The following is a 144,179-nucleotide window of genomic DNA, read 5'->3' on the forward strand; positions in this document are numbered from 1 at the left end:
TCCTCTGGGGCTACCAGCCATCACACCTATGTTGCTCTCTACAAGGTTTAGAATGGATGTCTCAGTGGCCCTTCTGGAAAATGCTGAGTTGGGACACTTCACAGTTATTCTACTCACTTGGAAACCTGCAGAACTCAGTCACCAGCATTTCCTGTGACCTGCCACTGTCCCTGGAAGGAATATTTTCCACTATGATGTGGTGTATGTGGGTTGGACAGACACTATTTTCAAAAACAATAGCATTGATACAATAGAAGTATATCCTTTTATGGCCATTACCCATCTTTTATGGGAGTTATAGATATGAAGTATGTTATGGACTGAATGTTTTTCCTCCAAAATCCATGTGTTGAAATACTAACACCCAATGTGAATTAGGAGATGAGGGCCTTTGTGATGTGATTAGGTCATGAGAATGGAATCCTCCTGAATGGGATTAGTACTCTCACAAAAGAGACCCAGGGTTCTTTCATTTTTTTCACCATGTGAAGACAGAGTAAGAAGATGGTTGTCTATGAAAAAGGAAGCAAGTTTTCACCAGATACCGAGTCAGCTGGCCCATTGATCTTGGACTTCCCAACCTCCAGAATTTTGAGAAATAAATATTTGTGGTTTAAGCCACTCAGTCTATGGTATTTCTGTTATATTAGACCAAGGGTCTAAGTCACTCCACTAATGCCATATGTACAAATATAAAATGAGGTTTTCTGGGAAAAAAATTTACTAGCAGAGAGGTAATAAAACCTCTAATTTTTTTTTTTTACTTATATAAACTGCACAGCTTATTCCAGACACAGATAGGCTGTCTGCATTAAAGTCAACTTTTCAGTTAAGAGGAATCCTTCCTTGTAATTCTCACTATATGTTTAGGGGCAGTGGATGAGAAACCTCTGTGTGACCATGTAACAACAGAAGCTCTCTAGTAGAGGAGGGGGACTTCTGAGAAAGAAGAGCCTCTAGAATTTGCAGCTAGAATCAGCCTGTTCTTCTACTAAGCTAACTTGGACCAGCCGAGCCAACTTTCTACTAAATTACTAAAAGTTTTTCTTGTGTGTGGAAAGTGAGGTGGGGAATGAGCATCTTTGACATCCAGGTCTGTCTCTTCTCAAAAAGCTATAGAACTAAATATATATTAAAAAGAATAACAGTTTTTAGCAATGTTTATCCATTATATATCTTTAAGGAAGAAATCTCTGTATCACCACTAATATGATACTGATGACTAGCTCCTTCTTCAAGTATACCTGAGCAATTTTACTTGACTGCATACTAAGCAGTTTTGCCTCCAGAACCGTGGAATATCACAGTTGAGTTTAACTTAACTGGATATTGACACCTTTTTGTTATAATAGTCTAATTGTCTAAAAAGCTGCATTAGAAGAGGCAAGTGGGCTTTGAAGAGATGGAAGATAAAGAGTTTCTAAGGGTCTTTTGTCCCGTTAAATTATCCTGAAGAATCAGGGTAAGAAAAACGTTTTTTAAAGGTATATTGGAGCCATTAAGAGAATTTAGAACATTTTTGAAAAATCTAGTCCTTTAGAGTAATTCATAGTCCTTCATGTTACATAAGCATATTCATCAGTTAACCAAGGCACATATTTTATATTAATCCACAAGTCAGATTTTTCAGGAGCTCCTTTTATATTTCCCCAATCCAATACTTTTTTATCATTTGATGTATGTGTTTTATTTATTTACCTACTCAAAAAGATAAACTGTTTTATCTTAAACCGTTTAGTGATAGCAGCAGTGCTTTTTTTTGAAAAATTGTCACATATTATACCTAATACGGAAGCATTTGTATGTGCAGAACTAAAACTATTCCCTGGAAAAGAGCCTAAAGTTAGAGTAAGGCTGTGTAATGTCAAAGCTCTAAATTAAGCATGACATCTTGCTATTGACTCATCTGTCTCTTCTTCTAATTACAGATATTTATATACTAATGACCATAAAATAAAATCTGAAGCTATGCACTAGCAATGCCTTCTTGAGAATCTTTCTCCTCCTAACATGAATAGTTATTTTCTATATGTCTTCTTGTGTTTTTAAATACTACTCTTCCATCTAAAGAAGCTCTTGTATTGGATTTTCATTAAATTGTAACCAGTAATACATAATGAAAGACTTTCTCCCATTTATCCTAATCTATTTTCATATTCAGGACTATTTCCCACCTGCTCATATATTTATGTTTCAATGTACTTTGCATCTCCCTCAGGATCCATAAATCATCTATGCCAGTTCTTCTGTAGTTACTGTGTTACATAACATTTCTTTAGAGCAGCCAGGTCTCTCCCCAGGTGAGGCTATTTTTTTTTTTTCTCCTGGGAAAACTTGAATATATTCTCCTTGTTCAGTGACTGATTTTTATTTTATCTCTGTGCATAGCTCTAGCCCTGACACTGAATTTTAGCTGCTTTCTTGCATCACATCTAGAATTTAAACACTCAGATAACATTGTACAGATTTAAGAGATTTTGATGCTCTTAATGTTACTAACACGTGGATTTTTCACTTCATGGATGATCCAATTTTTTCCAAAATTTATTCATTACAGTAAGCCAACATATTTCTACAAATGTCCCATTTTTTAAAACATTGGATAATTAGTGGACTAGAGGAATGTGAATATAAGTTATTTAGCATCACATCTTTTAATGAACAGCCTATGACCTCCTAGTCCTAACATTAGTGGAAAATTAGAAAAACACAACAGCAATTTGGAGCTTCAGATATGGCCTTTGTTCAGAGCAACACCAGATGATCTACTTCTGGTCCCCTCAGTGACATCACCAATTCCTTGGAAAGATGTGAGACAGCGTTTCATAGCTGAGTGTGTTTACTGTCAAAGGGAATTATAATGCAATGGTTACCCCAAAAAGGCTAGCTTCCTGAGAAATGAATTATAATGTTCATACCTACAGGATGACCCTTAGAATGACCTTTGACCTAAGACTATAGAACAGAGAAAAATTCAACTTTACGTGTTGAGCCATACCATTTTTAATTTATAATATTGTTTTTCATCAGGTTATGTGCTGCAAGGACTAGAGACAGACTTTTAAACACATTCAGTAAATATATTTTAGGAACTAATTATAACTGAGAATATCATACCATTGTTATGGGCCATATCCTTCATTTCATAAAGGTCTTATTTACTAAGAGACTAAAAATTCTGTCCTAACGAACAACTCTCTCTGAATTCTAGACACCCTTAGTAATTGTGCAATCTTTATTCTGTAGTATCAAATTATATATAAAATATTTTAACACCAATTGCAAAAGAGATAGCACATTATTTTGTTGTTGTTAGGAGTCTGTAGAGTTTGGGGAATTATTAGGCTCATATGCTTTTTGTCCAGTTACCTTCCAAGGTGTTTGACAAGCTCAGTACTTGTTAGCACTATCAACAGAGTATAGAGAGAAATGGGACGACCCTCAAATTCATCAATTTTCTATTTTCCTCTATTGGTCAAACATTTTTAAAGAAATAGGCTAAGATGATGACTTAAATAAGCAACAGGACTGTACTTACCTTGTACATAAGGGAACCATGTAGAAGAAGCTTGGCATGATACACAGGAATGATGATGAGGGGCCAAGTGAGGGGTTGACAGTACACATGGAGAGGAGAAATTTATTCAGGATACATTTAAGGAGCCAAACATGAAAGGATGCTTGGATATTTGAAGTAGGAAAGAGGGTTAAATTCCAAATTTCTAGCACTGGTTGATATATAAATAAAAATAACATTTACATAGACTGAGGCTAGAGATGGAAACTCTGGGTTGGATAGTGGGAGAAAGTAAAGATTAATTCATTTAATTTTGGATTTGAGTTTGGTATATGCATGGGATATCTTGATACTTTCCCTTTCTTAAATTATTATCAAAAGCTAGAAATGAAGGAAAAGTCATTGAATACTCTTCAATTGACCTTTTGACCTAAACCCTGACTGACTTTTCCAGGTGGCATGAAAAATATTTCCAGAAAATATGTCAACAAAATAATTGAATACCTTTCTTAACCACAATTATCATGGCTTCTAGGATCATTCCATTCACAAGAAGATGCTAAAATCATTATTAATTTGCCTGCATTTTGAAGGTCATTTCCACATAGGTTGCTGCCAGAAATAAAAGCTTTTCTTTTATGAAATGATACAACTCAGAAATTGAAGGAAGACAGGAAAATATGGAAAGAAAGTAGGGCTGTCTTTTTTCTACATCCACTTCAGCCTTTCTTTTTCATCATATATACAGAAACACAATGCTTTCCTCTTTCCAAATAATTATGGCTTTGGCTTTCATATATTGAATCTACAGTTAGTAAAAAGGAGTAGCAATAAAGTACAATAAGCAGGTTTGAAAATTTCCTGTCTTAAATATTTCCATTGCTTTGGACCATAATTATAAGTGATAGAACAGAGGTTGTTAACTAAATATTGTAAGCATTGGTTTTGAACGTAACATCAAATAATTGGTTGACTTTCATTTTCTTTTGTTTGTGTCTGCATGTATGCTCACATGCGTGTGTGTGTGTGTATGTGTGTGTGAATATGCATGCTTTTATGTGTCCATTGTAAGCAATGTGTTTTTCATGATTAGAAAAATGATTGAAATAATACTTTAAATATAATCTTGAGAGTTTTTATTCTCGCTTATGAAAGTCCCACACTATTGTGTTTCGTAGGAAGACTCTGGAAACTCTCAACTGGTCCCCACGAGTTAGTGGTGGAGCATCACCTGACCCAGGGAAGCTCTCCACCAGGTCTCACTCTTGTGAGAACTAGTAGCATCAACATTACTTGTAAGCTTGTTAGAAATGCAGATTCCCTAGCCCCACCCCTGAAATACAGAATCAGAAACTGTATTTCAACAAGATTCCCAACTACTATGAATGCACCGTAAATTCTGAGAATTCTGCTCAAGGTTCTGTGTGAATTGGAACACTCTGTATGACAAATACCATGAGAAACTAAACACTGATGCCTTTGGCATTAATTTTTTGAATACCTGGCCAAATGAGATAAAATAAAGAGGCCTGGAGTCAGAAAGAGCTAATGCATACTGTTTCACAGTTGAAGCTGAGACATGTGTTCATCCATACGCTGCTGCATTCAATCCCAAGCTGCATTTCATGAGTTAGTAGTTTCCTTTTTCATCTGTATAGAGTACATCATGCCATCTTATGGACTGTACTCACCCTCCATGTCCCCTGCTCTCCTCTTTAAGTCCCTTCATCCTTCTCCCCCTCCTTCTTAGACACAAACACAGAGATAACATAGGCACTGAAAAACGTTTCTAGTACCTGTTCTATCATACACTAGAGCTAAGAGAAGGAATTCCAATTACTTGGGTATATTATATAGGAGCCCATGTCTCTTTAAGTTATGGGTAACAGAGGAATATTAAACTGGGCATTTTATTAGAAAACCTGTTACACTGTTATTTGTAAATAACACGTTGACAAGAGAAGGAATAAAATATTGGATTAGCTTTATCACTACAAATATACCACTTTGTACTCATGCTTAAATAGCATATATTACAAAAATAATTAAGTATAGCAATATGTCAGATTATTTTGGGTAGGAGTTGTGCTTATTTACAACAGTAAACTCTGTTTACTGCATAGGTAAAGGTTGCCACATTTCACATATTTAGAAGATAAGGGATTCTTCAAACTAAATTTTGTTCTCTATATCATAGCTTGCATCATTTATCCTCAATTATTGTCTCATAAACATACTTTTGGTGATAAATGTAGTAAGGAGAACAAAGTATTTAAGAAGCTGTCAGTAAAAGGAAATTCTTATTAAGGAGAGATCTAGTTTTTGGTTTTGTTTTGTTTTTGAAGAGTCATCCTAGAACTCAGAGTTGTGAAAATAAACACCCCAGAGGCAATTGTGAAGGAAGGAGAGATAGTAGAAACGATAGGATGGGTGAGGAATCTGAGTAGAATGAGGAAGCATACCCAGAATGAATGAATGAAGCAGAATAAACTTGCAACACATAATGCATTATTTGATGGTTTTGATCAGTTCTAATATAAGTGTAGTTTTTAGACTAGCTACGTCAGCTCTGGCCACCTCTCAGACATGTAGAATCTTGAGTCTCATTCTCAAACTTACTAAAAGAGAACCCCAGGGGTGGGATTCAGGAATCTGTGTTTAACAAACTTTCCAAATGATGCATATTAAATTTTCAGAAGTGTTGTACTAGATTCTAAACACTTCACGGTTATTCACCATTTGTACCCAACACCTAGAAGAGTCCTTGCCACACTGCAGACAATCAGTGAGTATTTCTTGAAAAAAAGAACACCAGCAAAAGAATGCTATATACTATGTTTGGATCACTGTGGTATGAAAACCAGACATTCATAGTGAACCAGACATGGAAATTTTACTCTGAACTACCACAGCCATCTATTATATATTCACTTTCCTTGAAGTTTCTTGCACTAATAATTCATTGTACAGGGTGTACATAGAATCTGGAGGAAGGTAATAATATTTGGTTTTACAGATTGATTTTGTGTTTGATGGTATTATGGAAATGCATCCATATTTTCCCATGTTAGGCCCATTCTGTAAACTCTGTACCTGGTATGTGTACCTGAGACAGAACCTACAGTGTGTCACTCAGTATATAACACTGGGAAAGTAGTGTCTCCACCAGCTTGACAATAGCGCTTTCTCTGTCATTCAGCCTAGGCTTCTCCTTCCAGTCCATTCCCTGAATACTCATGCATCTTCAGGTGTTGTTCACAATGTCGTGTGACAGTTTTATAGCAGTTAACTATCTATGCCAAGAAGTCTAGTAAAGGAAATGACAACAGTGATTAAAAATAATGGTTATAATTAAGTCTTAGTTGTCTTAAAGCACAATTTGAGTTATTATTTTTAATCAGTGTTTCACATAAAGAAGGCATAATGATTATCCACATCCTGGGAGAAAGGGAGACTGTGAACAATTGAAACACATGACTAATTATTGTCCACTGATGTTGCTACATTCTATACAGCCATGCATTAGATTGTTAGCACTTGAAAACATTGACTATTCTAAATTTTAGTTCTTGACTCCGTCCATTCCTGAGTATAGATGTTAACCAGAAATGGAATAATTCAAATTTGGTAACAAAGAAGAAATGGTACAAAAGGAAAAGGACAATTCATACAAATTCTATAGCCAGCCTCTAACTAAGTTCAGGGTTTTGCTTTGTAAGAAAGCATGCATTCTTCCATTTCTAAGAATTATGCAGTGTTCAACTGTTTTTGGTGCTGTATTCAGAGCTGGGGAGCAAGTAGAATCAAGGACACTGACTTAGAGCATGCATGCTCAACAGGGGGCATAAGGCACCCAAGAGAGCAAAATCTGGTTCTTTAGGAGAAAAAAAGAAATTTTACTCTTTTTTTTTTTAAGTATAAAGCACAGGTATACATATAATACATAAACAGATATATACGTGTTATCTGTGGTATTAAATTTTCATGTGGGGTGATTAGAAAAAGCAAATGTCTAAAAAGGCACCATAGGGGGGTGATAACAAAAAAAGAAAGTTGAGAAATGCTGACTTGAAGGAAAGTGAAACCTAGTAGTAGCAGTTGCAACTCCAGAATTTCTATATTGAGGGGAAGGGAACTTCAGAATGATAATCTGGTTGGAAATGGGACAGGATTAGGGGGTGGTTGCAGAAAAGAGGCAACTTTGCTTGAAGTTTTATTCCATTTGCATACTCTGGTAGCCAGAATTCTAAGATGGAATCCCAAGATTCCTGACACTTAGCATACATGGCTGGTGTAGTCCAATCCCCTTGAGTGTAGGCAGGATCTGTGAGTATGATGGATATTAATTTCATGATTTAATTACACGGCAAGGGTGAAGTCATTTTGCAAATGAAATTAAGGTTCCAGATTAGCTGACTTTGAGTTGATCCAAAGAGGGATTTTGCTCAGTGGACTTGCCCTAATTAGGTGAGGTCTTTAAAAGAGGACAAAGCAACAGAAATATTCTCCTCGTCACCTTGAAGAAAGCAAACAACCATTTTGTGAACTGCCTATAAAAAGATGACTTCAGGGGCTGAAGGCTCCAGTCCTATAACAGCAAAAAAAGGAATTCTGCCAACATCCACATAAACTTGGGAGAGGACTGTGAGCTTCAGATGAGAATGGCAGCCCTAGGTGACACCTAGACTGCAGTATTTTAAGACCAGAAAGAAACAGCTAAACTGCACCTGGACTCTTGACCCAAGGAAACTGTGAGAAAATAAGTGGGTGGGTTTTTCTGTTTTTGTTTTGTTTTGTTTTGTTTTGTTTTTGCAGTACGCGGGCCTCTCACTGTTGTGGCCTCTCCCATTGCGGAGCACAGGCTCCGGACGCGCAGGCTCAGCAGCCATGGCTTACGGGCCCAGCTGCTCCATGGCATGTGGGATCCTCACGGACTGGGGCACGAACCCGTGTTCCCTGCATCGGCAGGCGGACTCTCAACCACTGTGCCACCAGGGAAGCCCTAAGTGGGTGTTTTTAAGCTGCTAAATTTGAAACAATTTGTCACACAGCTGTAGAAAACTAATACACACTACAAGTACACTATTTTTATTTAGATTTGTGTTATTTGATACAGATTTAGAGGGTGATATTAATACTAAAATCTACCTGCCACATCTGTGCTACCACTGACAGCAGAGTAGTTTTATAGAAAAAAAACTTGATGAGAAGTGAAGTGCTAAAGTTAATTATCGTTTTTAAGTATTGCTTAGGATGAACATTCTTTTTATGGTGATTTCAACTGGATTTTTTAATTGTCAAAATTCACATAGTACTTAAAATTTAAAACTATGTTCCAATACACACCAATTGATTTGTCTTTCCACCTAAGGTAGATATTATTAATTACACTTGGGAGTGGGAAACAGTAGCATCTCTACAACCAAGCTGATAAGCCAAGATGAAATGGTGCTTCAGTCATGGATCAAAACTTAGGACAGTTCTTTCTCAAACACTTTCCCACTCTAGCTCATTCTAGTGCTGTTTTATCTATTCGTTTAGAATCTAAACTTCATTTGATTTATGATATTGCTTACCAGAAAATTTCATATTAGGAGAAGTGAAGAAGAAAAAAAATATATTGTAAAGGCAGATAAATATGCATGACAGGAATAAATAGATACAGCTATGTTTAGTACTTTTATTTTAATGATAAATGTTAATTCTCTTAAAATAGCTTAGTTATGATATGCTTTATGTTTCAACTTAAAACTGCCACATCCTATAGTAGTGGCTCCTTTACAAGGTAAAATATTGAGTATTCAATTTTAGATCTGATTATTGATTAAGAAGTTCTATGCTGGGGAGATTCTCTGTCACTAAAAGTTACAAAGAAATAAGAAAATATTTCAGCCCTCTGTGATGTAGAAAGAAGCCCCATATTCTGTATACTGAGGGAATCCATATACTTGTCAATATTTAATAAATTTCTTTACCAAACATTACAATTACTTATTTTTCTCAAAAATTGTATCTGTGCCCCTACATCCTAAATTCCTAAATCTCACATTATATTTCACACAGTTTACACTCACTTTTCAAGTCTGAAAAATGCTTCTATTTCTGTGTGAAGTTAACCCTGAAGAACTGAAAAAGATACTTATATAAGCTGAGTGCATGGTACCTTTTAAGCTGTTTATAACTCACCCATGGCAATGCTACTTGTAGCACCTCTAGAAATCTCTTCTGTACAGATACCTGGGGTATATTGAACTACTACAGTACATACTGTGTTCTTTTGAAAGATTTTCTGAGTCATCCAGGATAAGCAGGTTCTACATTAACAACTTTGATAAGTGGCACTGTAGAGGCATTTGAAGGCAAAAAAAAATCTTGTTCTATCATGTCTCCATAAGGGTCCACAGAATGTTGAAATATAAGACCACAGACTGGAAAATTAGGATAAAAATCTCTGCCATTCTTGGTCTCCAATTCACGAAACTGTATTGTATTTCCCCTTCAGTTTACCGAAGCAGCTAGTTCCCGGCAAATTCCCAGTCATCATCTCTCCAAGTATTTATTCTTGTTGGGGGGCCTTTTTGCCTGGTCATCAAATGGTGACTCCCAAACTGTTCTCATGAAATTGACTTTCAATACTTGTAACAGGCTGAATAATTGCACCCCAAAGATGTCTGTTTCCTAATCCTCGGAATCTGTGAATATTACCTTATATGACAAACAAACAAACAAAAAATCTTTGCAGTTGGGATTAAGATAAGAATTTGGAGATGAGAAAATTATCTAGGTGGGCACAATGTAAGCTCAAGGAACCTTATAAGAGATAGTCAGGAAATCACAGAAAAAGGTAATGTGATAACAGAAGCAGATATTAAAGTGATATAGCCAGGAGCAATGTTAGCAGCCTCTAGAATCTAAAAAGCAAGGAACTATCCCTTTTGATTCTAGCCCAGGGAGGTCCATATCAGACGACTTACCTATAAGACTGTATAAGAACAAATTTGTGTTGTTTTAAACCACTAAGTTCATGGTAATTTGTTACATCAGAAATTGGAAACTAACACAATATTTTTCTTCCTAGACATGTATTTGAGGAGGGCAAATGTAATAATTTTAAGGGAAAGAAGTATGAAGCATTTAAATCTCTTGTGAGGCTAAACCTGCCATATATCAAAGCTCATGAACTTTAAGAAGTAACTCATATAATTTTCCAATGTAATCCTATGTAGTAGCTGCTATTTTAATATGCATATTCACATACTTAGGCAATAACAGAAAGACATTTGACCTCAGACAATGTGGCTTCAGAAATGATATTCTTAAGTTAACAACTGACACTATGCTGTCTGTATGAAACTATACCTATCTTCATCAAAATCTTCTCCTAAAATCTTAACAGGAATTCTATTAAAAAATCAGTTGTACATTAGTTGAAATAACTAATGTACAAAATGAATAACGTAATGGAAGCAACACAGTTCAGCAAAGAATGTGAAATATGTGCATATGATGCCCTGCTGTCACACAAAGCAAAAAGCTCTGTGCAGAACTTAGCCTTCTATGCAACACATTGATGACTATCTAGGACTGATGTGGTCAGGAGCCAAACTTCTTCTTTGATTCTGCACTCATTTCTCATGGACCCTCTACATGCTTCTTCATTCTATGTAGGTCCATTACACAATATTCATTTAACAAATATCAACCGAACACTCCATGTAACAGCGTCAGAAACTCTAATAGTAAATACATATTCTCGAATATGTTTTTATTACAACTGTGGTAAGGGTTACAAACATCCCCACAAAATATCATCCTTGTATCCAGAGGTGATAATTGCAGAAATTATTTATTGTGCAAAGATAGTCTTAAGAGCTTAGAATTTATCTTTTTACTATGCACACCATATCAATTATATTTGCATTGCTTTAAGCATATCTTGAGATATGTTCAAACTATTATAAATATAATTTGTCTCAAATATAAGGGTACTCTACAGAGTTGCCCCTGCTTTCTAATGTTATTAGAAATCCATACTAAATGTGAGAAGCTAATCCTGAGGTTAAGAAAATACTAGCTGGTTAAAAATAGTGACAGGGCTTCCCTGGTGGCGCAGTGGTTGAGAGTCCGCCTGCCGATGCAGGGGACGCGGGTTCGTGCCCCGGTCCGGGAAGATCCCACATGCCGCGGAGCGGCTGGGCCCATAAGCCATGGCCGCTGAGCCTGCACGTCTGGAGCCTGTGCTCCGCAACGGGAGAGGACACGACGGTGAGAGGCCCACGCAAAAAAAAAAAAAAAAAAAATAGTGACAAAAAAATATTCTATCATTACTGTTACAACTCCCTTCTCTACATACCTACTATTTAATTACTGAAAGTTTTGCCATTTCTCTCCCTGGCCCCATTTCTCCCCAGTTATCTATCTAAACCTCTAAATTCCATACATGCTTTTTATATACTCTGATTGATACAGCAAAAGTGGCTTGTTTCACCACCAGAGGCATTTTTGTCTCTGGTATTAGAATGCCAACATGTAAACAGTCCACTATGACTGGAATTTCAGGCTATCTGGGTTACTTTTTAAATGCTTCTGGTTCTTACCTCACCAACTTAATAATTTCTGCTTGTGCTACTTACAGTTAATGACCTAGTCATATACCAGAATTTATTTCTGTCCTTATTATACATCATTTAGCAGAGAAAATTCCAGTAAAATGTGCAAAGTCCGAAATGACAGGTGGAGTATGATTTCATAGGCCTCTTGAAATTTATGTGAGCGATATTAACATTTCTGGTTGCACACTGTCCAGAAGATTATCTTTACTGAGAAAGAGCATTTTCTTCTGTCGTTGATTTTTTTACACAATTGTTCTCCAGCTACAGTATTAGGATTTAAAAGCATAAATATCTTAGCTAGAATATGCCTGTTTGCTCTTGTTGGGGTTTTAAAATTTGAGAGTTTATGTCTCTGTTTACTAAAAATATAAGTTGTAGTTTCAATAGATGTTATTATTACCATACTATTAAAGTTGTCAGACAACATCCTTATTAATTTATTTTTATTCCCTCCAATTTATTCTCTCCTATTTTGTAGCAGATTGCTCTGTCCTTAGTATTTAGTGGGTTCTGTTTATTTATCATGATTACAGAAACAGTAAATACAATAATGACTATAAAAAAGTTAAAGTCAGTCCATGGTGGCTAATATTATGGGCCCTGGTTAAAAACACCAAAAATCAATTTAGCTGAGAGAGAAAAGCTTGAATTTAAAGCAAGCTGCCTCTATGGGCTTTCTCCCAATTAATGAAGCTCAGTGTATCTTCAAAAGAAAATAAAGGAGTATGGATTAGGCAAATATTAAGTGCTCCAGATACCTTTTGTAAAAATAAATTTAATTTTTCTTTCTTAGATAAAAAGCTATTTTATCTCACATATATCAAACAGCAGACCAAAATGAATATTTCAAATTATTTTGGCAACATTTCCTTGTAATTATTTTGAAATGAGGAACTTGACTTCAAATTATTTTCTGACTACTAAGTAGGACACTGTCTGTTTTTAATGAGTGAAAATTTACATTACATTAACCATGTAAGTTATCATATGCTCAAAGTGCTAAAGATTGCTTTCTACAGAATGATTTCTCAAATGCTTTGGTATTACTGCACTGAACGTTACCACCCAAATGTAATGCTATAAGAGAAAACAGCTTTCAAGAGCTGTTTATATACCTAAAGGATAAAAAAAATAATAAAATTTTATCTGACAAACTACCACGTGGAACTATAAGTTAAAGAGATATATTTCTCATGTTATGTAGTATTTGGGGAGAGTTTCCTTATTGCATGGTTTTGTGAATATAGATGTGTTACATGAATGAATCCTGGAAAGGGACTATATTTTCTGTTTTTTTCCTAGTAGTTGTCTTCTATAATTTATACATTGTTCTCTGTTGGATATGGGATTAAACAACCTATGCACAACTTAAGTGGACCTTAAGTCTCACATATGTTAGCAGAAGACAAGAGACTGCTGAGTCAGAGATGAAGGGTTTATTATTCACAGCATAGCAAGCAGCATGACCATCAGCCTATCTGCATCACTTTTCTTTGCCCCTGAGTCTCATGGGGGCAACATGAGACAGCCCAGCAGCCTACAGATGTAGCACTCATGCTGCATATATAGTGGGTTTCTTCATAGTTGAGGAACACAAACCTTGGGGGATCTACTGGTTTTATATCAGCAATAAGCAAACCTACTCTTTGTCCCATAATACCTCACCCCTCAAGGTTTCATGCTGCAAACACAACCCTGAGAAATAACATAGGTAAAATGTTGTCATAGCCTTTTATTCTTGGCAAACTCAGCAAGACACAGGAAAACAAAAAGCCCACAGTGAATTTCCAGCACTCATATATGCATCTCTCCACCACATAATAGAAACAATTGATGACTTAACTTTTCATACAGCTATAGTATACTTTGGAAGAAATTTTAGAGTACTAGTGATGTACAAGTGATGGATAACTACACATTTTTAGATGAATTTGTCCTGTTTTAGAAAAGATGGACTACTTGAATAAAATGGAAACAATCAAAATCCCCATTTTGTTCAAAATACTGAAAATATAAAATTTTAATTATAAAATTTAATTATTTATTTAGCAAAGTAACTGTTAAACCATATGATATGGTTTCATACTAGTTCAAGATTTATAGGTAACTGAAAGATTATTAACATAAAAACAAAGTATACAATTACTTGTCTCTTAATTTCTCAAAAAAAAAAAAAGTCCCCTGGATGAATTTAAGGAGAAAATAGATAATCAAGTATCATAGTTAAGACATCTGTTTATATGAATACAAGAAACCTAGATGACACTATATGAGACTATAGTCACTATATTATTTTATAAGTAATAAAATATACTAGATTTATAATTTGAACAAAAGTTGAAAAGGTATTCAAAGAGATACAGTATATTCTAAGAAATAAAATATGACTTAAAATTATTTTCAACTTGAAGTAAAATATGGAAAAGTAGGTTATATTTATTTTAATCTTGAAGAAGCTGAAGTTCAAATTACTTAAGTGCTTAATATTACTTAAGTCCTCAAATTACTTAAAATTGAATTTTAAACAATTTTAAATTTTTAAAACAATTTTAAAATTGAATCTTTGAAAGTCTCTAAGAGATGGCAAATCACATTATTTCTTCTTCCTGGTTTGAAAATAAAAAGTATATAAAATCAGAATAAATCACAATTTATTACTGGTGTGTCATTTACCATATCAAATGATGTGTTAAAATCTACAGTCTTTCTACAACTGGATGGTAACTGTCATTTTATATGTATATGTCTTACCTTCACACAGAGTACATTAACTCCTTTGGAGTAAAAATCTTTCAAGGTACAATTATTTATTGAAACATTACTTTTGTTTTCTCCTTGTATTTTCTCCTTCTTCTTTAGTTTAAGCTGGTTGCTAGGGATAATAATTCCTTGCCTTGTGGATTTGGACGAGGCTTGAAACAGAAGCACCAGTGAATTAAGCTTCTAAATATTTTTTCTAATACCCTAAATATATCCAAGGGATGCTCACTAAAGACTGGAAGAGAGAGTGAAAGAATATTTGGAAACTGAGAAGGAAGTAGATTTTCCAAAAAACTGTGAAGGTAGCAGTAGTCTATGGTCTCACTTCTATTTCTTAATGAGGTCTTTCTTGACCAACTTATTAAAATTGCTTACATTGTTTCCTCCTCTGTTTTTCCCGTATATATTATTACCTTCCAACATACTATATCATTTACTCCTTTGCTCTATTTCTTGTAATAGTCTGTCTTCTTCCCCTAAAAAGCAAGTTCAGTGAAAGCAGAACTTTGTTTTATTTATTGTTGTTTCCTATTTTACCTAACTTTAAGAGCAAAAGCCTATTACACTTTTTAAAATGATGACTAGCAAGACAAAATAAAGAATAAGGACATCAAAACATCTGGAGTTTTCTAACTTGAGGGTAGGCCAGTAAAAGAAAGATAAATATAGCTCAGATACAAAATTTTAATTCAGCAAGTCTTATAGAGGTATATGAACTGTATCCAGTTATTTTATGAATCAATAAATGAGTTTTAAATTAATTGGACTAGTGGATGACATAGGTACAGTGTATGAATACTGTAACAGGTGACATTTACACTGCTTAACAGGATAATTAAAGAATGTTGATAATCACAGTGCATGAAAATGATTAACAATTCACTACTTAATCCCTTTTATGAAAAGAAGGAATGCAGAAAAGCTGCTTTATTCAGAAGATAAAAAGAGAGAGAGGTCTATTTTTGCCAGACATTTTTAAAAGTCCATTTTGTAAGTAGTTTCTTTTTCTATGAATATGTATTTTTTTAAACAGAAGGAAAAAATAATTTGAATTTCTTTAAAATTGTGCTAGATCAAGTTCTTAAAAACCTAGAAATGGCCAGTCTAAATATTTTGTAGCCACAAGGAATGAACATATAAAAATTCAAGTGATCACCTGTTTATTGAAACTCATTTGTTAGTGTTTTCTTTTTAAAATACACCTGAATATCATGAAAGCTAAATAAGGTGATGATAACCTGCTTTTCACTGTTCTACTTCAGATTAGTCCAAAGAGAATAAAAAGCTTCTCAACCTGTCAGAATTTAAACGTATATCTGTATATCTTCATTCATCTCTAGTTATTTTTTTCAGTTAAATTCCTGTCTAGCACAGTGACAAAGAAAAATTTTCTAAGTCCAATCTCTGTAGTTCCTCTTCTACATTTCCATATTCTTTACCTCAGGCAGGCGTTTCAGAATAGTGAGAAAATACAAGATACTGGAGGGGGCTATGAATTCTAGTTCATTCATTCATTAACTCCATGTAGTAAACAGAGCAAGTTGGCAAACATTTCTGAGGACCAGTAATTTTTTTTTTTTTTTGGAGAAAGATGGATATAAAAAGAATTAGGCTATTTTTTTAACATTAAAAAATGCATATAAAGTTGCAAGTACATATTATGTATTCAACAAGAGATCATTCATGTTTCATTTCCCCAATCCCCAATCCCAGTAACTAACAATGCTCTCAGTTACACTTGCTTTTTTTTTTTCTACTGGATCCAATAAACGCAATTAGTGTAAACTAGATTTTTATGATTCATTCTTCTCTAGGGGGTATTTTTATTTTAATAACTCTAAAGGGATATGTTAAAAGAAAGAATTGAATGTACTTTCATAGAATAGAGATGGTAGCAGATGATTTAGGAATGGGAGCAATAATACTTAATCACATTATATAGACAATTGCCTTGTTCTATGCATAAATCAGATAATAATATCTGTTGTATGTTTTCCCTCTTTATTTTAACTTATTCTAGTTTATTCCCTGAGTTTCATAAATTTTGTTTTGAAGGGTGAGATTGAATGATGAGTAAATATATTTGGTAGAATTAAACACTATTAAGTAAATGTTAATTGAGTATCTACTACATGCATGACATACTTATAGATGCTAGGAATATAAATATAAGGAACAAATAGACACAGATACATTTTCCTTAGAGACATCTGTAACATAGAAAAATGGAAGAACAGTGGACTTAGGTAACTACAGCTGGACCTACACCTTAGAGTTAATTAATTTTTGTGAGATTTAAAGCCCTCATCTATCAAATGACCAAGTGGAACTGATAATTTTAAGTTTTTTCTAGTCTTAAGAAAGTATATATAGGCTATCTATACCAGAAGCCAATAAATCCAGTTAGAAGAAATCAGCTAAAATGTTTAGCCAATTGCCAAAGACAGAATGTGGGCTAGTATGAGAGTATAGAATTTCATGAGCTTCATACACAGGGGAATTCATACCTGTTCTCAGGCTCTTCTCTACAAACCTCTATAGACACATGCAAAAAAGATAAAGGTCAAAGCCAGAGACTGGTGAAAGTTTCCTTTGTGGTTCAGGCCTCAGGGAAGAGAACAGCAACTGCTGTAGAGACGGCATGAGGTCATGTAGACCTCTTCTCCCCAACTCCCTTGTGGAAAAAGGCTTTAAGCTACAGTGGGGAGAGTGCTGAACCTCACTGCCAACAGGACACAGGTCACACACTGCAGCCAGAACTAGGCCATAGACCACTAAGAACCACATTCTGCTGGGAGGGGAGGGCCAAAATCACTGGGAAAATCCCGTCCATGAGACAAAGGGACACAGCACCCAGACAGATGTTGAACAATAACAGAGCAGCATGACCAACAAAAGGCTAGTGATAATTAAATAAAAAAGAACTGCAGGGCTTCCCTGGTGGCGCAGTGGTTGAGAGTACGCCTACCAATTCAGGGGACACGGGTTTGTGCTCCGGTCCGGGAAGATCCCACATGCTGCTGAGCGGCTGGGCCCGTGAGCCATGGCCACTGAGCCTGCTCTTCTGGAGGCTGTGCTCCAAAAAAAAAAAAAAAAGAACTGCAGTTGACCATGAAGAAGGGGGAAGAGCAAGGTGAGACACACTCTCTGAGTTGTAGATGAAAGAGAAGATGTAAACTGAGTATGGAGAAAATATTATAAAAATACTTATAGAAAATCAGCCTCAATCTAACCACAAGGCAACGCCAGAGGAATTTAAAGCTGGGCTTCACTGAGAGTAACTGTGGCAACAACAAATGCCAAATACAGATCAGGTTCTCAGTGACTCAGAACCCGCACTAGAAATAAAATGTATGCTCATTTCCGGGAATGAATTTTCTACTGTCATACATAGATATCTGGTATTCAACCAATAATGATGAGTCCCATAAAGACCAAGTAATTATACTTCTGGGAAGATGGCCTCCGCAAATAATCTAAAAAGTTGAATCGTTTTTAAGAACAATAATTTTTCAATAGACTAGTTTTTGGTGCCAGTCATGTCTCACTCACCCTCCCTCCCAAATTATTTCAGGACTGCTTCTCCAACTCATAGGTGAGAATCTCAGGAATTTCTACCCAAGCTGCAAAAACAAATTAGCCAGGATGAAACACTTGACCTAACTAAAGAACTCTTACCTTTGGACCAATTATATAACCTGTTGGTGTTAGTTTTCTAGTTTATGAACTAGAGATAATATTTAGTTTATGGTTTTGTGATAAGTATGAGATGTATGTAAAGTACAGTGTTTAGCTTGTAAGTGCTCAGTGAAGTTAATTTTCTTGAATTATTTTAATTGATCAAATAAGAGTCACTGGCAAATGATGGATTAAAGCATAGATCTTATTACGTTTTTATATAACGAATTTATTTAGTTCATGATATTTAATGTATATTTATTTTGTTTTTAGTGTTCCATTAAGCTCCCTAAAATTGCAATATATTTAGGAATAAAACATATTGCTCCTTGGAGTTCATTGTAGATACCTCTTATTACCTTAGTTACCTTAGCAGAATTATTTAAGTCCTCATAGTTAATAGGATTTTTAGTATTGTTAAAAAGAGTTATAGAAAATATAAGCAGTGATTTTAAAAAGATTAAATACTAAATAAATATTTTGATATTTTCATATATTTTTTAAAATGTATTTTCTAATAAAAATCAAATATTATTAAGGTGTACAATATAATGTTTTGATATACATATACAAGTGAAATTATTACTAGTGTCAATCTAATTAACATATTTATATATTCATATGCTTATATAGTTATCTTTTTTTTGTGATGAGAGCACCTGAGATCTACTCTCTTAGCGAATTTGCAATATGCAATACAGTATTATTAACTATAGTAACCATGCTGTACATTAGAGTCTATAAATTATTCATCCTACATAACTGCAGTTTTGCACCCTTTGATCAACATCTCTCCATTTCCCTCAACTATTTGCACCTGGTAACCATGGACAGAATGAGAAAGCAATGTACAGAATGGGAGAAAATATTTGTAATCCATATATCTGAGAAACAATTAATAGCCAAAATATATAAGGAACTCCTACAACTCAATAACAAAAAGACAAATAATCTGATTAAAATATGGGTAAAAGATCCGAGTAGACATTTTTCCAAAAAAAGACATATAAATGGCCAACCCATACATGAAAATTAGCTCATCACTAATCATCAGATAAATGCAAATCAAAACTTCAATGAAATATCACCTCACACCTGTTAAAATAGTCCTTATCAAAAAGACAAACGATACCAAGAGTTAGAGAGAATATGCAGAAAAGGAAATCCTTATTGTCTTCTAAAAACAAACATAAAATAATGGAAGGCTAATAGAAAAGTTGACTTGATTTTATACATTTATAAATATAGTTCCTTCTTAGTTTTAATTCTTATTTTTAGATTCATAAAATGCTTTTCTTTAAGATTTAAAATCGTTGCAGAATTATTGTCCTTCCTAGTTATAGATTTGTAGACTCTTTTGAAGAGTATCTATACTGTTATCAAAAACAGTGTTTGATAGTATATATGTGTTTATCATGTAATTTCAGCTTTTCTAGGTAATTTTATAAATGCAATGGGAGATTTCTTTATTTATACTGAGATGTTATTGCATTCGGTTAGTTCTGAATAGGTCAAATACCCTCATGTGGTTTAACCTTGGCATCAGCAGTTAATGTTTACACATAAAATGCAAAGTGCAAAACAGAAATTAATTCAGCTTAGCAGAGCACTGATCACGAGTGATGCAAAGGCCAAAAAGAAAAAAAAATATTTACAAGGCTTTATCTTCAACCATATTTTTTCACTTCAGATCTGAATCTGAGCTTTTTCTCTCCCACCTTTATCAAGTTGATCCAATTTTTATTAACAATAGTGTTTATTATTTCCAAAGGAATATTATAATTTAATAGATAAGGAAACAGTCAAGTAACCTCCCTGGAAGGATAAGGTCAGATGTTTACCTAGTTACATTAATTAAGCTTGGGTATGTAAAAAGCCTTCCACCCAAATCTTTCCTTCCTCATTCTATAACTAAGTTCTCACAACTAGTTATTTTTATTAATTAAGATACAGTAGTTGCCACTTAATATCATATTTGGGACCAGTTATCTATTATACAATTATAAGCATTATACTTAATCCATTTATAAGATCATTTAACCTCTCCTCCCCAAACTGTGAAGGCAGGGGAAACTTTGGGAGAAGGATTTTAATAAGAAAGAGGATTCTATTCCAAAGGATTTGAATTTGCCCACAATGAAACATTGGAAATTTTGTGAAGTTGAGAAACAGTAGTTTACTAGAAATCAGAATGAGCTTACTATCTCATGCAAAATCATCTGCATTTCATGAAATTTCAGAAACTTTTGACTTATTTCATATTTGCTGTAGTGAACGACAGCATAAAAGTGTCACACATTGTAGATGCAATTGCAAGTATAAGAAATTAAATTTTTCATTTCAGTGAAAAAAACCAAACATTTTCCTCTATCCAGATCATTGAAAATATTTCAACAATAACAATTTCAACCCTCATAACCACAGGAAAATTTATTAATTCTTTCTGTTTTATTCCCTATTTTTTCCACCTTTCATTAGTCAGTGGTGGTTCACTTTCAAAGCAGAGTAGAGATTTACTGGTACAGTCATTAGTGCAACAAATTCTAAAATACAGAAATGGTTTTTCCTTAGAAATAAGATGATAGAGCAATTCAGGCACATAATTAATATACAAAAATCTGCCAATTTGTATAAATATTTAACAATGTATAAAATATATATAAGGCTGTTCGGCAATAAAAATTGCAAATTTTCTGCTCCAAGCAAATCTTAACAACCAAATTAAAACAAATATATGAGAAAAAATGCTGAGAGACTCTTAAGTTTGCTGCTACTAAAATATTCATACTTAGGCATCAAATAATATGCCCAGATCACTAACAGTTTATTGAGTTTTCCAAAGTCACAATTGGTTTATTTGCTACTTTCTGGAAGTTCTTTCTGTTTAAAATTTGCCATTTTCTCTCCATGGGTTTAAAACAGTTGCATATTTTATTTGCTTTGTTTTAAGTGTATTTTTGTTAACATTGTCAACATTGCATAGAAAACTTGATATAAAGTGTTAATTTACAGAAAAACTCCTGTTTGCCTTTTAACTCGTTATAGCTTTAAGTTATTTATTAAATCAGTTCTTACATATAGTTACTTTAAAAAGTTTAAAAGATGACCAAATGAGCTGAGAAAATAGACTTATTTTCTAGGTCTATTCTATTATTAGCACCATACTGGAGAATAAATATAAACCAATCTTAGATTTAAATTGAGATCATTTAATGGTGTTGTTTATTAATTTTTTCAGTAATTGCATGGTTCTTTTCTTATCAGAAAAGATAAGAAAAGAACAGTGCTGCAAAACTCTGTATTTTTTCTTAACAATTTCCTATATAATAATAAACATTTAAATAGAGTCGGTCAGAATAAAGGCAAATATTTATTTATGGTTGATTGATAAAATAGTAATAGATAATAAATATCCCTAGGGTTGGACACAGGAAAGTTCATTTAGAGTAAAGTGTGACAAAAATGCTACTTTTAGAATAGCAAAATTATTGGCTAATCCAGTCCACCTGCATAGAGTTGGGGCTCAATAAATGTATCAGTTTTCTGTTGTGGCTGTAAAAGTTGCCAAAATCTTAGTGGCGTAAAACAACATAGTCATTTACTATCTTACAGTGGTAAAGATCAGAAATCTCAAATGGGTATTGTTGGGCTAAAATCAAGGTGTCCGCCGAGCTGCATTCTCTTTGAAGCCTGTGAAAGCTCTAAAAGCCTTCTCATTTCCCCACCTTGTCCACTTTCACCAGCGGCCCCTGGTGGATACATCTGGCTCACCCAGATAATACAAGATAATCTCCTTATTTTACAGTTAATTGATTAGCAACCTTAATGACAAGTGCAACTTTAATTCTCCCTTACCATGTAACAGCACATGTTCACAAGTTTCAGGGAGTAGGACAAGGACATTTTTTTGGGAAGGGAGTGCCATTATTCTTCCTACCACAATAAGTAATCATAGTATACGAAAAGATATAATATGGTGTTAAATGTTATGATATGATGGCAAAAACAGGAATTAATATGTGTGAGGGAAAGGCAGAGGAACAAATGTCCTAATATAAAGAAGAGTTGAAGGGAAATCACACTGGGTGAGATGATAATATTGCATGTTTTATGAGGTGTTTTCAACCATAATTGGGGGAATTACTATAACTTTTATTATTTAATTATTATTAGCTTTCCTTCAGCTTAAATTGTAGTCAAATTTACTTTGTTTAATATTTCTTCTTCTTTGTTTTCCAGAAGCTTACATTGTTTACCCTGCCATTATGCTACATTTCATGATATATTTCACAGGGTGGTTAATTTAATTTGTACTTCTTTTTACCATAAAAAAGTAATACTTGGATATGTCACCCAGTTAATATGTATAATTAAGGAATGTTTTATTAATTTGATCTAGTGAGTAGATGCTAGACATGGGGAAAAACACAAAATATATTCTTGGTGTCAAAAGTAAGGAAGGTCCACATGCATCTGGAAACATTTCATTTCAGTGCCTTTGTAAAGCTAAAATGTCCTAAAACGCTGAGACTCACAAATAAAAGGCTAAAACCCTATAAATCTGAATTCAGATTTAGTAGGCCACTCCTTTCTTTTTTCTTATGATATCACTGATATTGTGGGTACTGAGGCACTGACTGCTGTCAGAGTGGGAGAAGGGAAAGGAGATGAAGTGAGAATTGTGAAATACTGCAAGGACAGAGGCTGCCTTTTCTTTCTTTCCTTCTTTCTTTTTTTTTTTTTTTTTGACTTTTATAAACCTTCGACCTAGGATTGACATAGGAATATAATGCACTCACATGTGACTAGTTAGCCTTATAACATGAATAAAATTTTTAATTGTTATTCTTTTTTAATTCATCCTGTGTTTTCAAGAGACCGTATCCTGTTACTTGTAAAAATATTGACCTCTGAAAGCACCAGATGACCTAAGATAGAATAAAGTTGTTAATTAGGTGTTTGTACACCTGGGAATAAGAAATAGGCATAAAATGAAACTGTCTGGGGATTTTATTTGTTAAAAGTGTTATTAAGTGAAGCTCCAGGCAAAGTTTACCAAGTACTAATATAAAGATTATCTGATTTATCTATTGCAGTTTCTTAAGGAATAATTCAAATGCATCCTTCTTATATTATATAATCAGCTTCTCTCATAGGAGAAAAAAGTGTTTCGTTCAGGTCAGAGATTCTTAAATTCAGGGAGTGTAATCGTTTGTCTATTCTTTTTTTTTTTTTTTTTTTTTGAGGCTTTCCTCGATGGATATCAATAGACTTCGGTCTTTTTCTTTTTTAGAATACATTACAACCTCACAAAAAATATGATCAAAGATAATGTTATTCATAATTTTCCAACCTTGGTATAGCTGTTTTTGTTTTGGCAGACTGTTCTGAAATTTTTCTTGTCACATGTACAAATTTCACATTATAAAAATGACATGTACAGATCATTATGCTTTCTATAAACCATCACATGATGCATGTTTTACTGTTTGTTCCAACATCTTCATAATAAAATACTTAATTAACATGTGATATTTTGTGATATAAATGGGCATGTACCTTAATTCAATAAATATTTATTGTCAACTAATATCTGACAAGGGAGCCAAGAATACTGAATGGAGAAAAGACAGTCTCCTCAATAAATAGTGCTGGAAAAATTGGATATTTGGATGAAAAGAATGAAAACAGATACCTACCTAACACCACTCACAAAAATTAACAGGAAATGAATTAAAGACTTAAATGTAAGACTTTGTAAGACTTGAAACCGTAATGTTCTTAGAAGAAAGCAGGGGAAAATCTTCTTGACATGGGTCCTGGTGATGAGTTTTTTGGATATCATACGTATAGTACAAGCAGCAAAATAAAAAATCAACAAATGGGCTACATCTTTCAGAAACTGAAAATCTTCTGCACAGCAAAAGAAATAATCAACAAAATTAAGAAGCCACCTACAGAATGGGAGAAACTGTTTGCAAATCGGAGAAACTTTGCAAATCATATATCTGATAAAAAGTAAATATCCAAAATATGTAAAGAACTTAATTCAATAGCAACAAACAAGCAAATAACACAATTAAAAAAATGGGTAAAGACCTGAATACACATTTTTTCAAAGGAAATATTCAAATGGCCAATAGGTTCATAAAATGTGCTCAACATCATCATTCATCAGGGAAATGCAATTCAAAACCACAATGAAATACTGCCTCATGCCTGTTAGAATGGCTATCATCAAAATGACAAGACACAAGTGCTGGCAAGGATGTGGAGAAAAGGGAACCCTTGTGCACGGTTAGTGAGAATGTAAATTGTATAGCCACCATAGAAAACACTATGGAGGTTCCTCAAAAACTTAAATAGAACTACCATATGATCCAGCAATTCTACTTCTGAATATATATCTGAAGGAAACCAAAACACTATATCAAAGAGATATCTGTACCTCAATGTTAACTGCAGCCTATTAACAATAGCCAGAACATTGAAACAACCTAAGTGTCCATTAATAGATGAATGGATAAAGAAAAGGATATACACACACACACACACACACACACACACATATATATACACATATATATATATACATACATATATATATATATATATACACTAAACTGACTATGGTAATCATTTTGCAATATATGTAAGGCAAGTCATTATGCTGTACACTTAAACATAGAGTGCTATATGTCAATTATATGTCAGTAAAATTGAAAGAAAAAAATTAAGTCAACCAAAAAAAGAAAAATAAATATTATTTTCTACTCTTGCACAAACTGTTATTTTTAAAGGAATATTTTAATGAATGAAAATAAATTTAAATACTCATTCATAATTCATTATTCAAATTTATTCTGAAAAATGTCATGGAAAGCATTTCATCTTATTTGTTAAAATATATCAAGGATCATTTTACTGAGACTATTTCTCCATCTACTTCTTTCCTAGTACATGGGATGCCCTAACTAAAGCAAATTCAATCTAGAAAAACACATAGTAGATATTACAATTTGCTAAACATTATGGTAGTACTGTGTGTGTGTGTGTGTGTGTGTGTGTGTGTGTGTGTGGTTAATGGGAGTAGAAGCAGAGTAGAAAAGACAGGCAACTTACTTTAAAATGACTTACAATTTGTTGAGTAAAAGTAGTGGACAGATTGTTATGAAGCATCTAGAATTACTTAGTTCTACAAGTCAATGATTATGACTGAAGTATTAAATTTGAAGAGGGAAAAGCCCATTTGAATTGGGTTTTATAGAATTTTTACAGGCAGAAAAGAATATGTAGAAAGAATATTCTAGGCTTAGGAAACAGTGGAAAAATTCAAGGTATATTTGGAGATCTGTATGTTTTTAATCAAGCAAGAAATTCTCAAGGAAATTATGATGAATTTGTGGTGGTTATAACAGCATTTCTGACCCTGGCGGAATGCTCTGTCTTAAATGCAGGCATTTCTTGTTTACCTTTCAAGGGATAAGTCAAAACATGAAAAAGGGAAAAAACAAAAACAAAAAACTAAAATTAGATAAAATAAACCTACCAGAATAAGATAAAATTTTGAAAAAAAACTATATAAAAAAGTGAAATAAGCCAGACACAAAAAAAATAGATAAATACTGAAATACTCACTTATATGAGTCATCTAAAATAGTCATACTCATAAAACAAGAAAGTAGATGGTGGTTTCCAGCCAGTAGAATAGTGGGGAGTGAAAAAGTGATGGTCAAAGAGTACAAATCTTCAGTTATTTATTGCAAGATAAATAAGTTCTGGAGATCTACCATACAGCATGTGCCTAGCTAACAATAATGTATTGTATACTTAAACTTTTCTAAGAGGGTAGGTCTTACGTTGTGTTCTCAGCACACACACACACAAACATCATCATCATCATTATCAAGGGGATAGGAGGGAGCTTTGGGAGGTTATGGATATGTCTATGGCATTTACAGTGGTAAACAGTTTTGTGGGTGTATAGTTATTCCCAAACTCACTGAGTCGTTTACCTTAAATATGTATCAATTTTTACATGTCAATCATATCTCAATAAACTGTAATAATGTATCTAAAATAATTTTTAAATGAAAAATAAAATATTCATAAAGAATAATACCATTATCTAAATTAAGGTTTCATAACAGTTAACAAATGTTCTATTCCATTGAGAAGACTAGATTTCTAGACAGAGATACGGTTAGTCCTTGAGACAGCCTTAAAGGAATTTAACACAGTAGAGGTGAAAAGAGATGAAGGAGAGCACTTTATTGAAAAAAAAAGTATTAGAAGACTTCCGGGTAAGATGGCGGAAGAGTAAGACGCAGAGATCACCTTCCTCCCCACGGATACACCAGAAATACAGCTACACGTGGAACAACTCCTACAGAACACCTACTGAATGCTGGCAGAAGACCCCAGACCTCCCAAAAGGCAAGAAACTCCCCACATACCTGGGTAGGGCAAAGCGGAGAGATTCCCGCACAGAGGATCGGTGCCGAGCGGCACTCACCCGCCCGAGAGGCTTGTCTGCTCGCCCGCCAGGGCGGGCGGCGCTGGAAGCTGAGGCTCGGGCTTCGGTCAGAGCGCAGGGAAAGGACTGGGGCTGGCGGCGAGAACTCAGCCTGAAGGGGGCTAATGTGCCACAGCTAGCCGGCAGGGAGTCCGGGAAAACTCTGGAGCTGCCGAAGAGGCAAGAGACTTTTTCTTCCCTCTTGGTTTCCTGGTGCGGGAGGAGAGGGGATTAAGAGCGCTGCTTAAAGGGGCTCCACAGACGGGCGCGAGTCACGACTGAAAGCGCGGGGCCCAGTGACGGGCGTGGGACGCTGGGGCTGCTGCTGCCGCCGCCAAGAAGCCTGTGTGCGAGCGCAGGTCACTGTCCACACCGCCCTTCCGGGAGCCTGTGCAGCCCGCCACTGCCGGGGTCCCGGGATCCAGGGGCGGTTTCCCTGGGAGAACGCATGGCGTGCCTCGGGCTGGTGCAACGTCACGCCGAACTCTGCCGCTGCAGGCTCGCCCCGCACTCCGTGCCCCTCCCTCCCGCCCGGCCTGAGTGAGCCAGAGTCCCCGAAGAGGGTGCTCCTTTAACCCTGTCCTGTCTGAGCGAAGAACAGACGCCCTCCGGCGACCTACACGCAGAGGCGGGGCCAAATCCAAAGCTGAGACCCAGGAGCTGTGAGAACAAAGAAGAGAAAGGGAAACCTCTCCCAGCAGCCTCAGAAGCAGCGGATTAAAGCTCCACAATCAACTTGATGTACCCTGCATCTGTGGAATACATGAATAGACAACAAATCATCCCAAATTGAGGAGCCAGGAGTCAGTGCTGTGCCTCTGAGGTGGGAGAGCGAACTTCAGGACACTGGTCCACAAGAGACCTCCCAGCTCCACATAATATCAAACGGCAAAAATCTTCCAGAGATCTCCATCTCAACACCAACACCCAGCTTCACTCAACGACCAGCAAGCTACAGTGCTGGACACCCTATGCCAAACAACTAGCAAGACAGGAACACAACGCCACCCATTAGCAGAGAGGTGGCCTAAAATCATAAAAAGTCTGCAGACACCCCAAAACACACCAACAGACGTGGACCTGCCCACCAGAAAGACAAGATCCAGCCTCATTCACCAGAACACAGGCACTAGTACCTTCCACCAGGAAGCCTACACAACCCACTAAACCAACCTTAGCCACTGGGGACAGACACCAAAAACAACGGGAACTACGAACCTGCAGCCTGCAAAAAGGAGACCCCAAACACAGTAACATAAGCAAAATGAGAAGACAGAAAAACACACAGCAGGAGAAGGAACAAGATAAAAACCCACCAGACCTAACAAATGAAGACGTAATAGGCAGTCTACCTGAAAAAGAATTCAGAATAATGATGGTAAAGATGATCCAAGATTCTATTTCCCAGATCCAAAATCTTGGAAATAGAATAGACAAAATGCAAGAAACAGTTAACAAGGACCTAGAAGAACTAAAGATGAATCAAGCATCGATTAAAAACACAATACATGAAATAAAAAATACTCTAGATGGGATCAATAGCAGAATAACTGAGGCAGAAGAACGGATAAGTGAGGTGGAAGATAAAATAGTGGAAATAACTGCTGCAGAGCAAAATAAAGAAAAAAGAATGAAAAGAACAGAGGACAGTCTCAGAGACTTCTGGGACAACAGTAAAGGCACCAACATTCGAATTATAGGGGTTCCAGAAGAAGAAGAGAAAAAGAAAGGGACTGAGAAAATATTTGAAGAGATTATAGTTGAAAACTTCCCTAATATGGGAAAGGAAATAGTTAATCAAGTCCAGGAAGCACAGAGAGTCCCATAGAGAATAAATCCAAGGAGAAATACGCCAAGACACATATTACACAAACTGTCAAAAATTAAACACAAAGAAATCATATTAAAAGCAGCAAGGCAAAAACAACAAATAACACACAAGGGAATCCCCATCAGGATAACAGCTGATCTCTCAGCAGAAACTCTACAAGCCAGAAGGGAGTGGCAGGACATAATTAAAGTGATGAAGGAGAGAAACCTGCAACCAAGATTACTCTACCCAGCAAGGATCTCATTCAGATTTGATGGAGAAATTAAAACCTTTACAGACAAGCAAAAGCTGAGAGAGTTCAGCACCACCAAACCAGCTTTACAACAAATGCTAAAGGAACCTCTCTAGGCAAGAAACACAACAGAAGGAAAAGACCTACAATAACGAACCCAAAACAATTAAGAAAATGGGAATAGGAACATACATATCGATAATTACCTTAAATGTAAATGGACTAAATGCTCCCACCAAAAGACACAGATTGGCTGAATGGATACAAAAACAAGACGCATATATATGCTGTCTACAAGAGACCCACTTCAGACCTAGAGACACATACAGACTGAAAGTAAGGGGATGGAAAATGATATTCCATGCAAATGGAAACCAAAAGAAAGCTGGAGTAGCAATTCTCATATCAGACAAAATAGACTTTAAAATAAAGACTACTAGAAGAGACAAAGAAGGACACTACATAATGATCAAGGGATCGATCCAAGAAGAAGATATAACAATTGTAAATATTTATGCACCCAACATAGGAGCACCTCAATACATAAGGCAAATACTAACAGCCATAAAAGGAGAAATCGACAGTAACACAATCATAGTAGGGGACTTTAACACCCCACTTTCACCAATGGACAGATCTTCCAAAATGAAAATAAATAAGGAAACACAAGCTTTAAATGATACATTAAACAAGATGGACTTAATTGATATTTATAGGACATTCCATCCAAAAACAACAGAATACACATTTTTCTCAAGTGCTCATGGAACATTCTCCAGGATAGATCATATCTTGGGTCACAAGTCAAGCCTTGGTAAATTTAAGAAAATTGAAATTGTATCAAGTGTCTTTTCTGACCACAATGCTATGAGACTAGATATCAATTACAGGAAAAGAGCTGTAAAAAATACAAACACATGGAGGCTAAACAATACACTACTTAATAACGAAGTGATCACTGAAGAAATCAAAGAGGAAATTAAAAAATACCTAGAAACAAATGTCAATGGAGACACGACGACCCAAAACCTATGGGATGCAGCAAAAGCAGTTCTAAGAGGGAAGTTTATAGCAATACAATCCCACCTTAAGAAACAGGAAACATCTCGAATAAACAACCTAACCTTGCACCTAAAGCAATTAGAGAAAGAAGAATAAAAACACCCCAAAGTTAGCAGAAGGAAAGAAATCATAAAAATCAGATCAGAAATAATTGAAAAAGAAATGAAGGAAACAATAGCAAAGATCAATAAAACTAAAAGCTGGTTCTTTGAGAAGATAAACAAAATTGATAAACCATTAGCCAGACTCATCAAGAAAAGAAGGGAGAAGACTCAAATCAATAGAATTAGAAATGAAAAAGGAGAAGTAACAACTGACACTGCAGAAATACAAAAGATCATGAGAGATTACTACAAGCAACACTATGCCCATAAAATGGACAACCTGGAAGAGATGGACAAATTCTTAGAAATGCACAACCTGCCAAGACTGACTCAGGAAGAAATAGAAAATATGAATAGACCAATCACAAGCACTGAAATTGAAACTGTGATTAAAAACCTTCCATCAAACAAAAGCCCAGGACCAGATGGCTTCACAGGTGAATTCTATCAAACATTTAGAGAAGAGCTAACACCCATCCTTCTCAAACTCTTCCAAACAATATCAGAGGAAGGAACACTCCCAAACTCATTCTACGAGGCCACCATCACCTTGATACCAAAACCAGGCAAGGATGTCACAAAGAAAGAAAACTACAGGCCAATATCACTGATGAACATAGATGCAAAAATCCTCAACAAAATACTAGCAAACAGAATCCAACAGCACATTAAAACAATCATACACCATGATCAAGTGGGGTTTATTCCAGGAATGCAAGGATTCTTCAATATACGCAAATCAATCAATGTGATATACCATATTAACAAGTTGAAGGAGAAAAACCATATGATCATCTCAATAGATGCAGAGAAAGCTTTCGACAAAATTCAACACCCATTTATGATAAAAACCCTGCAGAAAGTAGGCATAGAGGGAACTTTCCTCAACATCATAAAGGCCATATATGACAAACCCACAGCCAACATTGTCCTCAATGGTGAAAAACTGAAACCATTTCCACTAAGATCAGGAACAAGACAAGGATGCCCACTCTCACCACTCTTATTCAACATAGTTTTGGAAGTTTTAGCCACAGCAATCAGAGAAGAAAAGGAAATAAAAGGAATCCAAATTGGAAAAGAAGAAGTAAAGCTGTCACTGTTTGCAGATGACATGATACTATACATAGAGAATCCTAAAGATGCTATCGAAAAACTACTAGAACTAATCAATGAATTTGGTAAAGTAGCAGGATACAAAATTAATGTACAGAAATATCTGGCATTCCTGTACACTAATGATGAAAAATCTGAAAATGAAGTCAAGAAAACACTCCCATTTACCATTGCAACAAAAAGAATAAAATATCTAGGAATAAACCTACCTAAGGAGACAAAAGACCTGTATGCAGAAAATTATAAGACACTGATGAAAGAAATTAAAGATGATACAAATAGATGGAGAGATATACCATGCTTCTGGATTGGAAGAATCAATATTGTGAAAATGACTCTACTACCCAAAGCAATCTACAGATTCAATGCAATCCCTATCAAACTACCACTGGCATTTTTCACAGAACTAGAACAAAAAATTTCAAAATTTGTTTGCAAAAACAAAAGACCCCGAATAGCCAAAGCAATCTTGAGAACGAAAAACGGAGCTGGAGGAATCAGGCTCCCTGACTTCAGACTATACTACAAAGCTACAGTAATCAAGACAGTGTGGTACTGGCATAAAAACAGAAAGATAGATCAGTGGATCAGGATAGAAAGCCCAGAGATAAACCCACGCACATATGGCCAACTTATCTTTGATAAAGGAGGCAGGAATGTACAGTGGAGAAAAGACAGCCTCTTCAATAAGTGGTTCTGGGAATACTGGACAGGGACATGTAAAAGTTTGAGATTAGATCATTCCCTAACACCATACACAAAAATAAGCTAAAAATGGATTAAAGAATTAAATGTAAGGCCAGAAACTATCAAACTCTTAGAGGAAAACATAGGTAGAACACTCTATGACATAAATCACAGCAAGATCCTTTTGGACCCACCTCCTAGAGAAATGGAAATAAAAACAAAGATAAACAAATGGGACCTAATGAAACTTCAAAGCTTTTGCACAGCAAAGGAAACCATAAAGAAGACCAAAAGACAACCCTCAGAGTGGGAGAAAATATTTGCAAATGAAGCAACTGACAAAGGATTAATCTCCAAAATTTATAAACAGCTCATGCAGCTCAATAGCAAAAAAACAAACAACCCAATCCAAAAATGGGCAGAAGACTTAAATAGGCATTTCTCCAAAGAAGATATACAGACTGCCAACAAACACATGAAAGAATGCTCAACATCATTAATCATTAGAGAAATGCAAATCAAAAGTACAATGAGATATCATCTCACACCTGTCAGAATGGCCATCATCAAGAAATCTAGAAGCAATAAATGCTGGAGAGGGTGTGGAAAAAAGGGAACACTCTTGCACTGCTGGTGGGAATGTGAATTGGTACAGCCACTATGGAGAACAGTATGGAGGTTCCTTAAAAAACTAAAAATAGAACTACCATATGACCCAGCAATCCCACTACTAGGCATATACCCTGAGAAAACCATAATTCCCAAAGAGACATGTACCAAAATGTTCATTGCAGCTCTATTCACAATAGCCCGGAGCTGGAAACAACCTAAGTGTCCATCATCGGATGAATGGATAAAGAAGATGTGGCACATATATACAATGGAATATTACTCAGCCATAAAAAGAAACGAAACTGAGCTATTTGTAATGAGGTGGATAGACCTAGAGTCTGTCATACAGAGTGAAGTAAGTCAGAAAGAGAAAGACAAATACCGTATGCTAACACATATATACGGAATTTAAAAAAAAAAAAAAAAAAGTCATGAAGGACCTAGGGGCAAAACGGGAATAAAGACACAGACCTACTTGAGAATGGACTTGAGGATATGGGGAGGGGGAAGGGTAAGCTGTGACAAAGCGAAAGAGAGGCATGGACATATATACACTACCAAACGTAAGGTAGATAGATAGTGGGAAGCAGCCACAGAGCACAGGGAGATCAGCTGGGTGCTCTTTGATCGCCTGGAGGGGGGGGATGGGGAGGATGGGAGGGAGGGAGATGCATGAGGGAAGGGATGTGGGAACAGATGTATATGTATGACTGATTCACTTTGTTATAAAGCAGAAACTAATTTAAAAAATTAAAAAATAAATAATAATATATATATAAAAAAAAAGTATTAGAGTAAATAAAGTTATGGGACAAAAGGTAGGATATCCTGGGTAGGAGTGAGTCAGCCAGTTTGACTTGACCAGGAGAATCTTGTAAGGAAGTAGTGGGCATCACAGTTTGAAAAGTGCATTTTAGACCTTAGTCCAAAAATATTAGGATATGAAGCTTGCATTTATTGAGTTGAAAGTGAGGAGTCTCTGGAATGTGTGTTTGTGTTTTTTCCTATTGTGTATTATTGTTAATTTTACATGCCAAGTTGACTGGCCTAAGAGATGCCTCAAATCTCTGAGGGTGTTTCTGAAGAGATTAGCATTTGATTCAGGGGACTGAGGAAAGAGAACCACCCTCACCAATACAGGCAGGCATTGTCTAATTTGTTAAGGGCTGGAATAGAACAAAAAGGGAAGCAAGGAGGAGTTGTCTCTCTCTCCTCATGAACTGGTACATCCTTCTTCTCTGGCTGCCCAAGATCACAGATCCTGCTTCTCGGACCTTTAGACTCCAAGACATACACCTGCAGAACCCTGGTTCTCAGGCCTTGGGTCTCAGATTGAATTATACCACCTGCTTTCATCATTCTCCAGTTTGTAGATGGCAGACTGTGGACTTCTTGGTCTTTGTAACATCTTGAGTCAATCCCTATCATAAATCTCCTCATATATGTTTATATATATCCTCTTGGTTCTGTGAGTTCTCTGGAGAACCCTGGTTAATACAGTGGGTAGTATTTTCTTTTACTCCTTCTTGTCCCAAGGGGAAAAAATGCAGTTTCTAGAGATATAAAAAATTGCAAAAAGAAAATAGAAATATGAGAGCAACAAATAATAAATTAATTAAATAAAAATATTTTAATATAAAACATGTACATGAATTGTGAAAAGCAAATACAATAGTAAAGTGTAACTTCTGCCACTTCCAAATGTTTATTTGCACATATATGTATAACCTATTTGTTTTTATGGTTTCAAAAAATTATATATATAGGTTTATACTATACAACTTGCTTTTCCTTCCACAATACATTATGGAATCCACTTGTGTCAGTATATACAGAACTGACTCATCTGTTCACTTTTTCAAAAGTTCTATTTAAATATAATATACATACAGGAAAGTGCACATATAAATGCATAGTGAGATAGATGTTCACAAAGCAACCTTTGCAATAGAACCAGATCCCTGATCAAGAAACAGAAAATTAACTGTGCTCTGGAAGTCTCACTCCCCGACCCCAAGCTTCTTTAAGGTCTAAGTTGTCTGATTTTGAAATTTAAGGTCTTTTTTGTCTGGCATCTTTGGTCAATTTTATGTTTGTGAAATTTATTCATAATATTATCATTATAGAACATTCTCATTACTGTTTTAATATTCCTTTGTGTGACTGTAGCATAATTTATTTATACAATTTACTATTAAGGGCTATTTGGGAGGGTTCCTGTTTGGAAATAATTGTAACTGTGCTACTATGAATACATTTGTTCATGTCTGACACACATACACACACAGATACATATATAAATACACACATTTATATTTCTGTTGAAATAGAATTACTGGGCCTTGGGATATTCATTTGTTCAGCTTTAACTTACTGCCAGACTGTTTTCCAAAATGCTTATATAACGGTATAACCCCACCAAAGGTATATGAAAGTGCTAGTTATTTACCTCCTCTTTAACATTTTATTTCTTCTGTCTCTTTTACTTGACATTTTCCAGTGAGATTGTGAAAGTATTGTGGATTTATTTTGCATTTACCTGTTGGCTAATAAGATTGAGCACTATTTCCTATGTTTATTGCCATTTGGTTATTCTCTTTAAAAGTTTGAACATACCCCTTGACAAATTTTTTAAATTAGGTCATCTGTCTTTTTCTTATTGAAAAGTATTTTAACAGTGATTTACATATTTGTACATGGTATCTATGTTAAATGTACTGTACATTGCAGATGTTTTCTTTCACTCTGTATCTTGCCTTTTCACTTTGAGTGTTTGTGTGTGTGTGTGTGTGTGGTGTTTGGCTGGAATTGAGTGATTATTGCCTAAAGGGTTTCTGATTTGCTAGGCTGTCTTTTTCTTGGTACCTTTGCTAGAGACACCAAACTTCGGTTGGATCTTGGTTTATCTGTGCCTGTTGGCATTTGAGGGATCTAGGAAACAAAAAGAAAATCCATGGAACACTACCATGTTGTTCCTTGTATCTTGATGTCCCTAGACTGTCTGCCTTCTTCTCATCATTTTTCAGTCTTCTTCTGTTTGTTTTATGTATAATGTACACATCTGATAGTTGTATTAAGTGGAAAGAATAGAGAAAATATGTCTACTCTATTACCCAGAAGGGAAAGCCTGATGTACATACCTACCTTTAAATTAGCAGTTTCAAGGATTTTATTGTTAATATTTCTTATACTCCTTTATTTTTTTTTAAAGATCTGTTTTTAAAAGAATGTGAATGACTTGTCTTTTTCAAGAAAATTCAACCACTTTATATCACATTCTCACCCTAGAGACTACAGGTTTTGAAGAATGATTTCAGCAAATATATGCTGCTATTTATCCATCTGTAGCAGCTTAATAAATCTAAGGAAAGAATTCCCACTAGACTTAAATCAGCTGAGATGCCATGGGAGTTTTACTAATTTTGTCTGCTCTAAAGCAGTTTGACCACCACCCAAAATATTTGCTTATGAAAATTTTGTGTATTTAGTACTTTGATCTCAATTTTTTCAAATGTAAGCATTTCCCTAGTTTTATCTAGAATAATTATCTATCTCATTTAATAGTGTATTTTAGGCTTACTGTTATACAAATTCAAGCTAGATGTATTTTCAATCTCACAATTTAAGAAAGTATTGACAAAAGCATTGCATTTTTACAATTTGAAATCTATAGCTGAGAAGATAAAATTGAATCCTCTTTTGAGCTACTAACAATAAATACTTATCTCATCATCTTTAATAACATTCTAATTTTTGCTTAGCAGTATCTTATACATAGTCGATACAAAGGTTTGCTGATTTTTTTTCTATACATTGAGGATTTCAGTCATGTTTTATTGATACACCTTTTGTTTTGCTGTCAAATTGTGTTGTATTTTCAGCAATACTTTATATTAAGCTATGTTATTTATAGAAACTTTTCTTAGAGTATTTTCAACATGAACTATGTGACAATTCCATATGTGAGCGCAAATGGCTGGGTGTATAACTATTTTTATATAAAACAGAAACCCATTTGGGTGAACATTTTTCTTCAGATATTACAGTTATTTTCTAAAAGTTCAAAATATATATTGTAACTCATATGCAAGTTTTATGTAGTTAAATGTCTATTAAAATAGGTAGAGACAATGTGATGACAATGACCATTTAAAGGAGGGAATTCTTTTCTTACGCAGTTGGGAAGAGAACAATGGTTGTTTTCCAAACTCATGTACCTCTTCTTCTATAGACATAGAATTTTAGAGTGCCAGTCCCTTTTGCAGCTGAGTATGGCTATTTGACTAAGCCCTCAAAATAGAATGTGAGTGAAAGTGATGTGGGCCAGTTTCAGGTTTGGTTGAAACACCTTGCTTGTGTTCTCTGTCACTCTTTTTTCTTTCTTGGGTATGCAGTTATGATAAGCCAGCCACCTTATAAGTCATGCCTTGGAAATGACATAGTTATTTTCTTCCTAGATCTTTCAACCTCAGCATGAAACATATCACTCTTTTCCCTGTCTATGTTGTTGAAAACCCATCCTAGGAAGTTACATCAGAGAAAAAATAAACTTTTATTAGGTTTGAACCATTATGGTCTATCTATTACAGCAGATTAGTCTAAACTAACACAGAGTATTTAATTCAAAATTGGATTAGATTCTAAATAAATACAGAGGATCATTATGTTTTTACATTGCTATTTATACTAATACAACTATTAAAAAAGGATATAATATTCTGGAAAAAGCTGAACTATGGAGACAGTAAAAAAAAAATCAGTGGTTGTCAGGGGTTGGTAGGGGAGAAGTGATGAATAGGCAGACTGCAGAAGATTTTTAGGGCATTGAAAATACTCTGCATGATCCCATAATGATGGATATATGTCTTTATATATCTGTCCAAAGCCATGAAATAGCCAACACTGAGTGAACCTTAATGGAAACTATGGACTGTGGATGATTAAGATGTGTCAGTGTAGGTTCATCAATGGTAAAAAATGTACCACGCTGGTGGGGGATGTCAATAATTGGGGAGGTTATGTATATGTGGGGGAAAGAAGGTATATTGGAAATCTCTGTACTTTCTCCTCAATAATGCTATGAACCTTAAACTTCTTTTAAAAAGTCTTAGTTTTAAAATACAAAATCATTAAAATATATTTATATTAATAAATTTTTAACATAATTACAATTTTGAGATTTCTAATCAAATCTAATTACCCTTCTCTTATAAGATGAATGGAGAAATATTTGTGTTACCTAATGATTATTTTAGGAAAACCAAAAATGATATAGGCAGAGAGATATGTATTATTCATACATATGTATGTATATTCATACATTCATACATATTTCTGAATTTGAGAAAGGTAAAGTTAATAATAGTTTTTAGACAAGATATGGTATATATATATAAAGAAGAAAAGCATTTATAGACACCATTGTGACAACACTCATTAATAAACAACAATAATTGTTAGAGACTTAACCTTTTAAACAAATAAGAAATATTTCCATATTTATTTAACCATATGTTGAAAGGAAGAGTTAACAGAATATTTTAGTGACAAAAGGGAAACACTACATATGAGCAGAAAATAACTTAGCCATTTTATAAAATAAATAAAAAATAAAATAGAAACAATTCTAACATTTTGTGTATTATTCATAAAACAGTTTATATTAATTATTAATATACTTTTATATGGCAAAGATGCATAAACATACAAATAAGGAATAAATTTAAAGCTTTTAACTAAAGCTTTAAAATATAATTAGCTATCAGCATTTTAAAGAAAATAATATATATATCTTTACATTTGCTCCCTTGAAAAACTGTAAGAAACTAACACAACATTGTAAATCAACTATAATCCAATAAAATTAAAAAAAGAAAAAAAACTGTAAGAAATTTCTTAATAAACATGAATAAAGTCATATCCATTATCTTTTATACATATTCATATTTCTCTGTAATTATTTTAGGTAGTTTGATCATTCACTTATATTAATCATCAACTTTAAATAATGATTTAAACCAAACAGTGGTTAACCAAATTAATAATTCTCTTTTCTTTCCAATACAAGAAAAAAAAAGCATAACAAACAAAACAAAACAAAATAAAAAATGATACAGTGAAAACTGTTTAGCTATTATTTTTCTTCATGAGAAATCAGTTTATATTATTATGACAAATTTTGAGGTGACAAAAAAGAAATATATACATATGATATCATAAAAGACCTTTACATGTTCTCTTAATTTTAGCCATTCAAATAAATGAGGTAAATTATGTTTAGTGACCAATGTTAAGCATCTATTTCTACTTAGAAATTGACCTGGTACATAAGGCTTATGTACTAATTAGCATAGTAATTTTGGATAAGTATAATATTAAATAAACTCTCTAAAGGATGTCAGTCATTAACATTCCATTTATTTATATATTACATATATTATTTTATATATTTTATATTTATATATTATGTATTATATATACATATAGTTTTTAACAAGTTATAGACACCTGATAATTTACATAACTCATAAACCCAGTGCAGGAAATTCTGGGAGTTTAATCTTAAATCATGAGACACTTTAATCTTAAATCAGTTTTGTCCTGATTTTATACTAGCTAAATATTGTTCTGACATTTTTTTAATGGTAAACTAAATTTTAAAGACTCTTTAAAATCATTCCAAAGGCTCTTCTTCTGTCTTGGAATATTTTGCTTGTACCTAGTAGCTACAAATGAAGGCTATTATGCAAAAATACTTTTCAAAGTTATAAAAAGAAACAAAAAAGTTTAATTATTATCCTTTCATTCTTTTAGACATTTTTGACTGCCTTTCCAGATTAGATATTCCTATAGTGTGCATATAAGAATACAATCATTTTTTTCTCACCAATCTTTAAAATTTCAAAATTGAGGGGAAAAAATAAAGCAAGAAGTAAAACAAAGAAAGTGAAGAGAGATGGAGACAACTTCAGACATTTATAAAATTATCATTAAGAAGCACTAATGGGGCTTCCCTGGTGGCGCAGTGGTTGAGAGTCCGCCTGCCGATGCAGGGGATGCGGGTTCGTACCCCGGTTTGGGAAGATCCCACATGCCGCGGAGCGGATGGGCCCGTGAGCCATGGCTGCTGAGCCTGCGCGTCTGGAGCCTGTGCTCCACAACGGGAGAGGCCACAATAATGAGAGGCCCACGTACCGCAAAAAAAAAAAAAAAAAAAAAAAACACAAAAAAAGAAGCACTAATGTTCTTTCCTCTGCTAGGAGAAGGCAGAAAATTTAGATGCAGTAAAAGGCATTTTGACATGTATACACAAAAAAAGAAAAAGTGTGGTTGAATTAATAACTTGGGCCCTTAACAATTTAACAAGCTGCATACTTAAAAAATAATAATACTTACTAATCCCCAAAGTAGAAACATAAGTGGAGTACGTCATAAGCTAAGCAAAGTATTTTTCTTCCTTCAAAGCTGTTTTTTGTTTGCACTTCTCAGTGGAACAATTCTGTTCACCTCAAAATTCCAAAAAGTAACCATTGTAATTTCAAATTATCCTAATTAAATTGTGCCAGTCTGAGAAACATAATTTAACATTATAGTAAAGAAATATGAATAAAGAGAATGCTTGGCCTGGAAGAGTCACATTTTATATTAAGAAGGCAACATGAGAACAACAATGACCAATAAGAATGATGTTTCTGCAAACTTGTGTGTTTGGAAATTGACCAAAGACCAATTGACAAAACTTCTGATTCTGAGCACATAAAACTGAACAAAGAAGTTCTCAGAAACGTTAATACAAGACTGAGAAAGAAGTTCTTTGTAAGGTTTCAAATGATGAGAAGAGGACACATTTCTCAAAACTCTGGTCTGAGAAGAAATTAAGAACCCCTCGACCTCAGGGTTGGTTTGAGGAAGCTGATCATGCTACCATTCTCTCAGTTTTCCCCTTTTAAAGATTACAAAACCAAAAAACCAAAACAACCAAAAAACACTCAAGATAAAAGACAAGTAAACAAACCATAGGAGAAGAAATTAGAAGACTAGGGAAAAAAAATCATTAACAAACAATAGAAGTCCAGCCAACCAAAATTCCCGGAGGACTTTATTTCTTTGCAAACAAACAAAACAGAATAAAGCCAACAATGAAGGGTCTCAGCAAAATACTCGTGCCCCATTCTTAAGTTTACCATCCAATTATGGGCATGGTAGCCTCATCTCGGCCTCTCCCCAGGGATTGCCTATGTGCACACTATTATTAGTGCTCATCTGGGCAGTGAGGGCTTTAGTTGGATCTTTAGCTGGATCCATCTCTCTCATAAACCTCAGGGGACACATCTGTAGTCAGACAAAATTGGGATTATGGCTTCACTGTGAAGGGGGAGGCTGTACATCATGGGGAACCATAAGGTGTCTCAGTGAGAGAACTTATTATGGGATTTGTGCCTGTGTTAGGTAATTTTTGTTTTTACCTAAGTGGGATTTGCTACATATTTGACACTGTCAGGAATAGAAGATAATCCCAAATTTTAATCAAATATTGGAATAAAATTTTTAATCAAAAAGTCAGAAGGCCTAAAACTGTTATGATAAAGCAGCAGGAGTCACTCATAATAGCCATTTTGGAGATTTCTGTGGTTTGGACAATGCTCTGTGTTCTTCAGTGGTGACAAAGAAGTCCCCCTTAGTGGGTGATGTTGCTATAGCCTTGCTCCATTGTAGTCACAGTTGATATTAGTGTTCTGGAATTTTGTGAAATTTCTTGTGTTCAACAGGAGAACACATGCATTATCTATGCTTACCTAGATATCAGAGGCTACATTTATTTCACAGTATTGAAATTAAAAATTTTAATTTTCATGTAACCACCATCCATCTTTTTTTGAAGAATGTTAGCAGATGAACCTAATAGTAATTTTTTTACATGAAGTCACAAAAGAAGTGTGTCAGTGATGTACTAGATTGCAATGGGGCTGCAATATTCTCTTGACAGTTTGCAGAAAAGTATAGAAATCCTAGAAAGCGAACAGAACAATGCCTTATTTTAACAAGTACAGATGAATGGGACTCCTTTAATTACAGCTTTTGGCAGCAAACAGGTTAAAAAACAGATGCTAGTCAGAGATACATTTTAAAATGTCTCACAGGTTGCTCATCACCACTGCATATATAATCCATTTTTAAAGTTAAATTAATGTGAATAAAGATAATTTAGAGCAATATAATGAATTATTTCCTTAAAAAAAGATCATAATGTACATATCTATCCTAAATTTGCTTTATACCAAGGCCAGTATTGTTGGTGTATTTTTTCTTTTATATGGAGTGTTTATGTGTTCTTATTCTCTGAATATAAATGCAATTTATTCCTTTTTAACTCAAAAGTTACTTAGGATAGATTTTATGAAAACTCCAAGCATAGTTTTTTTATGTGTTTAAACCTTTGTGCTTTCAAATCATTTTTCTATGACCTATAAACTAGCAAACTATTTCATGTCTTAAAGCTCAGCATTGCTTATAATGTTCTGAAAACAGACTTCTGGTTTTTTTTATTATTATTATGAAAATCTCTGTGTTAGTGGCATATTACCCTGGAGAACTTTGGTTAATTGACCTTTTAAAATTTCAGGTTCAACAATATCTTCCTTCAAAAATTAAATTGTCTCCAGTAGTAGAACTAGAAGAGACCTTAAATTTCATCGATTCTCATCTTTCCTTTCATAGATGGGTTCATTTACTTATGCAAGGACACATGGTTAGTAAATGCTGAGTAAGCACCAGAATTCATGCCTCATGATTCTCAGAACATGTTCTTTTCTGTTCATTTCTCTTTCCAATCTTCAAGATTTGCTTGTTTGAGTGTGTATGTGTATGAATGTGTCTTCAGAAATTAATCAACTCCAATCCTAGCCAATGTCTTCATTCAATAATACCGCTATATCTTTCCATCCGTTCCTTCTTTATTCTACAGTATATTCCTATCCCACATTTTTTCCACCTAGTACATGGATGGAAAACCTTAAAATGAAAATTAGATGTCACCATTCTCAGGCCCAAAACCCATCAATCACTTTCTTTTTCTTTTTCTTTTTTTTAACATCTTTATTGAAGTATAATTGCTTTACAATGTTGTGTTAATATCTGCTGTATAACAAAGTGAATCAGGTATATGTATACATATATCCCCATATCCCCTCCCTTTTGCATATACTTCCCAAGCTCCCTATCCCACCCCTCTAGGTGGTCACAAAGAACCAAGCTGATCTCCCTGTGCTATGCAGCTGCTTCTAACTAGCTACATATTTTACATTTGGTAATGTATATATGTCAATGCTACTCTCTCACTTCCTCACATCTTGCTCTTCTCCCCTCCCCATGTCCTCCAGTCCCTTTACCATGTCTGTGTCTTTATTCCTGTCCTGCTCCTAGGTACATCAAAACTTTTTTTTTCTTGATTCCATATATATGTGTTAGCATATGGTATTAGTTTTTCTCTTTCTGACTGACTTCACTCTTAATGACAGACTCTAGGTCCATCCACCTCACTACAAATAACTCAATTTTGTTTCTTTTTATGGCTGAGTAATATTCCATTGTATATATGAACTACATCTTCTTTATCCATTCCTCTGTTGATGGATATTTAGGTTGTATCCATGTCCTGGCTATTGTAAATAGTGCTACAATGAACACTGGGGTGCATGTATATTTTGGAATTAAGGTTTTCTCCAAGAAAGTGCCCAGGAGTGGGATTCCTGGGTCATATGGTAGCTCTATTTTTAGATTTTAAAGGAACCTCCATACTGTTCTCCATAGTGGCTGTATCAATTAACATTCCCACCAACAGTGCAAGAGGGTTCCCTTTTCTCCACACCCTATCCAGCATTTACTGCTTGTAGATTTTTTGATGATGGCCATCTTGACTGTTGTGAGGTGATACCTCATGGTAGTTTTGATTTGCATTTCTCTAATGGCGAGTGATATTGAGCATCCTATCATGTGTCTGTTGGCAATCTGTATATCTTCTTCAGAGAAATGTCTATTGAGGTCTCCTGCCCATTTTTTGTTTGGGTTGTTTGTTTTTTTTGATATTGAGCTGCATGAGCTGCTTTATGTTTTGGAGATTAATCCTTTGTCAGTTGCTTCATTTGAAAATACTTTCTCAAATCTGAGGGTTGTCTTTTCATCTTGTTTATGGTTTCCTTTGCAGTGCAAAAGCTTTCAAGTTTCATTAGCTCCCATATATCTATTTTTGTTTTTATTTCCACTTCTCTAGGAAGTGGGTCAAAAAGGATCTTGCTGGGATTTATGTCCTAGAGTGTTCTGCCTATGTTTTCCTCTAAGAATTTTATAGTGTCTGGCCTTACATTTAGGTCTTTAATCCACTTTTAGTTTATTTTTGTGTATGGTGTTAGGGAGTGTTCTCATTTCATTCTTTTACATGTAGCTGTCTAGTTTTCCCAGCACCACTTATTGAAGAGGCTGCCTTGATCCGTTGTATATTCTTGCCTCCTTTATCAAAGATAAGTTGACCATATGTGGGTGGGTTTATCTCTGGGCTTTCTATCCTGTTCCATTGATCTATAGTTTTGTTTTTGTGCCAGTAGCCAGTACTGTACTGTCTTGATTACTGTAGATTTGTAGTGTAGTCTGAAGTCAGGGAGCCTGATTCTTCCAGCTCCATTTTTCTTTCTCAAGATTGCTTTGCCTATTTGGGGTCTTTTTTGTTTCATACAAAAAAAATTCCATAAAATTTTTTGTTCTAGTTCTTTGAAAAATGCCATTGGTTGTTTGATAGGGATTGCATCGAATCTGTAGATTGTTTTGGGTAGTATAGTCATTTTCATAATATTGATTCTTCCAATCCAAGGACATGGTATATCTATCTGTTTGTATCTTTAATTTCTTTCATCAGTGGCTTATAGTTTACTTCATACAGCTCTTTTGTCTCCTTAGGTAGGTTTATTCCTAGGATTTTATTCTTTTGGTTGCAATAGTAAATGGGAGTGTTTCCTTAATTTTTCTTACAGAATTTTCATCATTAGTGTATAGGAATGCAAGAGATTTCTGTGTATTATGTTTGTATCCTGCTACTCACCAAATTCACTGATAAGCTCTAGTAGTTTTCTGATAGAATCTTTAGGATTCTCTATATATACTATCATGTTATCTGCAAACAGTGACAGTTTTACTCTTCTTTTCCAATTTGGATTCTTTTTATTTCTTTTTCTTCTCTGACTGCTGTGGCTAAAACTTCCAAAACTATGTTGAATAAAGTGGTGAGAGTGGGCATCTTTGTCTTCTTCCTGATCTTAGTGGAAATGTTTCACTTTTTAATCAGTGAGAACGATGTTGGCTGTGGGTTTGTCATATATGGCATTTATTATTGAGGTAAGATCCTTCTATGCCTGCTTTTTGGAGGGTTTTTATCATAAATGGGTGTTGAATTTTGTCGAAAGTTTTTCTGCATCTATTGAGATGATCATATGGTTTTTATCCTTCAATTTGTTAATATGGTGTATTGCATTGATTTATTTGTGTATATGAAGAATCCTTGCATTGCTGGGATAAACCCCACTTGATCATGGTGTATGAACCTTTTAATGTGCTGTTGGATTCTGTTTGCTAGTATTTTGTTGAGGAGTTTTGCATCTATGTTCATTAGTGTTACTGACCTGTAGTTTTCTTCTTTTGTAACATCTTTGTATGGTTTTGGTATCAGGTGATGGTGGCCTTGTAGAATGAGTTTGGGAGTTTTCCTCCCTCTGCTATATTTTGGAAGAGTTTAAGATGGATATGTGTTAGCTCTTCACTAAATGTCTCATAGAATTCGCCTGTGAAGCTATCTGGTCCTGGGTTTTTGTTTGTTGGAAGATTTTAAATCACAGTTTCAATTTCAGTGGTGTGATTGGTCTGTTTATATTTTCTATTTCTTCCTGTTCTGGCTCAGAAGGTTGTGCTTTTCTAATAATTTGTTCACCTCTTCCAGGCTGCCCATTTTATTGGCATAGAGTTACTTGTAGTAATCTCTCGTGATCATTTGTATTTCTGCAGTGTCAGCTGTTACTTCTTCTTTTTTTCATTTGTAATTCTGTTGATGGGTCTTCTACCTGTTTTTCTTGATGGGTCTGGCTAATGGTTTACCAATTTTATTTATCTTCTCCAAGAACCAGCTTTTGGTTTTATTGATCTTTGCTATTGTATCCTTCATTTCTTTTTCATTTATTTCTCGTCTGATCTTTATGATTTCTTTCCTTCTGCTAACTTTGTGGGGTTTTTTTTTTTGTTATTGTTGTTGTTTTTCTTCCTCTAATTGCTTTAGGTGTAAGGTTAGGTTGTTTGAAATTTTTCTTGTTTCTTGAGGTAGGATTGTATTGCTATAAACTTCCCTCTTAGAACTCCTATTGCTGCATCCCATAGGTTTTTGGTCATCATGGTTTCATTGTCATACATTTCTAGGTATTTTTTGATTTCCTCTTTGATTTCTTCAGTGTTCTCTTGATTATTTAGTAGCATATTGTTTAGCCTCCATGTGTTTGTATTTTTTACAGTCTTTTTCCTGTAAGTGATATCTAGTCTCATAGCTTTGTGGTTGGAAATGACACTTGATATGATTTCAATTTTATTAAATTTACCAAGGCTTGATTTGTGACCCAATATATGATCTATGCTGTAGAATGTTCCATGAGCACTTGAGAAGAAAGAGTATTCTGTTGTTTTTGGATGGAGTGTCCTATAATTATCCATTAAATCCATATTGTTTAATGTGTCCTTTAAAGCTTGTGTTTCCTTATTTATTTTCCTTTTGGATGATCTGTTCACTGTGAAAGTGGAGTGTTAAAGTCCTCTACTATTATTTTGTTACTGTTGATTTCCCCTTTTATGGCTATTAGAATTTGCCTTATGTATTGAGGTGCTCCTATGTTGGGTGCATAAATATTTACAATTGTTATATCTACTTCTTGGATTGATCATTTGATCATTATATACTGTCCTTCTTTGCCCTGTGTAATAGTCTTTATTTTAAAGGCTATTTTTTTATGATATGAGAATTGCTACTCCAGCTTTCTTTTTTGTTTGTTTGTTTAATTTTTTAAATTAGTTTCTGCTTTATAACAAAGTGAATCAGTAATACATATACATCTGTTCCCACATCCCTTCCCTCATGCATCTCCCTCCCTCCCACCCTCCCCATCCCACCCCTCCAGGCAGTCACAGAGCACCCAGCTGATCTCCCTGTGCTCTGTGGCTGCTTCCCACTATCTATCTACCTTACGTTTGGTAGTGTATATATGTCCATGCCTCTCTTTCGCTTTGTCACAGCTTACCCTTCCCCCTCCCCATATCCTCAAGTCCATTCTCAAGTAGGTCTGTGTCTTTATTCCCGTTTTGCCCCTAGGTCCTTCATGACTTTTTTTTTTTTTTAAATTCCGTATATATGTGTTAGCATACGGTATTTGTCTTTCTCTTTCTGACTTACTTCACTCTGTATGACAGACTCTAGGTCTATCCACCTAATTACAAATAGCTCAGTTTCATTTCTTTTTATGGCTGAGTAATATTCCATTGTATATATGTGCCACATCTTCTTTATCCATTCATCCGATGATGGACACTTAGGTTGTTTCCAGCTCCGGGCTATTGTGAATAGAGCTGCAATGAACATTTTGGTACATGTCTCTTTGGGAATTATGGTTTTCTCAGGGTATATGCCTAGTAGTGGGATTGCTGGGTCATATGGTAGTTCTATTTTTAGTTTTTTAAGGTACCTCCATACTGTTCTCCATAGTGGCTGTACCAATTCACATTCCCACCAGCAGTGCAAGAGTGTTCCCTTTTTCCACACCCTCTCCAGCATTTATTGTTTCTAGATTTCTTGATGATGGCCATTCTGACTGGTGTGAGATGATATCTCATTGTAGTTTTGATTTGCATTTCTCTAATGATTAATGATGTTGAGCATTCTTTCATGTGTTTGTTGGCAGTCTGTATATCTTCTTTGGAGAAATGCCTATTTAAGTCTTCTGCCCATTTTTGGATTGAGTTGTTTGTTTTTTTGCTATTGAGCTGCATGAGCTGTTTATAAATTTTGGAGATTAATCCTTTGTCAGTTGCTTCATTTGCAAATATTTTCTCCCACTCTGAGGGTTGTCTTTTGGTCTTCTTTATGGTTTCCTTTGCTGTGCAAAAGCTTTGAAGTTTCATTAGGTCCCATTTGTTTATCTTTGTTTTTATTTCCATTTCTCTAGGAGGTGGGTCCAAAAGGATCTTGCTGTGATTTATGTCATAGAGTGTTCTACCTATGTTTTCCTCTAAGAGTTTGATAGTTTCTGGCCTTACATTTAGGTCTTTAATCCATTTTGAGCTTATTTTTGTGTATGGTGTTAGGGAATGATCTAATCTCAAACTTTTACATGTCCCTGTCCAGTTTTCCCAGCACCACTTATTGAAGAGGCTGTCTTTTCTCCACTGTACATTCCTGCCTCCTTTATCAAAGATAAGTTGACCATATGTGCGTGGGTTTATCTCTGGGCTTTCTATCCTGATCCACTGATCTATCTTTCTGTTTTTATGCCAGTACCACACTGTCTTGATTACTGTAGCTTTGTAGTATAGTCTGAAGTCAGGGAGCCTGATTCCTCCAGCTCCGTTTTTCGTTCTCAAGATTGCTTTGGCTATTCGGGGTCTTTTGTTTTTGCAAACAAATTTTGAAATTTTTTGTTCTAGTTCTGTGAAAAATGCCAGTGGTAGTTTGATAGGGATTGCATTGAATCTGTAGATTGCTTTGGGTAGTAGAGTCATTTTCACAATGTTGATTCTTCCAATCCAAGAACATGGTACATCTCTCCATCCAGCTTTCTTTTGATTTCCATTTTCACGTAATACCTTTTTCCCTCCCTTCACTTTCAGTCTGTATGTGTCCCTAAGTCCGAAGTGGGTCTCTTGCTGACAGCATATATATGGGTTTTGTTTTTGTATCCATTCAGCCAGTCTATGTCTTTTGGTTAGAGCATTTAATCTATTTACATTTAAGGTAATTATCAGTATGTATGTTCCCATTACCATTTTCTTAATGATTTGGGGTTTGTTTTTGTAGGTCTTTCCTTGTCTTTTGTTTCCTGCCTAGAGAAGTTCCTTTAGCATTTGTTGTAAAGCTGGTTTGGTGGTGATGAATTCTCTTAAATTTTGCTTGTCTGCAAATATTTTAATTTCTCTGTCGAATCTGAATGAGATCCTTGCTGGGTAGAGTAATCTTGATTGTAGGTTTTTCCTTTTCATCACTTTAAATATGTCCTGCCACTCCCTTCTGGGTTGTAGAGTTTCTGCTGAAAGATCAGCTCTTAACCTTATGGGGATTCCCTTTTATGTTATTTGTTGCTTTTCCCTTGCTTCTTTTAACATTTTTTTCTTTGTATTTAATTTTTGATAGTTTGATTAATATGTGTCTTGGCATGCTTCTCCTTGGATTTATCCTGTATGGGACTCTCTGTGCTTCCTGGACTTGCTTGATTATTTCCTTTTCCATGTTAGGGAAGTGTTCAACTATAATTTCTTCATATATTGTCTCAGATCCTTTATTTTTCTCTTCTTCTGGGACCCCTATAATTCAAATATTGGTATGTTTAATGTTGTCACAGAGGTATCTGAGACTGTCCCCAATTCTTTTCATTATTTTTTGTGTATCCTGCTCTGCAGTAGTTATTTCCACTATTTTATCTTCCAGGTCACTTATCCGTTCTTCTGCTTCAGTTATTCTGCAATTGATTCCTTCTAGAGAATTTTTAATTTCTTTTATTTTTTTGTTCATCATTGTTTGTTTGCTCTTTAGCTCTTCTAGGTATTTGTTAAAAATTTCTTGTACTTTCTCCATTATATTTCCAAGATTTTGGATCATCTTTTCTATCATTACTCTGAATTCTTTTTCAGGTAGACTATGTAATTCCTCTTTGTTTGTTTTTGTGGTGGTTTTTCACCTTGCTCCTTCATCTGTTGCATACTTCTCTGTCTTCTCATTTTGTTTAACTTACTTTGTTTGGGGTCTCCTTTTTGCAGACTGCAGGTTCATATTTCCCATTGTTTTTGGTTTCTGCCCCCAGTGGGTGAGTTTGGTTCAGTGGCTGTGTAGGCTTCCTGGTGGAGGGGACTGGTGCCTGTGTTCTGGTGGGTGGGGCTGGATATTGTCTTTTTGGTGGGTAAGGCCACATCCAGTGCTGTGTTTTGGGGTGTCTGCAATCACCTTCTACTCTACTTGAGATAAAATGTAGAATATTTAATCCTATCTTCAAGATCCTATTGTGTTTTGTTCTTGTCCTACTCTCCAGTCCCCTCTGGTACCATTCTCATTCTACCAGTACTTTCCAGACTTACTAGTTTTCCTCTTAACATCAAGGTCATCTACCTCTTTCCTGTACTCACTGCCTAGAATGCCCTTCCCCAATACTATTTTTTACCTAGTTAACTACCCCTCCATTCACTCGTTCATTTATTACTTTATCAAGTACTTACTGGACACCATTTCTGTGCCAGGCTTAGGCACAGGGGATACTTTCATAAGTGAAACTAGCAAAGTCACTGATATTTTGCCATTGACTCTCCACTGAGTGCTGCTGTGCCACCTGCTCTGTTTTCCATGAGTTGTAAATTGTCATCTTCACCTTATAAAAGGAGCATGTAGCATAATCTGTATCTTTAGCATATTTCCATCAGTTATTTTCATACTTGTGGAAGAAATATTATACTTCTTTTTGCCTGCTTTTGGACATTTTTACATACTCTTAAAGACAATTTATCAAAGTCACTTCTAACTTTATTTTATATCAATAGTGTTTACTTAATATCTATTGCCACTGTGCAGTTTAACAAATGTAGTCTTTTGAAGCAGCATTGTTTTTTCTCCTGCTTCTTTTGTTTGTTTCCTGTCTTGTGGTATTTAATAACACTGACTACAATATAGATTTATTAAATGAATTAATATATATTCATTTTTTTCTTCCAAATTGAGAGAAACTATTCCTTTGACAATAAGAAGGAAATATTATGGATACATCTAAATAAACTTTTAGATTTCTAAATAAGAAAACCTTATTTTATTTTATTATTCAGGATATATAATGACTACAATAACTACAAATCATGAATTGGTTGGTGTCCAGAATATTGTGTCACTGAAAGCAGATAAACATAGATATTATTTGGCTCCAATTCAAGTAGTATTGAGATTTTATGCAAAATAATGTGTTTTGAGTGAACATAAGCAAATTTAGACAATTAGCATTGTTCTTTTTTCTTTTTTTTAAAATAAATATCAGTATTCTCCAATAGTTAAAAGTAAGGGAGTACTGTAGGTTTCCTACCCATACCCTTACTACCAGGACACACCCACTTCTGTAGATACCACAATGAAGAAAATAAAAAGAGAGATAAAGAATATCTTTCATCTACTTACCATTTGATAGCTCCATCATTCATAAACAGTACTTCCGTCTGTCAAAACCTAGCAAAGGAGTTTGGGAAATATTATTTGCATACCTCTAGCTCCAGTAATTCAGAGAAGGTCATATTTGGGGCAAATACATTATTGATACATAACTGGAGCACTGGAAGTCTCATCCTGGGTAGAAAAGCATGAAGAGGTCTTTAGATTCTAAAATATTTCTAGCCAATACCACAAATTTCACCAGTAAGAGTCTAATTTTGACTCTCATTATGCTAATGATACAGATAGCTGAAGTGTATTTGCTACCCCTGGTACATGTTCTTCAAACCCCTTAGAGTTGTATTCCTCATGAGGGAACAGAGTGCCCCAAAGGCATAGATTAAAACTCACCTCCACTGATATCATGCTGCCTTTACTAAAAATAATTAAAATAAATTAGAAATTAATTCAATTCTAATTAAAACAAATTAGAAAACACTTAGAATTATGAAATTGTTTTCTTGCTCTTTTGCTATTTTATTCTAACTTTGCTGTTTCACCACAGGGGTAAGATTATAATCACTACAACAAAGCCAATGGAATCAGTTTAATTCAGGGTCCACAGATACTAGCAAGACTTCAAAGAACTTTTCTTCTACTTTACCAATGTTTCACTGACTTCCTCCTCCTGAATGAATGTGTAGAGATAGCTCATGTTTACTCTAATACTTCTTTAGGCTACAATGTGTTCCTTTGCTTGTTCCTTTGCTGTTATCTACACCAACAACAGCAATATCACTTCAGTGCTGAAATAAATAATTGTCAAGTGACTTCTTACCTTAGTAAATTGTTCAGCTCCATGTTGCTACAATTGTCAATGTTGATATTTGTTATTAATATCCAATGGAACCTTAACAAAAAATTACTCATTTTTTGCATCCCATCTTCCTAGAACATAAGTAAGAGTTTATGAAAGGAAATATGATGCACTTCAGGAGTCTAGACATGTTCATTCATGACTGAACCCAAAAACAAATCTAGTTCAGATTGATTTTGGAATATCTGACATATTTACATAACCTAATGTTCCAGAAAAGCCCAAAGTGAAAATCTGAGCTTAGTTGTTTGTAGAAGTGCCCTCTTCCAGCTTTTATGTGCAAATGCTAATCAGATTATGAGCAACATGTGCTTTGAAGAATAAAGAGGAAGGTATGATTGCTAGTGGAGAAGTAGAAGGGACAAGGGCACTGGAGGGAATTTTATATCTTCCCTCCCACCTGGGAAGATCATTCTTTATTTTAGTTTTCCATGCAGAGAATGAATAAAGCCAGCAGTGGAGGGAACCTGTATTTATGAGAGACTCTGTGTATTCCTTTAGGGTTTAGGTAACAAATGTGATAACAGAGTTGAGGAAGAGCTATTAAGCTTCCTCACATTCCTCCACTTCCAACAAAACATGGAATAATTGTGGCACTCTGACCTGGGTGTTGTGGCTTTCCCTCAGGTCTTGGTGTTTTCACACATGACACTGACACTGACTCCACAAGCAGTTGAGGGCTTCCTACTAAAGCAAACATAATGGAATAAACTAACTTAAAATCACTTGTAAGACACTTAGCATTAGATAAGATTGAGGTACTAATATACCATAGACATCAATATTAATGTTACCTTGTTTTTCCTCATTTGTAGGTAAATCAGAATGAATGGATTTTCAAGGTTTGGATAGATTGCAGACATCAACTATAGTAATTCTAAGTGTCATATATCAATCTTACTATTTTCTTGGTATCTTAAAATAGAGTATTTTACCAGTTTCATAATTTGTTTACAAAGAGTGCCTTCTTCTGAAATCAAGTCCATGAAATTAATTTTTTCTAGACTGTCCTTGTGGAAAAAAGATAAAATTATAAATTCTCTGTAAGGCTTCTGAAAAAAGATATCGTTGGCATGCAATGAGGCAAGACATAAATAATAGTTATTGAAGAAAATTAGTCAATCATTATGCCACAAATATATAAAAGGATTTTTATTTCTAACCAATTTACTAATCAAATTACTTAATTAACAACTTCTGTAGGAAGATATTAGACTATTTTTGGAAAGACTGTAGTAATGTTTAAAGAAAATTCATTTTATAAGGCAATTTAGCTAGAAATGTTGTCCTTTCCATGTATACAATTATAGTCTTTTGTTATGAACGTTTTTCTTTCTTAAGGCTATTTACCAGACATGAAACTGTTTTACGTGTCTTTTGGGTTGGTGTTAATAGAAAAACATGAACTATACAGATTTTCCCTAAAATAGTACCGTCCATTCCCTTTAGAAACTCAAGCCTTTAAAAAGGAAATACAAATACAATTACAGTAAATTAATTATTGTGCACATGACATTTTACCTGAGAAGACAGATTATCTTGGATAAAATTAGGCAAAAGTGATTCTTATTCTATCAAGCACTCATCTTTAGATCAGTGTGCGTATGTGTGTTTTCATTATGTGAGATGAGTTTGCATATATTTGTAATTTGGTTTAAAACCAAAACAAAAAGAAAGAGAAACTAAATGGGATTTCCGTTTACTGAACTCCTATCATGCTCCAGTCACTGGACAGATGCTTTACATATTTTAACTCTTTTAATTATTAATTAATTAGTTAATTAATTAATTAAATGACGAAGCTAGGAAGTATTATTGCCTATATTGGTCTCTTAGGAATCTATGATACAATGGTTATAATCTTGTTTTAAAATGTGTATCAAATGCTTTAAAGTTTATGAATTAAAATAATAAGTTGCCATGTTTTGAAGCTTGTATTAGATTTTCATTAAGTGAAGAATTGGTATAAAATTGGCTGTCTCCTTCATCTCTTGTAGGATATACATACATCTCTTACCTACACATATGCCATGCCATCAAAGGAAAATAAGAGGTGTACCATCAACAGAAAAATTGTCTTTGGGCACTTCCTGAAGATAAATGCATGCAGAAGATGAGATTTTATTAAAGAAAGAAAGAAGGGCCTAAAAGGAATCTCCTAATTGGCTCTCAATTTGCAGGTTCTGATTATGAGTAACAAGATAGAAATTACATTGCAGATGAAATTTCAGAAAAATGAGGGAAAAAATGAAAATTCAAAAATCTTGCAAAGAGGAAAACAATTATTCACAAAGCAAGAGTTATCAGGTTTCTCAGATTTGAAGTTGATGAAAATATAGAATTCTGTACCCAGCCAAAATAAGATTTAATTTGAAGGATGAAATTAAAAAATGAACGTAGGGCTTCCCTGGTGGCGCAGTGGTTGAGAGTCTGCCTGCCGATGCAGGGGACATGGGTTCGTGCCCCGGCCCGGGAAAATCCCACATGCCATGGAGTGGCTGGGCCTGTGAGCCATGGCTGCTGAGCCTGCGTGTCCGGAGCCTGTGCTCTGCAACGGGAGAGGCCGCAACAGTGAGAGGCCCGTGTACCGCAAAAACAAAAAACAAAAAACAAACAAAAAAAGAACATAAATATAAGGATTCAGTGTTTGCAATCCATAGATACTCTTCCAAATAACTCATAGATGACATTTTCAAGCCAAATTAAGATGAATATAAAAGTAATGTTTGGAGTTTAACAATATAGTGCCCAAGGAAACAAACAAAATGATGGAACATATTAATTAAAAAAATAATTTAGGACAAAAATTCAGGTTATCTTAAAAAATGGAAAGACAAGGGAAATGAAAAAATTAAAGCATACCACAGTTCTTGCATTTTTGACTGAGAGAATAGAGATAGTGATTAATTTTACATTTTTAATTTAAAGTGTGTTTATAGATGTGCTAAACATTTCAGGCTGAAGACTTCAAGAAGGTATCTGTAACACATTATTTTCAAAATAGTAAGGGAAAGTTATATAACAAGAAGTTGACCAATGCAGTAAACCTCAAAAGCTATGGAAGTGTGTGTGTATGTGTGTGTGTGTGTGTGTGTGTGACCAGAAATTATTGTTAAATAGAAAAATAAGAACACAAGAATAATTCCAAGCATGGCTGTAATCACAATAAGTTAAGATTAGTTAAAATATCTTATTAGCACACAGGTACACTAGGATTAGGTAAGAAAACAAATTTTAGCTATATGATATTTTTAAGGCTTATATCTAAATAAAAATTAGAATAAAGATTAGAAGATTGAAAATGAAGGGATGGATAAAAGTGTTAACCAAAAAAAAAGGAAGTATAGCAACATTCAACAAAATAGCTGAACAACAACAAAATAATTATAAATGATATAAAATTATTTACCAAGACTTTTGTAACAACTATATGTAGACAACTATAACCAACACACATTTTTAAACTCATTTGAACATTCACATGATGCCAATCAATCAAAAAATTCAAATTCTATGAAGCAGAATTCCACATCTCTAAGAATAAAGCAAAAATATTATACAAAAACAAAAGCATAGATTAGGGAAGAAAAAAATTTGTTTAAGTGGAATTTAAATGTCACATTGAAGAAACCACACATCAAAACATAAGGATTAGAAATGGAGTAAAAAGATGAATGCCAAATGGAGAAAATTATTATTTTACAGATAAAAGTTTAGTATCACTAGAATATAAAGCATTTAAAAAAATTAGTAGAAAATACTCTAACAATATTCTAGTAAATGATCATGAGATTTCAACAACCATATCAAAAAATTCCAATAGACTGTACATATGTTTTAAATGCTTAAATTTACTGCAGTGGATAGAAATACTATGTAAAAATCCATGTGTTCATAATGATATTAACAAAATAATCCCATTGATCACTATTGAGCAATACATAGTGCTCAGTAGGCAACATCCATCCTTTCTAAACACTGAGGGGAAACAAGGGATAAAATGAAACATTTTCTTTCTTTATTGTGTGAACTGTATTTAATAACCAAATAATTGATGTGGGGAGGTCTTCTATACAGAAAAAATCCAGTTAATAAAGACTAAATAAATGATAACTGCAGAGCATTATCATTCTGCAGCCTTTAGGAAATGATGGATTTAGACAGTCATTATCACTGGTTGCAAAAAAACATTATATAAAATGTTCATGGAAAACTTTAGAATGGATGGATCAAGCGGACAACATATAAACTCACTAAACAATCTCAACATCACGAAAAGAAAGATGACCAGATAGCATATATATTTTCTTATATATTTCAATAGATAATACACTGGACTACCTATAAATTATTCTTGCCAAAACACTGAATTTGAATCTGATAGAGCTTCTAGATCTAAATATCAATTTACCAGCATTATAGAGGATAGAGGCATATATAAACCAGTGCCATGACATTGTAATCAGTCAAATACAGAATGCAGGACATTCTACTAATAAATGGCAAAAGGAAAGATGAGGAGGGGAAGTAGAGATTTACAGATTCACCAGACTCATTATCTGGAACTTGCTTTATTCTGGCTTGAAGAAACCATCTAAGAAAAAAATAAGATAATCATGGAAATTAAACATTTTCTGATATTTGCTAATATTAAGAATCAATTTAGAAACTTTTCTGTTAAAAAGAGAAATAAGATAAGGATTCCAGCTATTCTTGCTTCTATTCAATATTACACTGAAAGTTCTACCCAAGTTAATAAGACAGATGAGAAGAATTAAGATGGACACAACCTCTCATCAGTGGATGAGTGCATGATCTGGCTTAAATTTTCTGGAGAATCTATGTCAAAATTACAGTAATAAAGTTCAGAAAGATGAGCAGATACAAGATACATTTTAAAATATATATCCATAGACTTCTAGTTTCTAGTTCTGCATGTAAGGTGCTTGGAAGTTGCTACTCCATCCTAACAACAAGTAAAGAGCTGACAGACTGAAAAATTAACAACTCATCTCAGACCATTAAGAGACTGCAGGGCACAGGGCAAACCACTGCCTTCACAAGTGGAACAGACAAGTGAATACTCTGCAACATCCTGGAACATTCTCACAAGCTGAATCCACCAGAGGAACTAGTTGTCTGGTAGAAAAATATAAACTGTAATTGAAAACTTTCTGGAGGCTCAGTTCAGGCAACTCTGAGTTAAAAATTCTAGGGAAATCCAGTCATGGCATATACCCCACAATATTGGGACATTTACTTCCAGGGGCTGGGCCAGGTTCTCATAGAAAATATCAGCGAAAACTTCATTCATGTTTCCGGAAAGTAGAGGAAAAGGAACCACTTTGAGATATGTCAGAGCACACTGTTCTTAACAAGACCTGCCCTCAGTAGAAACTAGTTAACCAGAGCTTAACTTGCAGGGTTAATATCAGAGCCTAATTGAACTGGGGGAATAGAAATACACAACTCTAGTAGGCTCTAGCCTTCTATGTAAGAGAAGAGAAATACCCAGCTCTAGCCCACCTTAGCCATCCTGTCCTACCTAAGAGGAGGTGGGGGGAAAAAAAGAGGAACTCTTGTGAAGGTCACAGTCTAGAAGCACAGGTTCAGTACTTTCTGAATGCCTCATTTAAACCATACAAATGTTTTCTAAATTAGGTGTCACTGTTGTCCTAATTTCATAGATGAGGCATACAGAGATTATGTTATTTGCTCAAGGTCACCAAGCATATAAGTAGCAGAGCCCAGTGTTGAACCCAGGTCTGTTTGTCTCCAGGGTCAATGCCTTATTCCCAAAGTGGTTAATGGTTAATTGTGGAGTAAACATGCTACAATGGAGGCCTCAGATTTATAACAGCAATGATCTTGGTAAAATATAGTAGACTGATTAGAGTTGATAGAGTGTGAATGAATTTGAGCAAATACCTTGAGGTGATGGTAAGATTTAAATAAGAGGATGGGGGTAGCATGGGGATTACAACAAGAGTAACATATTATATAGTAAGTAGCAACGATCTGTGATTTGTAATCTGCTACTGAGCAATAAAAACTTGGCTAGTGTGACTGAGTAACTAAATATTTTTTTTATGTAACTGTAATTTAAATTTAAATAGCCTCATGTAGGCAGCAGCTGCCCTATTGGGTAGCACAGCTCTAAATGCTTAAGCCAATTTTAAAGAGTAGAGAATGAGGAAAAAGTTAAAGAAACATAGTCTTTTAAAAAAAGTTTATATGTAACTAATTAATACTTGTAATACACAAAATTATAAAGACTATAATACAATAATTGCCACAAATATTATAATCTATATTTATATAAACCTTTCTGTATGTTCAATAAATTTGATTAGCTTAAGTAGAATTTTAAAAAGCATATAATACTTTATAAAAAAAAATTGCTGTTTTCTTAGAAATAAACAGGAAAACAAATCAATGCAAATAAATCAACTTTTTAATTTTAAACATATTATCTAGATATATTTTCAATTTCAAAGTACACATAAAAATAATCTCACTCAAATTTCATTGTTTCTTCTTAAATGTAGAGATTTGTTGGGAACTAATTTCATTTAAAAAGCACTAAACCAATAAATACACCATTACTATGAGTAAGAATTCCAAATTTCTGATTCTGTTGCAGAGAAAAGGTCATTTTAAATAAAACAGAGCATATTTGATTATCGAGTAATACTTTTCTTTTAGTGAAATGGAATTCTGTAAAACCATTGCATAGACAATAGCATATACCCCATGTATATAAAAATAAAATTATTTGCTTATGTTATTTATGCCTAGATACCCATGCATTTTATTTTTATTAAATAAATCTAATTTATTTTAAATGAGATTATTCATTTCCGAGTCTTTAAGGTTATTTCCTACTATTTGTAAATAATTGCTTTTATTTCTTATTTTCTCCAACTTTTTAAATTTAGTTTACTAAAATGTGGAATGACATCTACTAATGAAACATTTGCCTTTTAATTTGGATGGAAAGTCTTACAACGTTTCAGTTTCTTGGAAATCAAATTGCTCATGCAATCATCATTCAATTTTAAAAATTCTTGTTCTTTTACAATCTAAAATGAAAAACTTCTGAAGGGAAAAAAAAAGGCAAATACTCCAATACCCAAACAAAAATAAAACCGTTTTGGAGACTTTTACTCTAAGATAATGTTCCATCTTAGCATTGCTCAAGGAACACTGATTAATGGTATGCAGTAAATAACTTCAAAGAACATTGAAAATAACTATCTCAATATTTCAGTAGACTGATTATAAAGAGAGAAAATGTATGAATGTCAATAAGGCATAATTTATTACAGAATATATTTGGCAACGTATTTCTGTCTGTGGTATCATTATATATGTTTTACTTTCAGAATTTAGATAATGTTAAAATTCAAGATAAAAATTCTTGATGGTGATTATTTCTGAGTAACAGTTAACACAATAAAACACATTTCACATGAAATAAACATTTCTCAGTTATTCAGCTCTTAAAGTTTCTTATAATGGGGAGCATGGCTTAAAGTGTCAGATTATATGATGTTATTTTGAAGAGACCAATGTTAAGTTATAAAACTAAAAAATGATTCCCTTCAAGTTATGATAATTCTTAGAAAATAGTTTTACTTTTAATTTAAAATATACTAATGATTACATAGTAAATTTTATATATAGCATAAAATAACTGATCAATTATATATTTACATATGATCATATATGATTTTATAATTGACCTTAGTTCGTTCTATAAAATGGAGGGCTTAATCCTCTTAACTTTTAAATTGGACTAAAATTCTTCCCATCACAATTTTAGTTTGCTAATTAAATATATATCATTCATATTTGTTTTCAAATCCATGTGAAAGGGTTGATAAAGAGCTTACAATACACCAGGAGAATTTAGAATATAAGATAAAGAGAAAAGAAAATGAAGGCTTTTTCCCCATGATTTTTTTTTTCTGATTATACTAAAAACCTACTTTTCTATAAATAGATCTCTATTCTTAATGGGGTAGTTGCCTAAGTGTCATCATGTTTCTCAACTCTCCATAGCACCTTTTTTTTTCTCTTCTATTAGACATGATCATTATGTTTGAAATACTGGATAAAAAACAAAACACAAACAAAAACAAAAACAAAAAAACCCTTTTTCCTCCTCTCATAACGCAGTTCATTCACAGTTATGCCAAATGCTCTTTAGAGTTGGCAATGAACAAACTCACCACAGAGCCTAAGGTTTTAAGAAGTAGTTTGAGCTTTGTCAACTAAATTGATGCTGCGTTTCTCGGCTCATCATTTTATTATGTAGTGTTTAATCAAATTAGACATTAAATGCTTTAATAATGTTTAACCAATAAAATGTAATGCCATCTTACCATATATTAAATCACTACATAGGAAATAACAGATTTATCCACCTTAAGCATGTCCAAAGTTGTGATTCTTTCAAATCATTTCCCACTGTTCTCTATCACATATTACCTTTAATGTATCATGTTCATTCCCAACTCAAAATAATTATTTCTATTAATCCCTCCCCTGAAATGTTTTTATCCTTTTACTCTTTATATTACTGTTCATACTTAGCCATAGCTGCCAATAAAAGGTTTCTGTCCATTGATTTATTTTTCCAGCCTCCTCTGCCTGACATTAGTGTCTCATTCCCTGAGCTCTGGATATATCTTTGTGTTATGACATATCCACATAAAAACATGTCTTTCTGTATTGGTTTTAAATATATGGAAAGAAAGCCCTGAATCTAATTTAGAAAATGAAAATTCTTCAGTGCTTAGAATAGATAGACTATACACATGAATGGACTCAATAAATACCTGTGTAGTGAATGTATATGGCATTCAAATTATAGAGGGATAGAGAAATGTATTCTTTTTTGTCAATTATGAATATAGAGAAAGCTTAAGTTTTGTCTACTTCTGAATGCACCTTTGCCACTGGAACTGGTACATTCCAATTCCAATGCTTATGACATTTAATATTTTGGCTTCTAAATGGATATAACATTTCACTATACATGCCATCATTAGATTACTTTTATCTTAAATAGAAAGAATATTTTATTTTTGAATTTTAAAAGGTCATTTTTCCCTTACCTGACTAAAACACATCTTGTTCAAATAATTTTATTTCCAGTTCCTTCTACTGGAAATTGAATAAATTGAAGCACTGTTCTTTTATAATGTATGATAGGCTTGTAAAAAGTGGCTGCAACTTTACTGCAGCTGGGGGAAAAAAAAATCTATAAATCAATCGGTGGCAGCTTCCCCAGCCAAAGATAGCTGTATGTCTTTTAAAATTTTAGCGAAGATTAAAACTTTATCATTTCAATGCATTGCTCAATTTAACATCACTCAATTTAACATAATGTTCTCTGGAGAATGATGAAGGATAATGATATGCTAACTGTAAAGATGTAATGACAAATGTCTGGGATGGAATCTATCCTGGTTTGAAGATTTTTTCTTTTTAAAATGCAAAGGGTCTTATATAGGCTTCTGAATATTGTTCTGTGATAACTAGCTAATAAAAGTATAGCCTCGGACTTCCTTGGTGGCACAGTGGTTAAGAGTCCGCCTATCGATGCAGGGGACACCGGTTTGTGCCCCGGTCCGGGAAGATCCCACATGCCGCGGAGCGGCTGGGCCCATGAGCCATGGCTGCTGAGCCTGCGCGTCACCGCAAAAAAAATAAATTAAAATAAAATAAATAAAAAAGTATAGCCTCATCTGTTAACTGGAAATGATGAGACTTCTGATAAAAAGTTAAAGATACCATCTACGATAGATGTTTAATAATATGAATGACTCTTCAATTTTACTGATTTTGTGCTGAAGCTGTACTGATATTGCAGCTCCATTAATGAATGTAAAAAGTAAGCTTCAGCAATAAGACAAAGGAAATATACCTTGAATCACTGATTAGGACATACCCTAAATTCATTTAAATCTTATAAAAATTTGATTTAGGTGTATACATATATATATGGAGATATATATGGAGATATATAAGGATATATATTATATATATATATATCCTTTTTCGTAAATAGATTTTGATTGTATGCAAACACTAACAACTGATATTTTTTATTGAATTTATGCATCTGTTTAATAAGTTTCTCCTGTGATATCAAACACTGTATTTCCCTATAATTCTTACCCAATATATGTGCTGAGTTCTTCCTGGTGTACATAGAAAGTTACTGAGTGACGGACTGTAAAATCATTAAAACTGAATATCTCCTTACTACAAAAGAGATCTTCAATTAATGTGGATTATTTTTCACAAAACTCACAAAATAAATATTATACTTTTGTAGGCCAATGGGGATAAAATTTTGAAGGTGAAGTTCATATTTTAAGAAGCAACATTCTTTTCTCCCTTTTATCTTTACAAACTCATTCATTATCCCTCCCCTACCATCTTCCCACAAGAAATTTTATTATAGTCTTCTTGCTGCACTGATCATCAATTCCTCTCTCATCCTCCCACATTCCTCATTTTACTGGTTAGAGATTTTCAGTCCTTTAGCCTGACTGATACACTAGAATTTGACTAAATATGATGCTCAATATCAGGAACTGAAGGAGAGTTTTCCTGGAATATCAAAATGCGATACCCAGATGTCTACTGGGTTCCCGTATATCTCTGGGTACCCAAAGTGCTGCTTTACATCTTTTGCTGCAGAGAACAGTGTCCTTTCTTATTGAAAAATGATCTGTATCTTACACCATGAAGTTTTATTACTCTAATGTACTTTACTTGCGACAAGAGCAAAAGACCCCAAAGACACTGTAATTGAACCAGTGTGACTCTCTGCTTACTCTTCTCGCCTTGGGAAGTCATGCTATGTGATATTTACATTGATTACTAATACAATGCTACATATACAATCTAAATGCTTAATACAAGACCTAGTGTTGTGACTCAGTCAACACTAAATGAATGCAAGCTGGTGAAAATAATGTTGCTATATTTCTAATTGGCTTGTTGGTTTGCAACCTCCTTGGGTGCTGCCCAAGTGTAATCAGCAAGCACCCCTGTATGTGGAGGACAGGGAGAGACTGAAGAAAAGGCAGACTACGTCAGATTGGTAGGTGGAAGTTTTAACAAGCAAGGGAACTTACGATGCTTTTCTTGGGCAGCGACAAGATTAATAGATTTCTTCACCTATTGGGCAGAATCTTAAAAGTTTATATAGAGGTATTAACTGGATTCAATCGCATGCACAGTTCACACAGCCTCAACACCACATTCCTATTTCAAAGCTGTATCCTTGGAGTAGCTTCTGGGAATGGGGGAAGCAAGCAGCACACACATTCCAAGGACAGGGTAGGGGGTGGGGAGCCTCCAATTGCCCAGGTTCAGCTCGTGGGTCAACTGGCAGTCACATCTTCTGATGACCACCTCCAACATGGCTTTGAATAGAAATTATACAATAGGAACATTAAAGAAATGGATAAAATTTAGTTCAAATTATTGCAAGTGCAACATAAATAGGTAAAGTAGACATGTAAATTTGTGTACAAGAAATGATAAAATTTCCAATACCTAAATTGTGGGAAAAGTAAATGTGGACTGGAAACATGCACAAGAAGCTGCCACTGTCAAATATTGCCTTGAATATGAATTATGAGAAATGCATACCAGACAAAAAGTATTGTGTATGCATGTGTGTGTGTTTGTGTGTTTGTCATGAAACTCCTATTCAGCACTTTGCGTTGGAAAATATCTGTTGATTATCATATTTAGAGACCTTATCTTGTAAAAAGGAAGAATACTAGAAAAATATAGAATGAATGTTCTGCCTCTTTGCAATTCTAAGTGAGATAGTCTTTGAAAACTCATAATTCAGAGGAATTCATAGTAAAGAGCATCTTATAAATGAGATCAAATGATTAAAAAAATGGTTGGTGATGAAAAGATATCAGAAAACTTGAGAAGCTTGTGACACCCAAAGACGCAGCTGGAAACTCTCTGGAGCATTGCTATAAACTCTCATTACCCTAGCTTGATGACAATTGTTCATGCTTTTCACAGCTGTTTGAATTGCCAGAGCAGCTGTTACCTGCAAAAGATTATTTGAAGAGATTTGTCTTCTGTAGACCAGCCAATAGCCCTCTTAAAAAGACTGACATGCAGAGAGCAAATAATTCAGCAACAGAAGTAAAACAGATACTAAATTAAGTCTGAGGTGTCAATTAAAGAAACATTGATAATTCATGGGGATTAGTGTTTTGATTTCTCAAACTTGTCTCTCTCAAACCACTAAAGTGATTTCTGTAATCAATTTCTCCCTCCTTTAAAGGAAGAATAACTTTGGCAAATTTATAATTAATTGTGATTTGGTATCTTACATAGATAAGTTGTCTTAATTACTTACTATCCTGATAACTGTTAAAACTGAACACTGATTTCTTTTTTTTACATTTTTTGAAAGAAAAGAATCTTGGCAAAATTATCTTTATCTGAAAATTTATAAACATTTTAAATTCTTTAGTTAATTTTTAGATGTTTAGCATTGAACAGATGATCATGATCTGCTGAAAGTTCACTGGTAATTTTCCACCTGTCACGGAACTCTGTTTTGAAGACACTATAAATGGCTAATTGTTATTGATAGCATTATTTTTTATCTTTTTTATCTTATTTAATCTGTAGATATTGAATTTGTTTGAATGATCTTAATGAAGTTCAAAACACTGTGTCAAGTCCAGAGAATTCTGTTGTTCTGTGTGCCCTACAGATTTATGTAAATTATGTGTCTTTTCTTTAAGCCCTTTAATACCAAAGTTCTTTCATGTAAGAGTATTCCTTTTGATCTCTCTAATAATACAAGTGTGTAAGAGGATTTTGTGAAGGCTTTTCAAGCGTCTTATTCACTTCCTAGTATCCTCCTAAGTTGTGCACACAAAGGGTGATATGGCAAAACAATGAAGAGGTTTTTTTCCTGTAATATTAAAAGATGGCAATTTGTAAAGTTTAAAATAACACTTCAAGTGACTGAGTTTGCTATTTATTAAGGCACAGGATAGGGCTAAATATACTTAACTTATACTCTCACAAAGTAATTTTGTTATTATGAACATAGTTTTTGTCATGAAATAGCTAATATGTTTGTTCCATCTTTATAATTTGTAGCTATTTTTTTCTTCATAGTGGAATGTCCATAAAATTTAAAGTAAATATTTAAGAATAGTGACATAATCTAATCATAATATAGTCCTTGTTATAGGGCATCTATACATCTATATATCATATTTCTTGTAAAATTTAGACATGTAATTGCATTCAATGGAGACATTCTGAAATGAACATATGAAAATTTATTTCATTTAAAAAAAACTGTTGATGACTTCAATTCTATAAAAAAACACTTTTTATAGAACTACTTTTACAATTGGTTAAAGTGTTTTCAGTATTTGGATTTGTACAACAGAGTTTAAAATTGGAATCCATATGATTATTTTAAAATAAGGCCCATTATTTTGAGATAATGAAGCATTAATAGTGCATTTGGCATTTCTAAAATAACTAGTCTTGACTAGGGAATGGACTACAAAGAAGAATAGGGAACAGACATAGCCTAAGAGAATTATGTTGTCTATATTTGACTTAAATTTTTAGATATTTTTACTTTGTTATAGTTTTTTGCTGATTTGTTTGTCCTTCAGGGAAAATAATTATTTTTCACTTAACTCTAAGTTTAAGACAAAAGTGTGAAAATGTAAATAAAACTAGTCTTTCCTCTTCCATTTAAAATTTGTCATGTTTGCTATATTTTGGTTATTCTACTAAATGTTTCATATGCAGTAAAATATTCAATTTTCATAGCAACCCTAAAATATAGATATTATTATTATTTGATTGTTTGAATTTTAATTTTGGGAGTAAATTTGTATATACTGAAAAGCATAAATATTAAGTGTAAAATTTCATGAATTTAGACAAATGGAATCAATAACCCTCAATAATCAATAATCCTCTCAGTATATATATATATATATATATATATATATATATATATAGAGAGAGAGAGAGAGAGAGAGAGAGACATATATATTTATATACACATTTTATATATATATATACACACACACACAGTCACACAAACACACATATACATGTTTGTCTCCTACTCCCAGAAATTTCCTTATGTTTTTTTTGTTTCTGGTCAATTCATCTACCAGAAGCAACCACTGATTTTTTTAAAATCATAGATTAAATTGTCTCTTTTCTAGGCATTAATAAAAATAGAATCATATACTCTATTGTGCCTGGCTTCTTGTGTTGAGTAGTATAGTGTCTGTGAGATCCATTAATGTGATTGTGTATTAGGCATTGTTTTAAGTGCTTGATAGTATTCTACTCCCTGAATTTATCGAAATCTGTCTATGCATTCCCCTGCTGATGGTTGTTTGGATTGTTTCCAGTTATAAACGATTATGACCATTTCTGTACAAGTTATTTTGTCAATATACGTATTTATTTTTCTTGGCTAAATACTTAGGGATAGAATTGCTGAGTCAAAGTGTAGGTGCATGTTGAACGTTAAAAGAAAGTTAAGACATTCAGACCTGGGCTTTTCCCTGTGAACAGACTTTGAGTAATAATTAATCTCTTCACTTACAATAGCTCTATACAGATTATCTATTTCTTCTTAAGTTTGTTTGGTAGTTTGTGTCTTTCTGGGTATTTGTCCATTTCATATAAATTATTTAATTTGTAAATATACAATTGTTCAAAATATTTTTTATACTTCTTTGTATTTCTGTAATGTCCAAGTAATGTCACCTCTTTGATTAATGAGTCTTGTAATTTGAGACTTCTCTTTATTTTTCTTGGCTAATCTAGCTAAGGTTTGTCAATTTTGTTGATCTTTTCAAAGAACGAACTTTGGTTTCACTGGTTTTCTTTTTGGTTTTTCTATTCTCTACTTCATTAATTTCTGCTCTAATCTTTATTATTTCTTTTCCTGTGCTTGCTTTAGGTAATGTTTGCTGTTCTCATGTCTTTTTGTTCCTCTAGTCCTTCTTTGCTGCTTTATTTTGTGTTAAGTGAATATTTTCTAATGTAGTATTTTAATTTCTTTAATGATTTGTTCACTTTTGTTTTGTTTTGTTTTGTTTTGTTTGCTTTTCTTTTTGTTTGTTTTTTAGTGATTGCTCTAGAATTTCCCATATATATCTTAGCTTACCAGCTTCAGGTTTATGCTATATTTGAAAAGGCATTTTTAGTGTCTTTTATAAGTACAAAACTAACTTTACATGTGTTATTTCCTTATTGAAATGGATTCCTAATTACCACTGGGGTCACTTGCTTTCTGCCTGAAAAACTTCTTTTAGTATTTCATGTAAGGCAGTTCTGCTCCCAACAAATTCTCTGTTTTTATTTAACTATATAAGTTTTTATTTTGCCTTCATTTATCAAAGGTAGCTTTTCTGGATATGGATTCTCAGTTGAGATTTTTTTCTTTGAGAATTTTGACTGTGTTATGCCACTCTCCTCTTGCCTGCATTATTTCAGCTGAGAAGTTAGCTCTTAGTCTCATCAGGTTTCCCTTGTAACACCCAGTGATTAGAGCAAATATGTTTCATTGAAATACTGAGCTGTTTCCAATAATAGAGAAAACTCTGGATAGGTTGGTTTTCTTGAGAGATGTTTCTTTCTTTCTAGGGAGCTCTGGTATCAGTATAACTGTTGCAATTTTTAACTTATGGGAAACTATCCTCTATGAAAGAAGTGTTTCCATTATATCCTTATAGACAGGGGTCCAGAATAAAAAATCCCAATCTTACCCCTCACAACTATTTTATTAATTTTGCTTTATTTAGTTTTTCTCATTTTTATTTGTATTTGATTTAATTTATTTACTTCTCTCTACCACATCTGCCTCTATCTTGCCTTTTCTGTCCACTAAAAAGAGTATCCAAACAGGACTTTCTGCCTCCAATTTTTGTTTGTGTCTCGTTGTCTTCCACATTGCAGTAAGTTACCTTACTGCTATGCAAAGTTGAAAATACTTTTCCCTGCTTAAAAATTTTGGGGGCTTCCCTGGTGGCGCAGTGGTTGAGAGTCCGCCTGCCGATGCAGGGGACGCGGGTTCGCGCCCCGGTCCGGGAAGATCCCACATGCCGCGGAGCCGCTGGGCCCGTGAGCCATGGCCGTTGAGCCTGCGCGTCCGGAGCCTGTGCTCTGCAACGGGAGAGGCCACAACAGTGAGAGGCCCACGTAACGCAAAAAAAAAAAAAAAAAAATTTTGGATGACTTTCTATTGCCCCTATGATAAAAATGAAACTCATTTGCTGTTTAGAAGGCTTTCCAATATCTCATTCTTATCCATTTATTTTCTCTTACAGCTTGACTCACTTCTCTTCACACTCTAAGTTCTAGCTATGCTGAACTCTTTTCATTCCTTGAACACACCATATTCACACTTATCTCTGAGCTTTTGTGTATCTTTCCCCTGTGTGGAACTTTATCTTACCTCTCCTTTTTTTTAGTGTCTCAGCTCACCTCACCTGTACCAGTTTCAATGTCGCTCTTTTTGAGCAAATTTTTGTATATAATTCCCACCCTAGTTGCACTCCTAAAAACATAATTTTCCTGTTAAAACATTCACCTGTGGAGGTAGAAACCACTGGTTCCTTGTACACTATTATTTTCCACAGTTGTCACAGTGCTTAAAACAATAGTAAACCCTTTTTAAAAAATAATATCTCCAATGACTGTGGCTAATCTTTAAAAATAATTGGACATCAGAAATTTTGAAAATACTGCATACTTGAGAATAGATGCTCTTGAAGTTCTAAAGATGTAATCTGAAGATTTGATGCTGCAAATAATTTATGTAATTATTCACATATATTTAAGTTTAGTAGAATTTACCAAAATGTGATTCAAACAAAATGGTCGTTCAAAACTCCAGTGAATTGCTATGTAACCATGAAACCTAAAGAGCAAACTTCAACTAAGTTACACTCTCATGTAGAAAGCATATAGTAAATTTTGTATTCTCCTTCTGATAAGAATATTACTACAATAGTAAAATTTTTATTTTGAAAAAATGAAGAAAAACTTTACATATGTCTTTGATTGAAGAGTTACTAAAACATAGTTTTCAAAATGTATAAGACTGATTTTGGCTCTTTGTCAGAAACCTCTTATTTTTCACTTCTATTTTGGGTAATTTTACTGATTTCCCTACTTTCATCACTTTTCTATGGCAGTCTGTGAGGCTTTCCTTGGCTAGTTAGAATAATTATACATTTTATATACCGGTAAGGTTATTTAAAACAAGATCAATGAGACTATATTCAGTGGAACATTTACAGGACAAAAATTATGAGTGAATTTAATTTTTCAGTTGAAGTTTTTAGTTTGTAGAAGAAATAAGATTCATATTGTGTTCAGAAAGAAATCTCTTAGGATTACTGACTTACTTTTTTCCAGTTTGTAGAAACAAATAAGGCAAAAAATCTCAATCATTTCTTATAATCAGGTAAAATCATGCCAACCATATAATGGTACAGATGTAAATCAGTGAAAACACACAGTGTGTACTTGATACGTGTTATTATGTGAATAAATTCCTTTTCCCACAACAAACATTAAAGAAGCAGTGCAATGATCACAATCTTGTTGTTTTATTTAGAAGAAAATAGTTATTTTTTGTTGTTGCTAAGAATATTAACAAAACTTCCTGTTTTCCTTTGAATATATTCACTGCATCCAAAAAATGGACTCATTTCCCCCAAACTAGTTTTCCTCCTATATTATGAATCCTGATTAATGACACCTCATCCACATTTAACCAACTTGCCAGCTTGTCTTACATGACCCTTTTAATTCAATAAACTGTTGGATCCTTTTTGTTCTACCATTTTAATCTTTATTGGTTTCATTCTTTCTTTATTTCCTCTATTACCACCTTCATCCCATCCTTTCTATTTATCCTTAATTTCTGCAATGGATTTTTATCCAGAATATCTTGTTGATGCTCTAATTTTTCACACTGCTGTTAGAGTTGCCTTCCGAATCTTGTTACTTTCCCTTTTAAAACGTTCAGTGACTCCCTCTCACCATCAAGATATCGTCTAATTTCCTTAGCATAACTTGAGATGATATTCTTTATTTGACTATTGTATAAACTGTTTCAAGCACACTGATCAAGTTTTTCATTCTAAAAGAAGTTTTACATAAAGAAAGCAGGAAGATTTATTTGTGTATAGTGGACAAAAAGAAAAGCATGTTACTTCCTCCTTTTATTCCCTCACATATCTCTTACCTTTTTGGTTCCAAAGTCAGGTGATTTTGCAGTCTGGTTTAGCATAGATATCTTTTCTTCTTCAGGATAGATATGGTAATAGATATAACATTAGGGAATTCTGTTAGATCATGCCTTGACTGCACAGGGTTCTTATTTTTAGTTGTTTCATTCAAAAGTGAAAAGCTATTTCTGGTCATCTGAACACATAAGTTTTGCATGGCAACTGGATTCAATCCTCTATTGCATGCCTGTTTCTGAATTGGTAACTCATTTGTCCCTAGTGCATTCAACCAAGAAGTGGAATTTATTTACTGTCTGTTTATTTAATTATTTATTCCTGAGACTTACACTGTTGTGTAGGGTCTTATTTTTTATTTGCTCAATTCTACTTGCATAATGAGACAATCTTATTAAAATTTAAAAATGGAATATTCTTGTAGTTGACACTGGCTGACCAAATTGGGGACGTAAATTTTTCTTTCTTTTACAGTTCAGGATGTTCACTTGTATGATAGGGACATGGTTAGTTTCTATTTCAAGCAAATTTTTCCATAAAACTAACTGTAAAGTATGTATAGTGAGAAGGGCAAAGGGGATTCCCCAGAACTCATAAAAATTATACCATTGCAGATTATTTTTGTTAATTTATTGAAGTTTCTTATTTCACTAAAATTATCTATTTTGTCACAGATATTTTCTCATATAAGGGTGGTTGTTTGACTTTATTCATAGTGTATGATATCATCTAACTTCCATTACAAAGTTTTTAGATTGTTTTCAGGGTTCCTTTTTCAGCACTATGACTGGTTGACTGTTATAGAAATAAAATGTTTATAATCTGGAGAAAGATTTTAAATTATAAGAAAGAATATTATAGTAAATATTTTGCTAAAATCATGGCAGAAATTGTAATTTATATAAACAGCACTTGTTTCAAACTAAATTTACATACTTTGGTTGCCATTTTATATTTGCCAGCTGACGCTGACTCTTCATATGGGAATAATGTATATATGCAGCTTCTAATGATTTGGTCCGGCAATCTTTAGGTTATGCAATTACAGATTAATTTTCAAACAAAATTTGCATTTGAATTATTTCAAACTTTGTGAAAAAAGAGAGATATGGTAGATCTATAATAGTTTCAAATGTACTACATTCTCCAAAGTTAGCTGCTTAATATTCCTCTCTTCTCTGTACTTACATGTGCTGTGTACTATCAAGAGATGGAGTTGGTTTCCCTTTTTCTTATATCTGGATTGAACTTGCTTTGATCATTAAAATGGACAGAAGTGACAATGTTCCTATTCCTTTCATAGCTCATAAGATGTCTGGTAGTTTCTGCTAGATGACCATCTATCCTTCTAGAGGAAGAGAGATCATAAAGAGGGAAGTCAAGGCTCACAGCCAGCATCAATTGCCAGGCATATGAATGAGGCCTTTCTGGACACCCAGCTCCAGTCAACTTGTAAGCTGCATAAAGCCTCAGGCATGACCCAGATAAGTCTTGTGCAACAGAACACTGCAGGGATTCTTGACCTCCAGAATCATAAAAAATAATATGTAATAGTTTAAAGATTTTTAGGAAGTTTGTCATAATTTGATGTATGTATTATGAGCATTCACTTTAAATGAGGTTATTGTCTCTGCAATTCATAAACAGATTATATTCTTTATTTTCTCCTTAGATGAGTTAATCAGAAAGAAAATTATAAGTAATCTAATGTATATTTTTTCCTGTTGTCCTGATAACTATTCATAATATTGTCGTTCTTTTAAAATATTTCATACTTCTCTTTTATTTTCTATGTAAGTACATGTTATTGATACAATTTATTTCCCCTGAAATATATATACTAGTTCTTCTTCTTTAACTTCTGCTTGCCCTTCTAAATAAATGTCGAGTCTGCTCCTCAATAGTTATTTTCTTAATTCATCCCACTGAATCATTCCCTCCTCTCTCTTTACTCTCTTCATGTTCAGAAATACGAGTAATCACACTTTTGTGTTTTGCTTTACATCTCTGCCAACCGTTACCCAAGCTAAGCAGTTAATCCTTGTCTCCTTCATATTGTATGTCAAGAATCAGGTGATTATTTGATAAAATTTTTGAAGAGTCTGATTCTCCCCTTACTTGACAGCCTACGAGTACACAAAATGTACAAAAGCAATCTACAAATTGTAGGGTCTTCACTAATATTGGAAGGATAAACAACTCTTATATAAGTAGACAGCATTTTTCAGAATAATTTCACTAATCATTTTGCTACCTGCAGGTAGCAACCTTCTTTCAAATCTCATTGTAATCAAAGGCAAAAAAAAAAAAAAGCAAAAAACTTCCATTGTAAAAATTAAATAACATGGATAGATTTGTACATATACATAGTATATATTCTCTTCAAAAAAATTGAAAAGAAAAGGCGAATGACTAAATATTGATCTGTTGCTGTCTCCCCTAGAATTTTTTGTTTGTTAGCCTCGTTATTTGCTATTATTGCTCAGTTGCTGGAACAGCAATAAGACTTATGTATAATAGCCACTTTTATTATGTGCCAGTAGGTGATTAATAAGCCAAGTACACATTATTGTCAATGGGATAGTGTATATGAATGTGATTCTAAACAGAGAAGGAATCATACTGTAACGAGGTAATGGTAGTGTTATTGCTTTTATTGTAGTTATTTTTAAATAGGAGTTCCTAAGTTAAAATGTTGTTTTAAAAAAGTTGACAGTCATCTGAATAAAAACAAAATAAAATATTTTAAGGGGAAGATTATGGGTGGATATTTCTAACACTAAAATCTTTTAAATACAGTAATCCTGCTTCCCTGTGGAAAATTTTGAAGACTAAGGGAAAAATCCTGGATATGCCTTCATAAATATAGTCTGTACTTACACAGGCACATAGGATATTATTCAAGGAGAGAAAATCTCCAGTTCCTAAAATCTGAAGGTATTGGATGTCTATAACCAATGTTTCCTTCTTACCTTGTGTTTATCTTTTACTGACCTATTATTAGAATTTTACAACCATTTTTGTTTTACTTAATTTTCTTTTTTCTTTATTTATTTAAAAAAATTATTGGAGTATAATTGCTTTACAATGTTGTGTTAGTTCCTGCTGAGCAGCAAAGTGAATCAGCTATACGTATACATATATCCCCTCTTTTTTGGATTTCTTTCCCATTTAGGTCACCACAGAGCACTGATTAGAGTTCCCTGTGCTATACAGTAGGTTCTCATTAGTTATCTATTTATACATAGTGGTGTATATATGTCAATCCCAATCTTCCAAATCACCCCACTACTCCCCCTTTGGTATCCATATATTTGTTCTCTACACCTGTGTCTCTATTTCTGTTTTGCACATTTTATAGACTTTTGATTTTCTATCTGCACAGTACTTTTGTGGTCTGATATCACATGGTATTAATATGGTTGATTCTTTGGCCACATATTGGCATCTATTATGTCAGACTCTCCTGGGTGAAGCCCAGAAAGTGGTATTTTGAACCAGTCCTCTCAACTGATTACACTTGAAAGTTTCAGCACAATCCTTCTCTAGACTCTATAGAGAAAGGAAAATTATCCTATTAGTTCAGCTATCCTTATGTAACAGAAAAAAATGAAAAGATAGATGTTGTACCTTTGATAAGGGTAAAGGGGAAAACTGGGTGAGAGTATATTTTATTTTTCAGATTGTAAAGCTGTCATGCAGACATGCTTAGTATTATCAGTGTTTTCTAGCACATTTATGAGGAAGAGTTATAGTTTTAAAAGACACTGGATTATTAGTGTATCATCTAAATTAATTCAAAAATTTATATGAAACCTTGCATAACATACTAGAAATTAGGTTTTTCTATTTTTCTTTAATTACTATATTTTTCTATTTACTAATTTATTTCATAGAAGATGTCCTAAAATTTTCTTGTTGAAGGTTTTTTATTAAGTAATTAAAATTATATTGGCAATGATATTGCAAAACTTTACCTAACTTTATGTTCATTTCTCATATTATTTTACATTTTGGGAATGGCAGCCATTTAATATGTTTTTCAGTATCTCTCCAAAAATACCATCTCTATACAATGTTTTATATACTATCTTATCTGACACTTCTCAAAGGTTCCTTGTATATTACAATCTATAGCCTCTAAATGAAATACTGTTTTCTTCTTACCCAAATAACATATCAGTCAGGGACCTGACAGTCAAGGCTTATCTGTTGTAGTCAAGGATAACCTAAATGGGAAAAGAACTTGAAAAAGAATAGATACATATATATGTATAACTGAATCACTTTGCTGTACACCTGAAACTAACACAACATGTTTAATCAACTATAATCCAATATAAAATAAAATTTAAAAAAAGGATAAAGAAACCAACAAGGAAAAGTTAAGCAACCCAGGATCAGAAATATCCAAATACTTTTTCACACCAGTGTGTCTTACTGTCACTTCAGCCTGGATGGTAACAGTGTCTAGAAAGAGCTGTACCAATGAGAGAAAAGCTACTCAGTGGAAGACATGACCATTGGTAGAGGAGCAGTCCAAGACAGAGGGATGGAGGTAGGGAGATATGACTATTTACTTCCTTCTTCCGTGCCTTATGCCCCCTATTGGTCAAAGCCAATCAGATGCCAGAGGGAAAAATGAGTCTGAATGATTAAGTTCATAATGGAGAACCTCTCAGGGTACAGAACAGGTCAGAGAGGAAGATGGATTTGAAAGGGGAAAATCTGTGCTTGTCCTTTGTTTAGACAGAAAAAAATCAGGTCAACAACTCAGAGGAAATATAAAAATCTCATTTGTCTCTGTATTTTTTGCAAGGGAATATCATAACCAGTAGATTTCAGGTAAGGTAGCAGGAAAAAATAGATTTTAAATAATTATTACTGATACAACTTCCACTTCTGTCCTTTGTCTTGAAGGTATAAGATTTTATTCAACAGTCCTTCTACCAGCATTCCAGGTTCCCTTACTCTCATTAGCCTCTTGGTGTGTTGGGGAGTGTTATTTGGTATGCCTTATAGGGACAAGAATAACAAGAGGCAGCCCAGAGAATGCCCAGAATCCTAAGTATAGTCTTACGTGCCTCCACTTCTCTCCTTATAATCAAGATTGATCACCTAGGCAAATACTTGGCGAATTTCTCTTCTTAGTTCTTGAACTGAATTGAGAGTGTCTGCTAATTCAATAGCTGCAAAACAGGGGATGTGTTGATTTGCCATAGTTATGATACCACATCTGGAACCATAGCTGTAATTATTGCCACTGCCTGAATAAATCTGTGATAACCCACAGTTACTCTCCAAGATCCATCCAATTTTTGCACTGGTCAAATAGACAAATTAAACATGGATATGATAGGAATTATCACTCTAGCATAATTCAGATTTCTTATTGTACTAACAACTATAAAATTCTCAAGTATTCAGTGTTGATTTTGGTCATTATGTTGGTGAGAGAAGGGAAGCAGCTCTACTTGGCCCTGCCTACAAAATTAGCTTTCACTATTCTTGTGAGATTTCTCAGTTAATAAGTATGTATATCCATTACACATTTTGGAATGAGAAAACAACAGCTTAATTCTACGATCCCACCAAACCCTCTATGACATGTACTGAGACTCAGACTCCATCGGTCACCTGAATTCCATTAACACCACCCTAACTAGAAGACCATAGCATTTCGGTTTCCCAGGAAACAGGAAGTCATATCAATTCAAAGACAGGAGGTCTGGGTATTTTCCTTTCCAGAGGGATGAGTCACTCTGATATATGGCCAACATTCCCTGTGGGGGTAGCTTAGACAAAAAGGAGGAATAGGAGTGTACATTTTAGTGTTTGCACTGCAGAGTTCATTCTCAGAAAAACGTGGTCTGACCCTTAAGTGTCGCTGTGTCTCTGAACTGGTTTAATATCCCAGAAAATATGACTGAATATAGGCCAAAAATGTATAAACAAAACATTTCAAAAAAGTATATTCTGGAATGGGCAGAGCTGGTGAATAAATAGCATGACCTCTCTTTCTTCCTTCCCTCTACTCTCTCGTTGGTGCCTCCCTTTGATTAACTTCAAGCAAAAGATAGATGGCAAAAGGAGTAGGAAAACAAAACCCAGGAAACAGAGCAGCAGTTGCAGTGTTAGAAAGAGAAACAGAAAAGTAGAGAAGTATCATCCTACAGAAGAGCAGTGTGGCTGACAGGGTCTTGGTGTTCTGGCAGTGTGTCAGGCCTGAGCCTCAGAGGTGGGAGAGGCGAGTTCAGGACATTGGGCCACCAGAGACTTCCCAGCCCCATGAATATCAATCAGCAAGAGTTCTCCCAGATATCCCCATCTCAATGCTAAGACCCAGCTCCACTCAACAACCAGCAAGCTACAGTGCTGGATACCTTATGACAAACAACAAGAAAGAAAGGAACAAAGCCCCACCCATTAGCAGAGAGGCGGCCTAAAATCATACTAATTTCACAGACACCACAAAAAATACCACAAGAAAAGGTCCTGCCCAACAGAAAGACAAGATCCAGCCTCATCCACCAGAACACAGGCACCAGTCCCCTCCAACAGGAAGCTTATGCAACCAACTGAACCAAACTTACCCACTGTGGGTAGACACCAAAAACAACGGAAACTATAACCTGCAGGCTGCAGAAAGGAGACACCAAACACAGTAAGTTAAGCAAATTGAGAAGACAGAAAAATATGCAGGAGATGAAGTAACAAACTAAAAACCCACCAGACCAAACAAATGAAGAAGAAATAGGCAGTCTACCTGAAAAAGAATTCAGAGTAATGATAATAAAGATGATCCAAACTTGGGAAATAGAATGGAGAAAATACAAAAAATGTTAAGCAAGGACATACAAGAACTAAAGAGCACACAAGCAATGATGAACAACACAATAAATGAAATTGAAAATTCTCTAGAAGGGATCAATAGCAGACTAACTGAGGCAGAAGAATGGATAAGTGACCTGGAAGATAAAATAATGGAAACAACTAATGCATAACAGAATAAAGAAAAAAGAATGAAAAGAATTGAGGACAGTTAGAGATACCTCTAGGACAACATTAAACCACCAACATTCGAATTATAGGGGTCTCAGAAAAAGAAGAGAAAAAGAAAAGGACTGAGAAAATATTTGAAGAGATTATAGTTGAAAACTTCCCTATATGGGAAAGGAAATAGTCAATCAAGTTCAGGAAGCACCAAAAGTCCCATACAGGATAAATCCAAGGAGAAACACACCAAGATACATATTAATCAAACTAGCAAAAATTAAATACTAAAAGCAGCAAGGGAAAAGTAATAAAAAACATACAATGGGATCCCCATAAGGTTGAGAGCTGATCTTTCAGCAGAAACTCTGAAACCCAGAAGGGAGTGACAGGATATATTTAGAGTGATGAAAGGGAAAAACCTACAACCAAGAGTACTCTACCCAGCAAGAAGATCATTCAGATTTGACAGAGAAATCAAAACATTTACAGACAAGCAAAAGCTAAGAGAATTCAGCACCACCAAACGAGCTTTACAACAAATGCTAAAGGAACTTCTCTAGGCAGGAAACACAAGAGAAGGAAAAGACCTACAATAACAAACCCAAAACAATTAAGAAAATGATAATAGGAACATACATACTGATAATTACCTTAAATGTAAATGGATTCAATGCTCCAACCAAGAGACATAGACTGGCTGAATGGATACAAGATGAAGACGTTTATTAATGCTGTCTACAGGAGACCCACTTCAGACCTAGGGACACATACAGACTGAAGGTGAAGGGATGGAAAAAGATATGCCATCTAAATGGAAAACAAAAGAAAACTAGAGTAGCAATTCTCATATCAGAAAAAAAATAGACTTTAAAATAAAGACTATTACAACAGACAAAGAAGGACACTACATAATGATCAAGGGATCAATACAAGAAGAAGATATAGCAATTGTAAATATTTATGCAACCAACACAGGAGCATCTCAATACATAAGGAAATTGCTAAGAGCCATAAAAGGGGAAATCGACAGTAACACAATAATAGTAGGGGGATTTAAGACCCCACTTTCACCAATGGACAGATTATCCAAAATGAAAATAAAAAAGGAAACACGAGCTTTAAATGACACATTAAAAAAAGATGGACTTAATTGATAATTACAGGACACTCCATCCAAAAACAACATAATAAACTTTCTTCTCAAGTGCTCATGGAACATTCTACAGCATAGATCATATCTGTGTCACAAATCAAGCCTTGGTAAATCTAAGAAAATTGAAATCATATCAAGTATCTTTTCTGACCACAATGCTATGAGACCAGATGTCAGTTACTGGAAAAAAAAAACTATAACAAATACAAACACATGGAGGTTAAACAATACACTACTAAATAACCAAGAGATCACTGAAAAAATGAACAAGGAAATAAAAAAATACCTAGAAACAAATGACAATGAAAACACGATGACCCCAAACCTATGGGATGCAGGAAAAGCAGTTTGAAGAGGGAAGTTTAAAGCAATACAATCCTATCTCAAGAAACAAGAAAAATCTTAAATAAACAACCTAATCTTACACCTAAAGCAATTAGAGAAAGAAGAACAAATAAACCCCAAAGTTAGCAGAAGGAAATAAATCATACAGATCAGGTCAGAAATAAATGAAAAGGAAAATAAGGAAACAATAGCAAAGATCAAGAAAACTAAAAGCTGGTTTTTTGAGTGGATAAACAAAATTGGTAAACCATTAACCAGACTCATCAAGAAAAAAAGGGAGAAGACTCAACTCAACAGAATAAGTAATGAAAAAGGAGAAGTAACAACGGACAGTGCAGAAATACAAAGGATCATGAGAGATTACTACAAGTATCTCTATGCCAATAAAATGGGCAACCTGGAAGAAATGGACAAATTCTTTTTTTTATTAGTTTCTGCTTTATAAAAAAGTGAATCAGTCATACATATACATCTGTTCCCACATCCCTTCCCTCATGCATCTCCCTCCCTCCCACCCTCCCCATCCCACCCCTCCAGGTGGTCACAAAGCACCGAGCTGATCTCCATGTGCTATGCGGCTGCTTCCCACTAGCTATCTACCTTACATTTGGTAGTGTATACATGTCCATGCCTCTCTTTTGCTTTGTCACAGCTTACCCTTCCCCCTCCCCATATCCTCAAGTCCATTCTCAAGTAGGTCTGTGTCTTTATTCCCGTTTTACCCCTAGGTTCTTCATGACATTTTTTTTTTTAAATTCCATATATATGTGTTAGCATACGGTATTTGTCTTTCTCTTTCTGACTTACTTCACTCTGTATGACAGACTCTAGGTCTATCCACCTCATTACAAATAGCTCAGTTTTGTTTCTTTTTATGGCTGAGTAATATTCCATTGTATATATGTGCCACATCTTCTTTATCCATTCATCCGATAATGGACACTTAGGTTGTTTCCAGCTCCGGGCTATTGTGAATAAAGCTGCAATGAACATTTTGGTACATGTCTCTTTTTGAATTATGGTTTTCTCAGGGTATATGCCTAGTAGTGGGATTGCTGGGTCATATGGTAGTTCTATTTTTAGTTTTTTAAGGAACCTCCATACTGTTCTCCATAGTGGCTGTACCAATTCACATTCCCACCAGCAGTGCAAGAGTGTTCCCTTTTCTCCACACCCTCTCCAGCATTTATTGTTTCTAGATTTCTTGATGATGGCCATTCTGACTGGTGTGAGATGATATCTCATTGTAGTTTTGATTTGCATTTCTCTAATGATTAATGATGTTGAGCATTCTTTCATGTGTTTGTTGGCAGTCTGTATATCTTGGACAAATTCTTAGAAAAGCACAACCTTCCAATATGCCAATAAAATGGAAAACTTGAAGAAATGGACAAATTCTTAGAAAAGCACAACCTTCCGAGACTGAACAGGAAGAAATAGAAAATATAAACAGACCAATCACAAGCACTGAAATTGAAACTGATTAAAAACATTCCAACAAACAAAAGCCCAGGACGAGATGGCTTCACAGGCGCATTCTATCAAACATTTAGAAAAGGGCTAACACCTATCCATCTCAAACTCTTCCAAAGTACAGCAGAGGGAGGAACACTCCCAAATAATTCTATGAGGCTACCATCACCTTATACCAAAACCAGACAAAGATGTCACAAAGAAAGAAAACTACAGGCCAATATCACTGATGAACATAGATGCAAAAATCCTCTACAAAATACTAGCAAACAGAATCCGACAGCACATTAAACTGATCATACACTATGATCAAGTGGGTTTATCCCAGGAATGCAAGGATTCTTCAATATACACAAATCAGTCAATGTGATACACCATATTAACAAACTGAAGGATAAAAATAATATGATAATCCCAATATATGCAGAAAAACTTTTGACAAAATTCAACACACATATGTAAAAAAACCCCTCCAGAAAGCAGGCATAGAGGGAATTTACCTCAACAAAGTAAAGGCCATAAATGACAAATCCACAGTCAACATCTTTCTCAATGGTGAAAAACTGAAACCATTTCCACTAAGATCAGGAAGAAGACAAGGATGCCCACTCGCACCACTCTCATTCAACATAGTTTTGGACGTTTTAGCCACAGCAGTCAGAGAAGAAAAAGAAATAAAAGGAATCCAAATCAGAAAAGAAGTTACACTGTCACTGTTTGCAAATGAAATGACACTATACATAGAGAATCCTAAAGATTCTACCAGAAATCTAGGAAACCTAATCAATGAATTTGGTAAAGTAGCAGGATACAAAATAAATGCACAGAAATATCTTGCATTCCTATACATGAATGATGAAAAATGTGAAAGAGAAATTAGGGAAACACTCCCATTACCACTGCAACAAAAAGAATAAAATACCTAGGAACAAACGTACAAAAGACCTGTATTCAGAAAAGTATGAGACACTGATGAAAGAAATTAAAGATGATACAAACAGATGGAGAGATACACAGTGCTCTTAGATTGGAAGAGTCAACATTGTTAAAATGATTATACTACCCAAAGCAACCTACAGATTCAATGCAATCCCTATCAAACTACCAATGGCATTTATCAAAGAATTAGAAGAATAAATTTCACAGTTTTTATGGAAACAGCCAAAGAAGGCTCCAAACAGCCAAAACACTCTTAAGAAAGAAAAACGGAGCTGGAGGAATCAGGCTCCCTGACTTCAGACTATACTACAAAGCTACAGTAATCAAGACAGTATGGTACTGGCACAAAAACAGAAATATAGATCAATGGAACAGGATAGAAAGCCCAGAGATAAACCCATACACATATGGTTACCTTATCTTTTATAAAGGAGACAAGAATATACAATAGAGAAAACACAGCCTCTTCTATAAGTGGTGCTGGGAAAACTGTACAGCTACATGTAAAAGAATGAAATTAGAAGACTTCCTAACACCATACACAAAAATAAACTCAAAATGGATTAAAGATCTAAGTGTAAGGCCAGACACTATAAAACTCTTAGAGGAAAACATAGGCAGAACATGCTATGACATAAGTCACAGTAAGATCCTTTTTGTCCCACCTCCTAGAGAAATGGAAATAAAACCAAAAATAAACAAATGTGACCTAATAAAACTTAAAGGCTTTTGCATAGCAAAGGAAACCCTAAACAAGATGCAAAGGCAGCCCTCAGAATGCGAGAAAATATTTGCAGACAAAGCAACTGACAAAGGATTAATCTTCAAAATATACAAACAGCATATTCAGCTCAATAGCAAAAAAACAAACAACCCAATCAAAAAACGTGCAGAAGACCTAAACATACATTTCTCCAGAGAAGATACACAGATTGCCAACAAACACATGGACGGATGCTCAACATCACTCACCATTAGAGAAATGCAAATCAAAACTAAAATGAGGTATCACTTCACACCAGTCAGAATGGTCATTATCAAAAAATCTACAAACAATAAATGATCTAGAGGGTGTGCAGAAAAGAGAAACCTCTTGCACTGCTGGTAGGAATAAAAGTTGATACAGCCACTATGGAAAATAGTATGGAGGTTCCTTAAAAAGCTCAAAATAGAACTACCATACGACCCAGCAATCCCACTACTGGGCATATACCCTGAGAAAACTATAATTCAAAAAGAGTCATGTACCACAATGTTCGTTGCAGTTCAATAGCCAGGACATGGAAGCAACCTAAGTTTCCATTGACAAATGAATGGATAAAGAAAATGTTGCACCTATATAGTATGGAATGTTACTCAGCCATCAAAAGAAATGAAATTGAGTTATTTGCAGTGAGGTGGATGGACCTAGATCTGTCATACAGAGTGAAGTAAGTCAGAAAGTGAAAAACAAATACCACATGCTAATACATATATATGGAATCTAAAAAAAAAAATGGCTCTGAAGAACCTAGGGGCAGGACAGTAATGAAGATGCAGACATAGAGAATGGATTTTAGGACACAAGGAGGGGGAAGGGTAATCTGGGACAATGTGAGAGAGTGGCATGTCCATATATACACTACCAAATGTAAAACAGATAGCTAGTGGGAAGCAGCCACATAGCACAGGGAGATCATCTGGGTGCTTTGTGACCACCTAGAGGGATGGGATAGGGAGGGTTGGAGGCAGACGCAAGAGAGAGGGGATATGGGGATATATGTATATGTATAGCTGATTCACTTTATTGTACAGCAGAAACTAACACAACAGTCTAATGTAATTATACTCCAATAAAGATGTTAAAAAATAATAGTAAAAAAAAAAAAAAAAGATCGATGGCAAGAAAACACTATTGATATGGACCTTAGAGATTGACCTCAAGGTATAGCAACCAAAGTAGCTTACACAGACCTGGTGGAACAAAAAGAATAAACATCAGAAAAGCAAGCCAATTATATAGAACCAACTCTTCTCTTAAGTGTGAGATTGGGAATCCACTACAGTTGAAGAAATGGCTTAGATAGACCTTTATACTTCACAGAACCACTAATCATAAGCTCCAAATAAGTGAGAAAATGTTTTAGTCAAATTACTAAGAAATTTTTGAAACATCTGGGAATATGTACATTTTTTCTTTAGAGTTGTGCAGATTGAATAATATTATGTGATAATAATCCGTTAATAAGAGTAATAATACTATATGCAATTGAGAGTAAAATAATATGGTGTTCCATGCACAACTAAAATCTGTGCATAACAATGCACTTAATTATAAAAACTTTCCACAAGATCGCTACTGATTTCACAGACATTTTATGTTTCACTTAAAATGAAGCTTAGAATTTACATCATTTTTAGTAAGCACATGTTCTCCGTACCATCTTAGTTAAAAAAAAAAAAAAAAAAACAGGCACTGCCATTCTTTTATTTTTGAATAGAACCTAGTGGTAAAATGACTTTATCAGAATTGATCCACTGTCTTAATTCAGAAACTGTCTCTATTTTTTACTGATATCTCAGTTATGCTCTTTGTTCCATATAATTTAACAAATGTTTATCAGCACATTATAAAATCAGTCTAAGCTAATATCCCAGATATTAATAATTCCTCATAATTTATAATGTGAGAAGTTGCTGATTCCATCTAGGTAATCTGGCATGCCAAATTTTATAAAATATGTTTGACTGTAATCTAATATAGAAATATAGATTCACATCTTCTACTAGAGCTGCTGTCTGGGGGAGTGATTATGAAAGAAAGAGGCATGAAGTGAAACAAGAATGGATCTGGCATACACAATGATTCATGACATGACTCAAAAGTAGGAGGAAACTTATAAATCATTCCATTTCTTTCTAAAAGTGTGTTAGCAGATTTTTATTGATGCATTTAAAAGATCTCCATGTGACAACATCATTATAAAAACTTAGAAGCAATGGTCCTACAGGGGAAACAGGGGAAACTCCAAAATAACTCTTACTGTGTTTGGCTGAACAATCCCAATTGAATGATTATTCTGGATACTTTGAGTCTTTTGAAGCTATATGGCTTTAGAGTTCCATAAACTGGAAAAATGGAGTTCACTAATGACATTGCTCAGCTCCTGAACTAAGGTGTCCCTAAAATAACATTCCTGGGACATTTCTAATTGCAGTGTTGAGGTCACTTCTGAAAGCACTTAGATTTGTTCTTGTCAGTGAAGTGGCCCTGACTTTTCTACTAGAATTGCTTATAGATTCACAGAATCACCTCTTCATATAAATCTGTGGCTTAAACCCTGTTTTTAGACATTTTCAAAAGAAAAAATCATCTATCATAGTTATATAAAATATATATGAATTTCTAATATTTCTTCATCTAAAAGTACATCTGTCTATGTTTAAAAGTAAATCTTTATCTTCCTGGTTGACAAGGGAACTTTAAAAACTCTTATAATACACCTCTCTATTATCCATATTGCTCTAAGCTTAAAAGAGCACCTACCATTCTCAATAAACATCTGTCATCTCTGTGATCAAAGTGGATATTCCTGTGGTACCCATTTTTTTTTCCCCAGAGGGTAAGAAGTGGAAGGAGAGAATGAGGTAACTAACTTTGCTTTCAAGGATGTGAAAGTATACCTCACATACTTTCAAGGAAGTTGCATACCTCACTTTTGCTCAGTTCCATTGGCCTGAATTTAATCACATGGCTACATGTAGTTGCAAGGGAGGCTGGAAAGTGTCATCACCAGTTTGAAAACAATATGCCCTGCTAAAAATCAAAGTGGAAAGAAAGAGAGAAAGGAGGAGAGAATGGATATTTGGAAACACTAAGAAATTTCTCATACATTGTGCATATGTTGACAATACGTTACTACTAATCTTTAAATTCTACCTAAAAATAAACATATTCATGGCCTTGTGTGGAAATTTATTTTACACTTTATTGAAATACATTAAATTATTAGATACAACTATAAACCCTCATAATTTTATAAACAAATAAGTCTATTTTAGAGGAGTTTTGAATTAAATCATGAACTACATATTCCTCAACTCTGTGACAAAAATTATGTTAATTGATATATTATTTTAATATATATATATATATATATATATATATATATATATATAATCTTCTGTTATGTCTCTACATGATGGTTAAAGTCATTGAAGAAAGGAAACATTCTAACACATTTTCCTAAAATTTCAACTTAAATTTCATACAATAATGGATTTTAATTCATTTGGGATACTATCCCGGGGAATACAGAGCATAAAATATGAAAATCATACTTGTTATACTATCTATTTTACCAACAGAAAAACTTACAGCCCAGATCTCATACATATAATTATAGTAAGACCCTAGTAAATAAAATGTCTTTGGGATGTAGCTTTAAAATTCCTATTGATCATCTGTGTGAAGATTCAGTGAGACATGGAAAATGGACCCAGAAAAAGTGCTTGAAGCTCATCCTGAGGATGTTATTCCTGAGAGAAAGCATTGCCCATATTATACTACAGTGATAGCAATGACAGAAGAGAGGTGGTTTAAGACATAATAGCATAAATAAAATATTTGAAGCTAACTTTAAAAACTTTTAGGATTGGCCCTTAGAATATGCGTGTGGCAACCTCCTGCAACTCTACTGCAAGACACAGAGAATATCAGATTGAAATGGATAATGTATTGAATCTACAGGGACTCACTGGATCATGTACTTTGCATGTTAGATACATGTTTTCCACTTTTCCACAGACTTCCCAGAACAAGTGGAGCAATTTAGACTTCAAGTTATGTGAGACCAGAGCACGGAGTTGGGAATCAAGAGATAAGAATTCTGGTTCTCTTTCTTTCACTTAGTAATTGTAACCCTGAAAATCAATTCAGTTCTTGGGTTTAACAAAAACATTGAATGCTTTGGACAAGATTATCTCCAAGGGTCATTCTAGCTCTAATAGCCTGTGATTATAACTGTCTCAGCTCTACATTCCAACATTCCTTTCTGGCCAAAATTCTTTGCTTGCCTCAATTTTTCTCCCTCCTCTTTTACAGCATTTCTTTGGATCTTTTATTTTGTGAACCAGAGGAAAAATACATCGTTTCTACCAATGGATTTTACTAAACAAAGGAAACAACTAATTATATTTTCTTTGTATAGGAAGGGTGAATTTTTCATAGGAATGTATTTTATATCACTCTAGAAAGCAGGTGGTATAATGTGACAAATCATTGATTTCTTCTACATTCAATACATTGTCATTTTTAAAAATATCATCAACAACTTCTTTATGACCCTAGTTAATACTTATTTTACCATTCTATTCTTCACTTTGACTCCTCTTTTATGTTATTTTTCTTTTTGTTGAGGTTGGACTACATTTTACTAAAATAAAGGTGGAGTGTTCAAAATAATTAGTTGTAAACACACTCCTTATACTCCTTTTTAAAATTTTTACTCAAAAAGAAAAATCAGTTAATCAATGGATTGTCACATGTAGATTGACTTTTTTTAACTTTTCATTTTATATTGGAGTATAGTTGATTAACAGTGTTATGTTAGTTTCAGGTGTACAGCAAAGTGATTCAGGTATACATTGTTGATAGTTCTATCTATCCTTTTTCAAGTTCTTTTCCTGTTTAAGTTGTTACATAATATTGAGCAGGGTTCCCTATGCTATACAGTAGGCCCTTGTTGGTTATCCATTTTAATTATTTATTAATAGATCTTTATTGGAGTATAATTGCTTCACAATACTGTGTCAGTTTCTGTTGTACAACAAAGTGAATCAGCCATATGCATACATATGTTTCCATATCCTCTCCCTCTTGCATCTCCCTCTCACCCTTCCTATCCCACCCCTCTAGGTGCTCAGAAAGCACTGAGCTGATCTCCCTGTGCTATGCTGCTTCTTCCCATTAGCTATCGATTTTACATTCGGTAGTGTGTATATGTCAATGCTACTTTCACTTCACCTCAGCTTCCCCATCCCACCCGGTGTCCTCAAGTCCGTTCTCTAGGTCTACATCTTTATTCCTGCCCTGCAACTAGGTTCATCAGTACCTTTTCTATTTTAGATTCCATACATATGCGTTAGCATACGGTATTTGTTTTTCTCTTTCTGACTTACTTCACTCTGTATGACAGACTTTAGGTCCATCCACCTCACTATAAATAACTCAATTTCATTTCTTTTTATGGCTCAGTAATATTCCATTGTATATATGTGCCACATCTTCTTTATCCATTCATCTGTTGATGGACATTAAGGTTGCTTCCATGTCCTGGCTATTGTAAATAGTGCTGCAATGAATATTGTGGTACATGTCTCTTTCTGAATTATAGTTTTCTCAGGGTATATTCCAAGTAGTCAAATCTAAACTCCCAATCTATCCCTCCCCCACCACCCTTCCCCCCGGTAACCATAAATTCATTCTCTAAGTCTGTGAGTCTGTTTCTGTTTTGTAAATAAGTTCATCTGTATCATTTTTTTTTTTAGATTCTGCATATAAACTTTTTTTATATGCAGAACTTTTAAACTTTGCATTACATTTGAGTAACATTGTACTTGTCAGCTTCAGCCAATCTGTTGCGTTGCCTGCCATTTATCTGGGGCTCACTTACTTTGCATTTCTTAACCTAAGAGAGGTAGGCCAAGCACTTTTCCCCTCATCAGTTGGCAGGTGAATATATACATAAGATTACCCCGTGCTATCCCTGCTCTGTGCTCCCTCAGTACAACTTACCACCTTTCTTTCCCAGCCTTTCTTCTCAATACACATTGATGCTACTTCTAAAGCTGTGAGATTAAAAACAAATCCACATTTCCTTTTAATCTAGCATAACCCTATGTAAAACAAAACTGTCCTTTATTTGAGTGCCACTATTATACCAATTAAAGCAAAGATAGTTATAAATGACTGATTTCTATTTCAGAGTTTCTTTCTTTTGACACAAGATGTAGTAAAATAATGTTGTGAGAAAAGAACAAACTATTGGGCAAGCTCCCCAATAGTTCCTAGAGTTAAAATTTACTCCTATTTCTAAAATGTTATGTATCATTACACTCAATATTTGTATTACATTTTCTCAGATTAAGTTTTATAAGGATTCTGTAGGGTCACAGACTTTGAATTTTTGGGAGGAGAGATAGGTTATGTTTTCCAAGTTCAGATTCTAAACTTTTATTTTATCCTTGTAGGTTGCTAATGAATTAAATTAAAAACAGAAGTAATTATTAGTCCCATCAGGAAAATTTTCTGTGCTGTCCACATCAAGCAGTCATTAGATATAGTCTCCCTCCGGAAGGCAGCATGACCAAGATTGAGATGTCTCTCTTTAGCGGAGGAAAATTCCTGGAAAGCTCTACAGCTACAGGCACTCAGCCTGGAGCACTGTCGCATCTGGGCGAATAAGTTCAGGTAATTACTGAAGAGGCATCTAGAGAGTGGGTCACAGTGTCAATGACAGCCCCCTTTGCACTGCTTGAAACATTTTTAAAATAAAAACTTCTAGAAGAAGCAACTACAGGATTCTGATGGGCTTTTTTTCCTGGGGAAATTTACAAGTGGGAACTTGGTGGGACAAACTACAGCACCTGTCATGATAGCTGGTCTTGAGGCCACAGTCAAAACTAGACTTTTTCTTACTTATCTTTACTATCCATTTTATTTATTTTTTATTTTATTTTTATTTTTTATTTTTTTCGGTATGCGGGTCTCTCACTGTTGTGGCCTCTCCCATTGCGGAGCACAGGCTCTGGACGTGCAGGCTCAGCAGCCATGGCTCACGGGCCGAGCTGCTCCACGGTACGTGGGATCTTCCCAGACCGGGGCATGAATCCGTGTCCCCTGAATCGGCAGGCGGACTCTCAACCACTGCGCCACCAGGGAAGCCCTTTACTATCCATTTTAGATTCCCCTCATTCTCAGCTAGCACCTCCGGGGTCTGGGTGGCTTATCTAGTGCAAAAACCTCAAACTCTCATCTCTGAGGGGTGTTAGCCACTGGGACTATGCCATTCTTAAGACATGACTGCTGAACTTGTCTATTTATCATGAAAAGCAAAGGGTATTAAGAGGTGTCCAAGTGATGACCTAGAAGAAAACTGATTCCTCCCTGACCCACCCCTTGATTATGCAACAGCAACTATACCTCTTGATTATCAGGGGTCTGGTTTTAAAGTGTTCAGATATAAATTTCAGCAACATTTCTGGTTTGACTCAAGTGTTGTGATTTCTCAGCAAAGGCACTTAGTATAGTTAAGGGAAAAAATGAGTACATTCAGATTTCATTTTTGCTAGATATTAAGTTAAAAACCAATCTAAGATAATAAAACTAGCACCAAAATAAAAATTAGTGCTTTTAATGAAGAACATATACATGTAGGGGAGCAGAATTTGCCACCCTAAATTACATCTCTTTGACATATTAATTTTTTAAGCTGGTTATTTTCTAAGAAACAGCAGACCTGGGAGAAACTCTGCAAATCAAATGGGAATGATCCTTTTGTAAGAATCACTTACATTTATAAGAGGAATCTCCATTTGCAAGAGTGTATTCCTCTCTGTAACAGGAAGAGGAGGATGACCAAATCTCTAGAAACTCTTATCAATGGAGAAGGCAGTGAATTAAATCTCCATTAACAACCTTACCCTTTTTTACTGTGCTTTTCCTGGCAACCTCCCGTAACTGACTCTCTACACCCTAAATATCATTTTTTAGTCTTTAGCTGAAGCAAATATGTAAAGTGGAGTCTTCAGCCATTTTGGCAAGTTACTCAGTTTTCCTGGATCTCTCCCATGTATACAGGTTATTAAACTTTTGATTTTTTTCTGTTAATCTGTCTCATGTCAAATTAATCCTAGACCAGCTAGAAGAACCTAAAAAGGTATAGAAAAATTTCTTTCTCCCTGACACACAAAAACAGGTCATGATCATTAATGAAGCAGTAAGAACGTAAAGGTGTTAGTGCAGCTTTAAAAAAGATAGAGGGTGGGGAATAGATGGAGGAAAGGTAAATGTTAGATAGCGGAAGAGCGCTCATCAAGAATGAAGACTGACTACTGGATAAAATGGAAAAACAAACATATTTATTCATCTGGTATATTGTTTTAGGCATTTGGCAATGATGTTTTTCATTTGTGTCTAGAAAGATATATTTTCCCTGTGTGCTAGGACCAAAGTTGTTGCAGATGTTTTGTCTTTTGTCTCTTCAGTGCTATTGCCTAATGTTTAAAATGATCTGAATCCTTATAAGGCAGAGTAGCCCAGCAAGAGTTTTGATTTCTGTCTAGCCATCGAGCAAGATTCACAAGTTTTCTAGTGTCTAATTCCACAAATGGACAGTAGGCCTACTTCTAAAATCATTGGCAGGAGAAAGAAATCTTGTATTTTAAAAGAGGTAAAAGAAAATTCTCCATTATATTATGTATGCCCAGGAGTGGGATTGCTGCATCATATGGTAGTTCGATTTATAATTTTTTGAGGAACCTCCATACTGTTTGCCAGAGGGGCTGCACCAATTTACATTCCCACCAACAGTGTAGGAGGGTTCCTTTTTCTCCATATCCACATCCTCGCCAACATTATTTGTCGTCTTTTTGACAATAGCCATTCTGACAGGTGTGAGGTGATATCTCATTGTAGTTTTTATTTGCATTTCCCTAATGATTAGGGATGTTGAGCATCTTCTCATGTGCCTGTTAGCCATCTATATGTCTTCTTTGGAAAAAATGTCTATTCAGGTCTTATGCCCATTTTTAAAATTGTTTTTTTGATACTGAATTGTATGAACTCTTTATATATTGGGGATATTAACTCCTTACCACATGTATCATTTGCAAATATCTTCTCCCAGTCAGTAGATTTCCCCATTTTATGATTTCTTTCACTGTGAAAAAGCTTTTAAGTTTGAATATTTTATTAGGCAACAACACTTAAAAATTTTTTACTGCAAGGTACATAAAAAGTAACCATAAGAATAATTTACTAGGACAGTGAGGTAAAAACTACTTTGGTTGCAGAAATCCTGCTGTATCATCACGAGGCGGGAGGTAGATGCCCCACACTCATCCCCCAGGCCAAGGGAAAGCAATTAGAGATTCCTTTCCTGTGGACCGATACTCCAAGATGAGAATAGCAGGACAATTGTGAGAGGAGGCTGGATCCTGCCCAGATAGAAGACAAGAGACCACATATTCCTCATTCTTGAAATCAAGGAGACCTCCTCAACTACACATGCTCAGCAGAAAGGGTCCATGGAAGTCAAAAAAAGAGGGGGCACTACCCCATAGTAAGTGATGTCAACCTATCCATAGACCTCTTTGGTGGAATCCATTCTTGGCTGAGAGATGTGTGCGCACACATGGGAGGATCCTGAGATATACCAAACATGGACTCTGAACCAGGCAAATCAAAATGATTGGCCAAAGAAAACCCGGAAGAAATGCATCCTCTAAGTGATTCAAACTACCATGAGGGCGCAACTCTCTCTCTTAGTCCACCTGTGTGTCTATCCACACGTACTGTATTCTTTTTATCCTAATAAACACTTTACTCGTTTCACTACTTTCCATCTTTGTGGGAATTCTTTTCTGCAAAGACGAAGGACCAGGCCCTTGTCACTGACCACTGGTCTAGTGACTAGGTTTCAGTGCTCTCACCATCATGACCTGAACTCAGTCTCTGGCCAGGAACCAAAACCCTGCTTCAAGCCACTGCAGGCCAAGGCCACCGGAGATCAATCACACCAACCAGCTACAGTTGAAACAAAATACCCTGAAACCAAAAATGTGGTACAGGGAATAGCTGATGTCAGGCATTGGGTAAGAGAGTTTGGAGTTCTTGTTTAGTGTGAATGGTTCATGTACTAAAAACATTGTGTCTTCTAGATGGAGCACCCAAAGCCTATATGCACAAATTATGTTAAATTGCAGATTATAATACATTTACTATTGCAGCACACCACTGGTGAGGTAAAGTTTACTGGACAGCTGAGTGAACATTGTCCAGCAACATTCAGCATTACAAAGTCAACCAAATGGAAAAGAGATTGTTATGAAGTTCATGACATCTTTTCATTGGTTATATATTCATAATTTGCATAAAATCAAAAGCAAGTTTAAACTTTGAAATGAAGGGGAAAAAGACAGTATTTTACTTTTTAGTATTTAGATTCTTTAAATAGGAACTGTATTATACCCATAGCCAATATAATGTCAGAGCTAGTGTTAAGCATGTAAATACAGGTTGATAAATATTGAGTATTATAAAGTTTGCATGAATCTACAAGGTTTTAAGGCCAGCACTCTCAGTGTCACTCCTGTCTGTTGAGAGCCCCATCTTGCTGGGCATGTGATGCTACCAACTTTGTCTTCATTTCATGTAACTTCTTTTCATTCAGTGAATACATTTTTAATGTAACTCTTTCCTAGACTGAAGTTTATTTTTTTATCTATTTGGACTTTGATCACTTCATCCATTACTTGCTGTTTTAACTGATGTCATTTAAGTTTTATTTTTTCTCATTTTCTGCCTTGTGGGCTAAAAACTTACTATTCTCCAAAATATTCATATCCTTTTTCAGAGTAGCAATCCCAGACATTTTCTGAAGAGCCATCTGCTGCATTTCGGTGACCACATCTTTGTAGGTGACATCCTTGTTGTTATATATGTTCCACTCGAATGAAGGTGTGTTGCTGCTTGCTGAATAGTAAACACACTAAGGTATGGGTGTCAAAGAAGAGCTCTTCCTCCCAGAAGTGACAGCTCTCCTTTTGTGCTCTAGTGCAGTGACTGACAGAGGAATTAGCTGTCTTGGAGGAAGCAAGAGCTGCAGCTGCCACTGCCAACACCAGGAAGCTGCATAGACAGCACCAGACAGGACAGGCACAATTTAGGACACCACTTGCCTCTATTTTCTGGGGGCATTTGCTGGGTGTCCCTGCCTAGCTACAGGGTTCCCAGTCTTCAAGTCCTAATAGTCTTTTGGGGCTGGTAATGCAGATCCAATTGATGATCTTTGAGACATGGTGGTACTAAAAGCCTGATTGGACTGGATGTTTAGAGAACAGGAAGCAAACAAGCCTCTCACGGAGTTTGGTTCTAAATTGAAACTGAGCATTTGCCCAGAAGATAAAAAGTCCCAGGGAGCTTTTTTGTTTTGTTTTGCAGTAAGGCATATTACAGTGTGCTTGTATAGGGGAATGATATAACTGAGGGGGAAATTATTCAGTAGGGAAAGGAGATACTTTCAAGAGCAAAATCTCTAAGTACATCAGAGAGTTGGGATACAGGTCAGGACTGGAGTGTTGGACTTGGGAATGGGCAAGGCCAGTTTATGTATTGTAAAGGGGACTGGAAAGGTGGGGAATGTGGGTTCTAATGTTTTATTTTTTAAATCTTGAATCTTTATTTCTTGTTACTGGTACTCCTTAAGTGTCTGACAGTTCTTGGATTTGTGTTCAAATTATTAAGAGATGAATGTATTAATTGCAAAAGGTATTTTAAGTGTATTTCATTGCAAGGAAAGGCTGCCTGCTGGCTATCTAGGGATGTGGGTGGAATGTAGACTGGAGGTCTCACTGACTAGGGTGGTGACAGAGAAGAGCAAGCAGTCTGCCTCTCCACTGTGCCTTTACAGTATGAAAGGGAGAGCGCAACACACTCATCTGCATTTTGGGCAAAATTCCCAGCATATTGTTCACTATTTTTGGATATAATATTCTCAGTTTCCGTTTTGGCCAAATCTACTACTTCTCCAAACAGAGGAAGTAGGGAGAAGAATTTGACACACCTGATCTTCCATCAACGAATTCTTCTCAGGCCAATGTGACGTTAACACTGCTGTGTGATAAAGCCTCTCTACTTTATTCTCAGAATTGAGACTTCCCCACGAAGCCTATACCTTGAAAAGTTTTTCTCTAATTGTCAACATTTAGCCTCATAAACCTGCTTTATCTTGTTGTAAATGTAAAGAAGAGTTATATTTGAGTAGAGACTTATTTATAAGGTTGCTGACTCACCATTTTCTCTTTTAAAAATTTGCAATAGCTTTCTAGCCTTTCATTTTTTTTAACCCTTCCTCCTGAATGTATTTCAAAAGTGGTTGCTTTGATTTGTGTTTTGTTTCAGGACTCCAAATTCAATGAGTCATTTGTTTTTTAGGGGGCATGTTATAAGAAAGTTATTATTGATATTTGCCTAGACTATAAGGTATAATATAAAAATACCTTTAGTATTTTCATGAATTTTTGCAATTAAAACAAATGTGTTCTGGGTTTTGATTTTTTTAAATATATTCTGAAAAGCATAGTTGATTCATCTTATATTTTCTCTTTTTATGTGTAGAAGAATTTCTAAGAAGATTTTTCCAAATGAATCAATTCTTTTCCTACACTCCCAACAAATGCTAAATATGGTAACTGTCCCTAGTGTCAGTAGAAGTTTTGCTTGTGTAAACTGACAAATCAGGTCCCGTGGGTGTAATTTGACAGCTGTATAATGCCATACTGCAAATTTCTCGACAGCTGAGCACAGAAAGTAATTCCATTTGAAGATTTGAAAGTTCAGGAGAAATTTAGTTGAGTAGAAGGAAATTTCATAAATTGGAACATACATAGGATTTTGAAACTGTTTTTGTTTTTTCCTTTGAAAAGTATCAATGACCACAAATGGTTAAGACCTCAATTTTACATTGCTAAGCATATACTGTTCTGCTTCTTTGTCTAATCTTCCAGTTTAGGGACTGAAATAATTCATGGTTTCAATAATAATTTTAAAACCTTTTATGGTCATAAATTGATTACCTAAGAAAATACTTTTTATTTTGTATATTAATGTAAAATTTAATATCTTGGAAAGAACACAAAGATAATAAATACATTTTGATGTTAGAATTAAAGCTTCCATGAATGACCCTGTTTTCAAATGAACTCTTGCAAATGAAATACTCAATTTGTTCTCTGGTACTGCTGAAATCAATTACATTGTTCTTTCATTCATTTATTAATTATTAAGTATAAGCTATCTGTCCAACAATAGTTTAAAAACTAGTAGTCAATCATAATAGATAAGGTTTCTGTTCTAGGATTTTAGTCTACTTCAGTCTGTTGAAATAAATTTTCAAATAATGTGTAATAGGAACTGTTACATAGGGACAATGTACAGGATTATTAAAAATCACATAAACCCAGATTAAAATGGTAGCATTACCACTTACACACATAATAAGTTTAGCTATTCAATAATACTATCTTTAAAATTAAAAAGAGACTGCTTTTTGTGCTTAACAAATAATAAGTATTCAATAAAGTTTACCTATTATTTTAGCATTAGCATCAGCTATAATTGTCCACAGTTATATGCTACAAGAGTGCAAAAAAGGTATCCTTATGATTATCTTAGAAAGGTTCAAAAATTCAGTTTTATTTTCCTAGACTTTAAAAGAGTAATAAAAATTTTCTAAACATTCAAGGGTACAGATTTTCCAAAAGTGAAATAGCCCAAGAAACATCTTAGTGGTTTTTAAGGAATTATATGTGTGTGTAGGACTGGATGAAAGAGTGTCCAGCAAAAAGATAGAAAAGTTAGCTTGGATTCAGATAAATGAAATAATTTATGTGACAAAGTCACTAATACAGGAAACTTAAGATACCCTAATTGGAATAAGGAAGATCCTGAACTTCTACATAGTACATTGGTCTTGAGAGACTACTGAAAATCTTGACCAACTCTGCAACTTTCCTATATCTCTTAGCTTAAAAAATATTATTTTAAAAAGAGATAGGGCTTAAAAAGACCAACAATAAAAAGAATTATATATCTTTTAGGAAAATAATAAAATTTTGATACTCAAATTTAAAAAACAGATACAAAACCATTCCTATATCTATATCTGGGTGAGATAAACAATAAAAAGGAGAAGTTTTAGGTAAGTGATCATTCCAAAGATTTGGAGGAAAGTGAGTTTCTCATCAATTTTGGGGGGAGAAGAGTATTATATAAACCTAAGTTGATGAGGTTTGGAAAAGAAAAAAAAACTGTTTGGTGGCCATTTGGCAGAAACAAATGGTGATCTTTCTTTGGCATATAATTAACTTCTGAAGAGTAATATTCAGCCTCGATGGACAATGAGGCAGTTTTGAACTCCATCTTTTAGTACAGCTCGAGGCAGCTATTGGTGATGTGTCATTTCTCAGATGTAAGAGAACTTTTGTTATGCTTTAATTCATACTGAACTCTTCCAGACAAAATTAACCATGCCCCTCTAATGTTTCTGTGTTTCTTCAGAATTTCTGGGGTCTGTGTTAGCTCTCAAATGACCTTGTTTAATGTATGAGTGAATTGTGCAGAGTGGTTCACAGGCACAGGAATCTAATATTGTAATAATTGTATTAAAAGGATTTTTTTTTATTATGTAGTTTCAGCTAAAGGCATGGTTATCCACACACTCCAGAGCAAGTGTCATTTTCAGCTGCCCTAAGAATGGGCTGTCCTGGTTACATATCTTATGGCCAGAGGGATGTTAAACCCTGATATACTTTCCCAATCCACCAGGTACTTAACATTGACACTGAATAAAACTTGGCATGTCTCAGAAATACATCAGGTGCCCCACAGACTCTTTTAACAATAAGAGATGGTGAAACCACTCAGTTTATAAAGGCAGATCAGCTATCAGAGTGAAAAAATATCATTACTTTCTTTCAGCTTAAATTTTTCTTGAAGAAAATATTCTTTTAAAAGAAACTTGTCTTTGTGCAGAGGGCCACAAACTTGGAACTTTCTACTACCAGCACTCCAATGTGAGCTTTCTTCAGCCCATAGTTTTCTTCTTCAAATGTTGTTTTGTTATGTCACAGGCTTGTGACATATACAACAGGTTTGTATTCTTGTAAAATTCAGTCTGTAGACTGTAGAGGACTACTGTAAATAAGCAGAGAATCATTTATATCTCTGAAAGGACAGAGTATTGCTTTAGTAGATCAGTATGTTACCTGAACCAAGGTCACACCTAATTGTGAGAAAATTGTAACTATGGGATTTTGATCTGGGCCATAGCAATTAATGTATACATATATCATCTATTGATCTATTGATCTATATATATATATATTATATATATTTCATATATATCTCATGTTCTTTCACAATTTCACAAGACAAAAAGTACAGAAATGTATGGGGATCACAATTAATCTTTTCCATACTAACTATATAAAATACTTGTGTTAGGATTTAAATGGTGCTGCCAGATGGACTACAAGAAAAGACACAGGCCTTATCTTTCAGCTATTTTAAAATTTGGCCTTTACAAATCTTTCAACCCTTTCCTGAAACCTCTTGATACAAAGGTGACAACTACTATAGATGCTGATAGCCTCTGCATATATGTAGAAAATCTCCTTTAATAAGTTCTGTCCTCAGATGTTTATGAGGGATGTATCATGAAAAAAAATGAATTTGTTTTTTATCAGCACAGTTCAGAAAACTAAGTTATGTATTAAGCAGAAGAATAACTTAAGGACATAGTTAATTATCTGGAACTTTTAACTTAAATACAAGGGGCATCTATTACACAGTAGATAATTGAAGGGACTCATGAGATTCCACACGGTATACTCATGTAAGGTTTTAATAAAGGAAAAGAATGTGGTATAACAAGAGAAATAAAGCAAAGACAAATATCAGAGAAGCCCTGTTGAGTTACCAGGGCCCATTCTGAACTACACAGGATACATTCTGTCTTCCAACTATCAAGACAAATGCTTGATGCCTTGTTTTACAGGCAATCACAGTCCTATACACAGGGAGAGGTCTCTTAGTCCCATCTGGTCACATAGCTAACATCAGCCTCCATGAACATGCTTAATAGCAGTAACCAAGAGATCATAATGTAAACCATGTAAAAACTATGAATGTGTATATTTTCTACAAACAGTGTTGACAATCTGGTTCAGCCTGCCCTCTGATCTCTCAGACCTCAGTATAGGATTATATTAATCATTATTTAGTTTGTTTCAATCACGTTTGACCAAGGTCAGCACCATGGCTTTAGGCATCCCCTGAGATAAACTCCAGGTTGCCACAGAGCAGCTGATATTAACCTTATACCTACAGGAAGGAAAGCCAATATATGTGACATTTTCGTACAACAAAGGCAAAAACAAGATTTATAAAAGGAATAAAAGATTCAAAAGACAAAACCACAAGCAGTTTGGAAACAGTGAATTTTGAACATTTAGGAAGGTGGGAGATAATAAGTTATCATCACTTAGTAGAGGAGTCACCCTCAGCATTTTATTCTTAATTAGGCTGACCAACGGTACAAAAAAAAAAAAAATGTTCAGTTGTTTACAAATTGATGTACAGAGATGTTGCTGGAAATATACACCAGGTACTCTGCTAAAAGTTTTATCATAGGCTAGATCTATACCAATTTCCTTATCAGAAGTTCTTAATCAGATCTGGGAGAGAGAGATTGAGATCGAGAGGAGAGAAGGTATATTTTACTTTGTGGGATGCAGTTTTAGACAGAGCCCAGAATGCTCAAACATGACTCCGTTTTAGACACTGACTATACAGACATGATTTTGTAATCTAAATTACATCCTTGTTGTAATAACTATGATATATTTCAGGACGTCAACCAAATTAGTATAAAAAGTTTTTACAGACCCCGGAGGAAGATGGCGGAAGAGTAAGACGCGGAGATCACCTTCCTCCCCACAGATACATCAGAAATTCATCTACACGTGGAACAACTCCTACAGAACACCTACTGAACGCTGACAGAAGACCTCAGACCCCCAAAAAGGCAAGAAGCTCCCCACATACCTGGGTAGGGCAAAAGAAAAAAAGAATAAACAGAGACAATAGGATAGGGACGGGACCTGCACCAGTGGGAGGGAGCCGTGAAGGGGGGAAGGTTTCTACACACTACAAGCCCCTTCGCGGGCGGAGACTGCAGGTGGCGGAGGGGGAAAGCTTCGGAGTAGCGGAGGAGAGCACAGCAACAGGGGTGCGGAGAGCAAAGCGGAGAGATTCTGGCACAGAGGACCGGTGCCCTCAGGCACACACCAGCCCGAGAGGCTTGTCTGCTCGGCCGCCGTGGCGGGCGGGGCTGGGAGCTGAGGCTCGGGTATCGGCTTTCAGTCGGAGCGCAGGGAGAGGACTGGGGTTGGCGGCAGGAAGAGAGCCTGAAGGGGTTAGTGCACCACGGCTAGCCCAGAGGGAGTCCGGGGAAAGGGTCTGGAGCTGCTGAAGAGGCAAGAGACTTTTTTCCCTTTTGTTTTCTGGTGCGCGAGGAGAGGGCATTAAGAGGGCTGCTTGGGGAAGCGCCGGAGACAGGCACGAGCCGCGGGTAAGGCACGGACCTCGGAGACGGGCGTGGGCCGCCGCCGCCGCCACCGCCCGCCGCCGCCGCCCGCCGCCGCCGCCGCCGCCGCCACCGCCGCCACCGCCGCCCGCCGCGGCCCGCCGCCGCCGCCGCCGCCGCCGCGGCCCGCCGCCGCCGCCGCTGCCGCCGCCGCCGCCGCCGCGGGGCCTGTGTGCGAGCGCGGGTCACTGTCCGCCCCGCCTTCCGGGGGGCCTGTGCACCCCGCCACTGCCGGGGTCCCCGAGACCCGGGGACGGCTTTCCCGGGAAAGCGCACGGAGCGCCACGGGCTGCTGCAACGTCACGCCGGCCTCTGCCGCCGCAGGCCCGCCCCACACTGCGCGCCCCTCCCTCCCCTCTGCCTGAGTGAGCCAGAGCCCCCGAATCAGCGGCTCCTTTAAACCCGTCCTGTCTGAGCGAAGAACGGACGCCCTCCGGCGACCTACGCGCAGAGGCGGGGCCAGGTCCAAGGCTGAGACCCGGGAGCTGTGAGAGCAGAGGCAGGGAAATCTCTCTGTGCAGCCTCGGAGGCAGCGGATTAAAGCTCCACGGTCCATTTGATGTGCCCTGCGTCTGTGGAGTGCATGAATGGACAGCGAATCATCCCAAATTGAGGAAGTGGACTTTGAGGACAAGATTTAAGACTTTCCCCCCTTTTCCTCTTTTTACAACGAATTATTCCAAATTAAGGAGGTGGACTTAGAGAGCAAGATTTCAGACTTCTCGCCCTTTTCCTCTTTTTACAACGAATTATCCCAAATTGAGGAGGTGGACTTGGAGAGCAAGATTTTTGATTTTTCCCCCTGCTCTCTTTTTGTGAATGTGTATGTGTAATCTTCTGTGTAAGATTCTCTCTGTATAGCTTTGCTTCCACCATATGTCCCAGGGTTCTATCGGTCCGTTTTTTTTTTTTCAATAATTACTTTCTAATTTTAATAACGCTACTATATTTCATACTTTATTCTATTTTACTTTACCTGCTCTTTCTTTTTTTTCCTACTCTCCCTTCCTCCCTCCCTCCCTCCGCTCCTCCTTTCCTTCTTTCTTTTTCTTTCCTCCCTCCCACCCTTCTTCTTTCCACTTTCTTTTTCTTTCCTTCCTCCCTCCCTCCTGTCTTTCTTCCTTTCCTTCCTCCCTCCCTCCCTCCTTTCTTTCCTTCTTTCTTTCCAGCCTTCCTCCCTCCCTCCTTTCTTTCTTCCTTCCTTCCCTTCTTCCTTTCTTTCCCTCTCTCTTTCTTTCTTCTACTAATTCTTTCTTTCTACATTTTCTCCCTGTTACTCTGAGCCGGGTGGATGAAAGGCTCTTGGTGCTGCAGCCAGGAGCCAGTGCTGTGCCTCTGAAGTGGGAGAGCCAACTTCAGGACACGGGTCCACAAGAGACCTCCCAGCTCCACATAATATCAAGCAGCGAAAATCTCCCAGAGAGCTCCATCCCAACACCAGGACCCAGCTTCAGTCAACGACCAGCAAGCTACAGTGCGGGTCACCCTATGCCAAGCAACTAGCAAGGCAGGAACACAACCCCACCCATTAGCAGAGAGGCTACCTAAAAACATAATAAGGCCATAGGCACCCCAAAACACACCACCAGACGTGGACCTGTCCACCAGAAAGACAAGATCGAGCCTCAACCACCAGAGCACAGGATTTAGTCCCCCCCACCAGGAAGCCTACACAACCTACTGAAACAACCTTAGCCACTGGGGTCAGAAACCAAAAACAACGGGAACTACGAATCTGCAGCCGGCAAAAAGGAGACCCCAAACACAGTAACATAAGCAAAATGAGAAGGCAGAAAAACACACAGCAGGTGAAGGAGCAAGATAAACACCTACCAGACCTAACAAATGAAGAGGTAATAGGAAGTCTACCTGAAAAAGAATTCAGAATAATGATAGTAAAGCTGATCCAAGATTCTATTTCCATGATCCATAATCTTGGAAATAGAATAGACAACATGCAAGAAACAGTTAACAAGGACCTAGAAGAACTAAAGATGAATCAAGCATCGATTAAAAACACAATAAATGAAATGAAAAATACTCTAGATGGGATCAATAGCAGAATAACTGAGGCAGAAGAACGCATAAGTGAGGTGGAAGATAAAATAGTGGATATAACTGATGCAGAGCAAAATAAAGAAAAAAGAATGAAAAGAACAGAGGACAGTCTCAGAGACCTCTGGGACAACATTAAACGCACCAACATTCGAATTATAGGGGTTCCAGAAGAAGAAGAGAAAAAGAAAGGGACTGAGAAAATATTTGAAGAGATTATAGTTGAAAACTTCCCCAATATGGGAAAGGAAATAGTTAATCAAGTCCAGGAGGCACAGAGAGTCCCATACAGAATAAATCCAAGGAGAAATACACCAAGACACATATTAACCAAACTGTCAAAAATTAAACACAAAGAAACCATATTAAAAGCAGCAAGGCAAAAACAACAAATAACACACAAGGGAATCCCCATCAGGTTAACAGCTGATCTCTCAGCAGAAACCCTACAAGCCAGAAGGGAGTGGCAGGACATAATTCAAGTGATGAAGGAGAGAAACCTGCAACCTAGATTACTCTACCCAGCAAGGATCTCATTCAGATTTGATGGAGAAATTAAAACGTTTACAGACAAGCAAAAGCTGAGAGAGTTCAGCACCACCAAACCAGCTTTACAACAAATGCTAAAGGAACTTCTCTAGGCAAGAAACACAACAGAAGGAATATACCTACAATAACGAACCCAAAGCAATTAAGGAAATGGGAATAGGAACATACATATCAATAATTACCTTAAATGTAAATGGACTAAATGCTCCCACCAAAAGACACAGAGTAGCTGAATGGATACAAAAACAAGACCCATATATATGCTGTCTACAAGAGACACACTTCAGACCTACAGACACATACAGATTGAAAGTAAAGGGATGGAAAAAGATATTCCATGCAAATGGAAATCAAAAGAAAGCTGGAGTAGCAATTCTTATATCAGACAAAATAGACTTTAAAATAAAGACTATTAGAAGAGACAAGGAAGGACACTACATAACGATAAAGGGATCGATCCAAGAAGAAGATATAACAATTGTAAATATTTATGCACCCAACATAGGAGCACCTCAATACATAAGGCAAATACTAACAGCCATAAAAGGGGAAATCGACAGTAACACAATCATAGTAGGGGACTTTAACACCCCACTTTCACCAATGGACAGATCATCCAAAATGAAAATAAATAAGGAAACACAAGCTTTAAATGATACATTAAACGAGATGGACTTAGTTGATATTTATAGGACATTCCATCCAAAAACAACAGAATACACATTTTTCTCAAGTGCTCATGGAACATTCTTCAGGATAGATCATATCTTGGGTCACAAATCAAGCCTCGGTAATTTTAAGAAAATTGAAATTGTATCAAGTATCTTCTCCGACCACAATGCTATGAGACTAGACATCAATTACAGGAAAAGATGTGTAAAAAATACAAACACATGGAGGCTAAACAATACACTACTCAATAACGAAGTGATCACTGAAGAAATCAAAGAGGAAATTAAAAAATACCTAGAAACAAATGACAATGGAGACACGACGACCCAAAACCTATGGGACGCAGCAAAAGCAGTTCTAAGGGGGAAGTTTATAGCAATACAATCCCACCTTAAGAAACAGGAAGCATTTCGAGTAAACAACCTGACCCTGCACCTAAAGCAATTAGAGAAAGAAGAACAAAAATACCCCAAAGCTAGCAGAAGGAAAGAAATCATAAAGATCAGATCAGAAATAAATGAAAAAGAAATGAAGGAAACGATAGCAAAGATCAACCAAACTAGAAGCTGGTTCTTTGAGAAGATAAACAAAATTGACAAACCATTAGCCAGACTCATCAAGAAAAAAAGGGAGAAGACTCAAATCAATAGAATTAGAAATGAAAAAGGAGAAGTAACAACTGACACTGCAGAAATACAAAAGATTATGAGAGATTACTATAAGCAACTCTATTCCAATAAAATGGACAACCTGGAAGAAATGGACACATTCTTAGAAATGCACAACCTGCCAAGACTGACTCAGGAAGAAATAGAAAATATGAATAGACCAATCACAAGCACTGAAATTGAAACTGTGATTAAAAATCTTCCATCAAACAAAAGCCCAGGACCAGATGGCTTCACAGGTGAATTCTATCAAACATTTAGAGAAGAGCTAACACCTATCCTTCTCAAACTCTTCCAAAATATAGCAGAGGGAGGAACACTCCCAAACTCATTCTACGAGGCCGACATCACCTTGATACCAAAACCAGGCAAGGATGTCACAAAGAAAGAAAACTACAGGCCAATATCACTGATGAACATAGATGCAAAACTCCTCAACAAAATACTAGCAAACAGAATCCAACAGCACATTAAAAGGATCATACACCATGATCAAGTGGGGTTTATCCCAGGAATGCAAGGATTCTTCAATATACGCAAATCAATCAATGTAATATACCATATTAACAAGTTGAAGGAGAAAAACCATATGATCATCTCAATAGATGCAGAGAAAGCTTTCGACAAAATTCAACACCCATTTATGATAAAAACCCTGCAGAAAGTAGGTATAGAGGGATCTTTCCTCAACATAATAAAGGCCATATATGACAAACCCACAACCAACATTGTCCTCAATGGTGAAAAACTGAAACCATTTCCACTAAGATCAGGAACAAGACAAGGCTGCCCACTCTCATCACTCTTATTCAACATAGTTTTGGAAGTTTTAGCCACAGCAATCAGAGAAGAAAAGGAAATAAAAGGAATCCAAATTGGAAAAGAAGAAGTAAAGCTGTCACTGTTTGCAGATGACATGATACTATACATAGAGAATCCTAAAGATGCTACCGAAAAACTACTAGAGCTAATCAATGAATTTGGTAAAGTAGCAGGATATAAAATTAATGTACAGAAATCTCTGGCATTCCTGTACACTAATGATGAAAAATCTGAAAATGAAATCAAGAAAACACTCCCATTTACCATCGCAACAAAAAGAATAAAATATCTAGGAATAAACCTACCTAAGGAGACAAAAGACCTGTATGCAGAAAACTATAAGACACTGATGAAAGAAATTAAAGATGATACAAATAGACGGAGAGATATACCATGCTCCTGGATTGGAAGAATCAATATTGTGAAAATGACTCTACTACCCAAAGCAATCTACAGATTCAATGCAATCCCTATCAAACTACCACTGGCATTTTTCACAGAACTAGAACAAAAAATTTCAAAATTTGTTTGGAAAAACAAAAGGCCCCGATTAGCTAAAGCAATCTTGAGAACGAAAAACGGAGCTGGAGGAATCAGGCTCCCTGACTTCAGACTATACTACAAAGCTACAGTAATTAAGACAGTCTGGTACTGGCATAAAAACAGAAAGATAGATCAGTGGATCAGGATAGAAAGCCCAGAGATAAACCCACGCACATATGGCCAACTTATCTTTGATAAAGGAGCCAGGAATGTACAGTGGAGAAAGGACAGCCTCTTCAATAAGTGGTGCTGGGAAAACTGGACAGGGACATGTAAAAGTTTGAGATTAGATCATTCCCTAGCACCATACACAAAAATAAGCTCAAAATGGATTAAAGACTTAAATGTAAGGCCAGAAACTATCAAACTCTTAGAGGAAAACATAGGTAGAACACTCTATTACATAAATCACAGCAAGATCCTTTTGGACCCACCTCCTAGAGAAATGGAAATAAAAACAAAGATAAACAAATGGGACCTAATGAAACTTCAAAGCTTTTGCACAGCAAAGGAAACCATAAAGAAGACCAAAAGACAACCCTCAGAATGGGAGAAAATATTTGCAAATGAAGCAACTGACAAAGGATTAATCTCCAAAATTTATAAACAGCTCAGGCAGCTCAATAGCAAAAAAACAGACAACCCAATCCAAAAATGGGCAGAAGACTTAAATAGGCATTTTTCCAAAGAAGATATACAGACTGCCAACAAACACATGAAAGAATGCTCAACATCATTAATCATTAGAGAAATGCAAATCAAAACTACAATGAGATATCATCTCACACCAGTCAGAATGGCCATCATCAAGAAATCTAGAAACAATAAATGCTGGAGAGGGTGTGGAGAAAAGGGAGCACTCTTGCACTGCTGGTGGGAATGTGAATTGGTACAGCCACTATGGAGAACAGTATGGAGGTTCCTTAAAAAACTACAAATAGAACTACCATATGACCCAGCAATCCCACTACTGGGCATATACCCTGAGAAAACCATAATTCAGAAAGAGACATGTACCAAAATGTTCATTGCAGCTCTATTCACAATAGCCCGGAGCTGGAAACAACCTAAGTGTCCATCATCGGATGAATGGATAAAGAAGATGTGGCACATATATACAATGGAATATTACTCAGCCATAAAAAGAAACGAAACTGAGCTATTTGTAATGAGGTGGATAGACCTAGAGTCTGTCATACAGAGTGAAGTTAGTCAGAAAGAGAAAGACAAATACCGTATGCTAACACATATATACGGAATTTAAAAAAAAAAAATGTCATGAAGAACCTAGTGGCAAAACGGGAATAGGGACACAGACCTACTTGAGAATGGACTTGAGGATATGGGGAGGCGGAAGGGTAAGCTGTGACAAAGCGAAAGAGAGGCATGGACATATATACACTACCAAACGTAAGGTAGATAGATAGTGGGAAGCAGCCGCAGAGCACAGGGAGATCAGCTCGGTGCTTTGTGACCGCCTGGAGGGGTGGGATGGGGAGGGTGGGAGGGAGGGAGATGCATGAGGGAAGGGATGTGGGAACAGATGTATATGTATGACTGATTCACTTTGTTATAAAGCAGAAACTAATTAAAAAAATAAATAAATAAACTTTAAAAAAAAAAACAGTGGCAAAACAAATGAAAAAAAAAAAGTTTTTACAAACTACTAATTGAATTTGTGAGGATTTTTGATGTTAAGAAATCTAGAGTTGCTATCATAAACTGTTTCCCCAGTCAACTACTATATCTTAAATTTATATCCAACATAGGTTATGAGCTCCAGCAAAGCAAAGAGTTTGATTTTGAAATATCTCTCCTCTCTCTTTATTTAATATAATAGACATAAGTAAGAAACATATTTTGGGTGTTTTAATAAAAAATCATCACACTAATCAGTTTTAGAATCAAAAAGTCATTTGAAAATAGCCAGCACAGGAGGAATTTCACTGGGTATCTTCAAATTTCTTGCTTATTCTTGAAACTTAATGATAAGCAGCTAATTGTGAAGACTGGCAAGCCTTTAAAATATAAATGCTGTTTCATTCAACCTCATTTTCTTGGTTTCTCACCACTAGACATAGGAAGGAAAACAAGTAAATGCAAGTGAATACAGAGTTACGCCACTCTGCATAGGACAAATTCAATCAATTGTTCTAGAATTAATTCTTCATTAAAATGTATTCATTAATGAGATCTTTCTGAAATATATTTTATATTGGCTGAAATTACTTAAGATTAGTATCAACAAAAAATACATTTAAAAAATACTTTATAAAAGGTTGGGCTTATAGTATTAATTCTAAAACAGAATTTTAAAAAAATGGAATTTTGCCTTCCTTCAAAAATATTGTCATTATTTATTTTAAAAGAATTATGAGAAAGTAAATCTGAGCTCCAGTATATGAATGATTGACATAAAATGAAAATGACCATACATACATAGTTTCTATTGACTGTATTTGCATTTGTACTGCTATCACTTACCTTCTGCAAAAGTTATTTGGCTCTTTTCCTTCTGGATAACCACCTGTAAGGTCTCCTCATGCCTTTGTTGTTAGGCATAATGAATTATAAACAAACATTCTCATGAAACACTGGTGATCCACATACAGATAATCTCGAAGAAAACACAAATCTGTCATCATAATAAGAGAAAAAGCAAAAAAAAAAAATGCTTCACTCTAGAAAACTCCTGTAAAATTCCACATCTCAAAAAATAATTGACGAACTCTACCAGAAAAAAGAGCAGATTTTGGTATAGATGAGGACTATGCCATTAGCTAATATTTCATAACCAGCAAAAGTAAGTTATAATAAATCCATTAACTTTAAAATTAAATTACTCTCTTCTCTTTTTTTAAGTGGAAACGATGTTTTGTTATTATTTCCATATATGTTAATTTCTTTTCTTTTTCACCTATCATCGAAGGTTAAGTTTCTGTCCCTTTACTACCATTTGACTGATCAATAACTAGATACACAGTCCTCTTTGTTTTGTTTTGTTTGTTTGTTTTAGATACATATTCTTTTCCTTTCTGTAAGCCTTGGTGTTGTTTGATGTTTATCTTCTTTTATTAAATGTATGTTAAAATCATGACAATAAAATGATAGAGATTCAAATGGTTTTTTTTTACTTATTTTTCCTAGAATTTTATATATCACATATATAATATACATGTAAATCAGTGTGGGTCATAGGAGGGTTATACACCAAAACAAAACAAAAAAAGACAAATTGTAAAAACTCTTACTACTTCAGTATCAGTTTGACTGTGTCTTATGTCCTAAGATCAAATCATAAAAATAATGATAATAAAATCCCTTATATAATGATAACACCAGCAAATATGTCTAATTCCTTATCCTGTTAGTCAAGCCTTACCCACCTTTTGTTGTATTTAATTTTCTGCGTACTCTTTGAACAATAGTAAATACAAATCCATATAATAGTTCATCATTAAAATATTCAACAAAGAAGATCCACTATATTTAATGATTCCCAACTTCATATTTTTTCTTGCTTTGCAATTGCTATAACATTTTTAAATGTTAATATTATTGCTTAGCATTGGTGGGATATTGAATGTTTTTTCCTACCAGGGAGATATATTTTACATTTTAAGAATAAGCAATGTAAAATTATAAATGTCAAAACTGCCAGGAAATGATTCCAAAATTAGGAAAAGAAATAAAGATAATACCAGAATTGTATTTTATGTTAGAAATAACATTGTGAGTAACTTGTAATCATGACTAAGATATGAAACAGAGTTTGTAGTATGGATATAAATGATATTTCTGGAAATGATATTAGTTTTATTGCTTTAAATACCTTACTGTGCTAGATTGAGGCCAAACTCAAGAATTCTGGCTGGTGAATTTTTTCTCTTTTCTTTCCTTTTCTTTCTTTTTTTTTAGACTAAAGTGTACTTATTACTAGGCAATTAAAAAGAAAAAAAAAGCAACTCAAGCTAACATAGTAAACATCGTGCTCTAAAGCAGTTAAGGAAATATTTTGACTGTGTGAATAGAAGAAAATGTCTTTTCTTTCCAATCACTAATAATTTTTCCTTTACATTGAAAATTCTCATACCCTATACTCAATAAAATATGTTTTTTCTAAGAAGGGTATTTTATATCTCTCTATTGGTATGACACTCAGTGGCATATTTTTTAATGTTTCCTTTCATTGATTATCTTCATACTAAGGGGGACAAAAAAGCATCTGACTTTTTTGTTTTTCAAAGTAAGAGGCTACCTTCTGTGCAGGATGGGCTTCCTAGAGATGTGTGAAGGAGGTTTATTAGGGAGTGAAATTAAGAACAACACCTGTGGGGTTATAAGAAAATCAGAATTGTGCAGAGAGAGAACGAACAGTGATGCAGCTGTGACAGAGGGCCAGCCAATCCTGCAAGTTCAGGAGCTGGTATGACCTCTGAGACATGCTTGGCCTTTGTACATCAATATCAATAGATGAAGGCTGCTACCAGGAAAAGGGTATCCTTGGGTGTCCTTCAATCAGGGCAATTCCTGGGGAGGAATTTAACTAGAAGCCTTCAACAGCCAATATGATTTAAGGATAAATTCATTTTTATATAATATATACTTTACTCAAGTGTTTTCTCAGACACTAGTCCCAGGATAGGTGTGGGGAATATAGAGATAAGTCAGACATGGTGACGTTTACTCTCAAGGGAAGATACCACAAGAGGGGATGATAAGCCTCTGAGCAAGGAAGTGCAATAGAAAAAATAGATCTAGGACCTCCCTGGCAGTCCAGTGGTTGGGTCCCCATGCTTCCACTGCAGGGGGTGTGGGTTCAATCCCTGGTCAGGGAAGATCCCACATGCTCCTCAGAGAGACCAAAATAAAAGACCTAAATCAGTGACTTCAATGAGGGGTAATGTTGTCACTTGGGGGTAGTTAGCAAGATCTGGAGACACTTTTGGTTGCCAGAACTTGGTGGGATGCTACAGGCATGCTAGAGAGTAGAGGCCAAGGATGGTGCTAACCATCTTACAACGCACAGGACAGTACTCCCAAGCAAGTTTTATCTGGTCCAAAATGTCCATAGTGCCAGGGTTGAGTAACCCTGACTTAGATGCTTTGACAAAAATATATATTGGATGCAGTGGGACAAAGTAATGGATATAGAAATATTAAAGAATTCTTCAGGAAGTGACTCATGGAAAAGGTGATGGGAAGGTGTTCATTGTGTAGGAAAGGTGAGGGATAGAACTTCAGGTATCTATACTGTAAAGACAAAGATGCATAAAATAGACAATGTGGCTAGAACATCAAAAGAAATTCAAACTAATGTTGGAGACACAGTCAGGGCAAGAGAAAAGAGTTTAAATATCATTCTAAGTGTTAAGCAAAGTCACTGATTGGCTTAAAGAAACTGACATGAGCCCATTAGTCTGTCCTCACCACACATACAGTAGGTGCATTCCTTTGCACTTCTTGTCAGTTCTCTTACCTCATTCACCCCTTACCTTGTTCCTAGATAGGCATTTGATATCTCTGCTCCTGAAGTAGACGTTGGCATGATCTCTCTTTCAGATCTCCTCAAACCTGCCATTGATAGAAGAGGAAAGAAAATAATTGGTAGGTCACAGAAATTAAATGTAAGAGAAATTAACCAGTTATTTGTAGGATGGTGTTATAATTATCTTATGCTACCAGAGGCAGCGTGTTGAGGGAGGGAGAATTGGATGAAGGTGGTCAAAAGTACAAACTTCCAGTTATAAGGTAAATAAGTCCTTGGTATGTAATGTACAACTTGATAAATATAATGAACACCTCTGTGTGTGTGTTTTATTTTTTTAACATCTTTATTAGAGTATAATTGTTTTAAAATGTTTTGGTAGTTTCTGCTTTATAACAAAGTGAATCAGCTATACATATACATACATCCCCATATCTACTCCCTCTTGCATCTCTCTCCCATCCTCCCTATCCCACTTCTCTAGGTGGTCACAAAGCACCGAGCTAATCTCCCTGTGCTATGCGGCTCCTTCCCACTAGCTATCTATTTTACATTTGGTAGTGTATATATATGTCCATGCCACTCTCTCACTTCATCTCAGCTTACGCTTCCCCTTCCTTGTGTCCTCAAGTCCACTCTTTACGTCTGCATCTTTATTCCTGTCCTGCCCCTAGGTTCTTCAGAAGCTTTTTATTTAGATTCCATATATATGTGTTAGCATACGGTATTTGGTTTTCCCTTTCTGACTTACTTCACTCTGTATAACAGTCTCTAGTTCCATCCACCTTGCTACAAATAACTCAATTTTGTTTCTCTTTATGGCTGAGTAATATTCCATTGTATATGACATAAATCACAGCAAGATCCTTTGTGACCCACCTCTTAGAGAAATGGAAATAAAAACAAAAATAAACAAATGGGACCTAATGAAACTTAAAGTTTTGCACAGCAAAGGAAAACATAAACAAGATAAAAAGACAACCCTCAGAATGGGGGAAATATTTGCAAATGAAGAAACTGACAAAGGATTAACCTCCAAAATTTACAAGCAGTTCTTACAGCTCAATATCAAGAAAACAAAAAAACCAATCCAAAAATGGGCAGAAGACCTAAATAGACATTTCTCCAAAGAAGATATACAGAATGCCAACAAACACATGAAAGGATGCTCAACATCACTAATCATTAGAGAAATGCAAATCAAAACTACAATGAGGTATCACCTCACACCAGTCAAAATGGCCATCATTAAAAAATCTACAAACAGTAAATGCTGGAGAGGGTGAGGAGAAAAGTGAATCCTCTTGCAGTGTTGGTGGGAATGTAAATGGGTACAGTCGCTGTGAAAAACAGTATGGAGGTTACTTAAAAAACTAAAAATAGAACTAGCATATGACCCAGCAATTCCACTATTGGGCATATACCCTGAGAACATGATAATTCAAAAAGAGTCATGTACCATAACGTTCATTGCAGCTCTATTTACAATAACCAGGACACGTAAGCAACCTAAGTGTCCATCAACAGTTGAATGGATAAAGAAGATGTGCCTCTGTGTGATATATATGAAAGGTGTTAAGAGAGGGAATCCTAAGAGTTCTCATCCCAAAGAAAAACAAAATTGGTATGGGGACACACGTCTTGACAAACTAAAGTTTCTCTCCCCATCCCTCTTATGTTTTTATTCTCTTTGCTCTTTGAAGTTGTACATGGTATTTTTTTTTGGGAGGAGGTATCTCACTTAAATAAATCAGTGAGATGAAGTGTTACTCTTTTAAATGAACTATCATCATCTCTCTGAAGGAGAATGTGTTGCTTCATTATCAACAATAAAATATCTTAAAATGGTATTGTTCTTTGACATAGAGGTCAACTTCTGAATTTCCATCACCAAATTGTAGAGAGGTCCAGATCTAATGTAGTACTGAAATGCATTCCATTGATTTGTGTATCAGATTTTTTGCAATATTTACAAATTAGTACAACCTTCTGATAACAAATATCACCCTCTTAAAAATCTATGTACCCTAGACCACTATAAAAACTGCATAGACCTTGGATAAACAAGGTCCAACTCTATGGCACAGGGAACTATATTCAATGTCCTGTGATAAACCATAATGGAAAAAAATATGAAAAAGAACCTATATATGTATAACTGAATCACTTTGCTGTACAGCCAAAATTAATAAAACATTGTAAATCAACTAAACTTCAATAAAATAAATTAAACAAAAAATTTGTAGAACATAATCAATCTTACTTTTAGAGATCCTACTCTACATCAAATATATTCAACAATATATCAAATATATTAAAATACAACCATGTCTACTTTAATGATAATATTTCTGCTATAAATAATTGAATAATCTTAAGATGTTACTAGTAAACTGGCTTGCCTGTTTGGAATGCAAATATTATGCCTACTTAAAATTTCTTATGAAATAAGAAACTTTCAGCAATAAAGTGTGTCTACATGGTGAAATTTTAGCAATATTAAATGTAGTCATTTTATTAAATTAACAATGTTACCTTTAAGGTAATTATTAATTTTGATTTTGTTGCTTTAAACATTTTTTAAACTAAATCATTATTCCCTTTTTGATTCAAGTATTTTCACAGACCCTTGAAAATCTTATGGGAATTAGGTGCCTATATGTGTGAGGCGACCATAAAATTTCATATATAAAATGGCCTCATACATACCCTTTGCTATGAAAAGTCAACCTATAAAAATTTATACTAAATAATTGATAAAAATAAGTATAATAATTTGTCTATAAATATAATTATTGTAGAATATTCATTGTTTATAATAGCAAAAATAATATTTTAATGAGATGAGCTTAATGTATATAGTACATATTTACAATAGAATAACATGTAGATGTTGAATGTGACTGTTGTAGAATTTGTGGAATAATAATGGAAAAATAGTATTTTAAAATTTTAAACACAGTTTATAAAATGGTACCCACACCCTGAATCCTTTTATAACATATGCATAAATATAACATCTGAAGAATAAGTACTGACATGAATAAAAAGAGTGTTTTTTTCTAGTCAGAGATTTCGTGACTTTCTTTATCTTCACTTTTATTATCCTTATTTTCTACTTTTCCTATGAGAGTGCATTACTTTTTTTTTTAACAGTCATTCAGTAAATATTTATTCAACATATGTGTTGCACTGTGCCAGTCCCCAAGAGGGATATAGACATACTCTCAATGTATTTATGGTTAAGTGAGGAGTCAGACATGTACATGCAGCAATGTAATAGGGCCTTTTGATGAGGCTGAGCATGAGCTGAGTTCTATGAGTGTATGTATGAAAAATGAAAACAATCATAGTTAAAATTGGTAAAATATATACAGGAAAGTATTAAATTGATATAAAAAATAGCTCAATAGCTATTCAATGGCTTCAAAAGCTAGTGAGTTATAATATTAGTAAGCTTAGTATTTGTACCTTGATATTTATGTTATTTTTTAATAAAATATTTTTCAAATTACAAAAAACACCCAACTACTAGCCATTGAATAAAAAATAATAATTAAAGATAAATAATAAACTAGAAAACTACAAACAAGTATACTGAGTTTCATTTACATGTTCTAATAATTTTACCAAGCTATCAGACTGCATATGCTACATAAAACTTTTCTTTTCTTGTAAATTTGAAAAAATAACTACATTACAAAATTGTTATTTATTGATTACTTACTCATTCAATTTTTTGTCTTGTCATCGTCTCCTAATTAAAACTGTTCATGACTTTAGTTTATGAATGTCTGTTCCTCATGGAAAAGTTCACACTTTCCTTCAGGAATGTGATACAAATAAGATTCTACAAACACACTATACAACAATTATTATTTATTGATTTCTTCTTTAGTAATCTACCAAGGCAGGAGCTGTGGGAGTGGTCTGCCATATTGGGAAGAAAATTTTATCATTGACATTATTTAGAATCGATAAATATGGTGATAGTAAAAAGCAAATTGAAATCAGCAGGTTTATGATTGCTTTTAAATGGTCTACAGACTATGCTTCCCTCCCACCCTACAATGGTTGCTCATAGTTTGGAGCCCTCCTACCTCACTCCTTTAGCATGTTGCTGTGCTACTCCAAAACATGTATGAATTTCAAAATGCATGAGTGAAAATGTTACAGGTTAATTATGTATTGATACATAAGCTTGTAAGCTCTCTTGGGAAACTAAATTAGACACCTGCAGAAATAATTAACTCAAGGACTAATTTAATAATTTATGAATTAAGATGTATGATGAAAATACTAATTTTGCTTTAGAATGCTACTAGTCTGAGAGAATTCTGCCATTCAACAAGTATTTGTTGGGTATTCACTCTGTTAGTTTAGAAATACAAGTATCAATATGCTAGCCACGGCCACTGCTCTCAAAGAACTTCATACAGTGAGATAAACAGATTACAGGTGAGAATCTCTAAGAGTTTTGAGTGCTATTTATGAGAAAGATTTGGTGCCACAGTTGTAAATGAGGATAATGCCAAAGAAAAAGAAGGACTGAATTTAAGCTTTGGAGAGAATGACTAACTTCATGATATAAGCAATGATACTCAACGGTGAATAATCCAAAGTTTTCTTATTCATTGCTGACAAATGTATTTTTATTGATGTGTAGCATGAGTGTGCACAATGAATTCCTGCCACAAAATAATTTAAATAATGAGGTCATGGGAAATTTGAAGTACTTAATTTTCCTGAATTATATTCCATATGTAAAAATGCTAGTTTCTTTCTCCTTTCTGGGAATAGCTCTTTGTTAAGCAGATACAACATAACAATCTGAGCATTCAGTTTGCTGATTTGTATTCTCATTGTCTTTATGGTTCACACTTCCCTGAGGCCACAAAATGTCTTTGTTTGAAAATATTTCCTTTCCATTTGCTGCCTAATAAATGTAAATAGTGATAGTGCTAAGGACTTAATTAATCAGAACAGGTGACTTAAAAAAAACATTAGAGCAAGCTTTGCAATTTAGATGGTCTGAACATTGATTCAGGGGAATGATCTCTTTCTTAGGTGGGACAAAAATAAAATTGACAAGTTCACTGTAATGGCTTATTAATTGAAAGCAATTTTAGCAGACTGTTAAAAAAAATAGAATCATTTGTTATAAACAAAAAATTAAGTGAAACAACTACTGGAGGTAAAAAGCACCTACCAAATATTCTCTTTCCCTGCACCACGTGGCATGATGGAAGTTTACAATTTTTAACTTACTCTTGTAACTACCAGGCATATATTCCACATTTTCAAATGTCTATTAATTTTAGGTTTGAATTAAAATGCATATCACTAGGATGATACCTATCCAAACAAGGAACAATATGACATGTTTTGAAAACCACTGTGTTTGGAAAAAGTCTTCCACATGTACACAAACACACATATACAGTGTCCCATTTATTTTCTCACTGTTTCTGTGGGTCAGTTGAGTCCCTCCTCAAACTCATATATTTAATATGGAACCCCCAGTACATCAGAATGTGACTGTATTTGGAGATAGGGTTTTTTTAAGAGTAAGTTAAAATGAGGTTATTAGTGTGGGCCCTAATCCAATATGCCTGGTTTCCCGATAAGAAGAGGAGATTAGGACAGAGACACGCACAGAGAAAAGACCATGTAAAGACAGAGGGAGAAGACAGCCATCTACATGAAAAGAAAGAGGCCTCAGAAGAAACCAAACCTTGATCTCAGACGTCTACCTTCCAGAATTGTAAGAAAATAAATTTTTGTTGTTTAAGCCACCTAGTCTGTGGTATTTGTCATAGCAGCCCTAGCAAACTAATATAGCATGCAATTAAAAATTGTGACACAAATTAAGCTTATGACAAATGGAACAGAATAGTATAGGGAAAGAATGATTTTATTCTGAATATATTTTTAAAATATATCTTTATCCTATGTTACTCAAAGCACTCTAAATACTATAACTAATATACACAACACTTGTTAGAATGTGACATAATTTTGCAAAAGAAAAAATTAAATATAATAATGAATATGCCACTCTACAATTGATTTGTTCCCTATATAGTACAAACTCAGATATTGGTCACTCATATTATAGTCTGAGTGAATTTGATACTCATTTATACAAGATGAAAAACGTAGAATAACTAGGCAAAAATAACTAATGATAATAATCTTAATAGTGGGAGAAACTGTATATTGAATTTTTCCCATAGACCCTTTTCTGCCTATTTAATCTTAATTTTTAACTCTTACCTTATCTCCTTATTAAAAAATTTCAGTCCCTTTCTTTCCTCTAAACACTGACCATGTATCTTCATTCACAGACAAAATTGAAGAAATTAAAAGAGAATTTAAATATTTTCCCATCACAACAAACTATTTGTATCTATGTGCACATATTTCTTCTCTACTCCAGTTCCTATGAATGAACTATGCTTGCTTCTAAAAAATTTGTTCTACCTGTTTACTATAGCCTATCTAATCCCTTCAATATGACACTGATATATTTTAGCAAGTTTCTCTTTTACTTCTGTAACATCAGTTTTCTCCTATATGGGATCATTCCCATCAGAGTACAAACATGCTGTAAATTCTTACCTTAAAAAACCCTCCCTCGATCCTAATATCTCTCCACCACATACTTCTCCTAAATATCTGCATAGAGCTTTTCCACACACAGACCTTCCATCTAGCTCTCACTATCTCCTAAACCCATTATCACTAGGCATTTTTGCCCAGTAAGTCAACAGCTCCTTTTTGTATGGACTATCCACATTTATTCCTTTAACAAGCACTTATCCAGCATTTGTTACTTACAAGAAAATACTGTGGACAATGAGGATACAGCAATGAATAAAACAAACCAAGCCCCTGTCCTCCATGAGATAGGTAGTAGCTTTCATATTGTTATGAATAGAAATCAGATAGCAGGAAAAATGAGGGCTATAGGGCTTGCTACTCATAGTATATGCTGTAGACCCCTAGTATTGGCATCACCCGGGACCTTGAAATGCAGAATATCAGTCCCCATGCAGGTCCTACAGAATCACAATGTGCGTTTTGCCAAGATCCCCAGGTGATGCAAATACATATAAAAGTTTAAGAAGCCCTGGAAAACAGAAGACACCTACTGGGAAAATGTATAATAGACATCTTTAATAATTTAAAGGTCAATATTTATCACTTAATCCATGATTGTCTCAATGCTATCTTTGCTTAGTGTTATTTCTATGGTTTACATTATAAATTCCTCTATTAGTTAAGATTTCATTTAGCTGCAAGAATCAGAAAACACAGTCCCATAGATGTAAAAAGTTATTACCATTCTTTTAGCTGCTCAACAGCATTACTACTGATATTTCTCTGATTATCTTTTAAATATGCAGCAATGTTGCAAGATTTTTTTTTTTTGCCTTTAAGCTAGAAAAGAGAGAAGGAATATACCAGACATGGCTTTGTTTTAATAATAAAAAAAAAGTAGAATCTTTCCCCAAAGCAACTCCATCCCAAAACTTATCTGCTTATTTATTGTGTGCTAAAGCTGGGTAATTTGCCCAAAACTAGCTGCAAAGGAGACTAGGAAACTGAGTATACGGCTCTCTAGGTAATATAGAAGGAAGTAGTAAGAGACGTGATTAGAAATGTCTTTAGAGTAGAAAAGCAGCAGTGTCTGCAACAATATTATAGATAAATCCACTGTGTTTTCAAACCTTAAATAGATAGAAATAATTATCCTCTACTACAAATATCACCACAATGTCTAATATCTCCATGCTCCTTCAGAAGCACCACTGTCGATTCTCTCTTAGTGGAGAATCTCAGGAAGGAACTACTCAGTATCTCCCTAATGGATCTGCTGGTTTAGGTGATTTCTGGGAGTTACGTCATATGCTAGGGACACAAATTCCATATAAACTATATGTTCTTCACATTTAAAGTGAAAATAAGCACTTTTGTGGTAGACAGGTTCTCCCTTCCTGTCTTTGAAAAAGCTTGCTGGCATGTTTTGAGGTACCTAGGAAGAGATCCACATGGCAAAGTAATGAGAGAAACCTCCAGCTGATAGCCAGAAGAAAGTGAGGTGCTCACCTGGACAACCTTCCATGCTAACACTTGGAATGCAGCCTTGCAGAAGACCCAGCTATGCTATGCCTGGGCTTCAGCCTATAACACATATTTAAGGATTATAAGGCACTGTTTGGTATTGTACAAACTACAAAACTACAAAAATACTGAAGACTTAGCACATGAACAAGGAGTGTTTTTATAAAAAGGGATAAATGGAACAGGTAAAATCCAAGTATAGCATGGTTCTCCTTCAATAAATAGTCTACTCTTCTGGTGTTGTAAAAGAGTACAAGTGAATATTGCTACTGTTAATGAATAGATAAATGTCTGTGACCCCCAAATAAGTGGTCAAATAAACAGAAAATAAGTATTAATGTGGCTCTTGAAATACAACTTTTTCAATATATCTATATCAGCATAATTCCTTATAGTGATTTTCTGCGGTCATTGTACTCTGTGCTTAAAATGTTAACAGAAAATGGGTAATTAGAGGAAGTATCTGTGTATTGGGAATTTCCATTTCACTTACAATAAGTTTAAACCCAACAGTGGTCACTATAACCAAATCCAAAACAAACATAATAGTTGAATTTGAGAATAGCACTGAGTAAGTCATAAAGGTTAACTTCCACTGAAAGATTTTATAATGTTAAGTTTGTTCTACATGGTAAATGTATGATTCTGAAAGGTTTAAGATCAGCACAGAGAATAATCTCCATTTGGAAAGAATATAGGAATTGAATGGAGAACCACAATGGTGGGAGTATTTGGCATTTTTCAAATATAGTACATGTACACTAGTAGATGGCTTTCTGAAGTCTTCACTGATATTTAGACAGGAAGTAGTGGATTTAAATCACAAAAAGAGAAGTTGGAGATTAAAAATTCTTATTGACTTTCATGGTTATGAAAAGGAATACTATCCTTTCCTGCAAATTATTTACAAAAATAATTTCAGTGTTCAAGTGTTTTCAGTACAGAGTAGCCAAAATACCAAATGAACTTGGTCTTTTATCTTTATCTTCGTATTCATTAGCAAATCTAATGAAAACTAATCCAGCTAAATGCTCTCTGTTTTAAAGATAACTTTGGCTTAATACATATTTATTTAACTACAATTAATCAAAATATATTGATCATATACAAACAGTATGCTTGACATTTAGGAAGTGAAGTTTTCCATACTTGGAAGAGAGAAATCTGAGGGTAGAAAATCATGTTATTTATGGGATGAGACACCTTCAGATAAGCTAGAAACTTCAAAATGAGCCTAAATAAAATTATGCATGTGAGTAGAGAAGAGGAAAAACACTAACATGGGAGGAAAAGTTGTAAAAGATATTCAAGGTATAATAAGCAGATTCTTCTTTCTGAGCTAGAGAAGGTACCTAGTAAAAATATGAGATATATAAAGGTTGAGAAAGAACAGCCTTTATTGATGTTCTAACTTCTTACCTGAAAAAAATGTCCATTTTTTAAATAGACATGTTAGGAGAGTGGATAAGTGTCCATGTTATTAACCATAATAATAATAGAAAAGAAATACATTGCAAAATGTATACAAGATGAGGTAAATTTAAATTAAAATTTTAAATGTGTATTTCTAATAGCCCAATATTTCTACTTGCCACGTTTACATTAGGGAAGCACTCAACAAGTGCAAGAAAACATACACAAGAATGTCCAGGACAGCAGTATTTGCAACAGCAAAAATAACATAAATACTTAATGCCTGCCAGTAGGAATACAGATAAGCTTGGTTAATCCATACTTTGGAATACTATGAGAATTTGTGTATCTCTATGTATACTACTATGAAAACATTACTAAGATGTACTGTTAAATTTAAAAAAAATCATAATAAAAATACAAACCATTACTCAACTATTTATTAAGCATTGATTATATGTTATTCATTATTTGGTTGTTTATTTCTCTAACATAGGAGTATTTTAAGGATTTTTAAACCAGAAAGAACTTATCATACTAATATTTGGGCTTAAAACCATACAGAAAATTCTTCTCAGCTTAGGTTTTTTTCTTATTTTTTATATTTCTTTACTTTCTGACTTTTCATTATACTCTTTATGTGGCTGGGATGATGAAAATTCCTGGAGTCCTTTTCTCCATCTGAAGTACCTTTCATGCCCTATTCAGTAGAAATGATCTGCCAACAACGTAGATAAAGAGATACATCTTTAATCTTACAAGCTGTCTCCTTGCAAAGGATCAGGAAAATGATTTTTCTTTTAACAGTTGTCAGCATGCTTGACATCTGTCACAAAGGTTTAGGCTCTATTTTTATTTTTCCTATTGAAATCATGCTCTGACACCTGCCCCTTTGATACTTTTAGACTGATGCCATGAAGAACTGAGTGTTTTTAAGTCAAAGAACCCACCATATTTCCTTTCTTTTTTGTTTGGTTCAAAAATAAGATAAAAAATAAAGCTTATTTTCAGTAAGATAGATGTGTAGAAATATCCAACAAAAATACATTGTTATCCTATGAACAATGATATTTCCTTAAAAAATATATAACTGATCTTAACATATTCAGTCTTCTCAAAAAGTTTGAAATAACATATACAAAATTATCTTTTATATTTATCAGAACATCATTAGTGGTACTTAGCATAAAAAATAGGCATATATGTGTCAGTTGTTTCTCAGTAAAACCTAATGACAAATGCTATAGTAACCATACACTCAGATATAACAAAAGTGCAAGTATGTTTACGAATTTAAAGTGATACTTTGTACTATTTGAAAAAAAAAGTTATTGTTTTATGTGACATGGCAGGAAGTGTAAAGAATTTAGGTGGTTGCATGAGAAAAAGTAAGACAGTATTAAAGGTCAAAGACATTAGCCTCACCTTCTCTTTACAAAATTGCCAAAAAAATATGCCCTAGTAAAGGAATCATTACATATGAGGCTGCTATTTTGCCCTAAAAATAACAAAATAATGTGTTGGATAGGGACATCAGAAAAGTGATTGAGTAAGCAGCTCTAAACATTCATCTTCCACAAATATACATATATATATGTACATATATGGCAAAATCTGTCCGAATCCTGTCAGAACTCTGAAAAACAAAGATTTACAGCAACACAGCAAATACTGAATCAAGAAAAAAGCAACTTGAAAAGAGTAAGAAAGTTGTGGTTGTTTTCATTTTCACTTGCTCCACCCGATTCCCAGTGTGATAGCAGTCTTGAAATGGCAACAGACTGTGTTCCTAGTGTGGAACACAGATCCCTGGTTTTGGAGGGAGCATAAGATCTTACTTACAAATTACTGTAAATGTTTATAATATCCTGTCTGAGAGGTACCTGAAGGACTAAACAGGCACTCAACTTTGTTTTGCCTAACTTAGAACTCAGGCCAGAAGTGGCAGGCTTTGCTTAACAAATGCTGGTAGGCAAACTTACAACCTCAGATGTTTAGGATTAAGATACACACTAGACAAACTAAGGCCTGGGAGGAAAAGCCGGGGGAGATTCTTAGAGAAATCAGGATATTCAAAACAACTGAATATTCAGGGACATTTAAAAAGCCACATGCATGCACAGGGCAATATATATGCTCAGAAAACAACTGAGAAGAACATAAGTTTTACTCTGGGCTGATCCTTAGGCTCAAACCTACCTAAACAATGAAGGAATGTACCAGAAGAGAGCTAGTCTGCACAGACTGGGAGATGAGTTTGTTTATTATTGTTTTACTTTAATTTTTTTGGGTATTTTTATTGCTGTTTTTATGTTTTGTTTTGTTTCTTTTTAGCTCTTTCCTGTCAAGGAAATCTCTGTGAAAAATTAACTAAACCATGAGCTAAGGAACAGACTTCAATGACTGAACATGACAAGAAATACTGTCTTCACAAAAATAGTTCTTAAAAGTTACTATACAAATGGACTAAAACAGCTTTTCAACATTCAAAAAATCCTCAATCTTGAGAAAGGGGAACTTTATTTCCAGTATTACCACATTATAATATTTCAATGTACATTTTTCAACAATAAAATAATCATAAGGCATAGAAAGAGTCAAGGAAATATGGCCCATTCATAGATATGAAATAAATTGATAAAAATCATCCATGAGGAAGCAAACATCAGATTTATTTAAAAATCCCTTTAAAACAACTATCTTAGTTGTGTTTAAAGGACTAAAGGAAAGCCAAGGAAAAGATCTAATAAAATCAGGAAAATTATGTACAAACAAAATGAGAATATCAATGAAAGGATAGAAATTATAAAAAGAAACCAAACAGAAATTCTGGTGCTGAATAGTACAATAACTGAAATGAAAACTTTAGAAGATGGGCTCACATCAGATTTGAACAGGCAGATGAAATAATCAGTAAACTTGAAGATAGGACAATCTAATTTTTTGAGTCTGAGGAGAAGGAAGAAAAAATAATAAGAAAAAGGAAACAGTCTAAGTGACCTTTGAGAAACCAATAAGCAGACCAACATATCCATTATGGAAGCCCTGGAAGAAAAACAGAGAGAGAAGAGACATGAACAATATTTGACAAAACATTTCCCAAACATGTCTCACATTTGATGAAATACATAAATCTACAAATATAAGAAGATCAATGAACTCCAAGTAGGATAAAGTCAGAGACCTATACCAGAACAAATTATAAGCAATTGGTTAAAAGCCATAACAAAGAGAGAATCTTGAAAGAAGGCAAAGAGAAGCAACTCATACTGTACAGAAAAAATTAACAGCCAATTTCTTATCAGAAACCATGGAGGCCAGAAGGCTGTAGGATAATACATTTAAAAGTACTGAGGGGCTCCAGGAAGATGGCGGAAGAGTAAGAGGTGGAGATCACCTTCCTCCCCACAGATACATAAGAAATACATCTACAAGTGGAACTGCTCCTATAGAACACCTACTGAATGCAGGCAGAAGACCTCAGACCTTCCAAAAGGCAAGAAACTCCCCACGTACCTGGTTAAGGCAAAAGAAAAAAAGAAAAAACAGAGACTAAAGGATAGGGACAGGACCTGCACCAGTGGGAGGGAGCTGTGAAGGAGGAAAGGTTTCCACACACTAGAAACCCCTTCATGGGTGGAGACTGCGAGTGGAGGAGGGGGGGAGCTTTGGAGCCACAGAGGGGAGCGCAGCAACAGGGGTGCGAAGAGCAAAGTGGAGACATTTCCGTACAGAGGATCGATGCCAACCAGCACTCACCAGCCCGAGAGGTTTGTCTGCTCACACGCCGGGATAGGCATGGCTGGGAGCTGAGGCTTGGGCTTTGGTCGGAGTGCAGGGAGAAGACTGGGGTTGGCAGTGTGAACACAGCCTGCAGGGGGTTAGTACACCATGGCTAGCTGGGAGGGAGTCCGGGAAAAGTCTGGACCTGCTGAAGAGGCAAGAGACTTTTTCTCCCCTCTTTGTTTCCTGGTGCACGTGGAGAGGGGATTAAGAGCACTGCTTAAAATAGCCCCAGAGATGGACGTGAGCTATGGCTATCAGCACGGACCCCAGAGACGGGCATGAGATGCTAAGGCTGCTGCTGCCACCACCAAGAAGCATGTCTGGGAGCACAGGTCACTATCCACACCTCCACTCCCGGGAGCCTGTGCAGCCACTACCAGGGTCCCATGATCCAGGGACAACTTCCCTGGGAGAATGCATGGAGTGCATTAAGCTGTTGTAATGTCACACTGTTCTCTGCCACCACAGGCTCGCCCCACATCTGTACCCCTCCCCCCCAGGCCTGAGTGAGCCAGAGGCCCCAAATCAGCTGTTCCTTTAACTCTGTCCTGTCTCAGTGAAGAACAGATGCCCTAAGGCAACCGACATGAGAGGCGGGTCCAAATCCAAAGCTGAACCTCGGGAGCTGTGTGAACAAAGAGAAAGGGCAATCTCTCCCAGCAACCACAGAAGCAGTGGATTAAAGCTCCACAATCAACTTGATGTACCCTGCATCTGTGGAATACCTGAATAGACAACAAATCATCCCAAATTGAGGAGGTGGACTTTGGGAGCAAGATGTATTATGTTTTCCACTTTTCCTCTTTTTGTGAGTGTGTACGTGTATGCTTCTGTGTGAGATTGTCTGTATAGCTTTGCTTTCACCATTTGTCCTAGGATTCTGTCAGTCCATTCTTTTTTTCTTTTTTTTTTACATTTTAAAATTTTTTTTCATAATAATTATTTTTTATTTTAATAACTTTATTTTATCTTACTTTATTTTATTTTATTTTATACTCTTTCTTTTTTTCTTTCTTTCGATTTTTTCTCCTTTTTATTCTGAACCATGTAGATGAAAGCCTCTTGGTGCTCCAACCAGGAGTCACTGCTGTGCCTCTGAGGTGGGAGAGCCAACTTCAGGACACCAGTCCACAAGAGGCCTCCCAGCTCCACGTAATATCAAATGGTGAAAATCTCCCAGAGATCTCTATCTCAATGCCAAGACCCAGCTACATTCAAAGACCAGCAAGCTACAGTGCTGGACAACCTATGGCAAACAACTAGGAAGACAGGAACACAGCCCCATCCAATAGCAGAGAGGCTGCCTAAAATCATAAGGCCACAGACACCCCAAAGTACACAACAAGACGTGGACCTGCTCACCAGAAAGACAATATCCAGCCCCATTCACAAGAACACAGGCACTAGTCCACTCCACCAGGAAGCCTACACAACCAATGAACCAACCTTAGCCACTGGGGACAGACACCAATAACAACAGGAACTGCGATCCTGCAGCCTGTGAAAAGGAGACACCAAACACAGTAAGATAAGCAAAATGAGAAGACAGAAAAACACACAGCAGATGAAGGAGCAAGGTAAAAACCCACCAGACCTAACAAATGAAGAGAAAATAGGCAGTCTACGTGAAAAGAATTCAAAATAATGATAGTAAAGATGATCCAAAATCTTGGAAATAGAGAAAATGCAAGAAACATTTAACAAGGACCTAGAACTAAAGAGGAAATAAGCAATGATGAACAACACAATAAATGAAATTAAAAATACTCTAGGGGCTTCCACTGTGGTTCAATGGTTGGGAGTCTGCCTGCCGATGCAGGGGACATGGTTTCATACCCTTGTCTGGGAAGATCCCAAATGCCATGGAGTTGCTGGGCCCATGAGCCATGGCTGCTGAGCCTGTGCGTCCGGAGCCTGTGCTCTGCAATGGGAGAGAATAACTGTCACAGAAGAATGGAAAAGTGACCTGGAAGATAAAATAGTGGAAATAACTACTGCAGAGCAGAAGAAAGAAAAAAGAATGAAAATAACTGAGGACAGTGTCAGAGACTTCTGGGACAACATTAAACGCACCAACATTCGAATTATTGGGGTCCCAGAGGAAGAAGAGAAAAACAAAGGGAATGAGAAAATATTTGAGGAGATTATAGTTGAAAACTTCCCTACTATGGGAAAGGAAATAGTTAATCAAGTCCAGGAAGCACAGAGAGTCCTATACAGGATAAATCGAAGGAGAAACATGCCAAGACACTTATTAATCAAACTATCAAAAATTAAATACAAAGAAAACATATTAAAAGCAGCAAGGGAAAAACAACAAATAACACACAAGGAAATCCCTATAAGGTTAACAGCTGATCTTTCAGCAAAAATTCTGAAAACCAGAAGGGAGTGGCAGGACATACTTAAAGTGATGAAAGGGAAAAACCTACAACCAAGATTACTCTACACAGCAAGGATCTTATTCAGGTTTGATGGAGAAATTAAAACCTTTACAGACAAGCAAAAGCTGAGAGAGTTCAGCACCACCAAACCAGCTTTGCAACAAATACCAAAGGAACTTCTCTAGGAAAGAAACACAAGAGAAGGAAAAGACATGTAATAACAAACCCAGAACAATTAAGAAAATGGGAATAGGAACATACATATTGATAATTACCTTAAATGTAAATGGATTAAATTCTCCCACCAAAAGACACAGACTGGCTGAATGGATACAAAAACAAGACCCATATATATGCTGTCTACAAGATACCCACTTCAGACTTAGGGACATATACAAACTGAAAGTGAGGGGATGGAAAAAGATATTCCATGCAAATGGAAATCAAAAAAGCTGGAGTAGCGATTCTCATATCAGACAAAATAGACTTCAAAATAAAGACTATTACAAGAGACAAAGAAGAACACTATATAATGATCAAGGGATCAATCCAAGAAGAAGATATAACAATTGTAAATAATTATGCACCCAACATAGGAGCACCTCAATACATAAGGCAAATACTAACAGCCATATATAAGGGGAAATCGACAGTAACAGTCATAGTAGGGTACTTTAATACACCACTGTAACCAATGGACAGATCATCCAAAATGAAAATAAATAAGGAAACAAAAGCTTTAAATGATACATTAAACAAGGTGGACTTAATTGATATTTATAGGACATTCCATCCAAAAACAACAGAATACACATTGTTCTCAAGTGCTCATGGAACATTCTCCAGGATAGATCATACCTTGGGTCACAAAGCAAGCCATGGTAAATTTAAGAAAATTGAAATCATATCAAGTATCTTTTCTGACCACAGCGTTATGAGAATAGATATCAATTACAGGAAAAGATCTGTAAAAAATACAAACACATGGAGGCTAAACAATACACCACTTAATAACCAAGAGATCACTGAAGAAATCAAAGAGGAAATCAAAAAATACCTAGAAACAAATGACAATGAAAACATGATGACCCAAAACCTAAGGCATGCAGCAAAAGCAGTTCTAAGAGAGAAGTTTATAGCAATAAAATATTACCTTAAGAAACATGAAACCTCTCAAATAAAAAACCTAACCTTGCATCTACAGCAATTAGAGAAAGGAGAACAAAAAAACTCCTAAAGTTAGCAGAAGGAAAGAAATCATAAAGATCAGATCAGAAATAAATGAAAAAGAAATGAAGGAAATGATAACAAAATCAGTAAAACTAAAAGCTGGTTCTTTGAGAAGATAAACAAAATTGATAAACCATTAGCCAGACTCAATGAGAAAAAAGGGAGAAGACTCAAATCAATAGTATTAGAAATGCAATAGGAGAAGTAACAACTGACACTACAGAAATACAAAGGATCATGAGAGATTACTACAAGCAACTCTATGCCATAAAATGGACAACCTGGAAGAAATGGACAAATTCTTAAAAATGCACAACCTGCCAAGACTGAATCAGGAAGAAATAGAAAATATGAATAGACCAATCACAAGCACTGAAATTGAAACTGTGATAAAAAATCTTCCAACAAACAAAAGCCCAGGACCAGATGGCTTCACAGGCGAATTCTATCAAACATTTAGAGAAGAGCTAACACCTATCCTTCTCAAACTCTTCCAAAATATAGCAGAGGGAGGAACACTCCCAAACTCATTCAATGAGGCTACCATCACCCTGATACCAAAACCAGACAAAGATGTCACAAAGAAAGAAAACTACAGGCCAATATCACTGATGAACATAGATGCAAAAATCCTGAACAAAATACTAGCAAGCAGGATCCAACAGCATATTAAAAGGATCATACACCATGACCAAGTGGGGATTATTCCAGGAATGCAAGGATTCTTCAATATACGCAAATCAATCAAAGTGATATACCATATTAACAAGTTGAAGGAGAAAAACCACATGATCATCTCAATAGATGCAGAGAAAGCTTTTGAGAAAATTCAACACCCATTTATGATAAAATCTCTGCAGAAAGTAGGCATAGAGGGAACTTTCCTCAACATAATAAAGGCCATATATGATAACGCACAGCCAACATCGTCCTCAGTGGTGAAAAACTGAAACCATTTCTACTAAGATCAGGAACAAGACAAGGTTGCCCACTCTCACCACTCTTATTCAACATAGTTTTGGAAGTTTTAGCCACAGCAATCAGAGAAGAAAAAGAAATTAAAGGAATCCAAATCGGAAAAGAAGTAAAGCTGTCACTGTTTGCAGATGACATGATACTAAACATAGAGAATCCTAAAGATACTACAATAAAACTCCTATAGTTAATCCATGAATTTGGTAAAGTAGCAGGATACAAAACTAATGCACAGAAATCTCTGGCATTCCTATACACTAATGATGAAAATATGAATGTGAAATTAAGGAAACATTCCCATTTAGCATTGCAACAAAAAGAATAATATATCTAGGAATAAACCTACCTAGGAGACAAAAGACCTATATGCAGAAAATTATAAGACACAGATGAAAGAAATTAAGATGATACAAATAGATGGAGAGATATACCATGTTCTTGGATTGGAAGAATCAACATTGTGAAAATAACTCTACTACCTAAAGCAATCTACAGATTCAGTGCAATCCCTATCAAACTACCACTGGCATTTTTCACAGAACTGGAACAAAAAATTTCACAATTTGTATGGAAACACAAAAGACCCCGAATAGCCAAAGCAATCTTGAGACTGAAAAATGGAGCTGGAGGAATCAGGCTCCCTGTCTTCAGACTATACTACAAAGCTACAGTAATCAAGATAGTATTATACTGTCACAAAAACAGAAATATAGATCAATGGAACAGAATAGAAAGCCCAGAGATAAACCCACGCACATAGGGTCACCTTCTCTTTGATAAAGAAGGCAAGAATATACAGTCGAGAAAAGACAGCCTCTTCAATAAGTGGGCCTGGGAAAACTGGACAGCTTCATATAAAAGCATGAAATTGGAACATTTCCTAACACCATACACAAAAATAAACTCAAAATGGATTAAAGACCTAAATGTAAGGCCAGACACTATAAAACTCTTAGAGGAAAACATAGGCAGAACAGTCTTTGACATAAATCACAGCAAGATCCTTTTGGACCCACCTCCCAGAGAAATGGAAATAAAAACAAAGATAAACAAATGGGACTTAATGAAACTTCAAAGCTTTTGCACAGCAAAGGAAACCGTAAACAAGACCAAAAGACAACTCTCAGAATGGGAGAAAGTATTTGCAAATGAAGCAACTTACAGAGGATTAATCTCCAAAATTTACAAGCAGCTTGTGCAACTCAATAACAAAAAAACAAACAACCCAATCCAAAAATGGGCAGAAGACCTAAATAGTCATTTCTTCAAAGAAGATATACAGATTGCCAACAAACACATGAAAGAATGCTCAACATCATTAATCATAGAGAAATGAAAATCAAAACCACAATGAGATATCTTCTCACAGCGGTCAGAATGGCCATCATCAAAAAATCTAGAAACAATAATTGCTGGAGAGGATGTGGAGAAAAGGGAACACTCTTGCACTGTTGGTGGGAATGAAAATTGATACAGCCACTATGGAGAACAGTATGGAGGTTCCTTAAAAAACTAAAAATAGAATTACCGTACGACCTAGCAATCCCACTACTGGGCATATACCGTGAGAAAACCACAATTCAGAGTCATGTACTAAAATGTTCATTGCAGCTCTATTTACAATAGCCAGGACATGGAAGCAACCTAAGTGTCCATCGACAGATGAATGATTAAAGAAGATGTGGCATATATATACAATGGAATATTACTCAGCCATAAAAAGAAATGAAATTGAGTTATTTGTAGTGAGGTGGATGGACCTACATTTTTTCATACAGAGTGAAGTCGAAAGAAAGACAAATACCATATGTTAACACATATATATGGAAACTAAGGGGAAAAAAAAGTCATGAAGAACCTAGGGGTAAGATGGGAATAAAGACATAGACCTACTAGAGAATGGACTGAGGATATGGGAATGGGGAAGGGTAAGCTGTGACAAAGTGAGAGAGTGGCATGGACATATATACACTACCAAACATAAAATAGATAGCTAGTGAGGATCAGCCTCATAACACAGGGAGATCAGCTCGTTGGTTTTGACCACCTAGAGGGGTGGCATAGGGAGGGTGGGAGGGAGGGAAATGCAAGAGGGAAGAGATATGGGAACATAAGTATATGTATAACTGATTCACTTTGCTATAAAACAGAAGCTAACACACCACTGTAAAGTAATTATACTCCAATAAACATGTTATAAAAAATAAAAAATAAAAAAATAAACGTACTGAAAGAAAAACTGTCAGCTAATAATTCTATATCTGGCAAAACTGTCATTCATAAATTAGGGATACATTTTTGACATTCCCAGACAAACAAAAGCTGAAGTAGTTCATTTCCATTTAGACAAGGACTCTGAAAGGAATCCTTCCAGCTGAAATAAAATGACACTAGACAGTAACTTGAAGTTGTATAAAGAAATAAAGCTCTCTGGTAAAGGCAAATACATGGTCAAATATAAAAGTCAGTATTGTTATAATTTTGGTTTGTAACTGCATTTTTATTTCTTACAGGATTTAAAAAGCAAATATATAAATATAATTATAAGTTAATGCTATTTGGGCATAAAATATAAAAATGTAATTTGTGACAACAATAAGATGAGGGTGATGAAGGTGTAGAGGAGCAGTGTTTGTATGTGATTGTAATTAAGTCTGTATACACAAAATTAGACTGTTATAAATTTAAGATGTTAAATGTAATCCTCATGGTAATGATAAAAAAAAAAACACCTAAAGAATATACACAAAAGGAAATGAGATGGGAATCAAAATCATTCACTATATAAGTTAACTAAGCACAGAGAAGGCAGTAGTGGAGAGAATGAGGGATAAAAATATATAAAGTATACAGAAACAAACAACAAGGAGTCGAACATAAGTCCTTCATCATGAGAAATTACTTTCAGTGTAAATGCTTTAATCTCTCCAATCAAAAGGCAAAGATTGGCAGATTGGATTAGACAAATAAGATATAACTATATGCTTTCTACAAGAGACTCACTTTAGATGGAAGACAAAAACAGTTTGAAAGTGAAAAAATGAAAAAATATATTCCATGCAAATACTAACCAAAAGATAGCTGGGTATCTTTATGAATATTAAACTTTAAGACAAAAACTGCTACAAGAGAAAGACATTATATATTAATAAAAAGTTCTATTCATTAAGAAGATATAATAATTATAAATATATATTCACCAATCTACAGAGTCCCAAATATATGAAACAAACATTGACAGAAATTAAAGGGTAAAATAGACTTTGATAATCCACTTTCACATGATATGATCCCATATGTAGAAAATCTTAAAGAATACACAAGAGAGCTACCAGAACTAATAAATGAATTCAGTAATTGAAGGATACAAAATTAACACACGTAAATCAGATGTGTTTCTAGTCACCAGGAATGAAGAATCCAAAAAGTACATTGAGAAAGCAATTTCACTTACAATAGCATCTAAGAGAATAAAGTACCTAGGAATAAATTTAATGAAAGAGGTAAAAGACTTGTACACTGAAACACTGCAGACAACAAAACTAGACACATTGATGAAGATCTAATGGAAAGACATTCCATTTTCAGGGATTGGGAGACTTAAGATCATTAAGATGTGAATGCCATCCAAAGATTCAGCCCAACCCTTTCAAAATTCAAACATAATTTTTTTTGCAGAAATGTACCCTCAAATTTATACAGAATTTTAGGGGACCCCAAATAAGTGAAATAATCCTGAAAGAGAAGAAAATTTTGGACACTCACTCTCCCTGATTTCAAAACTTACTATAAAACTGCAGTAATTGAAAAAAATTGGTACTTATCTTGGATAGACATATAGATTGACTGAACAGACTTGAGAGCCTAGGAGTAAACTCATACCTCCATGGCTAACTGATTTTTGACATGGGTGCCTAATCCATTCAATAGAGAAACAACAGTCTCTTCAACAGATGGTGCTGGAACAACTGGATAGTCCATGAAAAAGAATGAAGTTTGACTCCTACCTCACACTATTTACAAAAATTAACTCAAAATGGATCAATGGCCTAAATTTAAGGGCTAAAACCATTAAACTCATAGAGAAAAACATAGGGGTTAATCGTCACAACCTTGGATTTTACAATGGATTCTTAAATGTTACACTAGAAGCATGAGAAACACAAATCAAAATAAAGTTGATTTCATCAAAATTAAAATTTATGCATGAGAGGACATGATCAAGAGAGTGAAAAGAAAACCTACGGAATGGGATAAAATATTTGTAAGTCATATTTCCTATGAGAGTCTAATATCCAGGATATATAAAAAAAACTCCTGTGAAACAACAAAAAGGCAAACAATCCAAATAAAAAGTGGTCAACAGGCTTAACTAGATATTTCTCCAAAGATCTACAAATAGCCAATAAACACATGAACAGACATCAACATCATTAGTCATAAGGGTAATGCAAATCAAAACCACAGTGAGATATCATTTCACATTTATTAGGATAGCTATAAAATTTTAAATGTAAATAACACGTGTTGGCAAAAATGTGGAGAAACTGGAATGTTTGTGCAGTGCTAGTGGGAATGAAAAATGTTACATCCGCTTTGGAAAACAGTTTGGCAGTTCTTCAAAAAGCTAACGACAGAATTACCATATGCCCCAGCAATTGTAGTCCTACATATATAACCAAAATTATTCCAACAGGACTCAAACAGATACTTGTAAGTGAATGTTCATTGCAGCATTATTCAAAGTAACCAAAAGATGGAAATAACCCAAATGTCCATCAACAAGTGTATAGATAAACAAAATGTGGTATATACATACAATGTAATATTATTTAGGCATAAAAATAATGAAGTTCCAATACATGCACAATGGGGATGAACCTAGAAAACATGCTAAGTGAAATAAGGCAAGCACAAAGGACAAATATTGTATGATTCCACTTATACAAAGTATCTAGAATAGATAAATTAATAGAAACAGAAAGTAGCTTAGAGGTTGCCAGGGGCTGGGAGGAGGGAGAAAAAGGAAATTATTACTTAATAATTACAGAGATTTTGTTTGGGGTGATGAAAGACTTGTGGAAATAGACTGTAGTGGTTGTTGCACAATAGCAAGACTGTAAATATGCCATTGAATTGTACACTTAAAGTGGTTAAATGGCAAATTTTATATCATACACATTTTAGCACAATAAAAATGTATTGAAAGACCTACCAAAAATTATATCACAATTTGTTTTTTATTTTACTTTTTTAAGTTATCTACAGAGTAGAATTGATTTTTTTTTTTGGTGAACGGTTTTATGTAATTTTCGATTACTGTGTAACAAATTACTACACACTTTGTGGCTTAAAAATTACACACACTTATTATCTCACATTTCTTTGTATCTCTTTTCAAGGTCTTACAAGGCTGCACTCAAGGTGTTGGCCAGTACTGGGTACTTACCTGAAGACTCAAGTGGAGAAAGATCCACTTTCAAGCTTATGTGGCTGTTGGCAGAATTTCAGTTCCTGTAGATGTATTGCACTGAAGGCCTTAGTTCCTAACTGGTTATTGCCCAGAGACTACCCTCATTTTATTGCCACATGGCCCTCATCAACACATCATCTTAATTCAAAAGGCAGCAAGGGAGAGAACATGCTATCAGAACGGAGTTGTGATCTTATATAACCTAACCATGCAAGTGACATCCCACATATTTGCTGTATGCTATTAATTAGAAGCAACTTACTAGGCCACTCCCCATTCAAGGAAAAAGGATTACACAAGGGTTTAATTACCTGGAAGCTGAGATCATTGGAAACCATCTTATCAATTGCTTGCCATCAGTTCTACAAAATTTAACATGTATAGATTTGTGTAACTACTACAACAAATGAAAGAGAGACATTCCATCACCTCCCCTAAATTACTGCATATTCTCTTTTAATAGGCACAACCAGCACCATACTTAACCACTGGTAACTACTGATCTGTCACCTATTACTAGAGTTTAGTCTTTTAAAAATGTCAAAATATATATGGAATCATACAGTGCATAACTTTTTGAGACAGGCTTCTATAATTCACATAATGCCTTTGAAATTCATCCAAAGTAGTGAACGTGTAAATAGTTTGTTCCTTTTACTTGCTGAGTAGTATTCCATTGCATGGATATGACACTATTTATTAATCCATTCACCCACTGAAACATGTATGGACAGTTTCCAGTTTTTGACTATATGTATAAATGTGATATGAACAATTGTGTAAAGGTGTTTGTGTGATATAAATTCTTTTTTCAAACTTTTTTATTTTTTTGGTCTGGCCATACGAATTGCTTTGGACAACTGATGTTAACAGACACCATATGAACAAAACCTTGAACTGTGCTCACTCATTTGGACTATATATTTTATGCTCCTGCTTTTAAACAAAAAGAAGAACATGTCTCAGACAGTTCCTGGTCAAAGGAGGATGGGAGATTGTTAGAGCAGACATGAACTTAACTTTCAGATTGTAGACAAATCTACCCTAAGTCATCCAAAACCCTGACTACCCAATCAGTTGACAGGAAAGCAAGAAATTAATGCAGATGATTGCATACCACTGAGTTTGTGGGGTGATTTCTAATGTGGCATTATTGGGCCAATAACTGACTAATCCTATGAATAAATGGAAATTTAATTAATAACTAACATGCCTAAATGAAGCTCATTTATAATAAAATGTCTATTTCCATACATAAATACATAGGCATGAATGTACAATAACAACAGATGGAATTGGATACAGATACGTTATTTTGGCAATTCTAGTGAAAAAATCTTGGTAAAATTTGAAAACAACTACTATAAACAATGTCATATACTTTTCCTTCAGTACTTATATCCTGAAAAGAAGATCAGTGTATTTGAAATGATGTAAAACATTTTTTATTAATATATGAGAGAGTTGTCTTGGGCTGAGATAAGCTATAAACAGGTTTATCATCCATATTCTGTCTTGTAGTCCATTTGAAAGTCCTGAGGCATAGTGCTTACCTGTGTAAGACAGTTTTAATGTGTACCAAGATGTTTAGCATCCTTGTTCCCTGATTATTTAATATAAGAAGAACTCACAACCATTCTGAGAAACAAAAACACTTCCACAAATTTTTAAAGTGTCTTTCTAGTAGTCAGTAAAAAACACACATGAAAATCACTGATTTAAACGTACAGTAAGCCTGAGAACAACTCAGTCACTTGAAGGGAATCTGGATATATCTACATCAAGAAATACTTACAATTATATAGGAAGTTTTTCCATGATTTAATAAAGGGGAAAACTCGAATTTCAAAATATTTGCAACCTGGAGTATAGAAGGTCCCCAAACTACAAAGTAGAAGATGCTCAGAGCATCAGGTATACACCTGGATGTTGCAAATATAAAAGAAAAATGCAACAATGAATAACTTCATTGATCTAAATAAGAGAAGGACAGCAAAGGAAAAAATAAAAATTAGTTGGAAATGATCTTAATTAGCAGTTCAACTACATAGACCCACAAAACCCTTCTTTTACATTTATATATATCTCAAAGGGGAAGCTTCATAAAGAAGCGACTATGTGTTCTCTGACACATATTTCAGTTCCAGATTCATACTGATAATTGTACCATAAATCCAAGTAACTATCTTAGCAAATGCTCTGATGTTAATTAAAGTCCACTTAATGGATATATCCCAACCCTCTGTAGTGTCGACATAGCCAACTTCCCGTGCATTTGAAGCAAATTGGATAATACAACTTCACTGTAGTCTGTGACTTCAGATACATATGCAGTAAAGGAAGCAGGGCATTTCAGAAAATAAATATAGAAAATGAAGGAAACTATAAAAATAGTTTTTAATTCAGGTTAATTGTTTAGACTGATAAAATAACTCCTGGTTGAAGAGAAAATTATGCCTATAGATTATTATTCAAAGTGGTGAGAGGTCCCATTGAAATTTAATTTAGTCCAGAGTAGAGAACCAGGAATAATACCCTTTTGAACAGGGTGGAGGGTGACAGGTTGTTTTAAATGTATTTATTAATAGTCTTTTCCTCAATATTTCAGTACTTTTTTTTTTTTTACAAATTAACATCTCTAAAATTATATTGTGTCTTACAAATTGTGGTTTCTTAGATAAAATACAGTAGTGTGTCAATCTTTTCTAATTTAAATAGTCTATTTAAAGTACTCACTTAGGTAAAAATCCATTTTTTCCTGAAACTTTCTTTCCCTCCCTATAAGGACACTTGGCTTACTCAGGGTAGCATGAAATTGCACTGGAAGGAGTAGAAATATCTGGGACTCACACAAAAGGGTTCAACTGTTTCCCTCTTTGCCCTTTGGCTTCCACATTAGTGCCTTTTCAGGTTCCTGTACTGCTAGTTGGCATCTGCTACTGAAATAAGTGTGAAAAGGCAAAGACACCTTTGCCTTTCAGTCGTATTCTCCATACAATCTATTGGGCAGCTAGTCCCTCATAAAGCCTCTGCAGCCTGGTACTACTCCTTCTGCCATAGGGACTCTCCTGCATGGTGCTGGATCTCAGTTATACTATCTTTCATTCTCTGGGGCTTTGGGGAACATATGCATAAATTCCATGGTACCATGAGAATTAAGAGAGGTCAAGGAAGACTATTTCATGCCTTTTCACTGCTGATCTACTCTGTGTTGACAGTATAATTCTCTGTTTATTCTATGTTTTATTGATATAGATCCATTTGGTACAGCTCTCTCCTCCGAGGGATATAAACTGAGAGCTAGTAGAAAACCCTGTCCCCTCTTTTTTTACTTCTCCACAAACATACTCGACACCACCATTCTGGTTCCAAGAAACAAAGCAGAAGAGTGGTCTTAGTGAAAAAAAAATCTTTTCTGATCACTTCCGGGAAATAAAGAACCTACCAGAAAGATATGAAGGTTACTTTTACCTCTGTTTTGGATATATCCTACTATCAGAGATCAATGCCACATACAATTAAATCAAGTAATTAATAATTTTTACTCTAAGTCCTTTCTCACCAAGGGACTTTTTAAATAATTTCCTTTTCTGTAAAGTAACCTGCTCAGAAAACATCATACTCGAGCAGAGTCACAGAACGAAGTTCTTAGGTCCTATATTTATAATTTAGCTTAAAAATATGCAATATATGGTCTGTATATTTGCAGTCCTTTGTTGGTTTTGTTAGTATGAATCAGTATTCTGCAAGACTCTCAGAGACTCTAACAAGAAAGAATTTATGAAGCTACAAGGCTGGGATCAAAACTGAGACTATAATGATTTCGTGAAGATGATATGACTCTTTGAGGAAATATCTGAATAGCTATTCAGATTTCTGTAAATACCATTTCCTTACTTGCCTGCAAATTTTAGTTTTTTGCATCCAAATTCTCACAAATATTTCTTATCTCTACTACATAGTTTGCTTCAAACCCCCCATCTAAAATATTCCTAAATAGAATTTAGGTTATGGATTAAAAGCCTTTACCATGTTAGACCAATTGTTAGAAGAAACGTTCCCAAAGCATACTATTGTCCACAATAAGTAATAAAATTTTCATATCTTAAAAGTATTAAGAATGATTTTAAAAAGCAGGTTAATGTAAGATTAAGTTAGTAAGATAATTTATTTATAATATTCAACCTTAAGATGTCAATATAAACTAAAGATTGTGAGACAAATACGAGCTTGATATTTTAAGACAAATATTAGCTAAATTTAAGTCTTTTATCCAATGACCTGTAGGAATTTCCACAACTTCTGGAATTTTCAAGTCAATCCACAATTTCCAGATTTTTCAAGAAAATTCATTACTATTTTTACTTGAATATCCAGAATTTTAATCCATGGCCTCAATGAGATGTTATTATAACCTGGAGTTTGTCTCCTCCTGCTACTCTCTTTGTTCCATATCAACTCAGACGTTTTCTTTTTTTTTGATTTCCACTGGGTGATGGTGGTAGTGGGGAATTTATAAGGTATGTGTACAGAACAGGATTTACTATAAGGTTGTGTAAACAGAGGAAATGTATATTGTAGAAAAACAAACTATAAAATATTTAATATTATACACCAATGCTTATAACAATTCCTTAATCAACTTGACAGCTAATTAGGGTTAGATTAGGTCATGAGGGTGAAATCTTCTTGATGGGATTAATGTCTTTATAAAATGAGAAAGAGACAGGAGATTCTGTCTCTTTCTCTCCTTCATTCCAACACCTTGTCCCCCACCATGGAAGGGTACAGCAGTAAGGTATCCATCTGCAAGCCAAGAAGAAGGCTCTCACCACAAACTGAATCTGCCATCACCTTAATCTTGGATTTCCCAGCCTCCAGACCTGTGAGAATGTTTTTTATTTAAACCACCCAGTCTATGGTATTTTGTTATAGCAGCCTGAACTAAGACAGTCATCTTTCTCCATACACTCCAATATTCTGGCATATTATGTAGACTTTGTATGCTCTTTTCCACTCTTAGTATGCTCCCTGTTCCTAGATGTTTTCCAAGTCATCTTCATTACTAATCCTGAGTAAGATATATTATACTTTCGACATTGTCCCTGAGGCTTAACCTGAAACCCATAAAGGGCACTTTTTTTTCATAACCATATAAGAAGTTATAGTTTTGTGTCATATGCCAGTAATGTAATCATACAAAATTATCGACATACAAGTTTTTGATTTCAAAATTTATTTTGATGTTATTGGTCTTTGGCCAATTTAGTTATACTGCAGGACATAATGGATCTACCCCAGAACTGTATTATAAAATAAAGAAAAACTAGCAGAAAAGTAGAACAATTCATCAAAAATGTTGATGAATTTAAATATCCTGGAAAAGTGATTATTTTCTAGTTTATATTTTTGACAGTTGCCCTTTTCTGTGTATGTACTGGATCAGTTGAAAGCCAGAATTACCGATGGATAACAGAAGTGATTAAGTTATCAATTGGATTAACTTACTAACCATGTTTTAAATAGGAATATATTAAGTAGTTTCATTCTTAAGGAAGAAAAAATATAGTCTAAAACTAAAAAGTATAAAAAAAATCAAAATTAAATATAGTGAATTAATTTTGTATGTCTTTCCTTTTCCAATAAAATTTTCTTTTCACCTGAATTGATCTTTCCATCTATCATCTATTTTTCATCTGAAAACATTTTTTCCCAAGTTAAAGAAAAGTAGTAGGGAATATCCTATCCAACATACATTTATAGACCACATATCAAGTCATAAAAGTTAATACATATGTTCACATAGGTACACTTTGAATGAAATTATTTAAACACCTTCAAGAAACTGCATTTAGAGTATATACAAAAAGAAGACTAAGTGTGAGGTCTCCTCTACTCTAAATGTATCATTCTCTTTGATCAGTAGATTCAACACTCTGATTCAGTTGAATAGTTGCCTGCTCCATTTCTCCATTAGTATCTGTACTGTCAACAATAGACACCTTCTTAAAAGAGAAAATTATCCTTCAGGCAAACATTGTCATGTGGCTACACTTTCCTTTTAGGAACTTATTTCTGTGCTTTGAAAAAATTTATATGTTTATTAATGAATTTTACAAAACAATTCTTACTTCAAAAATATTTTTTATAACTATTGTCAAAAATATATTTCCTTTATCACATTTATATGCATATTTCCTATTTTTAACACAAATAATCTGTCATTTAATATCTTAGACTTTTATTTGACCAATGAAAAATAGTTTCCCAAAGGAATGTCACATAAATTGGCCATAGTTACATTTTTTTCTCTTTTAGTTCATCAGCTGAAAATTCTTCATATTGACTATAATACCCATTTTCATGCATATACCATTGAAGAATTTAAAAAGCAACTTATGCATAATGACAAATTTAAAATGACTTTATTCTGAAACTGCCATTTTAAGGCAGTTTCTGTAGTGTGATTAAAAAACAGAATGTTGCAAGATTTGAAGTGCTTTGGCCTTTTCCATTTCTTAAAAATAGCCTTTAGATTCCCTTTTGACTTTTAAGAACTGACCAAGATGATCTTTTCCCAGAAAACTTTGTCTACTAAAAGGTCAAGAAAACTATGGTGATCCCTTAAGAAGTTGAATAGGAACTAAATTTTAAGAGCTATTATTAAGAAAATGATATTATTTATTGTTATTAAGTGTTAGATAACATATAAAATGTTATTAAGAAAATATGCACTAAGATGGTGCATATTCGTCAATTTATAGGAATTGTTGAAACTTTCTGAGAGTTATTTGAATATTCTCCTCTTTTCCAAGAATAAAGAAAGTGTCATTGAAACTGGGGTTTAGAAAATTCAAAATGAAATCATTTTACATTTACTGTCAGTGTTTTAAATTCATATATTATATCAGACTGTAATGGAGTTTAAATCTAGTTATCAAATCTTTAAAATTGTGATCCACCAACAATTTTAATCACTGAAAAACTTCAGACTGTGATCCATCTGATTCTCACTGTACAGTGCACAGTGCCTACGTTCTAATATCAAGCCATTTCATGAAAACGGGTTCTATACCTCTCCTCTGTTTTCTCCAACACATCAAAAACAGGTTCAACTGTGCATGTAGATTGCTAGGACATTTGGAAATTTGTGCTAATATTTCATTTATTTATTAAAACTATTGACAGAGAAACTAAAACGTGTTTTCTCTGAGGGTTCCCATCTACTTTCCTCTTTTCGTCTTCCTCTACTCTATGCCACTGTATAAACTCCAACTTTGTCTGACTCACACGTATTGATCATCTTTTAGTCAAAGCTTAAGCATTACTTTTTTTTCCAAACTGGCATAAATGACCCCCAAACTATGCTTACACACTCTCACAGCATTACTATTTTTGCCTTTTTTTGGTATTTATCACACTTTACCTGTGCAATGGCCATTTTTCATGCTACATTTTAAGCTTTTTGAGGTCATGGACTATTTTTTTTCCACTGCATCCTCAGGGACTATTTTTTTTCCACTGCATCCTATAATATAATATAATATAATATATATATATAATATAATATAATATAATAATATAATATAATATAATATAATATATATAATATAAAATGAACAGTGAAAATTCAATTGAGGAGAATTTTTATAAAAAGAGGAATATAATAGAATATATAATAACCTGAAAATGGTTTGTTGACTAAGGAAATTGCCTACACTTTTCTTTGCTGGCCAGGACAGGATCTTCAGGCTCCTTTAGACTCCCTTCTCCTGGCAGTTCCCTAAACACTTGTTTAATATTTTTTCCTCTCTGCTTCTCCTGATGTTCCAACTTATTCTCTTTTTCTGAGTTCTCATGTTCTATGCAGACTGTTACATGATGGAATTTACCAGTGCCCTCCCTGTCTTAGTCCATCTTTTCTTCTCCCTCTATATTTTATTCTTAGATGACTCATTCCTAATTTTACTGCAATTACTACCCATAGGTCCAAAACTCTCACTATACAAGAACAAATATTTGTATTTGCATCCTCATGTATATCTTGCAAGAAATTAAAAATACAAAAGGTCAAAACTGATCTTATGATGTCTCTCTCATATCTACTTATCATGTTCTTTAGCTTATTAGATGATAGTTCCATTACTTTAAATTTATGATCTAGAAAAATAATCCTATGTATCTTTTTTATTTCACCCTTTAATATTTTTTGAAATTTTCTTCATTCCCACTGAGTTCAAACTAGAATGGACAATCACATCATCCTTATAACCATTTCCTGCCATATTCATTCTTGATATAAATAGAATGAGGTTTGGAAGAATTGATCTGTGTGTTGGAATTTTAAAGAGAAATGATTTGTTAGTAGTTCAAGATAAAAATATCAAGTAAGTGATACTCAAGAAGAAAATGGTCCAAACAATCATCAATGTTTATTAAAGGCATACTTCTAAAAAGAAGACAGACATTTTAGGGCAAAAGATTAAGGGATTAAAACAAGTAAAGAATAGTGCTTGTAACTGAGTAAATATACCATGGGTCCTTTTCCTCAGACCCTGTGATGGGGAGGGGAGAGTGAGAAGTTATTATGAGAGTTCTATTTATCCATACACAATTCCAATTCAAGATGGTAAACTGAGCATATAAAATTTTATCTTTTTTTCTATTAAAATCCATATAAATAATAAGATAAACACAAAATTAAATCTACGATAGCCTTGTTAGAATGTTACTATTAAAAAGTATAATTTTAAACAAATTTTAGGAATATGAACAGTGGATGTGAGTGTATAAGTGGATGAAACAAAGCAAGAGAACTGAAATGAATTCGGAGCATGTCTTTTCAGAATCCTGGAGAAGGTTGGAGTCAAGAGATGCAAAGAGAAGTGAAAAGTAAGGCAGCAGATTGAGTGATTAACTGAAGATGCATGCAGAAACAACTTTATCTTTACCCTACTCCTTCCCAGCACAGCAGTTTTCTTTTTGATCTCTAGGCAAAAGTCTCTGAGGAAACTGAACAAACTACTTCTGGGGTACAAGGATTTTAGTGAGAGTACTGCAGAGTAAAAGCTCTCTCTGCTTTTACATCTTGGAGGGCCCAGTTTGCCCCTTGGGCACCTCCCCATAGGACCTAAAATGAAACTTGCTGAGGAAAATACTCTACAGATGGGTATTAAACTTCTAGCTAGTTACTAATTCAAAAACTGTTGGAGGATATAACAGCAAAGGAGACTCCTGCCTACTGCTATTTTAACGAGCCTATTCTTTCTATTTTAAGTATAATGCCCAAAAAAGTATCAACAGATACACAAAAAATACAATATTAAAGAGAAAATACCAAAATGAACAGTGAAAATTCAATTGAGGAGAATTTTTATAAAAATAATTAATATCCACAGACAATATTTTTTTTTTTTTTTTTTTTTTTTTTTTTTTTTTTTTTTTTTTCTTTTTGCGGTATGTGGGCCTCTCACTGCTGTGGCCTCTCCCATTGCGGAGCACAGGCTCCGGACGCGCAGGCCCAGCGGCCATGGCTCACGGGCCCAGCCGCTCCGCGGCATGTGGGATCCTCCCAGACCGGGGCACGAACCCGCGTCCCCTGCATCGGCAGGCGGACTCTCAACCACTGCGCCACCAGGGAGGCCCCACAGACAATATTTTTAAAGATGAAATCTGTTAACAAAATAATGACACTCTGAAGAAGAGGAATAGAATAAGAACTATCTGACATTAGTAATGTCATTTTTAATATAAAGTGTTGACTAAAGTGGTTAAGGGTTGACTTAAAGAGTCTAGAATATAGCAAACAAGCAAATACATGGGAAATACAAGGGAAGAATAAATGTTATAGGGGGAGCTACCTAATAGTTCAGCAAAGAAAAGCAGATAATATGGGAGATGGAAATTATTAATGAAACAGTTTTAAAAAAATGTTCTTTTGAACCAAAGAAGTAGAAAAGAAAAAAAAACTTAAAATTCAAACAATCTACTGAGCAGCATGAATTAACAAAAATAAAACTACTTGTGGCATTGCAGAACACCAAGGATAAAATAGTCAATGCTAAAAGATCAAAAAGTGAAATTAATCAAGACAATAAAGGAAGATATGCTAGAAAAGAATGAGACTCAGATTAGCATCAGTCTTCTCATAAACAAATTATTTTCTATCTAGAATTCTAAAATGTAAATTATATATATATACAATCTCACCCTTGAGAGATAATACATGTTTATGTGTGTGTGTGTGTATATATATACATATATATATACACACACACACACACACATACACATACATATATACATACACATTAATAAACAAAGGAGCAAATAAAAGATGCAACCAAGAAAAAGGG

This window comes from Mesoplodon bidens, assembly GCF_964165515.1.
Source record: "Mesoplodon bidens genome assembly, chromosome: 5".
Taxonomy (NCBI): domain Eukaryota; kingdom Metazoa; phylum Chordata; class Mammalia; order Artiodactyla; family Ziphiidae; genus Mesoplodon; species Mesoplodon bidens.